Source organism: Panthera pardus, unplaced genomic scaffold (assembly GCF_024362965.1).
Source record: "Panthera pardus isolate Hobbes unplaced genomic scaffold, ASM2436296v1 HiC_scaffold_17, whole genome shotgun sequence".
NCBI lineage: Eukaryota > Metazoa > Chordata > Mammalia > Carnivora > Felidae > Panthera > Panthera pardus.
Window position 1 is genome coordinate 20821515 of NW_026526732.1, and position 144179 is coordinate 20965693.

The 144179-nt window shown below is 38.4% G+C and overlaps 1 long non-coding RNA gene across 1 annotated transcript; it reads right to left on the reverse strand.

Annotated features, from left to right (window-relative positions):
• Positions 1 to 385: 385 nt before the first annotated feature.
• On the reverse strand, positions 386 to 67644 carry LOC109252518 (uncharacterized). The gene is made up of 2 exons (XR_002074057.2): positions 67404 to 67644; positions 386 to 791 (listed from the first exon to the last, which is right to left on the reverse strand). It is a non-coding gene; the product is annotated as an uncharacterized LOC109252518 (long non-coding RNA).
• Positions 67645 to 144179: the final 76535 nt, after the last annotated feature.

Here is a 144179-nt window from a genome sequence, read left to right on the forward strand (position 1 = left end):
TAGGGCCAGAAGTCATATCATTATATGAATGTGGCTTTTGGTGGCCACCACCACATATTTGTGGGTTTTGGAGGAGAAACAAGATGTGAAAGGTACAGAGTCTTGAAGCTAGTCTGTGGAAAATCCTTCCAATGATCAGATCTGTAATACTGCAAACAGACAACCGGGTTATCATTGATGTCATACCAAAAGGAAAGCCATCCCTTGCTGGGTATAACCTGATAATGTTGCAAATATACTTATCGATGCACCAAATTAAACTAAATGAGGAAAACAGGGAAGGTGAATTCTGAGAGCTGTAGACAGCATAGGTAAAGTGATATCAAGAAGGCTTTATCACATTCTATGTTAGAGTTCAATTGGAGATATGAGTGTCACACAGAAATGGAAACAAAGGAAGTTTAATATAACGAAGTATTAACTATAACAGTATTAACTATAACCTACTAAGGAGTAAAGAAAACATAAGGAAAGGAAGAGTAATAGCAGACGTGGGGAGCAGCCCCCATCTAGGGCTGAGGTGGAGCGTCCAAGGAAGAAACACCTTTGGAAGACCCTACCCTCCTCTCCCCTGCCCATGAGATTCAGACTTCACTGGAGACTCCGCAGCCATGACCCACTGGATGGTGGAGACCTTGCAGTAGTGCTGTGAAGACTCTGTCCTCTGGTGTAGGGAAGCCATCCCTGAGAAGACGCCATGCTGAAGAATTCGTTGAGAAGCCATCTGCCGGGATATTGCCCTCTAGGGTGCCAGCATAAGCTGCCCATAGGGTGTCCTGTGCCGCATCTTGCTGTAGGAGCCAAAAGAGAAGAACGTAACCAGGTACCAGAAGAAAAGCCCTTTCTTCCTTCATTGTCCTTCCATTGTCCTTCCATTGTCTTTCATTGTCCCTCCATTGACCAAGCTTAACATCAAGCCAACTGGCAAGGGAAAACTCTTCTAGTATCACAAACAGGCGATGAGGGGTGGGTTTGGAACTGAGAAGCAATAAGCTGATGACAGAACACACCCCTAAACAACGATCATTGCCAGTAACCTACAAATCAGGTAGATACTGCAAAACCCAGGGGGGTAACTGAAAAATAAAGAAAATCGCTCCTCTTGTATGTCTCTTCTACTCTCCATACTCTACTATAAACACTGCATTGCTTCGCACACTTCTGGTCATCAAATGTATGCTTTTATCCCCCCATACCCAGCAATTCTGTGACACTTGTTAGGTGTCCTACAACTTAACTCAATTTTGACACTGTTGACTTGGAGATACCTTGAGATCCCACAAGTTAAGGGCTCAGTCCCACAAGACTGCCTCCCTCCAACTTCAAATGCCAACCCCATGTCCTGGTTGTCACCTGCGCTTCTGACCACCTGGCTATAAATTGGAAATTCCCACAACTTCTTCTTGGGTTTGATTAATTTGCTAGGACAGTTCACAGAACTCAGAGCAGCAGTTTACTTACTGGATTCCTAGTTTGTTATAAAAAGATTTAACCCAGGAACAACTAGATGGAAGAGATGCAGAGGGCAAGATATGTGGGGAAGGCACAGAACTTCTGTGTCCTCCACAGGTGTGCTCCTCCCCCAGCACCTCCACGTGTACACCAGTCTGAAAGCTCTCCAAAAGCTGTCCTTTGGGATTTAAAAACAATTTTTTTAATGTTTATTTATTTCTGAGACAGACAGAGCATGAGTGGGGGAGGGGCAGAGAGAGAGGGAGACACAGAATCCAAAGCAGGCTCCAGGCTCTGAGCTGTCGGCACAGAGCCTGATGCGGGGCTCGAACTCACAAACCATGAGATCATGACCTGAGCTGAAGTCAGTCGCTCAACCGACTGAGCCACCCAGGCGCTGTCCTTTGGGATTTTTTTGGCAGCTTCATTACATAGACATAATTGATTAAATTGTTGGCCTTTGATGACTGATTCAACCTCCAGCCCCTGTCCCCTCCCTGGAGGAGGTGGGGGTGTGGAAAGTTCCAACCGTTTAATCACAGGATTGGTCCTCTTCACAACCCAGGTCTTCGTCCTGTGGGCTTCCCAAAACTTGTTTCGTTAACATAAACTCAGCTATGCCTGAAAGGGGCTTATTATGAATAATAAAACAAATTCATTTTACCTTTATCACTCAGGAGCTATTTCAGAATTAGGGAAGAAAATTAAATACTATAACAAAAGAAGTTCCTTTGGCCCTTATATAGGTAATGGCAAGGGTTCTAGGAGTTATGAGCCAGGAACCATGAACAAAGACCTAATATCTATTTCTTACTATAAGTCACAATATAATAAGCGTATGTTGAGAGGAAAGTGCCCTAAGGGTAAGGGTGGGATTGGGAGATTGGGAAATGGAGTAGCAGGTGGCCAGTGAAGAACCCTGTTATTGTTGCATGTAAGGAACACCAGCTTTCTGTTGTGAGAAATGACAAAACTAGGCAGAGATGAGAGAAGAGTTTTACTAGAAACTTCAGTGGATTGAGATCTGGCCACACAACCTGTCTTGTTGCTATCAGTCTCTTCACTGTAGGTATCAGTACACAGAGAGCAGAGCTGTTGACCTGAAGAAGAAAACAGCCAATTATTTCACTGGCAAAATGGCTTTATTTGGGAATAGAAGAAGAATTGCAATTTGTGACAAGTAAGCTATAGCAAAAGCCGTAGGCATATCCAGAGAACAAAGGAGAGGATTGCTCTTATATAGAGGAAGGGGGGAATTGGGAAGGGGTGTTATAAACAAAAGTCCATTGGAGTAAACTGGAAGTTTGAAGTGTAGTGGCTTTTCATTGGCTGAGTTCTGACAGTCTCTCAGTGGCTTGGCTCCTTTCGAGGCAAGGAGAAAAACTGCCTTCCCCCTGCTGGGTAATCAAGTAGGCTTCTTCCTGGTGGGAATGAAGGGTATGCCTTTTTTTGTTGAGGCTGCAAAGTGCTGTGAGTGGTATCATGTAAGAGTTCCCCCTTCTGGCTTCCCAATTCCATTTTATTTTTATTTTTATTTTAAAAAAATTTTTAAATGCTTATTTATTTTTGAGAGAGAGAGAGACAGAGTGCAATCAGGGGAGGGCAGAGAGAGAGAGGGAGACCCAGAATCTGAAGCAGGCTCAGAACCTGATGTGGGGCTCGAACTCATGAGCTGTGAGATCATGACCTGAACTGAAGTCAGATGCTTAGACTGCACCACTCAGGAGCCCCTTCCCAACTCCATTTTCAATGAGGTTTCCTTTATTTAGTTTCATAGAACTGAACTGAATTCATTGATTACTATTAGGTGAACAACTCCAAGTAGAACAGAGCCTGTCTTGCTTATAGATAAGTAAGGAGAGTAAAACAACATGCATTTTATAAAGTGTTACAAAACAAGAGAAAATTATGTATAAAGGGATAAAAATCGATGTGGCCTCAAATATGTTTCATGAAACAATAAATATGAAGAGACAGTAGTGTTACAACCAATATGATAAGATAAAAATGCAAACAAGTTTAAGAATGAAAATAAGGAGATAATGTTGTTTTCTCAGATGATCTGATGGCTAAAATATAGAATAGAATATACAGAAACTTAGAACAATTAAGAGGTTAGCAAGGATGCCAATCATAAGATCAAAAGATAAAATTTGATCATATTTCTACATTTCAGAAATAGTAAATTAGAAAATGTAATTTAAAAGGAAAAAATATAACTTTTGTAACATAAAAAACCATTATTTACTTAGATTATCTACCAAAAAGGATATATATGTAATTTCTGAAGAGAATTATAATACTGTACTTTGTTGAAGAAAGTGAAAGGAAATTTGTACAAATAGAGGGATATACCATGTATACCGATGACAAAGTTTGCTGTAAATACTTGTTATTCGTTAAAAAAGAAAGCCTAGAATGGTCTAGAATGGCGTCTAGACACAAAAAAACTATGATCATACATATAAGGCAGAGTCTAATGAGACTTTTAGTGTTTCACTCTTAAATGTGTAAGAAAAGCTAAGGATTACCATGTATATAGGAAAGTTTCCAATATATAAGAAAGATATCAAAACATACAGAAACAATGGGGAGGAGTTAAAATAGCAAAGTAGTCAGTGAACCCTGGTCCCTCGAACACAGCTAGATCAACATCAAATCATTTAGAACACCTAGGAAATCAATTTGAGGATTAAGAGAACAATCTGCCTAATCAGAGGGAGAGAATGTGGCAGGTAGGAGAGGTGGAGACATGAATTGTGGGAGAGAAAAGCCATGGTGCTGTGGAGGGGAGGGAGCCCTTTTTGTGGAGAGAAGACAGACAGAGAAGGAGAGAGGGGGAGAGAGAGCAGAGTGTCAGTTTCACACAAGAAGAACACCTCCAAAACCATTGACTGGCGAATGGAGAGGAATGGATTATTGCAAGTTTTTGCACAGTGGAGCTCAAATTCTGAGGTTTTAGAAGCCCGCACCATTTGCTGACAGTGTGGTGTGGGGATCCCCTGGGTCGCACTGGGAGAGAACTTTCCTCTCTCTGGAATAAGTTTGGAAGAGGGTATATTGCCTTTTCAAGGACAAAAGACCGTTGGGAGCCACTGAGTGGCCGGCAACAGCAGGGGACAGAGGCATGCGCAGAGGGCAGATAACCTTGTGGCAGCCTTTCACTGAGCTTCACCACAAACCCTAGGCACCTGTGTGGCCCTGCAACTGCTTTTCTGGACAGAATGGCACCAGGCAAAGTGCTGTGAGTCTGTCCTCCGGAGGAGGGGAGCAGGTCGGTGCCTTGCCTGGTCCTGGAAGATCTGGAGTTTTGAATCCGCCTGGGACACAGGAGGGGAGCTTGTTTGCTTTTCTGTGAGGACTTGCTGAACAGCTACTGGTGCAAACTACCCTCCCCGGGAGTGTTGCCATCTTCCCCCATCCCTGCCCCCCCATCGCACCTACCAGCATGGTCTGACTTCACAGAGCAACACAGTTCCCCCCCCAGGGAGGCAGGAGCGCTTACCAAACCCTGCCCCCCTGCTCTGCAGGGGCACCTTTACTAGGGCAGGTCTGACTGTGAGCCAGCAGAGGAGGCCTCTCTCCCAGGGACCAGCACAGGCCCCCCAACATGCACCCAACGCTACTGATCATGCAGTGCTTCAGAGGGCTTCAGTTCCAATAGAAATGGGACCAGACTTTCTTTTTTTTTTTTTTTTTTTTTTTTTTTGCCTTTGGAATCAGGCTTACAGTTCTTTTGTTTGTTTGTTTGTTTCCTTTTCTTGGTTTTTTTGGATCAGGCTTCCTTTTCTTTCTTTCTCTCCCCCCCTCCCCACTTTCTTTTTCTTTGGAATCGGGCTTATAGTTCTTTTCTTTCTTTGTTGGTTTCCTTTTCTTGGTTTTTGGATCAGGCTTCCTTTTCTGTTTTTTTTTTTTCCCCTTTCCTTTTCTTTGGAATCAGTCTTATAGCTTTTTGTTTGTCTGTTTGTTTTCTTTGTTCCTTTTCCTTTTTCTTTTTTGGATCAGCCTCCCCCCACACTTTTTTAAAAAATCAGACTTATTTTAACAAACAAATCAAAGCATACCTAGTTAAAGGTCTAAACACTCCCTACTCCAAGTAAGGAGGAACTCTGCAGAGGACTGACCAGTAGGGAAGAGCAGCCCAAACACAACAGCCGGTGCACACAGCACATACCAGAAACACTTCCTGAAGCACCAGGTCTTGGACAGTATATGGCCCATTCTAATATAGCATTACTCTCAGGAGCAAGAAGCATAAGAAGCTTTCATAACATGCAAAAGAGAGAAACCTAGACAAAATGACAAGACAGAGGAATTCTTCCCAAAAGAAAGATCAAGAAGAAATCACAGCCAGGATTTGTTCAAAACAGATATAAGCAACATATCTGAACAATAAATTATTTTTTATTTTATTATTTTTAAGTATAACTTATTGTCCAGTTAGCTAACATAGAGTGTATACAGTATGCTCTTGTCTTTGGGAGTAAATTCCCATGATTCATTGCTTACATACAACCCCAGTGCTCATCCCAACAGGTGCCCTCCTCAATGCCCATCACCCATTCTCCCCTCTGCCTTGCCGTTCCATCAACCCTGAGTTTGTTCTCTGAATTTAAGAGTTGCTTATGGTTTCTCCCTCTCTGTTTGAAACTATTTTTTCCCCTTCCCTTCCCCCATGGTCTTCTGTTAAGTTTCTCTGACTGACTTATTTCACTGAGCATAATACCCTCCAGTTCCATCCACATTTATCTGAACAAGAATTTAGAAAACAGTCATAAGAATACTAGCTGGGCTTGAAAAAAGCATAGAAGACCCCAGAGAAACCCTTGCTGCAGAGATGAGACCTAATAAAAAATGCTATAACTGAGATGCAAAACCAATTGGTTGTAATCACAATGAAGAAGGAAGAAACAGAGAAATGAACAGGTGATATAGAAGGTGAAATTATGGAAAATAATGAAACTGAAAAGAATAGGTAAAGAAAACCATTAGATCATAAATATAGACTTAGGGAATTCAGAGATTCCATAAAGCAGAATAATATCCATATCATAGGAGTCCCAGAAGAAGAAAAACAGGGAAAAGGGGAAGAAGGTTTATTTGAACAAATTATAGCTGAGAACTTCCCTAATATGGGGAAGGAAACAGGCATTCAAGTCCAAGAGTCACAGAGAACTCTTAAAGTCAACACGCAAGTCAACACCAAGACATATCATAGTGATACTTGCAAAATACAAAGATAAAGGGAGAATTCTGAGACCACCTATGTACAAAAGGTCCTTAACCTATGAGGGTAGATGAAGAAGGTTAGTAACAGACCTATGCACAGAAATCTGGCAGGCCAGAAGGGAGTGGCATGATATATTCAACATGCTAAATGGGAAAAAAAAATGCAGCCAAGAATACTCTATCTAGTAAGGCTGTAATTCATAACAGAAGGAGAGATAAAGAGTTTCCAAGATAAGCAAAAACTAAAGGAGTTTGTGAACACTAAATCAGCTCTGCAAGAAATATTAAAGAGGATACTCTGAGCAGGAAAGAGAGACCAAAAGCAACAAAGACTGGGAAGGAACAGAGACAGCACACAGGAACAGCAATTTTACAGGTAATTCAATGACACTAAATTTATATCTATCAATAATTACTCTGAATGTAAATGGACTAAATGTTCCAATCAAAAGACATAGGGTATCAGAATGGATAAAACAAAACAAAACAAGGCCCATTTATGTACTGCTTGCAAGATACTCATTTTAGGCCCAAAGACACCTCCAAATTGGAAGTGAGTGGGTGGAGAACCATTTATCATACTAAGGGACATCAAAAGAAAATAGCCATACTTATGTCAGACAAACTGTATTTTAAACCAAAGACTGTAATAAGAGACCAAGAAGAGCACTGTATCATACTAAAGGTATCTATCCAATAAGAAAATTTAACACTTGTAAATATTTATGCCCCCAACTTGGAGAAAGCCAAATATATAAATCAATTAATAAGAAACTTAATGAAAGTCATTGATAATAATATAGGAATAGTGGGGGACTTTAACACACCACTTATAGCAACAGACAGATCATTGAAGCCGAAGATCAAAAAGGAAACAATTGCTTTGAATGACACACTGGACCAGATGAACTTAGCAGACATAATCAGAACCTTTCATCCTACAGCAGTGGAATACACATTCTTTTCAAGTGTATTGAAATATGGAACATTCACCAGAAGAGATCACAGACTGGGTCACAAATCAGGCCTCAACCAGTACAAAAAGATTGAGGTCATACTATTTTCATATATGTGTATTTTTAGACCACGACACTATGAAACTTGAAGGCACCCACAAGAAAAAAAAAACTGGAAAGACCTCAAATACATGGAGGTTAAAGAACATGGCTTAGTCAGGAAATTAAAAAAGAAATGTAAAAAAATACATGAAAACAAATGAAAATGAAAACATGGCAGTGTGAAACAATAGAATGCAGCCAAGGCGGTCCTACGAGGGAAGTATATAGTAATATAGGCCTTAATCAAGAAAGAAGAAAAGTCTCAAATACACAACCTAACCTTCTACCTAAAGGAGTTGGAAAAAGAACAGCAAATAAAGCCTAAAACCAGCAGAAGAAGGGAAGTAATAAAGAACAGAGCAGAAATAAATGGTATATAAAAAAAATCAGTAGGTCAATGAAACGAGGAGCTGGTTCTTTGAAAGAATTAACAAAATTGATAACACCCCTAGCCAGACTTATCAAAAAGAAAAGGGAAAGGACCCAAATAAATAAAATCATGAATGAAAGAGGAGAGATCACAACCAACATCATAGAAATACAGACAATTGTAAGAGAATACTATGAAAAATTATATGCTAACAAAGTAGGTTATCTGGAAGAAATGGATAAATTCCTAGAAACATATAAATTATCAAAACTGAAACAGGAAGAAATAGAAAATTCGAACAGACTCATAACCAGCAAAGAAATTGAATCAGTAATCTCCTAACAAGGAAGGGTCCAGGGCTGGATGGCTTCCCAGGGGGAATTCTACCAAACATTTAAAGAAGAATTAATAACTATTCTTTTGAAACTGTTCCAAAAAATAGAAATTGAAGGAAAACTTCCAAACTCATTCTATAAGGCCAGTATTACCTTGGTTCAAAAACCAAAGACCCCACTAAAAAAGAGAATTGTAGGCCAATATCCCTGATGAGCGTGGATGCAAAAACTGTCAACAAGATACTAGCAAATTGAATCCAAAAGTACATTAAAAGAGTTATTCACCATGATCAAATGGGATTTATTCCTGTGCTGCAGGGGTGGTTCAATATCTGCAAATCAATCAATGTGATACACCACATTAATAAAAGAAAGGATAAGAGCCATATGATCCTCTCAATAGATACAGAAAAAGCATTTGATAAAATCAGCATCCTTTCTTGATAAAAACCCTCAAGAAAGTAGGGATAGAAGGAGCATATCTCAACATCTTAAAGGCCGTATACAAAAGACTCACAGCTAATGCCATCCTCAATGGGGAAAAACTGAGAGCTTTCCCCCTAAGGTCAGGAAGAAGATAGGCATGTCCACCCTCACCACTGTTGTTCAACTATGTTGTTCAACATAGTACTGGGAGTCCTAGCTTCAGCAATCAGACAACAAAAAGAAACAAAAGGCATCCAAATCGGCAAGGAAGAAGTCAAACTTTTACTCTTCACAGATGAAATAATACTCTATGTAGAAAAGACTACAAAAGACTCCACCAAAAAATTGTTAGAACTGATACATGAATTTAGCAAAGTTGCAAAATATAAAATCGACATACAGAAATCTTTTTCAGTTCCACACACCAATAATGAAGAAACAGAAAGAGAAATCAAGGAATCAATCCTATTTGCAATTGCACCAAAAAGCATAAGATACCAAGGAATAAACCTAATTAAAGAGGTAAAATATGTACTTTGAAAACTATAGAACACTTATGAAAGAAATTGAAGAAGTCACAAAAAAATGGAAAAACATTCCATGCTTATGGATTGGGAGAACAAATATTGTTAAAATGTCAATAGTACCAAAAGCAATCGATACGTTCAATGCAATCCCTATCAAAATAACACCAGCATTTTTCGCAGAACTAGAACAATTCTAAAACTTGTATGGAACCAGAAAAGACCCTGAATAGCCAAAGTAATGTCGAAAAAGAAAACCAAAGCTGAAGGTGTCACAATTCTGGACTTTAAGCTGTATTATAAAGCTATAATCATCAAGGCAGTATGGTACTGGCACAGAAACAGACACATAGATCAGTGGAACAGAATAGAGAACCCAGATATGGACCCACAAGTATATTGTCAATTAATCTTTGACAAAGTAGGAAAGAATATCCAACGGAAAAAAGACAGTCTCTTCAATAAATGGTGTTGGGAAAATTAAACACTGACATGCAGAAGAATGAAACTGGACTACTTTGTTACACCATACATTAAAATAAATTCAAAATGGATGAAAGACCTAAATGTGAGACAGGAAGCCATCAAAATTCTAGAGGAGAACACAGTCAGGAACCTGTTTAACCTTGGTTGTAGCAACTTCTTATGAGACATGTCTCCAGAGGCAAGGAAACAAAAGCAAACATGAACTATTGGGACTTCATCAGGAAAAAAACCTTCTTCACAGTGAAGGAAATAATTAACAAAGTAAAGGCAGCCTATGGAATGGGAGAGGATATTTGCAAATGGCATACTGGATAAAGGGCATATTAGATACAATCTATAAAGAACTTACCAAATTCAACATCCCCAAAATAAATAATCCAGTTAAGAAATGGGCAGAAGACATGAACAGACATGTCTCCAAAGAAGACATACACATGGCTAACAGATACATGAAAAAATGTTCAACATCACTTATCATCAAGGAAATACAAATCAAAACTATACCTGTCAGAATGGCTAAAATTAACAACTCAGGAAACAACATATGTTGGCGAGAACGTGGAGAAAGGAGAACTCTCTGACACTGCTGGTGGGAATGCAAACTGGTGCAGCCACTCTGGAAAGCAGTATGGAGGTTCCTCAAAAAGTAAAAATAGAACTACCCTACAACTCAGCAATTGCACTTCTAAGTATTTATCCAACGGGTACAGAAATACTGATTCAAAGGGGCACGTTCACCCCAATATTTATAGCAGCGCTATCAACAATGGCCAGATTATAGAAAGAGCCCAAATGTGATTGACTGATGAATGGATAAAGAAGATGTGGTATATACATACAATGGAATATTGCTCAGCCATAAAAAAGAATGAAATCTTGCCATTGGCATCAACGTGGGTGGAAGTAGAAGGTATTATGCTAAACAAAATAAGCCAATCAGAGGAAGATAAATACCATATGATTTCACTCATACATGGGATTTAAGAAACAAAACAGATGAACATTGGGGAAGGGAAGGAAAACAAAATAAGATGAAAACAGAGAGGGAGGCAAACCAAAAGAGACTCTTAAATACAAAGAGCAAACTGAGGGTTGATGGAGTGAAAGTAGGTAGGGAGATGGGCTAAATGGATGATGGACATTAAGAAGGGCAGTTGTTATGATGAGCACTGGGTGTTGTATGTAAAGGATGAATCACTAAATTCTACTCCTGAAACCAATATTACACTATATGTTAACTAACTTGATTATAAATAAATCTTGGAAGGTAAAAATTAAAAAAATACATACAGAAACAGATACTGATAATATAGAAAACAAATGAAAATTTCAAAGAAATTACAACTTATGTTTTTAAAAGATAAGAGAAATTATGGAGCCCATGGAAAAAAGAAGAGAATGCTACAAAAAAATTAATCAGAAAAATAGTTACTGAAAAATAAAGATATGATAAATGAAATTAAGAATTCAATAATGAGTTTGAAAGTAAAAGATAAAGAAATCTTCCACTAAGTAGAAAATCATAAAAAGTGACAATAAGACAGGAAAGATAAGAAAATTAGAGAATTAACTCCAAATGTATAGCATCTAAGAGTAGAGATTTCATTGAGAGAACATAGATAACACATTGGGGAGGAAATTATCAAAGGCATAATAAAAGCAATTATCCAAAAGAGAGGGATGTAAAAAAGTTTGCTGAATATTCAGCACACATAATTAGAAATATCATATCAAGACCTTTAATCATGATATTTTAGAATACCAGAATGTCCTAAAAGCTACCGCAGTGAAGAAGAATGAAATATGACCTTTTGTAGCAACGTGGATGGAACTGGAGAATGTCATGCTAAGTGAAATAAGTCATAAAGAGAAAGAGAGATACCATATGTTTTCACTCTTATGTGGGTCCTAAGAAACTTAACAGAAGACCATGGGGGAGGGGAAGGAAAAAAAAAGTTAGGGAGGGAGCCAAACCATAAGAGACTCTTAAAAACTGAGAATAAACTGAGGGTTGATGGGGGCGGTGGGTGATGGGCATTGAGGAGGGCACCTGTTGGGATGAGCACTGGGGTTTGTATGAAAACCAATTTGACAATAAATTTCATATTAAAAAACAAGCAAACAGGTCAGGTATAAAGGATCTGAGTGACTCAAAATAAATAGTGAATTCTACACCTAGCCAAACTATCAGTCAATATAAGTGCAGAATAAGATATTATCAGACACATTAAGTCTTTAAAAATTTATCTCCCATGCAGCACTTCTTCAGAACCTAATGAAGAATGCGTTCCTATCAAAACAAATACATAAACCAAGAATGAGGAAGACCTAAGATCCAACAAACAGGATACAGCATAGAGGAAGGTAAAGAGGAATCCCAGGATGACAACTCTGTTGAAGGCTTAGAATCCAGTCCAAATGAGAGCCAGAAGGTAAGAGAGTTCCAAGGGGAATGGAGGTATTTCTAGTTCAAAAGTGGAACCAAAAACATCAGTATGGCAGTGTAGAAAATTATATTGAGCAGTGTTTTTATAAGATTGTGGAGGATGTAGAAGGCATCCATAGATTTAAAGACATGAAAGCAAATGAAATAAAAGAGAGGTATTATGTAATTCCAGGAAGAACCAGAAGAAGCACTAGAAAAGGAATTAAGCCATAATATACTCAAGAGTAAAAAACACCTACATAGTTATATTAAGAATATTATACCATAAAACTTGTAACAATACTAGGAAAATGGGAAGAGGGGAAGAGGAAACCTAAGAGATTTTCATCTAACAGAATAATTAGTAGGAAGTCTAACATAGTTGACAATATGCATTAGATGTCTATTATTTCGCGATGTGGAGAAAATCCCAAAATAAATAGCAAAAGTAATAAAAAATGATTATTTTAGGGTAGTGGGAGTGGGGACGGGGATGTGGGAGAATTTGTTGTCTATGCTGTATGCTGCACATATTGTAGTGTTTCCAAATAGGATCATTATTGGTATTTTGGGTGCTAGTGCTTTTTTTCTGTGGGGCATCCTATGCATTGTGGGACATTTGGCAAACCCAATCTTTGAGTATATAATGCCAGTAGCCCCTCCTGGTATTTGTGACAAATCTAAATACTCCTACACTCTTCCTAAAGCCCTCTGAAGGAAAATGGCACTTGGCAGCTGAGAACTATTGTATTTCTTTGATAAAGAGAAAAACTAATTGTAGAAATAAATAGAACATGTAGGATGTAGAGAAAGGTATACTCAGAAGAAAATCCATAGTGCTAAAATAATTTCATTATAAAGAAATATATAAGTGGAAACAAATTAAACATTCACTTCAAGAAGCTTGAAAAAAAAACAGAAAAAAAAACAAGAAAATTAGGAAAAATAGGTAAGATTTAAACAAATGAATGAACTAATAGAAAAAAAATAGACTTGATACATATAAGATCTGGCTCTTTGGAAAGATCAAAAGACTTAAGAAACCTCTGGCAATGTTAATCAAGAAAAAAAAAACCTCAGGAAATTACAAATATATTATATGGAAAATAAGTGGTATAACTTCAGATTAAGAGGATATTTTTAAAAAATGGGAATATAGTACCATATCATACAAACATATTTGAAAATTTTAATGAAACATGATTTTCCTAGCACAATAACATAGAAATAAGGTACTGAAAATTTACCTTCAAAAAACCAAACACACACATTTAGAAAAATAAACTCAAAGCTTATATTACATAGAAGTTCTAGAAATTCTAGGAACCTTCAAAGAATGAATATTTCTACATCACTGGAACTATTTTATAAAAAGAATTGAAAATTTCCATATAACAATAATATGAAAATGGAGGGTATGAGCATACACATGCAGATCCTGCGGGCCAATTTAATTTTATTTGCAAATACAGAGTCAAATTCTAAGTAAAATATTAGCAAATTTTATTCAACAGTATAAAAAAGCCCTAATAAATTACACATTTTATAATGACCAACCCACATAGGAATGTTTCATCAAGAAATCCAAAGGATAATAATAATTTGTTAATCCCAATAAATAGTAGTAAATACATTTTATGAATCACAATATACATTATTGATGTGTTGTTTTAGAACACTAGGAGTAGAAGGCCACTTTCTCGACTTTTCTTTTTTTAAGCAGGCTCCACGCCCAACATGGAGCCCAATGTGGGGCTTGAACTCAAGGTCCTGAGATCAAGACCTGAGCTGAGATCAAGACCTGAGCTTAACTGAGACACCCTGGCACCCCAAATGAATATTATTATTTGGAATAGTTACATTTCCGGTGTTGTTGTTTTGGGCTAACATTTTGTTATTAATGCCCAGTTTTACTGCACTGTGTTCTGAGAGGCCAGATCCCACTAAGCAGCATCATTATTCATCAGTGGGCTTTTCCATTAAAATCGAGATGCAGGTAGGGATGCAGATAATTGTTATTATTGCACACTGTTCCGGACCTGGTACTCAAGGAGCTAAAAATTTAAAAAAAGAAGAAAAGGGAGGTATAAAGGCTTTTGTAAGTAAGCATAAAAATCATTGTTATTTGCAATAACATAACTGCCTACTTAAAAAAAAAATTATCTGGAAGTGAATGAGTTGAAATGTGGTTCGTTTCAAAATCCATATGCAAAAAACAATAGCTTTGCCCTCTGCCTAGAATAATAAGTAGCTAATAAACAAAAATTTAAATATTTTTGTTACTTTAAAAAGTAACAAAAACGTGAAATAAAAACCCTATCATGCCCTTGTTACATCTCTATATATTGGAACAAATGCGACAATCTGTGGAAAGAGTGTGTACTTAAAGTTCTTGGTTCTCTCTAAATTGCAATTCAGCTTAAACCAAGTCAGTATAGGGGCACTTGGGTGGCTAAGTCGGAAGAGTGTGTGACTCTTGATCTTGGGGTTGTAAGTTCGAGCCCCACATTGGGGTAGAGATTACTAAAACAAATAAACTTGAAAAAAGAAAAAACCCCAGCATATTTCTAATGATATTTAAAAAAAGAAATCATTATGAAACTTTTTTCTGAGAACTTATTAATTTTACATTTAATCTAAAAGAATAAAATTTTAAAGTTAAAAGATAATATGCAGTTTCCATAACTAAAACCTGATGGTTCTGATATCAGAGAAGATACACATATCAAAAGAATGAAACAAAATGTAAAAAAGACCCACAGGGGCATCTGGGAGGCTCAGTCGGTTAAGTTTCCAACTCTTGATTTTGGCTCAGGTTATGATCTCATGGTTCCTGGGATCGAGCCTGTGCTGGGCTCTGGGCTGACAGTGCAAAGCCTACTTGGGATTTTCTCTCCCTCTCCCTCTGCTTCTCCGCTGATAGTGTGCACACGTGCACTCTCTCTCTCGCTCAAAATAAATAAATAGACATTAAAAAAACCCCAAGTTTATAATTGAGTAACAAATTTAAAAACTAAAGTCAGTGGGGGAAAGGGATTATTATTCCACAGCATACTGTGATTTAGATTTTTAATTACGTATGTCTTAAAAAAATAACTTCCTATGGCTAAAACACCCAAAATTGAGCTAAAAGCATGTGACAAACCAATAAAAATCAGTTACAAAACGTGAAAGATTATTACATCTTTAATATATAAATCGCTACAAAAAAGAAGCTGGGGAAAAAACAAATGGAAACAAAACAAAATCACTACAGATGATACATAAATGGCTCATATAGCTTAGATTCTTGTGGTGGAAATAAAAATTAAATTAGCTCTCTTGTAGGTAATTTTAAACTATGCATTAAAATTCTTCAGGTTGTACATACTCTCCAATCTAGCAATTCTATTTCTAGAAATTTATCCTAAGGAAATAATTAAATAAGTACGCAAAATGTATGTATGAAGATGTTGACCCAACTTGGTCCTGATAAGTCTTTTTGTATATTTTAGGATTCAGTTTGCTAATATTTTATTAAAGATTTTTCATGTATGTTCATGAGCAATGGTGGCCTGTAGTTTTCCTTTCTTGTGATATCCATCTGGTTTTGGTATTGAGGTGATACTGGCATCATAGGTTGAGTTAGTAAGTGTTTTCTCTGCTTGTATTTATTGGAAGAAATTGTGGAGAATTGGTATCCGTTCTTACCTAAATATTTGATAGAATCCACCAATGAAACTATCTGGGTATTGTGATTTCCTTTTTTGAAGGTTATTAATTATTGACTTAATTCCTTTAACAGATACATTAATAGCTACATATTAATAAATATATTCAGAATATCTATTTTTCCTTGTGTGAGTTTTGGTCATTTATACCTTTTAAGAAATTGGTCTATTTCATGTAACTTATCAAATTTGTGGGTATAGAGTTATTTTTCAGCATTTCTTTCTTATCCTTTAAAATTTTTTTTTAATGTTTATTCATTTTTTGAGAGAGACAGAGGGTGAGTGGGGGAAGGGCAGAGAGAGAGGGAGACACAGAATCTGAAGCAGGCTCCAGGCTCTGAGCTGACAGCACAGAGCCTGACACAGGGCTTGAACTCATAAACCATGAGATCATGACCTGAGCCAAAGTCAGTCGCTCAACCAATTGAGCCACCCAGGCTCCCCTTTCTTATCCTTTTAATATCCATGAGATCAGCAATAAGAATCTATCTTTCATATATTGGTAATTTATGTCCTCCTTCCCTCCTCCCCCCCCCCATTATTTTATTGATCTTTCAAAGAAACAGCTTTTGTTTTTATTGATTATCTGTATTATTTTTCTGTTTTCATTTCATTGATTTTTGCTCCAATTTTTATTATTTTCTTTTGATTCCTTTAGGCTTAAATTGTTCTTCTGTCTCTACTTTACTAAGGAAGAAATTTAGATTATTGATTTTAGATATTTTTCCTTTCTTAAATATGCATTTAATGATGCTACAAATTTCCCTCTAAGCACTGCTTGTGCTACTTCCACAAATTCTGATAAGTTTTAGATTAAAATAATTGTTTATTTGTCTTGAGACGATCACTTTTACCCATGTGTTACTTAGAGATTACTTTACCCATGTGTTACTTAGAATGTTTAGAGATTTTAAGCTTTAAGTTGTTAATTTCTAGCTTACTTCCATTGTAGTCTGAGAACATACTTTGTGTAAAGTCTTTCTTTTTCTTTCTTCCTTTCTTTCTTTCTTTCTTTCTTTCTTTCTTTCTTTCTTTCTTTCTTTCTTTCTTTCTTTCTTTCTTTCCCCTCCTTCCTTCCTTCTTTCCTTCCTTCCTTCCTTTCCTCTTTCTTTCTTTCTTTCTTTCTTTCTTTCTTTCTTTCTTTTCCTTCCTTCCTTCCTTCCTTCCTTCCTTCCTTCCTTCCTTCCTTCCTTTTTCTTTCTTTCTTTCTTTCTTTCTTTCTTTCTTTCTTTCTCCTCCTTCCTTCCTTTTTCTTTCTTTCTTTCTTTCTTTCTTTCTTTCTTTCTTTCTTTCTTTCTTTCTCTACCTTCCTCTTTCTTTCTTTCTTTCTTTCTTTCTTTCTTTCTTTCTTTCTTTCTTCTTTTTTAAAAATCTGATAATACATGCTTTATGGCCCAGACTGTGGTCTGTCTTGGTGAATGTTCCATGCACACTTGAGAAGACTGTGTACTCAAGAATGGGTACATCCAATGTTATTGGGTGGAGAATTTTGTAAATGTCAACTAGAACAAGTTGACTGGCAGTGCTTTTCAGATCAACAAAATCTTTCCTGATTTTCTGCCTGCTTGATGTATCAATTACTGAAAAAAAGTATGTTGAAGTGGGTTTATGTGTTTTCTCTTGCAGCTCCATCAGTTTTAGGCTTACCTGTGTTGATGCTCTGTTATTAGGTACATACAAATTAATGATGGCTATGCCTTCTTGAAGAATTATAGTCCTTTATTGCTATGTAATGTCCCTTTTTATTCCTGATAATTTTCTTTGTTCTGAAGTCCGCTGTGTCTTAAATTAATACAGCCACTTTAGGTTAGATTATTGTTAGCATGGCATATCTTTCTCTGTCCCTTTGCTTTAATCTGAGTTTTTGTATTTAAAATGAGTTTCTTGTAGACAACATATAGCTCATTTGTTTTCATTCACTTTGACAATTCCTTTCTTTTAATTCGTGTATTCAGACCATTCACATTTGAAGTGATTATTGATATGGCTGGATTAATATCTGCTATATTTATTACTGTTTCCTATTTGTTGTACTTTTTCTTTGTTGCTTCATTCACCATCTTTTTGTGCTTTCTCTGTTTAGATGGGACCTTTTTCATGGTCCATTTTATCTCCTTTCTTAGCATATAATTTAGACTTCTTTTTAGAAACATTTTGTGCTTGCCATAGAGCTCAAAATATGCATTTTAATCTAAGCTAAATTCTTCTGCAAATCAAACTGTACCACTTCAGGTGAAGTGCATGTACCTCGTAACAGAATATTCCCAGTTCCTCCCTCCAATCTCTTATGAAGTTCATTTTACTTGTCCATATGTCATAATCATCTGATATATTGTTACTATTCTTACTTTAAACAACAAATTATCTTTTAAATCAATTAAAAATAAAAATAAAATATTTTATTTTACCTTAATGTATTCCTAATAGATCTGAATTTCTGACCTAGCTTATTTTCCTTCTCTCTAAAGAACTTCTTTTAATATTTCTTGCAGGGCACATCTGATGAATTCTCTGTTCCTGTTTATCTGAGAAATTGTATCTCTTTCACTTTTTAGGGATAATTTTGCTGCATGCAGAATTCTAGAATGGCACATTTTTCTTTTGGCACCTTAAATGTTTCACAGCACTCTTTTTTATTTTTTTTTATTTGCATGGTTTTTTTTATTTGCATGAGAAGTCTGCTGTAATTCTTCTTCTATAAGTAAGGTGTTCCCATCCCCCAGCTTCTTTTAGTAGTTTGTCTTTGATTTTCTGCAGTTTGAAAATGAAATGCCTCTGTATTTTGACATTTATCCTGTTGGGTGTCTCTGACTTTCTTTAATTTGTGATTTGGTATCTGTCATTAATTTTGGAAAATTCTCAGACATTGCTACTTTCAATATTTATTCCAGAATATTTCCATTCTATTTTTAATTGTTATATTCCAAATGTGTGCATTTTATGCCTTTGAATTTACCATAGTTCTTGTATATCCTATTTTCTTATTAATTTTTTTCTTCTTTGCATTTCAGTTTGGAAGTTTCTATTCATACCTCTTCTGGCTCTCTGATTCTTTCCTTAGCTGTGTCCAGTCTACTAATGAGCCCATCAAAAACATTCTTTATTTCTGTTACAGTATTTTTAATTTCCTGCATTTCTTTTCAATGTTTAGAGTTTCCATCTCTGTGCTACATTGCCTATTTGTTTTGGCATGTTGTCTATTTTCTAGTAAATTCTTTAACATATTTATCATAGTTATTTTAAATATTCTGATATTCCAACACCTGTGTGATATCTGAGTCTGCTTTTGATGCTTGTTTTGAATCTTTAGACTGTTTTCTTTATTGACTTTTAGTATGCCTTGTATTATTATTATTATTATTATTATTATTATTATTTTTTCTTTAGATTGACATAATGTGTTGGATAATAAGAATTGTGGTAAATGGCCACTGGTGTGAGTTTCTCTGTTGTTATCTGTTAGGAGACCAGATGTGTTTAATGTTTGTTGTAGGTGCCAGTGGCTTAAAGTTTCTTCAGTGTCCTTCTTGTGGTCACCCCTTTGTTTTCAGGATTCTCTGAGAACTCCTTCTAAAGTAGAGTCTGTTCCTTGCAGCTCTGCTGGCTATCATCCACTGTTCTTATATTGGAGCCCTGTTTTGACATAGTGTTTTGGTGTGAGTGAGAGGAAGTGTTTTATAATCTTAAAATTAAATCTCAGTCTTTTAGTGGGCCTGTGGCCTTGGGCTGTGAATTTTACGAGCGTTCAGGGTTTTTTTTCCCTCCACCTAGATGAAACAGAAGAGCGAGAGGGGGCTGGAATAAGATAAGTGCCCTTTTCCCAAGGGAATAAGGCTCTGATAAAGTCTTTTCCCCTTGTTATGGAGAACATTGTGGGCACATTTCAATATGGACCACTCTCCCTTTCTTCCACCCTGGACACGAGGGAATCTCTCTCCGTTCTTGGTTCCAAGTGAGAAACTTGTGAGATTCCTGGCAGTAAAACCCACAGAAATCAGACTTTCCCTGAGACTGTGGCCCCCAGGAGTTTCTCATTGTCATTCTAATCCATGTGCCGACTCAAACAATTTGTCAGAATTGTCATTTTTATGTACCTATAGTGCATGGCTCCTGCTGTGTCTGCTCTGGGTAAACAGATGTTGGCTGTGGTTTTCTGTATTCTCTGGTCTTTCCAGACTCAGCATTCTGGTTTGCCCTATGACCTCAATTCTCTGATGGAGGCCATTGATCTTTAATTTGTTTAGTGTTTTTTCTTATGTTAAGAATGGCAGTGACAATTTCCAAGCTCTTTAGATGTCAGAACTGAAACTGGATATTGGGCTTATTTTTCATAAGTTTTATTTTGCTTCTGTCTCATTTCTTTCTTTTTGAAATTTGAATTGTACAGTGACCATGCATTGCATGAGTAACTGAGATCTTAGTGGTCTTCTCATCCATTCAAACTGATCCTCTTTTGGCCTGACATCAATCAGTACCTGAAACTGAGACCCTTTGCTGGTTTTCACGTGAACCCCAATTGTACTTACCATTCATCGTCATTCTTCTCTTTTTCTGAATTTTATAGTCCCTACCTGAGATTTATGGAGGCACTGGAAAGGATGACAGTCACACGCTGCACATCATACCCCAGACAAAGCCCCATTGAACACATCTCTTGCAAAGTCCCTCTGTCCTGTTGCTGCTTTAGATATTCTACTTCACTTTAGATATTCTGCTTTAGATATTCCTCTGAAACCTGCATCATCCCCAGCAATTGTACTCAGCTTCCATTTCTAAAAAAAAAGTTGGATTCATAAATAGAGTACCTATTATTTTATGGAGCTAAGCACATTGTTAATGGGAAGTGAGATAATGAAATGCTCTGTCTAGCTGCACCTTAGATTTTACTTTCCTCATCAACGGCCATTTCCAGGTAGCTCTAATTCAACTACACTCTTTTACTGTGGTAGGCTGCTTTTATAACCCCCCTCCAGACTGCCTCCAAACTCTAGAAACTTGGGTTATTTCTACAGAACAGCACAGTATCCTGTATCCTGATGAACCTGACCCATCCATTGGTCACATACATTGTTCTTGAGTCTTTATCTGTTTCCCTCTGGTACGAAGTTTAAGTTTATAGAGTACAAAACATAAGTCATAGACTATATTTTAGTCATCTTTTAATCTTTAACATCTTGCACTATGCCTGACATGTGGGAAGTGCTCAAAAATAGTTTGGTAAGTGAATGAATGATTTATTGGTGGTGATTTTTTTTTTATCAACAAAGTGGGAATCTTTGTATACATTTATGATACCGAAGGAAAAACAACTTAGAACAATGAATGCTAATTAATATGATTTTCACTAAACTTTCATACATTAAAATTTTCCTTAATACTTTGCCCAAATTTGAATCACTTTTGAATTAACTTGGGGATTACTAATGAAACTAGAATAAAGTTTCCTGAAGGGCTTTCTCAAAAATAACTCAATTATCCAAGTTAAGCATGTTCCACATGAAGAATTTTAATTCTGTTCTCTAAGGGTTTAATTCATGAATTGCATGATTTGTCCATTCTTATTACAAGAATAATCAATAGGCCTCTAATGTAAAATTAATTTATTTCCCTACAGCCCTCATAGTTTTTATTAGCTTCTTTCCAATATTAAAGAATGTTAAACTGTGAGATTATATATTTTTTCCTAGAAGATAAACATGTCAATACTATACACAATGAGGTCTACAAATCCTGTATTTAGCAATGAAGACACAGTATTAAGACATTGTAGTCATCTATGTAATTCATTATGGTTCATCAGAAAACTTATCCTGAGGTCTTTGGTGTTCATTGTCAGCAATGGATAAGCATGCTTTTCTTACATTTTGCAGCTGAGTGAATGACAGCTAAATACGTAAGTGGTTTTCCAAACAGACTACTCTCTGATTTGTGCACACATAACGTATATTTAATTCAGAGGTTTTATTTATGAGATTTCACCAATATAAAATTTTCATTTCCAAACTTTTGATAAACTGAATTGTAGAGAATAGGATGGATTTGTTTAAGAAAATGGCATACTCTTCAAAGTTCTGGATATTTTGTTATGTTTTATACCTCATTCCTTTAACCCAAATTCTTGTGTTGTTGTTGTTTTTTTTCTCCTCTTGGGGATGATATAAGACTTGGGTAAAGTGAGAATTATGCTCAGCAATGACAATTAGAATGTATGAATTAGGTACTCAATTTTTGTGACACATTACACAGCATCGCAAATCATTTTTTGTCCCTAGCTTCACCTGTTTGAAAAAAAAAATGAGTCCCTTCTTTCCCAACTTGCCATGCTGAGAGAATTCTTATCTACAGAAGTCAAGGAACAGCTGTTTACTAATGGATCACAGCAGGAGAATAAACACAGCAGTCTGGGCAGAGGATATTTTTCACTCTTGTGCAACTTGTTTCTCAATATTTTGTCCTGTGTTGTGGATTATAAAGTGTGTATGTGAGAGTAAACATCAAGCAATCACTCTTCTTCTCCCTGCATGAGGAATAACACTTTGAGGCATATTAGTAATTCATATATTCTGAGCCATGTGCAATGCAGTTCTTTATTGAATAAAATGAGTACAAAATAGAAACATGGATCGTGTGTACTTTTCTCATTAATCATAAGAACAGCATAGTAAGATGAGAATATTTCTTTCAAATGGGACATCCCTTATTTGGCTGCTTCTATATTCTGTTATATTATGCTATTATCAATTACTGCATGCTTTCCATAATTACATGGCTATCATGAGTCTAGGTGAGGCATTATGAGAGTGAAGCAGAGAAATGATTGGAATAAGAACATTCCAAGAAGATACGAATTGTCAAGGGTTTCAAATACTTGAAAGAGGTCATGTATAAAAGGAAATTAAAAAAAAAAATCCAAACCAATAACATTCATTGATTTGGCAATTAGGGGGCTCTTGGTAATGTTGCAGTCAGCTTGAGAGCCATACTACAATAGATAAAGGTTAATTGTTGACTACTCTTTCTTTCTAAATATTTTTTTTTTAATGTTTATTTTATTTTTGAGAGACAGAGAGACAGAGCATGAATGGGGGAGGGGCAGACAGAGAGGGAGACACAGAATCCGAAGCAGGTTCCAGGCTCTGAGCTGTCAGCCCAGAGCCTGACATGGGGCTCAAACTTACAAACTGCAAGATTGTGACAAGAGCTGAAGTTAGATGCTCAACCAGCTGAGCCACCCAGGTGCCCCATGATTACTCTTTTAAGAAGATTGGCATTATAGACCATCAGAGTTCATTTGGAGTTTTGTTTTAGATATAGTGGGAAGTATGCATTTCTTTGGGTTGGGGATGTATCTGGAATTATTTCTATTCTGTTAATGTCTAAAGTTTTTTTCTTTGAAAGCTGGGTTTGGTTGTGAAGGATACTTAGAAATTACCATTAAACAAACTGGAATGGGGAGCTCCTTTCTACTTGCTGGATGGGATGCTGCCCAATTCATGGATCTTTGAATAAAGCCAATTACGTCTTCAAATTTAAAATAAATAAATGAATAAGAAAGATCTTAATGGGGGGCACATGATTCTCTACCCGTTATACAAAGATCTAAATAAAGGACTGCCTCTTTGGTACATCTTGTGTATAACTTACCATACCTCTTTATTTTCAAATGCAGTGATAATCACTGTTCTCTTCATTCATATTAACGCTGCTCAAAAAACAGATGCCTGGGCCGTCAACTCAATGACACAGAGCAGTGATAATTTGAAAGCATAAACAATTCTGAAGGGATATTTTGGTATTTGAGAGCACCCCGCCATTACACCAGCGTGCTGCTTGCTTCTTCCCTGAGTGCCAAAGTTTGGCTCAGAAAAATAGTAGAAGGAATAAAATCTCTATATTAATTTTTAAAAGACTTAAAATTTTTTTTAAAAGAAAGGACTGTGAAGATGATATAACAGGAAAACAGATTTAGTATCCCACATTAAGCCAGCAAAACGCTAGACAAAATATATAAAGCAATGATTTTTAAGACACTGCATCAAGCAATAAAAGATGCTAAGTGAGGAGAGACAAGTGACTTGAGCCCAGTGACTGCCTCAGTTTACTGCCTAGCAAGAACTTCTGGGCTGTGCCCAGGAAGGGGGATCTAGCTGATCCCCTGAGCAGATTTCCTGAGTTGAGAAGGAACTGAGGGTATGGGTTGACCAGAGTAGCTAGAGTTTGCAGGACAGAGTCCTGGAGAGGTGAAAACTAGACAGAGAAAAAAGGAGAGATTTGAAAGTTTCCAGCATTCACCCAGGCCTGGGAATTGTACCTGTTCCTACCAACCAGTCTGGAAAACCTAATTAATGGAAAATTTTGTAAGTACATAGAAGGGCTTTATATCAGTAGTGAAGCACATTTAGCCTTAGATTAAAGTGTACTCTGGTCCTGCTTAAATATTTTAAATACAAGACTCAAACAAAACAAAACAAAACAAAACAAACTGTTTCCATGGAACTTAAATGTATGCCAAAACAAAAGTAAAAAATGATCATATAGGGGCACCTGGGTGGCTCAGTCAGTTAAGCATTCAACTCTTGGTTTTGGCTCAGGTCATGATCTTCCAGTTCATAGGATCAAGCCCTATGTCAGGCTCTGTGCTGACAGAGTGGAGCCTGCTTGGGGTACTCTTTCTCTCTCTCTCTCTCTCTCTCTCTCTCTCTCTTTCTCCCCTTCTCCTGCTAGCCCCCCCCTCAAAATAAATATGTAAACATTAAAAAGACTATATATATTATAGTCATATAGCAGACTTACACTATGTGAAATATTGAAGAAGTCCTTTAGACAATGATACCAAATGAAAATGTGGATCTAACTAGGAATAAAGAGAAATGAAAATGGTAACTACATGGGAAAATTCAGAAGACATTTTTCTTTTCATTCAAAATATTTTTGAAAAAAATGACTCTTTAAACAAAAATAATAACAATGTGGTCTAGAGCTTATAATCTAAATCAAAATACAAATTTCAAAGACCAGGATAAGAAAAATGGAAGTATACTATTGTTATAAGGTTATTATATGTAAAGAGGTATGATATCACTTAAATGTGGGGTGTTATAACTTAGAGATTTCTACTGTAAACCTAAAGTAACCACTAAAATATCAATACAGAGAATTACAGCTAAAAAGCCAACAAGATGAAATAAATTGAAAATAAAATTTAGTTAACCCAAAGGACTGAAGAAAAAGAGAGACAAGGGAAACAAATATGGCAAATAAAGAAAAAAATAGCGATAGTAAACTTAGCCATATCAGTAAGCACAATAAATGTAAAGGGTCTAAATATCCCTTTAAAAGGCAAACTTTGTGAGACCCAATTATAAGCAGCCTGGAATAAAAGCACTTTAAGTGGAAAGACACTATTAGGTAAAAAGTTAAATGATAAATACATACCATGCTAACTATCAAAGAAAGCTGAAAGAAAGCTGTAGTGGCTGTATTTTATTAAAATTGATACAGAGCCAGGAATATTATGAGACATAAACAAGGTCATTTTATAATTACAAAAGTATAAATTGGTCAAGAAGACATTTACAATCCTTAATGTTTATGGATCTAAAAAAAATAGAGGTTCAAAATACATTAAGAGAAAGGGGATAGGACTGCAAGAAGAAGCAGACAAATCCATAATTATACTTGGAAATTTCAGTCTCTCTCTTGATAATTCATATAAATAGTCAAAAAACCAACAAGGATGTAGAAAACATACTACCAACTTGAGCTAATTAACATTTATAGATCATTCCACCCAACAATAGAATTCACATTCTTTTCAAATGCACATAAATCATTTGCCAAGGCAGACCATGTTCTGGGCCATAAAAAGAGTCTCGATATGTTTTAAAAGATTTAGGTCATGAAAAGTATGTTTTCTGATGACAATGGAAATTAAATTAGAAATCAGTAAGTAATCTTTGAGAGATTCCCAAATTTTTATAAACTAACACTACACATCTAATAACTTGTAGGTCAAACAAGAAATCAAAAGAGAAATTTGAAAGCAAGTTAAACTCAGTGAAAATCAAATTCAGCATACCAGAATTTGCGGAATGTCTCCAAAGTCGTAGTTAATAGGAACTGAATAGCAGTAAATGCCAGTACTAGAAAAGAGGATCTCAAATCAATGATTTCAGCTTCCACTCTAAGAAACTAAAAAAATAAGAGAAAATTAAGCCTGAAGTACACAGAAGAAAGGAAATAATAGTATTATGGTGAAAATCAAGGAGATAGAAAGCAGAAATATACAGAAAAATCAGTTAAACCAAAATTGTTTCTTGAGAAGTTCAATGAAATTGATACATTCCTAGCCAGAGTGATCAGGGGAAAAAAAAGAAGGAAAAGTGAGTCAGATCGGGAATGAGGGTGGTGACATAATTATAAATTCCACTGATACCAAAAGGATAATAAGAAAGTAGTATGAACAACTTAAGTTGACCAATAAAAAGGATGGGTTTCTTAAAAGACACAGACTACCAAAGTTCATGTAGGAAATACGTAATCTGAATAGCCTATTATCCATTAACAAAATTTTGTAGTTAGAAATTTTCCCATAAGGCGATTCCAGGGCCAGATGGCTTCACAATTGTTCTCTACAAAAAAATGCTTACTATAAAGCCACAGTTATCAAGACTGTGCATCATTGGCATAGAAAAGGACATATAAATCAAGGGACCAAAATAGTAGACAAGGAAGAGACTAACATGCCTATGACCACTGATCTTCAACAATGTACACGGGTGATTCAGGAGAGAAAGTATGGTCTTTGCCACATATGGTGCTGGAACAGTTGAGTGTCCAGGGGCAAAAAAGCCCCAAAATAATAATAAAAAATCTTTGATTCATATCTCACCCCATATAAGAAATTAACCCCAAAATAAATAATATACCAAAGAAATTCTAAACAAGTAAAACTCACTAGAAGAAAATATTGGGAAACAATTATTGTGATGTTTGGCTAGACAAAGATTCCTTAGACATAACATGAAATGCACGATCCATAAATTGGACTTTATCAAGATTTAAAACTTCTGCTTTTGAAAGACACTTTTAGGAGGATGAAGACATGTCTTAGAAAGGGAGAAAATCTTTTCAAATGATACACATGATAAAGGACTTCCATCTAGGGTATTTAAAGAACTCAACATTAATAATAAGCAATTCAATAAGAAAAATGTGCAAGTCATTTCATCAAAGATCTTCCAAAGAGGAGAGCAAATCACACATGAAAAGATGCTCAACATCAGTTACCGTGAAGGAAACGCAAGTTAAGACTATGATAAAATACTGTTATACACCTATTAGAATGGCTAAAATTAAAACTATTGACCAGATCAAGTAATGGAGAGTATGTGGAAGAACTAGAACTTTCAGACAATGCTTGCTGGGAATATAAATGGTGCACACACTTAAGAAAACAATATGGCGCTGCTTTAAAATTTGAAACCTAACACCCACCATATGATCCAGTCATTCCACTCCCACATGTTTACCCAAGAGAAATGAAAGCATGTAGCCATACAAAGACTTATACATGAACATTCATAGCAGTTTACTTCGTAAAAGCTCCAAATTGGAAATAACTCAAATGTCCATCAACAGGTAAATGAAAGAATGAAATATCGACATAGGCAATGACTCAAAATAATTATCATGCTCAGCAGATGGAACCAGACAAAAAAGTACATAATATATGTTTGATTTCATTTATATAAAACTCTAGAAAATGCAAATAAAAAATAAATGAGTGATTGCCTGAGGATGGGGATCAGAGTAGGAGAGATTATGAGGGAGAATGAGGAAATTTGGGGGGATGATGTATACGTTCCCTATCTTGATTGTGGTGATATTTCATGGAATTTACATGTATCAAAACTTATCAAAGTGTACACTTTAAACATGTGCAGTTTATGGCAATTATACTGCAATAAAATTGTTTTTAAGAAAGAGTTGCTTTTAAACTGCCAAATTTGTACTTTTGGATACTACATAAATTAGGGTAAGCTGATGCTGTGTTGTCTTAATGACAATATTTCTTGCCCCTGAAATCTGACCCCTAAACTCTTTCCTACAAATCTCTCATTAATTGGACTACAAAAGGTGAAGGAAGTATAGAACAGAAGAGGGCAGCCTTCCCCAGAAATCCATAACACCAGGGACGAATTCTTTCCATTCTCCTTGTAGCATTGCTTCTGATGTCTGGAACGGTATTTTAAAAAATTAATTAGTTAATTAATTTTTATTTTTAGAGAGAGAGTGTGAGCAGGGGAGAGGGGCAGAGGTAGAGAGAGAGAGCGAGAGGGAGGGAGGGAGAGAGAGAGAGAGAGAAAGAGAGAGAGAAAGAGAACCCCCAGTAGGCATGGAGCCTGACACAGAAGTTGATGCAGGGCTTGATTCTAGGACTCTGGGATCATCACCTGGGCTGAAATCAAGAGTCACCTGCTCAACTGACTGAGCCATCCATGTGCTCCTGAAACAGTATTTTTAATCAGCCTGGAGAGACAATCTTCCAGGGAAGGAATTATGGGGTGGGAGGGAATGGAAAGCCGGAGTATATTAAAAATCTTTGGAGGATGGGATGATGTATACAGTTTAAAAACAAAGCACATCTATGTCCTATTTATGGTTTCTTTGTGTGTGTGTGTGTGCTGATTTTTAATTTACTTTCATTTTTAAATAAGTTTAAAGAAGGGCATGAATTTTTATATTCATGAAAGAGAGGAAGGTTTATAAAGACTGAGAAACACTATTTTAGGATATTCCTATTACTTTTTATTTGGTGGCCCTTAACTTTTTTGAGGAGTTTTGAGAGCTATAGGCCCTTTTTCTTTCCCTAGGAAAATGAATCCACACATATGACTTTGTAGAAGTACAAGGGGACCCACTGAAGCAGACCCCCAAATGCACATGGATTCCAGGATCAGAGCCTGTATCTTCAATCATCCTGTTTTCAGATGCCCTCAGGGATGTATCAGGAACTGTAGACACAACATGTGCTTCTGGAAGTATGTTTAAAAATGAGTCTGACGTAAACATTAAGACGATGAGTTTGTACTGGCCTCGTAGCCTTCGGAGAGGAAGCAGGAGGTAAGCCTTGACTAAGAATATTAGTTTTATTTCCTGTTAGCTGTGTGATTTCAGGCAAAGCACCTAACTTCTCTGAACCTCATATTTACTCATTTTAAAATGGGATAACAATATCTGTCCAGTCTACTTTATAAGCACTGTAGGAGTCTTCAATAAGACATGATTAAAATCTGGCTGCGTACGTGTAAAAACTATCAAATGTAAGTAATTATTACTCTGCATAAAAAATACAGGAACTACCTAAGTCAAAGGGGTTTTTTAGACAATGCATTTGAATATATGCTTTGAGTTGGGACAAATGAGACTACTTTGTCTTCTAAAATGATCAAGAAGCTCTGTGAGATTGTAAGGGTACTATACACATACCATAGATGAAAATCAATCCATTTGTTTCCCATAATGCATTTGCCATTGCCACTAAGGGTGCATGAGTTTTCATCAGGAGCTTTCCATAAACTGATGCTTGATTCTGCCACAGGGTAGTATGCGAGCAGGGCGGGGGTGGGGGAGGGTTATGAGGTCCCTTGAATGTTCTGTCACAAGTGTTCTGTCTCTTCACCTCATCATGGATTGCCCAGATAGTATAATGGAATGATTCTAGTACCACTATAGAGTAAAACATATTTGTAAAATTCACGCTGATTAACCAGTTTTTTAAATACCTGTCTAAGCTATTATTACAAAAGTGGCTGTTGACTATACCAACTTTGCAGGAGTCAGAACAGAGTCAATGCTAACGTGCCATTTTGCCTTTTCTTTTTCAAAGTGTAAAGCATTTCAAGAGGTGTAAATTTTCCTGAACAGCATTTCAGCAACTCATATATCACTTGGTTTTGAAAACTCCATGCCTATGGCTGCCTCCTCCCCCTTCAATTCCATTGTATTGGCTACGTCGATACCTCCCATGCAAACTCATTTATAGTCTGGGCACCAGCGCACTGGAGCTGCTTGAACACCCCTGGGGGAAGTAATTATTCCATCAGAGGACTCTTATTGTCCTCATCATGCCACTAATTTCTGCATGATTTAAGTGTGCGTTTGCCACTGCCTATTATTTGCCTGGTGCTGACACCACAGGTGCTGTTATCAGCCAGGGTCTGGCTGTCGATCTTCTTCCCTGCAGTGTCAGGTTGGTATTCTGACATTTGAAAAGAAAAAGAAGGCACGGAGGAGATTGGAATCTAGTTCTTGGCATGCCCTTAGCAAAGCACTTTGCACTGGATTAGAAGTCACGGATCTGGGCTCCTATTCTGGCTTTGCGTTTACAGGTCATGTAAACACAGATAAGGCACTCAGTCCCTCTGAGTCTCAGTTCCCTATTTGCGAGTAGGATACAAACAGGAGTTTTCAGCCTGTTGGAGAAGTCTTATGTCCATTTCCTGGGTGTTATCTCATCCTTCGTCCCCTGGGAAAATCTGAAATGCAGAACAGGTATATTTATTATAGAGCTATAAGAACAAGTATAATTAACATGATCTTAATGGACATAAAATGACATTAGGTATGTGGCAGCCTTCCTTCATCCTGTCAAATTTTTTACCTCTAAGTCTGGAGATACGAATACAAAATGCTTTTAGTCAATAAGGGTGAATGGCGGCACAGTTTACCACGAGGCTCTCTAACCACCCGGCCTATACTGGGGGAAAGTCACATATTCTGGGCACTGCACAGAGAAAGGGGGGCCAGATGCCAGACTTTGGAGGAGTGACCATTGGTCTCTTTCTGCATGATCATAGAAGAACCAGCTGTTCTTTGGTATGATCTAGCTTCAGGATTCTAGCTTCAGTGTGATGGATCAAATCATGGTACCTGCTTCATCTTCCAGTCAGTGTGCTTGGTTGGGGAAACAGTATGGAACACACAGCATCCGCTAAATCTCATATGCTTTCTTACATTTCTCAGGCTCCCCCGCAGCTCTGACCAATGAGGTAGGAGCAAATGTTTTGGTTCCTCTTGCAGATACAGGCAATAAGAGCCAGTCTACTTCCACCAAATTTCTTTTATCCTGCCTTGGCAACGTGTTCTAGATGGTATGGCTCCAAGATGGAGCTAGGTGGCCAATTGGGATTGGACTTTACCTGAAGAAGAAATAGACCTTCATTGTTTTAAAGTCATCCAAACTGGGGGGGGGGGGTTGTCTGTTGCAGTAGTTAGCTTTCATTTTCCCATTTAAGACAGGGTAAAGGGTTTGGGAGGGTGAGGACAAGTACATGAAAGTTATCTAGAAACAATTTCAATTCTTAAGGAAGAGTATTCTAAGAAAACTTTTCAAAAACAGATTGGTCAGGGGGTGCCTCGGTGGCTCAATCAGTCGGTGGAGCATCTGACTCTTGATTTTGGCTCAGGTCATGAACTCATGGGTTTGTGAGATGGAGCCCGTTTCAAGCACAGAGCTTGCTTAGGATTCTCTCTCTGCCTTTCTCTCTGCCCCTCCCCTGCTCTTGCTCTCTCTCTCTCTCTCTGTCTCTCAAAAATAAATAAACAACCATTAAAAGAAGATGCTGTAAAAAAATAGATGGGTCAAGAAAAAAATACTGACCTATCCAGTGGGGTAATTAGCCTTCTCTGGGTCACCACAGCGTATAAGGAGTGTTTGTGTACAAAGGATGCTGTTAAATGGCTCCCAAGACCCTCCTGCTGCATCTGTTCCCCTGACAGTCTGTAGACTCACTAAAACGGCGGCTGTGAAGGGCTTCATGAGTGTGAGACAGCGTTAGCTGACACATGATGGGCTTATGGAAAGTGTACTGAGCATGTTTTCCACTTTGCCAAAGTCAACTCACTCTTCTGTGATTTCTAAGGAAGAGTCCAGACTCTGTTTATTGGATTTTCACTGTCCTTTTATAGTAGTACTAAACCGGAATGACTTTGACATGGGCACAGGCACTTTTCTTTCCTAATTTACTGGATTTCTTCAGGCCGTAGGCTACTTTTGCCTTTAGGACTGTTGCCAGGCAACAGCTGAAAGTCACTGGTCTAAAAAACCTTACAGAAACTCTTCTTTTAAGAAACTTTAATAGTTTCTTTTGACCCCAGTGAAAAACAAAAGATTGACTAGCATTTTGAAAGGTGGCCTGGAGTACCTTCTGAATGTTCGTTGCTGGTTCAGGTGTGGGTAATGGCTTTTTACTATCTTACTCTCAGACCACAGAAAAGAAGTGCCCCTTCAATAACCTTCACTGGTTAAGGCTTGAGAAAGTAATGAACATAGTGGTCAAGGTGATCACCACTCAGCGGATAGTTAAGACTACTGTTCTCACCTTGAACAAGGTGTTAGGGGCTTTATGTAGGCAAGAGATCAGGCTTGGGGGCTGCACAGTGAGGCAGAGGAAATTCAGGATAACAAATCATGTGTGAACATATGTGAATAAGAGAGCCAGCCACAACAAACCAGGAACTGTCCAGAAAGATGGTTGGCATTTCTATTTTATGCCAAAAGAATTCTTCAGCAATATTAGTGATAAAGTAATGTTAATAATGTTAGTTGGTAATATTAGTGATAGAAGAAGCTTTGAGCTCTTCTAGACCAAATTCTCAAAATTTTAGGAGTTTGAAAACCAGCAGCAAAGATATGGTTTGCTTAGTGTACTGGGTTCATGACAGATCCAGGACTAGCATTCAAGTCTCCCAGTTTCCAATCATTCATTGCATTTTGTATTATACCACCAACATTAATATGCAGATAATTTTTGGTAAAACTCACCTACCTAAGGAAAAGTAGCCTCAGGATGTGAAGTTATTATGACATTCATTCATTCTTTCATTCATTCATTTATTGTTTCTGACCTCAAGGAGCTTCTTTTCTTACTTGAAAATAATATTCACTGACCCAGACATTGGCTTAGAGGAGAGATTTGCATATTCCTTTCCTTATTAAGCACATCAGTGTTTCATGGGGCTCACAAAACACATAAGAAAGCAAGAATCTTGCACAGTGTGCCCCATTACTGATTTCGGTGTCCCGAGGTGTAATGGTTAATGCTTCTCTTTTTGCTTCATGAATAGAGAGAATTCAGCTCACCTGTTCTCCTCTTCCAGAGCTCCTCAGGGGCAGAGAAGATGGGAAGGCCTCCCACGACCACTCAGGCAGGTTGACACCCACCCTTCTTTAGGACTGTGTATTTCAGAGGGCCACCCTCCTTCCAAGAAAAGCAGTACTTTCACCCGACGGCTTTCCTTCCCGGGGCCCTGGGCATCTGTCAGGCTCAGAGAGCAAATGCAATTTTGTGTACAATCTCTTGACCTAGATCCTGGCAGTCACCCTGCATGGGAAGGGGGTTGGAACCGTGAGGGCAGGAGAACCAATGCATGTAGTAAGATGACAGTTTTCCAGGCACCCTAATTTGGTTTTTGTTTTGTTTTGTGTTTCTTTTTAATGATTTTTTTTTTACTGTTTATTTTGAGACAGAGAGTGAGCACAAGTTGGGGGAGGGGCAGAGAGAGAGGGAGACAGAGAATCCAAAGCAGGCTTCAGGCTCTGAGCTGTCAGCACAGACAGAGTCCGACGCAGGGCTCCAACTCACAGACCGTGAGATCATGACCTGAGCTGAAGTAGGGCACTTAACTGACTGAGCCACCCTGGCGCCCCTTCCAGGCACCCCAATTTGAATCTAAAGTTGAGTTCATGTCACTTCTTTCTTACCTACGCATTTCCTCCCCACTGCTTCATAAATAACCACGTGATCTGAGCTTTCAGAGGAGGTTACAGCTGCTTAGGGGCCCCGCTGTGATCTTTTATTTGCATCTGGTGCACCAATAAAATCGTGTTGCCTTGAGCACTAGTTGTTAGTACTATGTGTTAGGAATGTGACATTTCAGGGGCAGAATCATATAGCAGGTAAGTTCGAAAAGCATGGGATCTTATATGGCCATTCCACTAGGGTGGCCAGTTTGAGGATGCCAAGATGAGAGAGAGAGGAGACAATCCAAGTCAGGGGTGCTGGAGGGCCAGCACTGGAAGGTGACACTGAGGCAGATGGGAAGCTTGAGGACAGGCAGCAAAATCAAAGTTCAGACTAGCTCGAGCATGAAGCATGGGTCTCCTGTAAGCCGCCCAGGTGTGGGGTTCCAATGCTGCCTCCATCAGGGAACCCTCTTTAAGACAGAGATGGTCACTGATGAGGTAAGGCTGAAAACTGCTGAAGCTTATATTATAGGAGTGGTGGTGATTTAAGCCCTTCCTTTGGCATGAACACAGAAATAAGCTCCAGGCAGATATAAAGGACTACAGGTTAGCTGGGCCACCTTCCATGTGAATGTGACACTGACTTTGATGTTAGTGGGTTATGTCAGGGTTCATTATAAGACTTCCCACCAACACCCCCAAACACACACACACACACACACATATGTGTGTGTATATATGTGCATATGTATATGTATATATGTGTATTATATACTTTATAGATATACTATATGAGTTTCAGATATATAAGACATTATAGTTACTTTATGTATTATATATGAGTAGCAATATATATATGTATATATATGTACATATATATACATATAACATGAATTACAACATAGTGATATACACACATACACACACACACACACACACATACACGTACATTTTGCACGACCCTGTGTCCTTTTCAGAGATTGGATGATTTTTTTCCTTCCTTGTGCTATCGCCGCCTTGCCCCCCTACCCCCTACATCACTGTTCATCTGTCACATGCTGTGCCTTGGGCAGTGCCATTGGCTCGAAACCTCAAATGCCCTCTATTTCTCAAAATTTACCTGTTCAGTGTCCCATTTGCTAAGAATCTTTTTGGTGACATTGGTTCTAATCTAATAAACTAGTTCTCTGTGGTGGTTACTAATGACTTGCTGTGTCGTACTCTTCGGATAATGTAATTGTATGTTACCTGAGTCCTTCTGAGATTTATCCCAAATGTGCTTCTCTCTGGGACTAGAAGAGGGTAAGTCAGGTGCCTAAGATGCAAAATTTAAGGAGGCGATTGCACTGCTTGAAGAGTGAGTGCCCCTTAGATTTTGTGCCTTCAGAGCTTGTGTTACCACACCCTCTTCAGGCCCTGACTGCTAGGTAAAACACTGTGGCCAGCAAGAAGAGAGATGCTTCTTGTCACCTCCCAAATCCCATTCCATATGTATCTGCTTGCTCTAAGCATTAAGCCTGGGACAACTTAGGTCTTAAGTTCAGAAGTTATTGGATAAAATGCCACATAAGACATGCCAATTTGTCAGGATGTTCCTTGATGATTGACAATTGTGAAACATAGCTAAAAAAGATTCTGGGTAATATCAACAGAGGAAGTTGAGCATAAAATGATACTAATTTGGCACTGACCTAGTTTTAATTTAGTAGAATAGAAATTCTGAAACAGTATGGTATTAAGGACGAATTTAAGAGGACGAATAAAATGAGACACAGTCAGGAAAAATGAACTTTGCAAGGTCAAAGACATAGCTTTATTTCTTAAATAGATTAATTACCTTCCAAGGCAAAATTATCAGGATTCCCAGAGGACACACATTGGCATGGGCATGCTCCATCAGAGGCTTCTTCCCATTTCCAGGTACAAATGGAAGAATGTAATGCTGATGTTCAGTGACTTCCTATCACTCTGCTTAAGTGATAAGTGCAAAGGTAATATTGTGATAATAAGGAATATGTAGTGCAATCATTTTGAAGGTTCCAGAAATCATTCTAGTCATATTTTGTTTTCCAAATGGGAAATTAAATGAACAGGAAAATACTACATTATATTCTTATTAAAGGAATAGTGGTTTTGAACAATTGCTTTTGAAAACAAATGGGCAATTATTTCAAATCTATCACCAAGAGCTAACTATATTAGCTAAAAATAAATTATACAAGTTTTGTTGTAAGCATTCCTATTGAAGCAGTGGTACATGATTTTGTCTAGCAGGTGCATGCTAATGATCTTGAGCTTCAGAAACTTCCTTTTAACTTCCAGTCATTCTTCTCCAAGGGATACTTGATAGACTGGAGCTAAGGCATGTAACCATGGAGGAGGAAAGAAACACTAATGGCACTGTACTGAAAGTTGCTGCACATGCTTTCTTTTTTTTTTTTTTTTTTAAATTTTTTTTTTTCAACGTTTTTTATTTATTTTTGGGACAGAGAGAGACAGAGCATGAACGGGGGAGGGGCAGAGAGAGCGAGGGAGACACAGAATCGGAAACAGGCTCCAGGCTCCGAGCCATCAGCCCAGAGCCCGACGCGGGGCTCGAACTCACGGACCGCGAGATCGTGACCTGGCTGAAGTCGGACGCTTAACCGACTGCGCCACCCAGGCGCCCCTGCACATGCTTTCAATAGTATTAAAGAAGGGATGGTTATGTGTTTGTTACTTCTCTATATCACCTGTTTTCTTTCTTGTTTTTACATTCACGTTTAATTATTTATTTAGCACCATGGGAAGGGGAGGGGTGGGTGGAGAGATATGTGCAGGGATTCAAAGCCTGTCCTAAACCTCAGGCTAAACCTTTTTGATTCAAGAGGGTTAGTTTTATTTGGGTACACAACATCTAAATGAAAAAAAAAAGTTAGAGGTGTTTTATTGGTTTTTCTGTTTTTCTTCTTTCTCCATATCCAGATTTCAGGTTTTATCAGGCTTTCAATAAAATTCTGACTTCACTTCACCAAGCTACCGTCTTTTAATGACTTCCCATGGCTCTTGCTATCAACCCCAGACTCACAGCCAGTAATAAGCCCTGTATGATGTGGCCTCTTTTGGCCTCTTTACCCTCACCTTCTTCTACTCATTGTGTTCCAAGCACATTGGCTTCTTTCTGTTCCTCAAACATTTACAATTTGGGGTTTTTGCATACATTCCCTCTCTCTTGGATGCTCTTCCTCCAGCTCTTCCCATGGCCCTTCCGTCTTTAGGTCCCAACCAAAATATTGCCTTGTAATAGAGTCTATCTCTTCATCTTTAATGCTTAGCCATAGACAGCTTCAAGCCCTGCTCCTCTGGAAAAGCCTATGAGAAAATCTATACTCTCACTCCCTTGGCACTGGTACATGTGGGCATTTAAACTATGTAAGCCCCAACACATTCATGGGAATCCCCACCCTGGCCCTAGCCCCTAACACGACAAAAAACCACATGCCCCTTTCTTTGTTCAAGGCATTTGAACTGGCTTCAGTATCCGTGGTGTTCTCCCTCAAAAGCCTCATTATGTGAGTAGTAAACCTTCTCACACACTCTTAGTGCCTGAGCAGCTACATCCATCTCCATCTCGAAACCAATTTTGAGCAGAGGGTTTGACTCACCCTTTATGGTGCACTCCCAAGGCACAGTTCCTCAGAGAGGCCTTCTCTAACAATTATCCCAGGATGGCTTTGCCCGTAATTCTCTATCTTATCATGTTTTCCATGTCCTAGTCCTCAAAAAAGTCTTCAATGCTTCCTGTTGTTTCCAAAACAAGTAAAGTGGCAGTAATCTGGCTTTCAATGCCTTCCACAAAGTGACCACTGCATCTCCAAACATGTCTCTCCCTGCTCTGTGAGCTCCTAACTAACTGGTCTTTGTGGTTCCTGACTAGGATATGAACATTCCCTCTCTACTTCCTTACTGCTTGCAATTCCACTTACTTGGGAAGCCCTGACTCTTCCCTACGTGTTCAAGATCAATCCATCCCTCAAGTCTCGGAATTGGGACTATTACTTCCATGAGCTCTGCTAAATAACTTCAAAGCTCTGTGATTACTCCCACTTCAAGACTCTTACAGAAATATTTGCTGTCATCGTTTCTCCCCATACTTTCCTCTTTCCCTGTTTCAAGCAGGTAGCCAGACCCTCTGAAATTTTGCCAAGGGAGGAAGTGGGAGAAGCCTGAAGTCGACAGCTTTTCCTGTGTTTTGCAAAACCTTCATCCACTGAATTGATTATATTAGTATGCTGGAGCCACAGGAGAGAGAAGGGAAGGTCTTTGAGAGGAAGCCAGAGAGCATGAAGAGTGTCCTCTGTAATGGGACATGAGAGAGAGAACTCTAAAGCTCAAAAGGGAGTGGGGACTGCATAGTAGTTCCCAGGCAGCATCCCAGGGTCAGGGGCAAACAGACGTGTAGCTGTGGGGTGTGCTAAGGAAGGCAGCACCCAAGGTGCCAGAACTCAGTCTCCCCCCAGACTGTCAAACCCTAAGTGGACCATCAAAGGGGCAGGCTCCTTGGACCTGAAGGAATCATGCAGACTGGACAATGGTGTCTCAAAGTAACTCATGTGGAGAGGTGACTGGTGACCTCCCCAGACCTGGATGTTCTATCATTTCAGGGTGATAAGCCCTTGGCATTGACTCAAGTTGAATTGCCTTTCAATCTAGGACAGAAATAGGTTGATCTAGAAAAGAAAGATATGTGCTATTTCTTGGACACCTGAATTTGTGGATTTATTATTTTATACTTACTGTATCATTACTATATCATTACTACTCTAATGATTTATTTGATTCATTAAATTAGCGTGATAGTCATCCTTCTTTTGTATTTGTATTATATCTCTTCAGCTGTATAAAAAACTCCTGGAGAACTGAGTAATTTCAGACTCTAGTAGAATGTTCTGCATATAAATAACATCAGTTTTTCGTGTACAGAAAAACTGAGGACACCGTCTGGCATAGACTCTAATTAGCCTCTTGGTAATCATTGTCCTCATAAATGGTCCAAGTGCTGGGAAGTAGTTCACATGCATTCAGTAACCCAACAGTTATTATCGAAATAAGAGAAGATATGTGAGTCAGGGAGTGAGAGAAATAACAGGTCAGTTGTTGGGGCTTGCCTGACTCAGGGCTATCATTTATAATAATAACCACCATTTGTGTGTTCTCACTAGGGCAGGACTGTGCTGCGATCCCTCCTTGCTTTGTTCCAGTGCTTATGTTCGTGAAATGAGAAATGCCATTTCAAAATCAAAACTAAAAAGGTGCTCATTAATAAAATAAGGCAGGACAAAATTGTATATAGAGTATTACGCTGATTTTGTTTACATATCTGTATGTGTATGTATTTGGAGAATACACACCTACAAACATGTTTATGGATATACATGCAAATATATCTCTCTATATTTATATCTACATCTCTAAACCCTAATCCTGCTTATCTCTAGATGAACCATGATTCTACACGTTAAATTGTTGTCATCCTATGACCCATGTTCTCCAGAATAATGTTAGTGGAACATTTTCTGAGTTGTATTACCAAAATCAGTTTTAGAAATCAATCACCTTAATGTTCAGAATCCATAGCGATTTGGTTATAACTCTGTAACTAACATATGAAGACAAGATTCAAAGTGATTATTTCAAAATGAAATCTATGATCAACTAAAAATATTTGACAAAGGTGACTGTTTATTAAAAATACGGCTTGAGAATGGAGCAAGCATTAATAGTAGAGTCCATGGTAGAGCTGCTCCATGCCTTTTGTTCCTCAATAACACTTCCATTTGTCCATGTTCTTGAGGGAAAAGCAGCTAACTTGTAGTCAACACGTCTCAAGGGCGGGCAGTAGCCTTACGTATACCTGGAGTCCATGTAAGTACCTGAGTATCTGGTGGACAGGATCCAGCAGATTATCTGATTTAATTTGCCAACTGTTTTTGGTTTTGTTTTTAACATTGTTTAAAAAGGAAATGCAACGAGGAAATTTTACATAAAAGAACTAGATTTCCACTTTCTCCTTAATTTCAAAGTTTTGGTAAAACCAAACCCACTTGCCTGCATGGCATGACATTGTCCAAATATCACAGTCCCCGCCTGCCTTGTTTCACATAATCCATTTATCTGCCCGGATCCTGCAAGCATTTAAATTTACAACCAATGAAAGCCCTCTAAACCCAAGACACCAAGGTTTCGGACTTTGCTTAAAAATAAACATCAGGCAATCTCCTAACCTGAAGTCACCTAACTAGCACACAGTTGGTTAAATGGCTGACTTGATTTTGGGTCAGGTCCTGGTCTCATGGTTCCTGGGTTCAGGCCCTGTGTTGGGCTCTGGGCTGACAGCGTGGAGCCTGCTTGGGATCCTCTCTCTGCCTCTCCCCTGCTCACCTGTATGCTCTCTCTCTCTCAAAATAAATAAATATACTTAAAAAAAATAAAAATTTTCAGCATCTGGAGATACAGCATGATTGAACTACTATATCCCTATATTTTGATACATCCTTTTATTCATACAACAAGTAGTTTTTTTTAAGTTTATTTATTTATTTTGAGAGAAACAGAGAGAGAGAGTGCAAGCAGGGGAGGGGCAGAGAGAGAGAAAGAAACAGAGGATCTGAAGCGGGTTCTGTGCTGACAGTAGAGATCAGAGACCAGCAGAGATGTGGGACTTGAACTGATGAACTGTGAGATCATGACCTGAGCCAAAGTCAGATGCTTAACTGACTGAGCCACCCAAGCAACCCCAACAAATAGTTTTTGATTATCTGCTATGAACACCCATGCTAGCCTTAGCTCTAAATTACTGAAGTTACTTGAAGCTGCTGAAAAATCACAGGGTGGTTTGATGAAGTTTCAAACCAGAATGATAAATAGGTATTTAATTTTACGGCATGATTTAGATGTTGATATGGAGTTTACAAGGGTTGGTAAACTATGGCCTGTGGCCCAAACCCTGCCCTCTCCCTGTTTTTTTTAAAAATTTTTTTTTAACGTTTATTTATTTTTGAGACAGAGAGAGACAGAGCATGAACGGGGGAGGGTCAGAGAAAGAGGGAGACACAGAATCTGAAACAGGCTCCAGGCTCTGAGCGGTCAGCACAGAGCCTAACGCGGGGCTTGAACTCACGAACCGCAAGATCATGACCTGAGCCGAACTCGGACGCTTAACTGACTGAGCCACCCAGGCGCCCCTCCCTGGTTTTGTAAGCACACAGCCAGGTCCTTTCATTTACATATTGGCCATGGCTGCTTTGGTGAGAGTTGAATCTGTATGACTCACGAAGCCTGAAATATTTGTTGTCTGCCTCTTTTTCAGAAAATGTTTGCCCACCCCAAATTAGAACATTGATTTGAATGTGCCCTGAATAACTGGAAAATTGAGATCCATGTTATTATATGATGAGTGCTCCATAACTTTTATGTTGTGAGACATCTCTGATGATTTCAATTCGTAGAAAAGTATGGATTGCATCAGGAGATTCTTAGTTGGTGGAATACATACTAAACAGAAATGATTTACTGAGAGGAGAGTCACAATTGAGGCAAATTGATCTTTCTAGATGCATTTCACTGCTGATGCCACTGCTGCCCCCCGGGCCGATTTCCAACACTAGGGTCTATCCACAGCACCTTGCAACTGTTTGTCCAAGTACTTGAAGTGGAAAAAACCTGCTGGATGGACATTGGTGTTCCAGAAGTGGCCTTCTTATTACTTGTTTAGTGTTGGGCTTGTGTTCAGGGCGGGGGCCTTTTAACATTTCAGTGAGACATTGGATCAAACTGCTTCTAGTGATTCTTTTGGCACAACTACTTGGTCTGCAGAACGAATCCTGGCTTTGTGAATTGTACATCTGAAGAGTTTGAGTTATGACCACAGGGAGTAGAGTGGATACTGTCATCTTAATGTAGGTATTGTGTCAATCAATCTCAGATTAACTATGGTGAAGAGATTTGCTTCTTATGAAGTCAAGATCAGTTAATTTACTGTATTGATTAGGTGTTTACTTGTTAAAGGCCATCTTTTTAAGGAAGAAAGTGTAGTTGGAAAAGGGGGCCATCCCCAGACAAAGTATGAAGGAGTAAATTTCTCTCTTTCCCTTCTACCGTCTGTTTTAAAATACTTCCTCTTTCCTGGAGGTGATTATTTTTTTAATTGACACTAATGGTATTAGATACCTGTAGGAACTATTATAATTTAGAGCTCCTACAAGTTAGTCTGCATCCATTACTTATTACCCACATATAAGCTTATGCTATATTTAAATGTCATAACTCTGTTACTTTGATCTTAGAAACTGAGACAAAGAAAGCAAAGGGACTTGGCCCAAATCACATAGTCAAGAAGTGGGAAATTGAGATGAACCCTTGCTTTATTTATTTTTCCAAATTCTTTGCCTCTATTGTGTATAGGCTTCCTAGGACCATCTATTCAATTCTGGTCATTTTGGACAATTCCCTAAGCTCTGGGCTTTGCCTGTTCATGTCCCCTTCTTATTTCCCGTCACAACCAGCTCCCAGGTAGGTTGTCCAAATTGCAATAAATTAATTCACACTAGGATCAATGGGGATTGATTTGTTTATACATTCTATAACAAATTGTTGAGGACCTTTTTTTTACCACATAATTTGCCTGCCTCTTGATTCAGTACAACATGCCTGCCCTCCGGGAGCTTCTGGCTCACAGACATATATATTGGGCAAATAATGACCATATATCCTCTTTCTGCCATGATATATATATATATATATATATATATATATATATATATATATCCATTTTAAGAGAGATAGTGTTGTAATGATGAAACTTTAGGCACCACCCAGTAGTTCTATAAAATTATAATAGAGGGGTAGGGGTGAGGGGTCCAGGGAGCCCTAGGACCTCTAGTCGTGGGACTTTGCTTCTGCATATGGTTGATCCTGTTAGAAAGCAATCCATTTTAGACTGTTACTATGCCTATAATATTAGCAATTGGGAACATTATCAAGCTTTATCTCTTATTTAAATCTAAATTCTAAACTATAGCCTAGTAAGTTATTTTTCTTCAGTGACATTTAGAATCACAATTTGGCAAAGTGAAAGCTAAGGTAACCCTTTAACCTTGAGATTTTATGTTTCTTGTTGTCTTCTATTTTCTGCAGCCAGTCCGGATAGTTGTGCTTGTAGTTCAGCCAGTGGCTCTGATGGGGTTCAGGATATGCTACCCCCAAAATATGACACGTTAGTATATTGAATATCTTAAGCTGATGAAGATGAAGTATGAGAAAATAATAGAAGCAGAGAGGTCACACTTGCCTGCCACCTCACCTTTCTTTCCTCAATGCAGGAGATAAATCTCCCATGTGACGGGTGCCCTCGCTGTATCAGGAGGAAGATATTCTTTTCACCGTAAACCAACCTCATTGAACTAACCCTTATCACCCTTGTTACTTCTTCACTATTTACTACCCTGAGTCCAAACCCTTTTGTCCTAATTCTTCACCAATTTATTGTCTTTCGGTCTAAAGGGTATATAAACTCCCTGCTCTGAGCCCATGGAGAGCCCGTTGCCGAAGATGTCCCTTTTAAGGTCTCATTCTCTTGTGAAGTTTCCCATGTATATGTAAAAATTCAGTACAATTTGTAAGCTTTTCTTCTGTTAACCTGTCTTTGCCAGTTTAATTTTCAGATCCAGTTAGGGACCCTAAGAGAGTCAAGGCAAACTTTTTCCTCCCCTTCAGCTCTATGAATTCCTGCCAGAAAATGGACTTAGAGATTACTCTCAAAATACAGCATTTCTCAATGTAAAGATTTAATGAAACACTGTTGTAATGATGCCATGCTTGCACATTTAGAGACATCTTTTTTGTGTGTGTGCTGTGAAGCACACACAGATAATCTGTTAAAATTGCTATACTTTTATTTTCTATTTTTATATGAATGTATCATAACACTGGAGATAGACTAGAACACAGGCATACCATGATTTGCTATGAGCTAAAGGTCTTTCTTGCTTTTTTACATGACTATGTACATGACATGACTATGACTATATCTGCATATATATACCACCTGAGTGTCTTAGATTGCTGTGAACAAATGTAACTACAAATACAAAATGTCTCAATAAAACTCATTACAAATACTTCAGATATGTTCAAAGAAAGAATGGAAACCAGAGACATAAGCAGTTATATGATATACCTGCATCTATTTCTTTTTTAATATTTATGTATATTGGGGAGAGAGAGAGAGAGAGAGAGAGAGAGAGAGAGAGACAGAGCACAAGCAGGAGGTGGGGTGCAGAGAGAGAGGAAGACACAGAATCTGAGGCAGGCTCCAGGCTCTGAGCTGTCAGCACAGAGCCTGACACAGCTCTTGAACCCACAAGGCGTGAGATCATGACCTGAACTGAAGTCAGACACTTAACTGACTGAGCCACCTAGGCGCCCCATGCCCACATCTATTTTTAAGGAGAGGAGAGTCAGCTTTCTTTAGCAAACAGGTGACAGTCACTCCAGGGAGAAACTGCACTGCTGGACAATAAGCTGAGCCCTTCAAATTGCTGTGCTTCTCAGGGTTTTCAGACGGCCTTCACAGAGCCTGATGCCAAAGGCTGCTCTCTAGAAAATGGGCTGACTCTTACTTTCTGTATTAACAATATTACCTTATAATTGTAAGTGCCTCTCCTCCTCCACTTGTTACCTCATTTTCCCAGAGCTCTAAATACTTTCTGCCTTCTAAATACTCCCTTATTAACCTTAAAGCTGTGGCGAGGCCAGCAGGGGAATTTGGAAGGACGATTCATCTTCTGAGCTCAGAAAATTCTATCACATCAGGGTCAAGTAACTTCCAGGATCTCTGCTCATCAGAAACACATTTGAACCTTCTGGGTTTGCACAAAGAAATGAGGGGGAAAAAACATACATCACTGGTAGTCACCCAGAGGAATGGAAGAGCGTGTTCACCAAGTTTTCATTTAAAGATATCTCCACAATATATTTAAAGATATATCCTAGGCGGTTCAGTCGGTTAAGCGTCTGACTTTGGCTCAGGTCATGATCTCACGGTTTGTGGGTTCGAGCCCCACATCAGGCTCTGAGCCTGCTCTGGATTCTGTGTCTCCTTCTTTCTCTGCCCCTCCCCAACTTGTGCTCTGTCTCTCTCTGTCTCTCAAAAATAAATAAATGTAAAAAATATATATTTTTTAAAGGTATCTCCACAAGTGAGCAGTCTGAGGCCTGGGCAATCTTGGCATGCTTTTATATGCTCTATGCACAATAGGCATTGTTTGTTAAAAATATAGTATTGGGAAAAAAACCTTAATATGTAAAAATCTGAGTTTTTCTTTTCATTTAATTGAGTGGCTTTAGCTGTGTAACACAGAATTCAGTATGAACACAAACTTTGTATTAAGCAGATACAAAAGTAATGGAATCTGGAAATTATGTATGCACAAAATGTTATGACTGCAAAAAAAGGTTAATGTGTAATTTAATTAATGTTCTCCGTTACAGAGTCTTGTCTTTACTAGACTGCACTTCGTTAGGAAGCACAAGCTTGAGTTGTTTACATCAGAAGGTCAGTGAACTACTTATAGGAACACAGAAGAATAAATCTAGAAGGTGAGAGGAGGAGAAAAAGGAAGATAAGATTGCTAAGCAAGGCTAGGTTAGAGGAACATTTGGGCTACTGGCCTAGAATTCCATGCAATACAGAAATACAGATACACGTATATATTCTCTTTATAGAAATACACATGTACACACAACTGTGTGTGTGTGTGTGTGTGTGTGTGTGTGTGTGTGTGTGTTTGAGAAGGAAAAGGAATTTTAGAAATTTCATTTGTGGATTAAATATTTAATGCCCTCATTTATTTTCAGTTGTTTTTAGATACTGTTCTGGGGTTTCTTTTTAAACTATACTGGTAGTGCTACAAAGCGGCTTAGTTTTAGTAAGCAGAACCTATAAAATTGCTGATTTTTGTTCATCAAGGATGGTCAAATATTGCAGATTTTTCCCAGGCCACCCTTACATTTGGAGTTAGCTAGTTCATCCACAAAGACTGGTTTAAGTGTTCCAGACAGAGGAGGTCACATGCACAAAGACGGGCAGGGGAGGAAAGGCCAGGCACCACCCAGAACTCTGCCCTGTGGTTGGGACGCCATTACCTGGAGCAGCTGATGAGCTAACACTGATACTAACCTGGTGTTCCCTAGCATGCACCTTTCCCAGACACTGTGCCAAGCACTGATAGAACAGATTCCAGTACAACTTCACAAAGATCCTACGAAGCAGGTGTGAATAATTTCTGTTCTTCTCATTATTATTTTACTAATGAAGAAATGAGCCTGAGATGCTTAATTTTATGTGTCAGCTTGACTAGGCTGTAGTGCTAAGTTGATGTGATTAGCATAGAAACTATTAGACTTTGTGTGAAGCATATTACCCTCCGTAGCTTAGGTGGTCCTCCTCCAATCATTTGAAGGCATTAAGAGAAAAGACCGAAGGCCCCTTATAAGGAGGGGATTCTGGCTCCAGATGGCCTTTGAACTTGAGACTAAAACATCAACTCCTACTAGAACTTCAGTTTAGACCTGCCAGCCCCCCACAATCATGTGAGCCAATTTCTTAGAGTCAATCTCTTTCTTCCCCTCTCCTTCTCCCTCTCTTCCTTTCCCTGCCCCCATATATATATATATATATATATATATATATATATATATATATATTCTGCCAGAAGCCAAGCTATCCAACCAGCCTGATGGCAGGGCCCGGGCGGTGGACGGATCGGGACTGCCGGGTGGTCCACCAACAGTGAAGCTTCTTGTCCTCCCGCTTTTATGTAATTTGGCCTTAATAAAAGTACCTGGGGAATTGTCTGTTGAGGAATTTCCCTCGACAGGCCCCTTGGGAAAAGAACCATTGGGAAAGAAATAAGATTCCGCAAGGAAATTGTGTGGCCCTACATTTAGCCCTTGCCACCCCCTATAAAGACTCCTCTACCTACAGGAAGGATAGCCTCATGCATTTCCCAGCCAAGAAGGGACAAATGGATTTAAAAGCCCCACTCCGGCAACAAAGGAGTGTATCTATGGGCACAAGTTACTCCAACCCCTAGGCCCACTTGGGCTCCAGGAGGCATTCCGGATGATGATTGGACCTAGTTGGTTAAAGTACAGAATGGTTCATTAGTTCCTAGGTGCATTGTCTCTCTGAGAAGGTATAAGGCGTGGGTTCCTAAGGCCCTCTTGGCCCCCTCCTGGCACCTCGGACCAAGGCGAACACTTTTGTTCCTCAAACCACAAATAGTTCGGGGAAACAACTAAGAGGTCATGTCCCTGTACGTGTTCCGCTTGAGGTGTTGAGAGATAAATGACCTTTCATGAAAACAACAAAGCAAATGCTTTATAGATTATAGATAAACATAGATACATAAGAAAATCATGTAAGAAATTAATCAATAAGCAAAGGGCAGGAGGGAACATTATGAGAAAATAACCATGTTATTCCTTAAAGGGTGATTACACATAGGAACATTTTTAGAATTGGGTAATTCCAGAAAACATAGATGACGTACGCTGCAAGGAAATTGCTAACAAACATAATGCCACGTTTGCCACAATAAAGTGGCCAGTTCAACACACTGCTGTTGTCTGTGTCCATTTTTATTTTTGTTTTATTTTTGTTTTCACTTTTTTGCTGATGCCGTTCATCCTTCGGGAACCCCTGGACCTGCTGGAGCTGGACTCTGGCAATATTCTCTCTCTCTCTCTCTGTCTACACACACACACACACACACACACACACACACACACACACACACACACACACACACAGGAATACCTTGTTTTATTGTGCTCCACTTGGTTGGGTTCTGCAGATCTTGTATTTTACAAAGTGAAAGCTTGTAGCAAGCCTACGTTGAGCAAGTCTACAGCACCATTTTCTAACAACATTTGCTCACTTTGTGTCTTTGTGTCACATCTTGGTAATTCTCTTAATATTTCAAAGTTTTTCATCATTACTTTATTTGTTATGGTTTTCAGTGATTATAACTTGCTGAAGGCTCATATGATGGGTAGCATTTTCTAGAAATAAGGTGCCTTTTTTTAAAGAGTTCAAGATCTTTTATTTTTTTTCATTTTAATTATTTTATTTTGTTTTTTTAAATTTACATCCAAGTTAGTTAGCATATAGTGCAACAGTGATTTCAGGAGTAGATTCCTTAATGCCCCTTACCCATTTAGCCCATTCCCCCTCCCACAACCCCTCCAATAACCCTCTGTTTGTTCTCCATATTTAAGAGTCTCTCATGTTTCATCCCCCTCCCTGTTTTTATATTATTTTTGCTTCCCTTCCCTTATGTTCATCTGTTATGTGTCTTAAAGTCCTCATATGAGTGAAGTCATATGATAATTGTCTTTCTCTGACTGAATAATTTTGCTTAGTGTAATACCCTCCAGTTCCATCCATGTAGTTGCAAATGGCCAGATTTCATTCTTTTTGATTGCCGAGTAATATTCATATATATATATATATATATATATATATATATATATATATATACCACATCTTCTTTATCCATTTATCCACTGATGGACATTTGGGCTGTTTCCATACTTTGGCTATTGTTGATAGTGCTGCTATAAATATTGGGGTGCATGTGCCCCTTTGAAACAGCATACCTGTTTCCCTTGGATAAATACCTAGTAGTGCAATTGCTGGGTCATAGAGTAGTTCTATTTTTATTTTTTTGAGGAACCTCCATACTGTTTTCCAGAGTGGCTGCACCAGTTTGCATTCCCACCAGCAGTGCAAAAGAGATCCTCTTTCTCCGCATCCTCGCCAACATCTGTTGTTGCCTGAGTTGTTAATGTTAGCCATTCTGACAGGTGTGAGGTGGTATTTCATTGTGGTTTTGATTTGTATTTCCCGGATGATGAGTCAGATCAATGGAGCAGAAAAGAGAACCCAGAAATGAACCCACAAACGTATGGCCAACTAATCTTTGACAAAGCAGGAAAGACTATCCAATGGAATAAAGACAGTCTCTTTAGCAAGTGGTGATGGGAAAACTGGACAGCGACATGCAGAAGAATGAACCTGGACCACTTTCTTACACCATACACAAAAGTAAACTCAAAATGGATGAGAGACCTAAATATAAGATAGGAAGCCATCAAAATCCTTGAGGAGAAGGCAGGAAAATACCTCTTTGACCTTGGCTGCCGCAACTTCTTACTCAACATGTCTCCAGAGGCAAGGGAAACAAAAGTAAAAATGAACTATTGGGACCTCATCAAAATAAAAAGCTTCTGCACAGTGAAGGAAACAATCAGCAAATCTAAAAGGCAATCAATGGAATGGGAGAAGATATTTGCAAACGACATGTCAGATAAAGGGTTAGTATCCAAAATCTATAATGAACTTATCAAACTCAACACCCATAAAACAAATAATACAGTGAAGAAATGGGCAAAATTCATGAATAGACACTTCCCCAAAGAAGACATCCAGATGGCCAACTGACACATGAAAAAATGCTCAACATCACTCATCATCTGGGAAATAAGGTATTTTTTAATCAAGGTGTGCACATTATTTTTTTTAGTCAGAATGTTATTGTATACTTAATAGACTATTGTATAATGTAAACATAACTTTTTTATATACTGGAAAACTAAAAAATAAAATCATTTGGCTTGCTTTCCTGTGACATTCACTTTATTGCGAAGGTCTGGAACTGACCCTGTAATATCCCCAATATACACCTGTATGTGTATATACTATATTTGTGTATGTGTGTAATATATATAATGTATATTATGTGTACAGTATGTTTAAAATATATAATATATAATATGTATATATTATATATTATATATTTTAGGGGCACCTGGGTGGCTCAATTGGTTAAGTGCCTGCCTTTGGCTCAGGTCATGATCTCACAGTTCATGGGTTCTAGCTCTGCATTGGGCTCTGTGCTGACAGCTCAGAGCCTGGAGCCTGCTTTGGATTCTGTGTCTCCTTCTCTCTGTGTCTTCCTCTCTCTCTGTCCCTCTCCTACTCATGCTCTATCTCTCTTTCTCTTTCTCAAAAATAAACATTAAAAAAATAAAAATATATGTGTATATTTTTATACACATATATGTATAGATGAACTTATATAAGGAAATATATATATAAGATGTACATATATATCCTATTGGTTCTGTTTTTCTAGAGAACCCTAAAATACAGAGCTTTATTCAGGGAGCTGGAAAATTATAGAGCAGGGACAGGAACTCAAGGTTTTTCTGCTCCCAAGGTTCATACTGTTTTTTAGGGTTTACTTATTTTGAGAGAGTGCTTGCACATGCACACACACACACACACACACACACACGCGCGCACGAGGTGGGAGGGGCAGAGCGAATCCTAAGCAGGCTCCGTACCCAGTACAGAGCCCCACATAGGGCTAGATCTCACAACCGTGAGATCATGACCTGAGCCAAAATCCAGAGTTGGATGCTTAACCAGTGCAGGGCTCGATTCCATGACTGTGAGATCAAGACCTGAGCTGATATCAAGAGTCAGATGCCCAACCGACTGAGCCACCCAGGTGCCCCCCAAAGTTCATACTTTTAATCACTCCACATGCTACCCTCCTTGTTTTTCATTATGAAAGTATCATCTTGTGTTCCTGTCATTTGTTTATGTGTTTGTGTCCTCTACTAAGCTCTAAACTCAAGAGGGCAAGAATTTTTATATCCCAACATCTAGCATAGTACCTGTCACATGGCATTGCTCAATACATATTTAATTTTAGAATTTGAGACAAAAGATTTATGGTAATGTGTTTTGATAGCTGTAAAGCACTATCAAAATATGAGACTTTACTGTTATGTAGCAAACACATAATTCTTGTACAATTATTTATAAGCATATATAGAATGTGTGTACCTAAAAGTCAGACTGTGTATGCCTGAGTCAGTGTGAATGTCTAAGCCAGGATTATGACTTAATATAATTTTTACCCTTTACCAGCAACCAGGGGTGAAGGAATATTTCCAGGATAGAAAATAAAATTGTATTTCTGTCCGTGACAACTAAAGAAAGAAATAGCAATCACAGACTGCTTTCCATATAGAATAAAGCCAGCAGCCCTTGAGCTGGAAAAGGCAAGTAGGTTCAATGTCAAATGCTAGCTTTGATTGATTGGAAGGGGCTGTCTGCAGCACTTGACAAGACTGTGACCACAGTCGGCCCCTCAAAAAAGAGCCATGATTAACTAACAAGTCCACCCTGGGCAGAGGATTGGGGGGTGGGCAGCACGAGTACCATTTTGTTTCCTGCCCTGAATTAAGCAATGCAATAGTCCCGTTAGTGTTTTTGTGAATTAGATAGGCTTACTTTTGGGAAGGGGGACAGGAATAAAGGTTCGATTTAAAAGGGAGTTGGAATGAATTTCTTGAATCGGGTAAAGCATTCTGAGTTTCTAGGTGAAGATTAATCTCCTTGGTGCTGTCTTTCACATAGAGCATATTCTACTCACTTTTTTCCTGTAATCACCCAAATCAGATAAAATCAAATTAACCAATATTTTGGGGGACATGTTTGCTGGAATAGAAGGATTAGTTGCCAGGGCCCTGCCCAAAGGGTAGGACAGCAGAGTAGAAATATATACGCTATTGTTAGGGGGTATTTTAGTTTTCACCTACATTTCACCATAAACTAGCCATTAATTTCATAGTTTTATACAGTTACTGGTTGGTCACTTTCACTAACATATTAATCAGTGTCTTTGCACTCTATTCTTTTTGCATGTCAAATCTTCCACCTGGAATCACTTTATTTCTGTTTGAAATTTATGCATTGTTTAGAATCCATGGTAATAGGGATCTTTTGGTGGTAAACTCACTTAACTTTTTCTTTTGTCTAAAAATGTCTTTATTTCCTCTTTGTTCTTTAAAAAAATGTTTTTAAATGTTTTTATTTATTTCTGAGACAGAGAGAGACAGAGCATGAGTGGGGGAGGGGCAGAGAAAGAGGGAGACACAGAATCGGAAGCAGGCCCCAGGCTCTGAGCTGTCAGCACAGAGCCCAACGCGGGGCTCGAACTCACACACTGTGAGATCATGACCTGAGCTGAAGTCAGTTGTTCAACCGACTGAGCCACCCAGGCACCCCACTTTGTTCTTGAAAGACACTTTTGTTTGGTATGGAAATTTAGGTTGGCAGTGATTTTCCGTCAGTCTATTTTTCTGCATTCTTTTGGTTTCCATTCTTTGATGTGTAGTCAACAATCACTCCAGTTATCTTCCTTTTGCTTTTATGCCTTAAAATATTTTAAATATATTTTACTTTTGTCACTTTGCAGTGTCCCCATTATGTGTCTAAAATTCAACTGGTTTTTATTTAGCCTATTTGAGATGTACTGGGGTCCTGGATCTGAAGATCTTTCAATACTTCTGAAAAGTTCTAAGCCTTTTTGAGGTTCCTGGGTGGCTCAGTTGGTTGAGCATCAGACTCTTGATTTTGGCTCAGATCATTATACCAGGGTTGTGGGATCGAGCCCTGTATGGGTGTCTGTGCTAAGCATGGAGCCTGCTTGAAATTCTGTCTGTCTCTCTCTCTCTGTCTCTTTCTCCCTCTGCTCCTCCCCCAATTGTGTGCATGCTCTCTCTCTAAAATAAAAAATGTATATATTAAAAAAAGTCTCAGCCTTTTTATCTTCAAATATTATCTATTCCCAATTCCTTATCTTTTCTGAATTTCCAATCAGGCATTATTATAGCCCTTGTCACTCTGTTCTCCATATCTTTCGATCTGTCTTTCATATTTTGCATCTAATTTCTTCATAGCTGTGTTTCAGTTCTCTGATTTTCAGTGAACGTGCATCTCGTCTGCTGTTTAATCTCTCTTAAATTTCAAATTTAATTATTACATTTTTATTTTTTTTTATATAATTATAATTTGGGGGTTTATTTTAGATATATTATCTAAATATAGTTTTATTTGGTTCTTCATCACATCTGGTCATTCTGTATCATGTCTTGTTCTTTGCTTGCACTTTCAAGTTTAGTTATCTTTTAAAAATTATTTAAACATATTAAACACAGGGATTTTGCATTCTTTGATAATTCTAATGTCTGCCATTATTTTTAGTCTGTTCTATGGTTGGTCCCCTATGGTTGTTCTTGTGAATCTTTGGTTTTTGTGCTGTGAACTATTTATTGTCTTGGCCTATATCTGTGTCACATCTTTGGTCAGAGTTGAATTGATATCATAAAAGATGACTTACTTGTATTTATGACATTCTCTTTTGTGTGACACATCCAACTCAAAACTCACTTTTAATTTAATTAACCTAAGAGTTTTGGCCTACAAAGCACTTTGGGCCAAAACCCATTTGAAGGCCAGGTTGAGCTCTCAAGTTCTCAGGGTAGGTTTTTTCCTCTTCATCCAGCGTCATAATCAAGACAGACAAGTATTCTTACCTTCTCCTTTAGAGTAATTAGGGTCCCCTGCTTTATATATAATGGGTTATGTATAACCTATGGGTCTCCTAATGGGTTCCACATATTCAGTGGGCACTAGACTTTTACTACTGTCCTTCATGTACCAAGAAGCTAACAAATCAGAAGCTTAGCTTTCCATCGTTTAGCAGAAATTCTTGGGGCAAAGCCAGTCTTGGTATTTACTTATCTCCCACAGTCACTATTATACCTAATTTTTAGGATCTTTGGATTCCTTATTTTGTGTGTGTGCTAGTTCAGCAGTGCATTTAAAATGATTCCTAACAAAATAGTTTATCTGTCTTATTCAGAAAAATCATTTGAGTTGTAGAACCTATTATATGGCTGAAAAAGTCAAGACCAAATTTTTCTCAGATTTCTGCTAGGGACATTTGACTTGAAGACATGAAATCTCTTCATTCCTACAGAATCACAAAGGAGAACTGATTGAGGGTATTGAGGGAGTTCTCAGATTTGGGGGTTGAAATCTATAATTGCATATACCAATGTATGTACTTTTTGTTGTACTGGACTCTGCAATGGTATGAATAAAGGGGAATTCACATTAACTCTGGTTGGAAGGCTTTTGGAGTCATTTCAACTCCCATCAGCTTTCACCTAGATATTATTGATCATGTCAGGGCAGATGAGTACTGAAGTATGTGGTATGTGAGGTAGCCGCAGAGAAACAGGGCCGTATGGCTTTGCAAACTTCCCTAACGCTACGATACCACACATACTCTCACCCTGGGATGGAGGGCTTGTGACCATAAGTTTGTGCTAGGAAGGGCAGGCTGCTTCAAATAAGGCACCATCTGGGACAGCTTATCCAGATGCAATTTCCCTTAGCAATTTTCCTATGCTCAGCTCCATTACCATAATGGATAGATTTCTATCATCTGTTCCTTGGGAATATTTTGTGATATCAGTGTTTACAGTGTTAGGATTTTTTTTTTTTGGCAGCGAACTAAGGAGTGTGACAATTTATTGTCAGTGAATTTGAAGAGTAAAATATTCCCTTGCTCTGAGCTCTTTGCTCAGTTTTGCCTCATGAATACCTTGTTCCAATTACTTGAGTCTGACACCAACTGTATAGAAGTAAAATTTGACATGGAATTACATCACTGCAGATAAAATACCTTGTTTAAATCATAAAAACAATTTTAGGATTCTGATTCTTCAAAACAGTGTCATAGTGCTTTATGCTGTTTTGCAATGACAAGCGGGCTTGTAAATTTTAAGCCAAAAATAAACATGGCATTTGAAATAAAATTGCCTTTTGTCTTCTTTAAATGTAACGGATAATAACATCTAAAGAACTGAGAAGGGTGGGGAAGAATCTTAGTGTCTATGACTCATAATGCCAGTGTGTTTTCATCATTTGTTAGGGCCATGACCTCTTGCTGTATAATTTTGCCCACATATTTGATATTTTTCAAGAGAGAACTAAGAGTGGGGCGCCTGGGTGGCGCAGTCGGTTAAGCGTCCGACTTCAGCCAGGTCACGATCTCGCGGTCTGTGAGTTCGAGCCCCGCGTCAGGCTCTGGGCTGATGGCTCGGAGCCTGGAGCCTGTTTCCGATTCTGTGTCTCCCTCTCTCTCTGCCCCTCCCCCGTTCATGCTCTGTCTCTCTCTGTCCCAAAAATAAATAAAAAACATTGAAAAAAAAAATTTAAAAAAAAAAAAAAAGAGAGAACTAAGAGTAATATTTTGGGAGTTGCCTGTCAAGTAGGGTTTCTCTAGTCCTCAGTGTAGTTTACACAGTAAAAACTCATAATATAAGTTTGCAGGGTGTATTATTCAACCCATTACATAGTGGTTTGGATATAAGAAAGTCTACACATTTAGTTGCATTAGAGGACGTTTCTGAAGGACATAGCATTTAAACTGATCTTCCAAGGGTGCATACTAGTGTGGAGAAGCCATATTTTCTTAGCAGTAGAATTTTCCTCTAGGAAGAACCTTGTTGTATTTGATGAATATTCTGACAATTCTATTTTGGGTGGGGTTTTGAGGCCACTCAAGTGCCAGCTATGCACCAGACTTTTTGGTTTACTGAGTAGAGCAAGCAAAGTAAGTGTGAGCTTGATTTAACTCTTAGAAGAATAAAGAGGATTTTGAAGGCAGCAGAATTCAATAGATGGACAACAAACGAGGTGTCTTTAGGGAAGAGGTTTTCAGTGGAAGAAGAAGAGACATCAATGGGAACTCACATTGGGTTTTAGGTAGGTATTGCTACCATGTGAATCTTCTTTCCCATATTGCTGTGACATATTTTGTAAAATATCCACTTTTAATGTATTGTGGAATTAGACCTACCAATTTCCTGCTTCAAGGCTATTACCAGAGACCTAGTCACACCCTGATTCCTAACGGGTGGGATCATGATGGCAGTGAATGTTAATTTTTTTCTGATCTGGGTTCTTAATGAAAGTTACAGAGCAGATACTTGAGGCTATATTTTCTCGCAAGTGTTGAAGTCCAAATAAACTTATTCTTGCTTGGGAGCTTATTAAAATATTATAGAAGGCATGAGACAGGTGAATTTGGCATGTCTTTGTTAAAATTGAGGGCTCTTGCCAAAGAGGCATAGGGATGGGTGACCATTTCAACTCCACATGGAAAAGGAAATGAAGAGTATTATTTAATTACAATATGGGTGAGTATGAAGGAAAGTGGTAGGAGACAAGGCTAGAAAAATAATCTAGAGCCAAAGTATGAAGGACCTTGAATGCCAAGATTAAGTATTTGGTTCTTATTTATTAGAAAAAAGAAAAGAAAGTCATAGAAGAGTTGTTGTGGGTGGTTATTTGGATTTACACAATATTTTTTATTACTTCTAAAAATAATGCATTCTTATCATATAAAACCAAGTAATATAGAAAAAACATAAAAAAAAAGAGATATCCTGGTAACCTTACCACCTATGTTTTGTTATATTCTGTCTAGAATTTGTTGACACAGACTTTAAAAAGTAAAAATGTCATTGTGATGCTTTGACATGTCATGCTGCTTTGTCAGCTGCTGCACTTTATTTATTGAAGACTTGTGATCCAAGACCTACTGTAAGTGAATGACTGTGGTTCCTGTGAGGTTGTGGATCGTAGTGACCAGAGCCCAGGAGAGGTGTCAGGAGGGGAAGAGTCAGGGTCAGTAAGGAGAAGCTGGGAAAGGCCAAGGAGAGCTGGTGGGCTGCCTTTTGGGGGAGATAAGAGGCACAGAAGGGCTTAGGGGGCAATGAGTTCCAGATTTTGAACCTGAAATTGTTGAAAAGTTAAGCAAAACAGGGAGTCAGGATGGAACAGTTTGTCAGTTTCGATAGGAAGTTGCTAGGTTTGGCTTGAGAGGTATGTGTAGCTGTTAGCAAATCTGGGTAGAAACGTCTGGTGTGCATTGGAATATTCAGGCATGGCAACTAGGCTAGAGGACAGGAAGAGAGAAAGGAATAGTGGTTGAGTGTTTGCTCATTCACATCTCATTTAAATCCCTCATGCTTGCAACGTAGGAATTATCATCTCCATTTTATAGATGAGAAAATGCTCCACAAGATTAAATCATTAACCCACACAGCTACTAAATGGCTGAGCAGAGATTTCAACACATGGCTCCCAATGCTAAGCTCTTCCGGTTTGCTACACAAACAAGTGTTGAAGGGGTAGAACTGAGTGGGGGAGATCACTAAAGAAAAAAGTGTAGAGCTTTTCATATGGAAATATATATATATATATATATATATATATATATATATATATCTGTGTGTGTGTATGTGTGTGTGTGCGTATGTGTGTCTGTGTGTTTTGAGTGTTCATTACGATAGACCCCTGAAACTAAGAAAATAACAACCCCCCCACACACACTAAAAAATATTTGTACAGTCATGGAGCTTACATTTTAGCAAGGGAGACAATCATTAGATTACAAAATATCCATTAATTTCAATTGGGATAAGTGTGGTTAAAGAGAGTTAGAAGGATTAGTGTTTAATAAGGGGACCTGACCCAGTCTTGCTGGTCAGGGAAAATTTCTCAGAAGAAGTGACATCCTTCAGATATAAATTTCAATGGAGGGAAAGGGCAGAAAGTTATTCCAGGCAGGCAGAGGGAATATCTTGAGAAAATTCTGAGGTGGGAGAGAGGCCTGCAGGGCAGAGGTTCAGAATGGCTAGAGCACAGGAGGAGGAAAATGGCAAGAGATTAGGTGGGAGCAGCAAGCAGGGTGCTTTCCTGCAGGGTCTTGAAGGACACTGTTTTGCAATGGTAATTCAGCCAATTAAAGAGTATGGGAAGGGAAGTGACATGTTTATTTAAATTTGTTTACTTAAAAGGCCTCTCAGGCTTGATGTGGAGAATAGATTAATAGGTAGTAAGGTATACCACATTATCTTTTCTAATTCTGCATTCCCTCCACAGTTGGAAGATCAGATCTTTGCTTTTTACCTTGTGACTTTGTACCCCTTCCCACTAGACTGGGGAGTAATTGTACACACCTGCTAGAGTTTATTTAGTCTTGGCAATGTGACGCGCATTGGTCAGAGGAATATTAGTGGATGTGATGTGACCCGAGGCGCTCAGTGTCCATGGTTTGTCTTGGCCTCTTGCCTCTGTATCAGTCATGAGACAGCACGCCCATGCACCACTGATCCCAGGATGAGACACAGGCAGACCTAAGCTAAGACAGCCTCCCAGTCTCAAGTGAGAAATACAAATGACTTGGTCTATAAGCCACTGAGATTTCATGGCAGGTTTTGCAAACACATACAGGACGGTATCAGAATGAAAGCAAGGGGACGAATTAAGGGCGTAGGTAAGAGTTAATGGTAGATCAGACTAGGACAATGGCTGTGCAGAGATGATGGAAAGTACTGAATAGATTCCAGAGGTATTTAGGCTTTCAAGTTAGTAAAAGGGATGACCAACTGGATGCAGAGGTAATGGGAAAGAAAATGTAAAAGATGATATTTCAACCAAAGATGCTTGCCGTATTGTCTAACCTTATGATCCTAAAGATAATTGAATATGCCCCGAGCTTTCAAATGCTTTATGTTGGTTTACTTGTGACTATGAAGATCATTATTTTGGTGAAAATTTTCAATCGTCGACTCTTCCTCCTAGGAGCCCATGGGGAAGGCTGCAGGTCGCTGGGCATTTACTATTCCTCTCAAGGAGGTAATCCCAGCACAGGTTTTGGAGGACCTGTGGCCAGGGGCTAGTCAGAGCACAAACCCTGACTTTTGTCATGATTGATCACCTAATGTCCTGTTAAGGCTTTGGGGTTGTCATGGGCATGCCAACTTTTACTCTTAAGAAGCCCTAAACCTATCACTTTTACAAGGCAGCACCCCCCTCCCTCCAATTTATTGTATTTTACTGCAAGATGCTTTTCAGGCTTTCTGCCTGAGGCACACTTTATGTCTGAACTTGGATCCGCAGCTTTATAGCCTGCCCTTTCCCCACACAATTTCCCGATTAGTTCTGGGTAATTCTAATGGCTAGTTATTTTGTGTTGTGTTGTTTTTTCCAGAGAAGCAATAAAATATTTTCTGTCTGTTAGTGAGCAGGAAGCAGCATGGATTTCATTAACATAGTGAGAAAATAAAGGTTGGCAGTTCAGTTGTTGGGAAAATGAGGTTGCAAACCCCACAAAGTGAAGAATCCAGGCAGAGTGTGACTCATTCTGTCTCTGAGTAGGCGGGGCTTGCCGTCTTCAAGGGTCTGCCAGCAGCAAGCTTGCTGCGGAGGTTAGGGAATCAGAACCATTTGTGAGTCATTCATCAGGCAATTTAGCCTGTTCGATCTGATTTTCTTGGTTGTGCTTGCTGCATTTGTCTCTGTTAGATTGAACTTCAGCTTAGTTTGTCTGTCTTCTCCTTAACATGGGGCACAGCCATGATGAAAATTACTAAAAAAATAATGTAATATCATACTAAAAAATAATGCAATATCAAATAATGAAATATCATCTTTTACATTTTGTTGCCAGAATTAGGAAGATTAATTACAGTTAATTCTTAAATAAATGTTTTAATAAGTGAGTAAAGTTGAGATATATAATATCCCATTTTCCCTCTGTACATTCAACATTCCTTTGAGATTTTCAACGGAGCAGCTAATAAGGACTAACATATATCAATGTGTATTTCTATCCTTTTCATTTCATAGTTCTGGAAGTCTAGGGGAAATATGGCCCAATAAAGGGGAAGAACATGACAAAGATCATTGTTGGAAGTGGTCTAAAAATTCTACCAGCCATATCCAGAAAAAAGCTCCTTCTTTTAGGTAAAACCAAATACAAAAAAAAATACTTTTCCCCCCCTCTTTCAATTATCAAAGATACAGGAGGTTTGGAACCAGCCAACTTTGTTTTTTTCTAGTTCTGCCTCTGCCAATATTTATTATATGGCCTTGGGCTAGTCATGTAATACTTCTGAGCTGCAGAATTCTCTTGTGGAAACTGAGAATATTTTCTTGGTTGACCTCCATGAAGACCTTGTTAGACAAAAGTTTATGTTCTCCATTCTATGGGTTGGGAGTTGACACTAGTCTGGATCTGTTATTTTACAATGATATTTTTGTTGGTGTAGACACCTTTCAGAATTCACTCATCATTCTTTGACCTGATAATGATTTACTTTGACTGTATTGATTACCCTAGGTGCCATTCATTTTTCATGAGGAAGAAAAAAGAGCATCCTTTGTCTCCAATCTATTTAATATTTTTTCAAGGTATTTCTTATTTTTTTAATGTCACAAATCTAAATCTAGCAAAGGCAAGTGTTAAGTACAAACACAAGAAATAAAATGAAATGCAAAGACAAAATCAAGCACACAAACCAACGAAAAGTGAAGCAAAATATTAGAGGCCAAAAAACTCCAAGGCAAGATTTAAACTATCCAGAGGGATCTAGCAAGGAACTCTGGCTTAAATTACCTACAAAATGACATCAGGTGAATATGATCTAACTGCCTTTGTAAAAAGCATTTAATTTTCTGGTTATTTTGGCATTTGCAGTAAGATTTCTTTGCTTTAGCAGTTGACTTTCATTACTTGAGCATCTCCTCCACAGGCTGCTTCCACTTGATTCGTTTCTGAAGATGCCCTGCCTGTAATGGGCGCCTCAAAGGACATTTCAGACAGAACTGAAGATGACTTTTGAGCAACCCCCACCCGGAATGTGTTACTATTCACCCATTCCTGGGAAGGGGTCCAGAATATACCATCCCCAATTATGCCACTTTGGCAGATTTGATGATCTTGAGCTAAAGGCAACTGTGAAATAGCAAACACAGAAAGAGCTTTCTGCCCTCTCCCATCTGTCTTAAAGGACAGCATAAATCTCCACCCGCCCCCCCCCCCCCCACGAGGATGATGGGAGAGGAGCCTATCACTGGAGATGAAGAGCTGGCACTGAGACTGGTCTGTGTGATGAACCTTTTGGGATTAGGCCTCCTATGTATTTTTTGGTCACTTCCCACAGCTTATCAGCCCTGGCAGCCCCAACCTCTTTCTTTTCTAGTCGTGTCTCCAGTCTTCATTGCCCTTTGTTAAAATGGTATATAAGCCCATGAGTCTAACAGCTCCTTTGGGTTTTCACTTCTTTTCTGTGATGTCTCCATGCCCACAAAATTTTAAATATTGATAAAACTTGTATGCCTTTTCTGTTAGACCATCAGACTGTTTCTGTCAGACTGTTAGTCTGTCTTTTGTTAATTTAACTCACAGGCCCCAGCCACTGAACTTGAGGGAAGAAGAGGTTCTTTTTCCCCCCTATACACCTGAAACCCACTTATCTTCCAGGAGAAGGCCAGGAGATACTGTGCCAGCAAATCCTCACTGAAAAAGGAAGAAGAGTGAACCCTCACAGTTGTAATGGCAAAGGAGGTCAGGAAGGTGGGGTACCCTTATCTCAGATGGGATTTGGCTGGCAGAGAATCATTAATAGTTCTTCATGGTTGCAAAGTATCAGAACCTTTGGAACTTCATTCTTGTTAAGATATAAACTTGACTTTCTGACTCTTTCCTTCCAGTGAGGTGTTTCGTATTTGTAGCCTGAGAATGTTTTCTGTGAATTGTCCTAGATCCCTTTGAAATAACTCTCTGTTTTACCTATGAAGGCTTAGCCTTATTTACTGCCAGCCTTTCAAATATAAAGCTAAGTTTTTAAAGAAAAATAAATGTGTTTAAAGGCAGGAAGTCTACAACATGATGCATGTTACTTGGAAATGTTCAATACTTTTGCCACATAATGTTTTATGACTTTCAAGGGACAGAAACCAGAATTCTATGTGGCTTGGGTGGATTTTTGTGCACAGTAATCTCTAATGTATCAAACTTAGAGAAATTGATGTTAATTTATCTAGCGCATACTTCCGGAGGATCGTCAGCATTTAATGGCCATCATTACAGTTGTATTCTTAATTCTGCTTCCTTTACTTATTTTTCTATTTTTTTTTAAATTTTTTTATTTGAGTGAGAGAGAGAGAGCATGAGTGAGGGAGAGGGGCATAGAGATGGAAGGAAAGAGAGAGAGAGAGAGAGAGAGAGAATGAATGAGAGAATCCCAAGCAGACTCCATGCTCAGCATGGAGCCTGGCGCAGGGCTCTATCCCATGACCCTTGCTTGGATCATCAGCCAAGCCAAAATCAAGAGTTGGATGCTCAACTGACTGAGCCACCCAGACACCCCCATTCATTTAGTAAAAAACCCTACTTAACCTACAAGATGACAGACACTGTGCCAGTTCTGAGGACACAAAGAGGAACATACTAGAGTGCTCGGCTCATTTGGACTACTTCAGTTGGCATATATGGAGGCTTTTGTTGAAAATTAGGTCAAGTACTTATGAAATCTTAATTTTTACTACTTAAATTACATAAATGGTTTGCACGCAAAATGGCCCCAGAAAATTTTGGCTTACTGAGTAGAAATAATCCAAACTATTTTTATTTACTAGAATGGCTTACCATTAAAGACTATCCAAATAAAGAACAACAACAAATATATATATTTTCCTAAATACAGTTAATAATTATTTTTAGTTCTTCACATACATATGCTTAATTTCTTGGTCATAAGGAATCTGCTCACATCTTTGAAATAAAAAAAAATAGACTGTGTGCATGTGTTGAGTGTGGCATCCTCATGTACAGTCCAAAGTGGCTGCCGGTTCTGTCTTCTAGAGGCCAAAATTTATATCTGACTTCGAATTGCTTATTCTTATTTTGTACTGGAATAGAAATAAGAACAGATTCTGCATAATTATAATTTTCCCACAATTTAATACATTATTTTAAATAGAAATTAAAAATAATTTCTGGGGCACCTGAGTGACTCAGTTGGTTAAGCACCTGACTCTTGATATTGGCTGCAGTCATGATCTCACAGCCTTTGGGATCAAGTCCTGCATCGGGCTCCACACTGAGCATAGAGCCTACTTGGGAGTTCTCTCTCTCTCTCTCTCTCTCTCTCTCTCTCTCTCTCGCTCTGCCAACCCCCCAAGCCTCTCTCTCTCAAAATAAGTGAATAGACATTTTTTTAAATTAAAAATAATTTATATCATATACATCTGTCTCCTAAGTTATCCATATTTCTAGGTGACTTTAGGGGTCTGGATTGACCATATACATAATATTAAATCTTAGTGTTTACATCTTTTTAAAGCTTTAGGATATGCTTAAAGGGAATTTCTAACAACCTAAACATTGAGGTTAGCTACATATCCAAAGGTCATCTGAAAGGATGAATTTTTTCACACAGGTTTTTCATGTTTCTTCCCTTCCTCTCATGTATGTTTGTTCTGTCAAGTGTGTCCTCATTACTTGAAAGAGAAATTTCCCTAAAAAGAAAAATGTTTTATTCTTTACTTACTACTCAGTTCACACCAAACTTGACCAGGGACATAGGTTTGGGAGATTCTTGCTTTCATTCAGAGCTAAAAATAGGTACTTTTCAGATTTTTCCCTACTATGTGATTCTCACACATCTATGAGAATCCCTGGTGTCATGAGAGAAAACAGTTAAGGGTTGATTTATTGAATTGCTAATTCATACCAGGTAGAAGGAGGAGGGAGGTGGGTGATGCTGAGGGTAAAGCAAAGTCATATCCTTCTGAAGCAGGAGGGAGGCCTTCCTGCCCCTCAGAGACTAAAGTAATTTTGGCTTAGCCCCAGCTCAGTGTCTGAAAATTCAGAGCAATTATCACCATGTCAGTAACTTCTGACATATTTCTTCCTTGTGGTTTCCTCTGGACTTTTTCCACTAGTGTTATAAGACATAGTACATTAATGGAAAAGTTGGGGTAGAATAAGGTCAACAGATCAGAAGGTGATTGCCATTGAAAAAGTAGTTACAGTTTCCAAGAGGAGGAGTCATGCCAAGCTTTGGGGGGCCACACTGGGAAGCATGAGGGTCAGCATGAGACAGAGGTGGCAGAGGGAATGTGAGCAAGAGCCTTCACTGTGACTTCTGTGAGAAGGACCAGGCAAGGCAGGGTAAGCAGGCTTGGAACTGGCAAGATGAACAATTTCATCAGGCTCTGGGGCATAGGAGCGGTCTCTCATTGTCTGGGGTGGTTGAAGCAGGTGGATAGTGGCCCAGAGTGTGAGGCCAATGAAGGAGGGGGTTGGAGGTGTGGGCTTTGCATTGCTTGGTTTGCATTTGAAGAGCTTGCTCCTAAGTGAGTGGCTTACTATCCCTAGGACTTGGCCAACTCTGGGAGGGTCAGCAAAACCCCAGATGTTAAAGCATCAGAATACATGGTTAAAAAGACATATGGTAATACAACTCACTCTAACTTTCTATCTTGGTTCTTCCTCTTATAGACCTAGACTGAAAGTACAGGCTCTTCATCAGGGTCCACAAAAGTTCTAATCACAATAAGAATTTTATTAGCTTAGTCTTGGAATGTTATAGGAAAGTTATAAGAAATTATGAACAACTGTGGGCTTTATCGCTTTTTCTGCCTTTGTCTAGCTTCTTATTCCCTGTCTGATGCAATTTCCCCTCCTTGCCTCTGGCAGGAAAATTCTTACATTTAGTGTCTCCAAGGTCTTAGCTTCTACTCAACCAGGAGTTTCAAATGATTTTCTGAGCATTGGCGGATCTCTTCTTCTTATGATAAGGCCTTCTGTCAACTGCTACGAAAATGAAAATTCCCTATCTCATACTGATACCATCATAAACATATATAACCATCAAACTGATAAGCTGGCTAGAGAGAACTGAAAATAACCAAAGCAAAAAGTGATTTTAAATTAACCATAAAGTTGAAGCGAACGTGGAGAATGTGGCACTGTTGAATCCTAAGTGACAGTTTTGGCAGAAGCATTGATAAACATACCAAGACTTTGCTCCCTGGGGCAGGATGTGATCTGCAAGCTTGTGTAGAAGGAATTTACTATATATGCTTATATTATTACAATGCACTTTGTGTTATCACTTTGGGGGAACAAGGATGGTTTGCTACAAAGCATAAGAAAGGGCTCCTGGCTATACAAAGCATTGGCCTCTGAGGGATGAAGCTGTCTTTATGACTCTATAGCACACATGTCCTTGGTTCTTCCGTGAAAATGACCTAGGAGCATCTTTAAATATCTCCTCTCACAGGACATGCGTGATGGTTAATTTTATGTGTTAACCAGGTTGGACTGTGGGATATCCAGGTATCTGGTAAAACATTATTCGTGGGGATGTCTGTGAGGGTGTTTCTAGAAGAGATAGCATTTGACTTAATGAACTGGATAGAGATCACTTTCACCTTGTGAGTAGGCATTGATGCACTCCACTGAGGGCCTGAAGGAAACAAAAAGGAAGAGGAAGGGCAGATGTGTTCTTTGTTTGAGGTGGGACATTCATCCTCTCCTGCCTCGGACATTGGTGCTCCTGGTTCTTGGCCCTTTGGACTTCTACTGAATTACACCCCCAGCTTTCCTGGTTCCTTATTGGTTGTTTCTCTGGAAAACTAATGCAACAAGAGTAACTGGGACCAAGGATTCCTGGTACATGAAATAAAAACTGTGTAATTTGTTTGCTGTGTTCCCTTGGATCTTTCTGGGGCATACAATCTTCTCATCTACAAAATGAGAATAATGTCTGTATCATATTATTGTGCAAATTAATCCAAAGGATGTATTTGAACATTTATCCTTGAGTTTAGTACTGCTGGTGGTTACCATTCTCTGGTTAAATTGATCTCAAGTACAATTGAAATCTAAATCTCAGCATAATAAGCACTTTTATTTGCCTGAAACTAATTGGCATGATATTTGTTACAATATTCAGATGTTCTAAAAAAAGAAATTGGACGGAAATTTACTTTTTAAATATGTATTCACCCATGTTCTTATCAGCTACAAACCTCTTGAGCTGAACTGGAGGGGTAATCAAGTCATATGGTGTGAGATACTCCCCTTGTATGGGGCCTGGGCTGCCAACTGTGGCTTTAGCTTTGTCATCAGCAGGTAAATGGTGCTTCCAGAAGCCAGAGAGAGAGAATTCAGAATGGGAGCATGAAGAGCTCTCGATGAAGAGCTGCCAGAATTCTTGCTGATTTGCATCCAGAGAAATCAGGAATTCACTGCTCAGGTACCTTGATTTTTCCATAGCTACTTCCTCCTTATTTCCAAGCTATTATTAAACAGGTCTTTAGCTCCCCCTATGCATGGTTCAAACCAAGTAAAGAAAGGCCTGTCATAGGACAGCTTCTGCTTTTCAACCTTTTCCTATCTTTTAAACCAAAGTTTAGGATTACTCAAAAATATGATATCATAATAAAAGGAGTAGCTAATAGTATCCTTCTGTACTTCTCCCTGGGTGTTCTGCATTATAAATGTAAGTTATATTTAATGGGTGAAATTATCAGTGTATTTGTGGCTAATTACTGAAGTCAGGGTGTGGGACAGACTGGAAAGCAGAGGATTAAACAGCCCCCATAACCCATATTCTGTTAGTTCTGAGAGACTGAATATCTAAAGGGACAATGTCCAGACCATATATAAATATAGAACTTTGCCCAACAACCAGCAACAACCTGCTCAGGAAACCAACCCCTCATCTACAATAAACAAGCCAGGAAGACAGCCAGCTATAACTCAGACTTGAAGGAAGCCAGATTTCTATCTCTCGTGACAATTCAAGAAGGTAAATTATGAGCTCTGTAGCAATTGGCCCCAAATAGCCAGAACTTGATTAATAACTGACACCTTCCCTGTTTTTCCCCATGTCCAGTTTATGACCAACAAGAGAAAGCCAAATGTGTATTCCTAACCAATCACAGAGCACTTCTAGTTAGACCACCTGCAGCTTCCTTGTGCCAACAGCTTCCAATCAGGGTACACTTGAAGCCCTCCTTTTTTTTTCACCTGGAAATTTCCAACTCCTCTGCCTGCCTTTGAGTCTATACCCAAACACAAGTAATAATGGTGACTCCCTTGCTACAGCAAGTTCAGAATAAATAGTCTTTGATTTCCTTATTTGGTTAGTGCTCGTTTATTTCCACAGTACTGAGAAGGATGAGAGGGCTGAGTGCAGATGGCTCCATACAAACCCTTCCCCGTGGGAAAACTTGGTGTTGGTGGCTGCCAAGACTGGGCAATGGCGTCTGTCTTCTAGGTGGACAGCCCTGTGGGTTTGTGTGTGAGTAGGTGAACGTAAAGACACGAGTGTATGTAAGCAATCAGACTTCACCTCTTCGCAATGAACCTGAGAGAATGGGTATAGAAGTGGCAAAAACAGAACAGTGCAGCTCCCCCAAAGGGGTCTGAGAGGACTAGGTGGATAGCCAATAGCAAAGAACCATAAAATATAGACCGAGCAGTACTTTCAGCTGTCCAATGTGCTGCAGTGAAATTTCAAAAAATTATTGACTTTGGCAATTTTATAACAATATTTTTCTAACTTTTAAACTGCTTTTGACATAGCCTTGAAATTCATTTAAAAGGATTTTTTCCCCTACCTTAAACACATCAAAGTAGGGCTTTAGGCAAAGAACTAACTCGGAGTTTTACTCCTATGAAAGTCAATTTGGAAAAGGTAAACTCACAAAGTCAAAGTGAAGTTACCAGAAGCATCATCAGAAGACACAAAGCCCAGTTAAAGCTACTAACAACATAGCATTTTTACTGCTTCACTTACCAAAAATAACTGTAGACATGACACAGTCGTGATTAAGACCTTCCAACTGTAGAATGGATCCTCCTCACCTCACTGGTTTTCAGTGCTAATGGCGCTTCATTTACTTTATCGTTCTTTATTTGTGTACTCTTGGTTACAGAGGTCATCACTGCAATGCTGAGAGTTCCTCCCTGGGTTTTTAAGAATCTGGCGGCTTCTATTTACCCACTTAGGGTGGTAGTTCTTAACTGTGGTAGCTCATTAGAACCATCCTACCTCAGGCCAATTAGATCATAACCTCTCAGTGTGTTTTTAAAAATAGCTCTCCAGGTGATTCCAATAAGCACAGAGTATTGACAAACCACTCTCCTAGAAAGGGCAAGATTTCCTTGACAGTAAATGTCACCTTGAATTGTATTCACTTTGCCTGAGGGTTGTCAGAATTTAATAAAGCGACATTTACCTTGTCCATTTTATTCTATTTTTTTATTAAAAAAATTTTTTTTAATGCTTATTTATTTTTGAGACAGAGAGAGACAGAACATGAACAGGGGAGGGGCAGAGAGAGAGGGAGACACAGAATCTGAAACAGGCTCCAGGCTCCGAGCTGTCAGCACAGAGCCCGACGCGGGGCTCGAACTCACGGACCGCAAGATCATGACCTGAGCTGAAGTCGGACGCTTAACCGACCGAGCCACCCAGGCGCCCCTACCTTGTCCATTTTAAAGAGATGGTAACACAGATGTTACAAACTGACTCCCTGGAGCCTTGCCTGGCGTGTCCAGTGCTGCTGTCCCAGGATCTAAGGGCAGTGGTGGTCGGTGGTGGTAACCAGACTTGGAGTAACGGGACAACAGAAGGCACGTTTATCTATTCCTTCTCTGTTGCTTCAGTTTTTCAGCATGGAAATGATTAGCTAGCTGGCATAGGAGGCAAAGTGATGAGGAGTGATCACATGTCAGCTTGGTTGTGTGAACAGTCAGTCATGACACAGTGTGACATGCTGGCTCTGTTAGGTAGTACAGTGTCTTGTCACCAGTGCCAGTGACCGCCCAGGGGACATGGGACCTACAGGTATGGAGGCACCTTTGCACTGATGAATGGAGAAAGCCTTGAGAAACTTACTTGGAGGCATGGAATCTGTGCCCCCCAGTCACAGATTTTAATGCAGAATTAACACCAGGCCACTCTGTATGAGGGATTTTGGTTTTTAGAATTCACGAGATCACAAACGAAGTACGATCTCTTTCAGGACAGAGCAAATCAGAACTGTGTGATCAAACCGTTAAAACGCTCCATACCTGGGCAATTAGAGGAGGATGGCAGGAGGGCTGGCCCTGTTGCCGGTCTGCTCCTGCGGCAGCGGAGGTCTGACCTCCCAGCTTCTGTTGACTGGATCTTTCCTCCAACAGATATGTCTGGGGACAACATTTGATGCCTCCTGACAGGTGCATAACTTAGAAAGGGCTCTGCATTCATGATTTACTTTGAACATGTTTTTGTAGAAATGACTGCTGTAGATTGTTTCTTCATTTCTCCTACCCTTTCAACTGTCAGAGCCATGTCCCCTGTTAATGGGTGTGGTTTTCTTTAGAATTTGGAGAGAGAGAAATATCCTCATTGTTTCTGAGCTTCTTGTTGATCTAGAATAAAAGAGGACAGAATAATATGCACCCCCACTCAGGTGAAATAAGTGCGCCAAAGGTACCACTTTGGGCACAGTCCCTTTCAGAGCTGGGCGAGGTGCGCTGGCGGGCTGGGTTGTGTCATTATTGCTTCCCTTAACTGATGACTACTCTTTCAAGAGCACAAAGTTCATCTGTGAGTAAAATCACTCCAACATTACCATTGCTTCTACCATTCAGTAGATTCTCGATGACATTTGCAAGTAGAATCAGAAGCCGTAAAGAATATTATAGTTAAAAATTTTTAATTAAAAAATTTTTAATAGACATTTTTAGAGCAGTTTTAGGTTCACAACAAGACTGAATGAAAGTACAAAGATTTCCCATATGCCTGTTGTCCCCCACACGCATAACTTCCCCATGATCAGTGTCCCCTACTAGACTAGTACATTTGTTGCAATTAATAAACATACATTAACACAGTATTATCACCCCAAGTCCAAAGTTTATATTGGGGTTTACTCTTGGTGTTGTACATTTTATGGGTTTGTAGAAATTTATAACGACACATATCCACTGTTAGAGTGTCATACAGAGTAGTTTCACTGCACTAAAAGTCCTCTGTGCTCTGCCTTCCCCTCCCTTTTCTCCTTCCCCTCCCCTTAAAATTTAAATTTAATTAATATATTACTAAATAGTTCCAGAACTATGTTTATTTATTCAACACCTATTGTGTGAATGCTTATCAAGTGATACACACTGATCTAGGCACTGGAGATACAGCAATAAACAAGCAGCTCAAGACCCGTTGTCTCCCGAGTCTTATATTTTAGAGGGAGAGAAATAAATAACAAACAAGCACAAATTCAGAAAAGAATTAATGCTGTGGAGAAGACAGATGGGTGACATAATAGAGAGTGATTGGTGTGGGAAGAGTCAGGGATCCTCCATGATGGGTGGTTGGGGAATCGCCTCTCTGAGATGGGAGCACTGAGCTGACATCTGAAATATGGGGAAGACTGGGCCATGCAGAGATTGGGGAAAGTGTTGCATAGAGCAAAGAACAAATTTAGGTTTTCCCCCAGATAGGAATAAGTTGGTAAATTTGAGAAATGGAAAGAAGGCCTTTGTGCCTGAGGCATAGTGAGTGAACTGGAGAGGAGCAGAAGCGGGGAGGCCCGGGGGGTGGGGGCAGAGAGGTAGGTGGGGCTGGACAGCACAAGGCTTCCTGGGTCATGGTAAGGCACTGATTTTTTTTTCCCTAAGTGAATGGGGAGGCAATGTAGGGTTTTAAAAAGGGGTATGAAAATTTTATGAAAATCACTGCAACTACTTTGTGCAAACTATGGAACATTGTGAACAGAGCAGTGAACCCACATTGAAAGCTGTAAGTGGGTTAGGAGTCTACGGAGGATCTAGGGGAGGGGCAGGAGGTGACTTGTGTGATGATGGATGCAGTAGAGATGGAGGGAAAGGAAGAAGAAGGTAGAATCCAGGGGCTTGATGGGTCAGAAATGGGGTAAAGGAACAAGGACAATCAAAGGTCAAAGGTGACTGTGGTAGCGACATTTACAAGACAGAGAAGAATAAATAAGGAGCAAATATTTTTGTTTAGTTTTGTTGGGGGGGGGTGCTTGGGGAAATCAGTAGTTGTGTGAGACCCTTTAAGTTTGGGAAGGCTACTAATGTGCTCATGTAGAATCGGCAGTTGAATGTTCAAATTTGGTGCTTAAGAGGGAGGATGGGCTGAAGATGTAAATTTGGGAGTCATCAGGGAATAAACTGTATTTAATGTCAAGGGACTAGATGAGATAATCTAAGAGAAATGAGCAATAAACTGGCGGGGGCATTTTGAGGTCAAGAGAAGACTGATTTATTTACATTTACAGTAGTGCTACCAGAACATGTTCATTAAATGATGGTTACAGAGGTGAATTGGTCAATGTTAGTGTCAAACGGCAAAATCTGGAAGCCTGGTTGTAAAGTCTTCCCTACCACCTCATCCAGCAGAATTAATTATTCCCTTGTCTCTACTCTCATAGGGTTTGCTCAATAATATTTAAAATATTTTATTATGGTAGGTTATGTAAATATCTGTCTCCCAGGTGGATAGTAAACTCTTGGGAGAACAGGTGTCAACTCTGTCAAGCCTTTTTTAGGCCCAAGATGTGTATGATCTCAGTTACACTTCACAATAGCCCTTTATGGAAGACATAATCTTCTCTAGTCTACAGATGAAAACTTCAGGCTCAAAGAGGCTGAACAGAGTAACTGACATAATCTGGGTTGGAAGCAGAGTTGACATTCAAGTATAGACCTGCCTGCCTCTCAACCACACGCTTTTCCTTGCTGCACTTCTTTTTCAATGTGTTCTGCCATGTATCCTGGTGCCTGCTTAGCCCAGCTACCCATCAGGCACACACTAACCTGAAATTCAACAATGGTGAGCACTGAAAACAAAGCTACAGTAAGAAACCTTAAAACCCGCAATTCAATTGCTGTCTCATTCTCTTGTGTTTTTTTTTTTTTAATTTTTTTAATGTTTATTTTTGACACAGAGAGAGACAGAGCATGAGAGGGGGAGGGGCAGAGAGAGAGAGGGAGACACAGCATCTGAAGCAACCTCCAGGCTCTGAGCTGTCAGCACAGAGCCCGACGCAGGGCTTGAACTCACAGACTGTGAGATCATGACCCGAGCCGAAGTCGGACGCTCAACCGACTGAGCCACCCAGGCGCCCCTCGTTCTCTTGTTTTTAATAATATAGTCCATTTGTTGAGTTAGGGGGAATATTCCAGATTGTTCAAACCCACACAAGTCCTTCTATTGGAGTCCCGCTGCATGTCTTAATCAGGAGAAAGACAAAAAGATGGGAGCTGGTGCTGGGGATCAGTTGAGTTGTTGGCAGCCGCTGAAGCTCCACTTGGGAACCGGCTGGGGAGAAGGAGCAGTGGAAGGAGGAGAATGTTTGGCTAAGTAAGTGAACATGGTTTGCTGCAATTAGGCAACTACACAGAGTCAGAGGATGTAGTTCTTTTTTTTTAAATATCAAAATGAATATTTCCTTTTGTTCGGGAGCTTTCCTTCTCAGCAGTCTATTGTCAAATTTGTCACATTATGATGATAACCTCAAGCAATTTGTTTGCAAAAAAGTTGCAAGATTTCTTTTGGGGATCTTTGGTATTTATCACAGTCTTCAAGTAGACTTGTTTGTTAGTTTCACCTAAATTTGAGGTAGCAAAACAGTTTTGACCAGTTGCCAGAATGGTAGCTGCTGGCACTAGAGTCAAATATTTACTCTAACTGAATGAAACCAACGTACTACGCCTGATCTGTGCTATGTTAGCCCACTGCACTCACTTGTGTTCTGTTCTAATATGCCTGAAGTCAGCTGGCCTGAGCGGGGATCTTGCAGGTCCTGACCCTGTCACACTACCATGGGATTCACACAGTTCAGTGTTTGCCAGGTGCCTGCTCTGTGTTGCTGACATTTTTCTACATACTTTGGGAGCTACAAAAGAATTACTGTCCTTAGGAATTTTCATGTAATTGGGATCTCAGGATTTGAACAGGTGTTTAAACCACCACAGTGGTGGGATTCAGTGAAGAGCCCCGATCATTTATTCAAAAAGCCCATATTGTTTACCTGTTATGTACCCAGACATTGAGTTAAGAACTTCAGAAAGTTTAACTAAGAAAACAGTGTTCTGCCCTCAACGAGCTCAGATGTAAAAGAAAAGCGGACAAATTAAAAATGACTAATTTAGAGGCGCCTGGGTGGCTCAGTTGGTTAAGCATCTGACTTTAGCCTAGGTCATGATCTCACTGGTCCCATGTTTGAGCCCTGTGTTGGGCTCTGTGCTGACAGCTCAGAGCCTGGAGCCTGCTTCAGATTCTGTGTTTCCTTCTCTCTCTGCTCCTCCCCCGCTCACTCTTTGTCTCACTCTGTTTCTCAAAAATAAATAAATGTAAAAAAAAACATAAAAATAAAGATGAATAATTTACAGTATGGAAAATAACTTGATGTAGATAGGAACAGGATGCTTTGGGGACACATAGGTGGAAATCCTAAGCCCACTAAGGACCCCTGAGAAGGCTTTTTGGAAGAAGGCAAGATTGAGTTAACTGTAAAGAATGAGCAATAATTAGCCAGTTGAAGAAGGTGAGGAAATGGGGATGAGCATTCCTGGAAACAGAAGAGGATTTGCAATGGTAAAGAGTCGAGGAGTTGGTTGTAATTCCGTGTGGCTGGAGCACTAGGTGAACGTGGTGTGCTGGGCAGCAGTGAAATGTGAGTTGGAGGCAGGCAGGCACAAGATAAGCAGCTGCCTAGTTTTGCAAAGGAGTATGGATTTCACCCTGAAGGCAATATAAAGCCTCCACCGAGAGACTTTAAGCAGGTTTGCATTTAGGAAATAATACTCCAGAAGGAGTATAGATAATGGCTTTGAAAATAGACACAACCATAGCGAAGAGGCTGGGAAATTGCTGCGATAATCCAGTTTTGAAATTTTCAGGGTATAAATTCCAGCTTGTGGGAGTTGGACTGGAGAAAGAAGACAGTTTAAAATGTAGATGTAGGAGATGAAATCAGAGATTGTTAATTATTTTAATGTTGCCGGTTAGGGAAGGAGTCTAATTAAGTCGTGATTTCTGCCTTAGCTGGAATGGATGAAAGACATGGTCGTCTGGGTCTGCTGGTGGAGGAGGCAGGGGAAGGGGAAAATAATGAGTGAACCTTAGAGCATGTTATCTTTCCGGTACTTGTTCTGCATCCAACTGGAGATAGCCAATAGGTAGAGAGTGGAATGTACAGACAGGAAATCATCTCAAAATATGCAATATTTAGAGCCAGGGCAGTTAACGCAGAAAAGAAAAATTAATGCAGGTATTTCTTTGACAACCTGATTACACTCATGGTCATACTCTAGACATTGTCATTTTAATACGTCTAACCCCTCCAAAACCTTAATTTCATCCATCCCACTCTCTGACCACTACTTCCCAAATTTATAACTCACTCCCTCTAGTGTGCTAACTCCAATGATGTACCTACACCCACTGGGACCAACAATCCCCTGCTTACATCTTTTTCATCAAATAGTATTTCACCAATTTTTCACTATCCCCTACCCCTTCAATGCTCATGATCACTGCTTATGCACGTTAAATTTGTGGTCAATCATTTTAATCACTTTCTTTCTTCTTGCTTCATTGTACTTACTTTACAAACAATAACCCTGATTAAGTCCAAACCTTTGCCTACTTTTAGTGCCTGTGACTGCAACTGATTGTGATTGGGAAAAAACACACAATCACACTGACTGGTCTCCTTTTTACATCCTTGACCTTGGATTTCATGTGGGTCCTTCAAGTGCTACCTGACAATCAGATGATATATCCTTATCTCTTATTGTATAAAATGGCTATTTTATATCTTCTGTCATCTCTTCAAATCCTTGCCCCCTTCCCCAAACAATTCCTAATCCCTTCTTCACTCCCAGGAGATGAATTTACCTTCTATTTCACTGAAAAAATTAGATAATTGGATAATTTACATGAAAACATCTATAGAATCCCTCCATCACCTCTCTCTCCCCATCAGAATCTAGCACACATATTCTGCTTTCTTGTCCATTGCCATAAATAATGTCTGCACATTCATATTGGAAACCAGACGTTCCAAATATGTATGTACTAGATCCCATGTCCTCTCGCCTACTCGGGGACATCACTGTGGCAATCCTTCTCTATCTCATCGATTTTTCACTCTCTGCTCAACCATTCTCATTAACACACAAACTGAAATGTTCTCCATTGGAAAATAACCTTCTCTCTCACCATCATTTTTGCTCGTCTTAGCTGCCAAATTCCAACTCCCCTTCTTGTGTTCATTCTTACTCATCCTCCAATCAGGGCTTCATCTCCACCAAAACTGCTCTTGTCAAAGTGACCAGGGGCCTCCGTGGAACCCACTTCAGCTCTCATTATCCCCTTCTGTAGCACTTGACATAGCCGATGACTCCCTGCTCTTTGTTATTTCCTTTGGATTTCAGCATCCCAGCCTTCTTTGCTTTTCTCCTCCATTGCTGGTTACTCCTTCTAAATTGTCTTTACTGATCTCTTCCTTCTTAATATTTGACTGCCTTAGGTCTCAGTTTTTGGTCCTTTTTAATTCCCATCGTAACTCATTTTCTTAGTCATATCATCCTGTTACATAACTTTAAATACTGGGTATGTATGCTAATGACTCCTAAATTTAGAACTTCTGTCTAGACTGTTCTCCTGAATTCCCCCCTGCTTGCTTAATATTTCCACTTAGTTGTGTAGTAGACATGTCAAGCTTTCCAGGTCCCAAAGTGACCTTCCAACCGTCTCTGCCACCTTGACATTGTCTACCCACAGTTTTCCTCATCTCAGGTGATGGCAACTCCATTCTTCCAGATGTTCGGGCCAACAATCTTGAGTTGTCCTTAACTCTTTTTTTGTCTCTCCTATCCTATATCCAGTCCACTAGGAAATACTGTTGGACATAACTTTCAGACATAAATAGGAACTGACCACTTTTCACATATCACCATTTGCATCCTGTGTAGACCACCGCCATCTCTTGTGTGGATAACTGCAATAGCCTCCTGATAGGTCTTCTGCTTCTACTCCTGCCTCTTTACATCTATGCTGAAAATACCATCCAGGTGATCGTTTTAAAATGTAAGCCAGATAGCATACCTTCTAGGCTCAAAACCCTACAATGGCTGCTTATCTCACTCAAAGTAAAAGTACTTACAATAATCTAAAAATCCCTGCAGGACTTGTTCCCTTTTGTTCCTTGAACATTTCAAACATGCTCATGCCTCAAGACCTTTGCACTTGCCTTCCTTCTGCTTTACTTGTTATATACATGGCCAACTCCTCATGTCTGTCAAGTCTTTGATTAACCGTTACCTTCTCAATGAAATCTACCCTAACTACCATAGTTAGGCTTACCAGCTGCCTTCCCACCCCCTTGGCCCTTGTGATCCCCTTTACCTTGTTCTATTTTTATGTCACCCTTTTAATTTTTAATATGTTATATAATTTACTTATTTATTATGTTCATAGCTTGTTGCCTAATGTAAATTCACAGAGATTTTTGTGTTATTTTATTTTTCTAAGTTTTTTTAAAGTATTTTTTTAGAGTTTATTTTGAGAGAGAGAGTGAGAGAGAGAGAGAGAGAGAGAGAGAGCATGCACATGCATGCAAGTTGGGGAGGGGCAGAAAGAGGGAGAGAGAGAATCCCAGGCAGGCCCCACACTATAAGCGCAGAACCCAGTGCAGGTCTGGGACTCAGGAATCATGAGATTATGACCTGAACCTAAGGTGCACGCTTAACCGACTGAGCCACCCGGATGCCCCTCTTTTTCCAAGTTTTTACTTAAATTCCAATTCATTACACTATAATATTAGTTTCATGTGTAGAATTTAGTGATTCATCACTTACATACAATACCCAGTGTTCATCAAGCAAGTACCCTCCTTAATACCCATCACCCATTTAGCCCATCTCCCTGCCCACCTCTCCTCCAGCAACCCTCAGTTTGTTCTCCATAGTTAAGAATCTATTTTATGGTTTGCCTCTCTCTCCCTCTTTATTTTTCCTATCCCCTATGTTCATCTGTTTTGTTTCTTAAATTCCACCCATGAGTGAAATCATATGGTATTTGTCTTTCTCTGACTGACTTATTTCACCTGGCATAATACTTTCTAGCTCCATCCACATCTTTGCAAATGTGTGTGTGTGTGCATACCACATCTTTATTCATTCATCTGTTGATGATCATTTTGGGCTCTTTCCAAAATTTGCTATTGTTGATAATGCTGCTATAAACATCGGAGTGCATGTATCCCTTTGAAATCAGTATTTTTGTATTCTTTGGGTAAATACCTAGTAGTGCAATTCCTGGATCATAGGATAATTCTATTTTTAATTTTTTGAGGAACCTCCACACTGTTTTCCAGGGTGGCTGCACCAGTTTGCACTCCCACCAACAGTGTAAAAGGGTTCCCCTTTCTCCACATCTTCTCCAAAGCCTGTTGTTTCCTGTGTTGTGAATTTTAGCCATTTTTACTCATGTGAGGCGATATCTCATTGTAGTTTCAATTTGTATTCCCCTCATGATAAGTGATGTTGAGCATCGTTTCATGTGTCTTAGCCATCTGTATGTCTTCTTTGGAAAAATGACTATTCATGTCTTCTGCCCATTTTTAACTGGATTATTTATTTTTTGGGTGTTGAGTTTTATAAGTTCTTCATAGATTTTGTATACTAATCCTTTATGTCATTTACAAATATCTTTTTCCATTCCATAGGCTGACTTTTAGTTTTATTGATTGTTTCCTTCACTGTGCAGAAGCTTTTTATATTGATTAAGTACCAATAGTTTATTTTGCTTTTGTTTCCTTGACCTCAGGAGATGTATCTAGTAAGAAGTTGCAATAGCTGATGTCAAAGAGGTTACTGCCTGTGTTCTCTAGAGTTTTTATGGTTTGCTATCTCACATTTAGGTCTTTCATCCATTTTGAATTCATTTTTGTGTATGGTATCAGAAAGTATACCAGTTTTATTCTTTTGAATGTTGTTGTTCAGTTTTCCCAGTACAATTTGTTGAAAAGACTGTCTTTTTCTGTTCGTTGGATATTCTTTCCTGCTTTGTAGAAGATTAGTTGACCATATAGTTTGATAGATTGCATTAAATATGTGGATTGCTTTGGATAGGATAGATATTTTAAGAGTATTTGTTCTTCCAATCCATGAGCATGGAATATTTTTCAGTTTCTTTCTGTCATGTTTAATTTCTTTCATCAGTGTTTTATATTTTTCAGAGTACAGACTACCTCTTTGGTCACATTTATTCCTAGGTTATCTTAGGGGTTTTGGTGCAATTGTAAATGGGATTCCTTGATTTTTCTTTCCGATGCTTTATTATTGGTGTGTAGAAATGCAACAGATTTGGTACATTGATTTTGTATCCTGTGACTTCACTGAATTCGTGTATCGATTCTAGCAATTTTTTCATGGAATCTTTGGGTTTTCAATATAGAGTATCATGTCATTTACAAATAGTGAAAGTTTGACTTCTTCCTCACCAATTTGGATGACTTTTTATTTCTTTTTGATCACTGAGGCTAGGACTTCCTATACTATATTAAGTAACAGAGGTGAGAGTTGACATCCCTGTCTTTTTCCTGACCATAAAGGAAAAGCTCTCAGTTTTTCCCTATTGAAGATAATATTAGCTGTGGGTTTTTCATATATGTCCATTATTATTAAGCTGAGGTATGTTTCCTCTAAACCTACTTTGTTGAGGGTTGTTATCATGAGTGGATGTTGTACATTTCAAATGCTTTTTCTGCATCTATTGAGAGGATCATATGGCTCTTATCCTTTCTTTCATTAATGTGGTGGATCACATTGATTGATTTGTGAATATTGAACCACACTTGCAGCCCAGGAATAAATCCTATTCCATCAGGGTGAATGATTCTTTTAATGTAATGTTAGATTCAATTTGCTATTATTTTGTTGAGGATTTTTGCATCCATGTTCATCAGGGATTTTGGCCTGTAGTTCTCTTTTTTTTAGTGGAGTCTTTGTCTGGTTTTGGAATCAGGGTAATGCTGACCTCATGGAATGAGTTTGGAAGTTTTCCTTCCATTTATATTTTTTTGGAATAGTTTGAGAAGAATAGGTATTAACTTGTCTTTAAATGTTTAGTAGAATTGTCCTGTGAAGCCATCTGGCCCTGGACTTACGTTTCTTGGGAGATTTTTGACTACTGATTCAATTCGTTTGATGGTTATCAGTCTGTTCAAGTTTCCTATTTCTTTATGTATTAGTTTTGATAGTTTATATATTTCAAGGAATTTATCTATTTCTTCCAGGTTGTCCAATTTGTTGACATATAATTTTTCATAATATTCTCTTATAATTGTTTGTATTTCTTTGGTGTTGGTTGTCATTTCTCTTCTCTCATTTGTGATTTTGCTTATTTGGGTCCTTTTCTTTTTTCTTTTCCATGAGTCTTGCTAGGGGTTTATCAATTTTATTAATTTTTTTCAAAGAACTAACTCCTGGTTTCATAGATTTGTTCTACTAGTTTGTTGTTGTTTGTTTGTTTAGTTTCTATATCATTTATTTCCACTCTAATCTTTATTATTTCCCTTCTTCTGCTGGCCCTAGGTTTCATATGTTGTTGTTGTTGTTGTTGCTGTTTTTTTCTAGCTCTTTTAGGTATAAGGTTAGGTTGTTTGAGATTTTTCTTGCTTGTTGATATAGACCTGTATGGCTATACATTTCACTCTTATGAATTTCACTCTTTTGCTGCATCCCAAAGTTTGTACTGCTGTGTTTTCATTTTCATTTGTTTCCATGTATTTTTTAATTTCTTCTTTAATTTCCTGGTTGACTCACTCATTCTTTATTAGCATGTTCTTTAACCTCCATGTATTTGTGGTCTTTCCAAATTTTTTCTTGTGGTTGACTTCAAGCTTCATGGCACTGTGGTCAGAAAAGATGCATGGTAATGATCTCAATCTTTTTGTATTTGTTGAGGTCTGATTTGTGACCTAATATGTGATCTATTCTGGAGAATGTTCCATGTGCACTTGAAAAGAATGTGTATTCTGCTGCTTTAGGATGAAAAGTTCTGAATATATCTGGTAAGTCTATCTGGTCCAGTGTATCATTCAAAGCCATTGTTTCCTTGTTGATTTTCTGTTTAGATGATCTGTCCATTGCTCTGAGTGGGGTGTTAAAGTCCCCTACTATTATTGTATTATCATCAATGAGTTCCTTTGTGGTTCTTATTAATTGATTTATATATTTGGGTGCTCTCAAGTTGAGAGCATAAATATTTATAATTGTTAGATTTTCTTGTTGGATAGTCCCCTTTATGATGATATAGTGTCTTTCTTCATGTCTTGTTACAGTCTTTGGTTTGTAATCTAGTTTGTCTGATGTAAGTATTGCTACTCTGGCTTTCTTTTGATGTCTATTTGTCTGATAAATGCTTCTCCATCTCCTCACTTTCAATCTGCAGGGGTCTTTAGGTCTAAAAGGAGTCTCCTGTAAACAGCATATTGAGGGGTATTTTATTTTATTTTATTTTATTTTATTTTATTTTATTTTTTAACATTTATTTACTTTTAAGAGATAGAGCATGAATGGGGGAGGAACATAGAGAGAGTGAGACACAGAATCTGAAGCAGGCTCTAGACTCTGAACTGTCTCACAGAGCTGGATGTAAGGCTCAAACCTACGAACCATGAGATCATGACCTGAGCTGAAGTCAGCCACTTAACTAAGCCACCGGTGCCCCAATGGGTCTTGTTTTTTTGTCCATTTTGACAACCTGTGTCTTTTGATTGGAGCATGTAGTCCATTTGCATTCTGAGTAATTATTGATAGATATGTATTTAGTGCCATTTTATTATTTGTTTTGTTGTTTCTGGACATTTTCTCTGTTCCTTTCTAATCTTTGTCACTTTTGGTCTTTCCTCCTGTGGGGTTTTTTTTTAATTGCCTTATTTCAAGAACTTAGAAGAGTGCCTAACACAATGCAGGCTTTCCTAAGTATTTGTGGAAATAAACAATATTGAATGAGAAAGCCCTTTGCCTAGAAAAAAAAGTACATATACAAAATAATTTATATTAATTTCAGGAGACTCCCTCACTACCATATGAGGCCTGTCTACGGACCCTGGGATAAGTGCCCAGGTAGAATTTAAGAATAGTGAAAAACAATGGGCACATAAGTATTTTAAGAATGGCTGAAAAAAAGGAATATAGGGAGGAGACAGATGGAGGGTTAGAGATGCAAGTACGAGACCAATTCTAAGATGCCACAGAGGGGGAAGTGGGGCTTTGTGAACAGTGTCAGCTGCAACAGAGGAAACAAATGAGGAGAATGCTGATGGTGACTGTTGAGTGTTGGGATTAAGAGGCAATCACCTAGGAAGGTAGAGAATAATAGGCAGAAAAGTGAATAGAAAAGAGAGAGCAGAAAGTGCAAGGAGTATCTCAAGACAGCTGATTAGGAGAAAGAGGAATTAGGAAAACATAGCTGAAAAAGCTGCCTTGTTGTAAGGATGGGCAAGATGTTTATATGCTGAAGGGAAAGAACTTTAAACAGTCAATGGGGGATGTGGAATTCAGAGTGGGAGAGATCCGTGTAGTTTGGGGAAGGAAAGTAATCTTAAGGAATGGGTAGGATTTGGCTGTGTGAGGATTCAGTCTCAAAATATGAGGCAAAAAGTTTGTATTATACTGGATGACATTATGCCCACAGTAGTTAGAGTTAGTACTGTAATCCGCTCTGCAATTTACTAGATATGTGATATTGGGGATGATTCTGGGTCTGAATTTCCTCACCTGTAGAATGTAATTGCAAAAGATTCTTCCTTATACAGATATTATGAGGTTTGAACGAGGTGGTTTCATTACCTGGATGTCAACCCGAAACCTACCTGCCCCTCAAGATCTAGGGCAAATTGGTTTAAATCTTTGCTGGTTTTACAAACTCATAGGTCTGAAGCCTTTCTCCAAATCTCTTTGACCCCCTCAGATCTTACATTATGGGGTCACTTGGTTCCCCTCTTCTGTGTGCTCCTTAGCAGCTTCTACTGATGCTGTACTTGTTCTAATAAGGACCTTTCTTCTTTCTGTGGCATCCTTAAAAAAAAAAAAACACCTTAAAAAGTTGTAAAATACAATTTAAAAGCCACCATCAAAAAATCATTGAATGATTCTTATGGAAAATTGGTAGGGAGAAGAGTGAAATAGAGGGGAGATCATATCAGCAATATCAACAACCCTGGAAGGAACATTCAGCGGCACCCTTCCTGTACCGTTTCTCTGTCGTATTTCACATTCTCCAAGTCCTGAGTTTCTTTTCATGCTGCTGCTGCTCCCTCTTGTCTCTTCTCTCTCCTGTTCACTTTCAGAAGTCAAATCTCCATGGTTGATTATACAGGGGAGTTTTCTCTCTTCTGAAGTCTGGGAAACACTAAAAAATAGAGCCCTAGTAGGGGCTTTCCCCCCTAATCCCTTATTAAGATCCCTCCAGAGGAAAGCAATTATTTTCAGAGGAATTTAGGAGCCAACTATTTAAATAATAAAATTTTCTTCATGCTGCAACATTTGTAATGTACTTGGGTGAGCAAATCTAGCTATTATTGTTATAAGGAAAGTGAGCATTTAATCCTCATCCAAGGCTGGGCTCTGGCAGAAGAGTATGGAAGATTTGGAGCACTTCTTGATTCCATTTTTTCTGTGTTTGGACACTCCATCCTTAATGTTCTCCGAGCCTTTCCAGCTGCCAACTCAGTCACTACTTCTGAATATCTGTTTGGCATCTCACAGTTTACCATTTATGTTTCAACAGAGTGGGCCATTCTCTATGTTTTTTGGGTCTGAGTTCTGACTGTTACTCTGAGGTCCTAGCACAGGCTAACATGGTGGTTGACGGCAGGGGGCAAAATGAGAAGAGGAATGATTAATTTCTCCCACCTCGGGATAAACATGTGCTATTCATAATTTCTTCTAGTCAAAGATGACTGTAGTCAATTCTAGTCACAGAAAGTGATTAGTAGACTTACTATGTCATAACCTTTATTTCTGTGAGTTTCACACAATCTGGAGCTGATCCCTGGGTAAATGCCATTCTGATTCCATTAAGGTTAAATTTCAAGCAGACAGTAAAGGGCAAAGCAAGAACTGAAAGTAATTACAGAGAAGACTGCACATCTGCTCTACCAGAGTGTCCATCTTTCTGCTGATGCTGAAATGGATTAGTCTTTTCTCAGAATTGGCTGGGCAGCTTGAATGGTAGGATGTTATTAAATGACAAGATGAGTCCATTTTGGAATGAAGTCTAAAAATCAAGGTGCCCAAAATAAATCAGACCAATAACAAAGTACATTTCTCCACTCCTCTGGAATCAGCTAAAGTTCTCTTGCTGAGAACACAAAACAATGACCTTTATCCTAACCAAAAACTTCTAAGGTAAGTAACTGGGATATTGGAAAAATGATATATGATTCATTATACGTAGAACAGTAACTGCATTCACCTTCATATTAGGTCATTCTCTAGTAGTAAAGTTGTGATTTTAATACAATGTACAAAGTCTGTCAAGCCTTCAAAGAAGCATTGGGTTAGTGTTATGGTTTATGGGCTTTGTATGTACATGATGATAATAGTAGGCGAATCTTTTAAGTGGCTCCATCCCTACTCCTCCTTAATTTTATCACTAGGCATTGACTGGGCTCTTAGCTTCTCCTAGCTTGTAGGTCCTCAGAAAGGCAGGGACAGTTTCTAGTTGGGTCTCTGAAATATTCTACTTGGTTACAGGTTTGGTTCCTCTCCTGGAAATTCTTTCACCTTCCCCAGGACTCTGCCTAGAGAATAGTAGCTACACTTACAGTCATCACCTGATTGGGTTTATGATACTTCACCATCAATATCAAAAAGCCATTCATATGTTCAGTTTGGAATCACCACCCCTGCACCTTGTGAGACATTGATGGTGGCAATAATCACTGCAGTTGTCCCAGGAATATGGTAACATTTGATTGGCTATCCCATTAGGCAAAGACAGTTATAACTGGGCTCTGTAAATCTCTGCTCTGACTAGCTCCGAATAGCATTGGATCTTTAGGTGTTTGAGTGTCAGCTCAAGGCCAATGCCCAATAATCTTCAAAAAATATTGGTATATCCCCTCCCCATTATACATAGTCACTGCAGTAAATGAATGCAGGTTCCTTTGGGAAAGCTAGGAGGAGGAGCTATGTACTGTATAAACATGTGGCAGTGTCTTTGGTTCCTTCCTCAAGGGAACCTGGCTCTAGTGTGAGAATTCAGTGAAAGGCTAGAAATTGTGGGGCCTCAATCTCATGTCTGTTTATGGTACCTCAAGTATTTGGTGTATACAGACTGAGTACTATTTTGGTAGGCTGCTCATCCGTTTCAGTCCCAGACACCATGATCAGTTATAATCAATTACCAGCTATGGCTGTGGATCCCTCATTACTGCCTCAGTCCTGCTGCCCCTTCAGTACCCATGTCCTCTTTGTCTCTGGATATAAGTGGCATCTGCACTATAAGATCGTATCATCCACACTGATATTGGGGATCTCCTCTCAGAGGCAACCTGTTCCTCTGTCATCTCCGGTTGTCAGAAGAGAGCCAGTGCAGAGCTTTACAAATACATAGTGCTCCCAGCAATGTATTCCTTAATGCCTTGGAGAAGGCAGTGACCTTTGGGCCATCCTAAGTGACATGGTTAGAAATACATAAGTGTTCCCCATTATAAATTTACTCTAACCTGTTCATCACCTAAGCTTCCAAATTACTCTATAATCAGAATTTCTCAACCTGGGCATGACTGATATGTTAGATCAAATAATTCTTTATTGTGAGGGGCTTCCATATGCATTGTAAGATATTTAACGACATCCCTGGCCTCTACCCAATAGAGGTCAGTAGCTCCTCCCTTCTATTTATGACAAAAATGTCTCTAGACGTTGACAAATGTCCCATGAGGAGGATCTAGGGGAGCAAAATTTTCCCTGGTTGAGAAATACTGCTCCATATTATTGAAGAAAATTATGGTTGAGTCCAGGGTTCAGACAAAGAGAACCATTACAGCAAATTGTTAAAAATATCTGGCTGTTAAAGTTAACACACCGAATCCACATTTTTTAGTAAATGTATGTATATCAATAAATGTGACATGGTACAATATTATGTTTGTTCTTGCCTAGCCTACTACCCTTAGAGTTAATTCCTATCATATTCCCCATATTTTTCCTGATATAGGTAGATAGAATCTTTCAATTATTTTTGCTTATAACCTGTTTCTCCTTAGTTGAGACTTATGATTAAGGCCTTGGGATTTTCTGATGTCTGACTCTAGTTATGGAATCCAGAGGAAATCTGGAGGGCTATGGGTAGGTTCTGAGAAACACCATAATCCTCTTGTAAGGAAACTGCCTCTGGTGATGTGGAAGAGATACTGTCTTCTCACCAAATAGCCCCCCACGCTCCACCACATTTTATAGTTTCCTTGCAATGATGGGTTCTTAGTTCTGGTAAATGTGCTACGAACAAAAGTTTTATAGGAAGTCATTGAGAAGACATGACCTCTGGTTGGCCCATGAACTGGACCTGGGCAATCATATGCTCCTCATCTCCTCCCCTGTCGTTGGGGTGTACCCTCTGCCTACTGTTCCACAGTGGGAGCTGCCCAAGGACACAGCCTTAAGATAGTAAGGTATTGTTGGGACCATCTGGACAGCATATATAACCAAACCCAGTTAAGGCCTCTATATAAACTTTTGAGATTCTCGTGGGTGGGTGTGGAGATCTACTCATCTTGTGGCCACCCAAGACAAGCCTCATATATAAGTTCCTTTGCTTATTAAACCTGCCACCTACCAATATGAAGTGGTCTGACTCTTCCTTTGGCCTTTCCTTGCCTTCCTTGTAAGGAGCTGGTTTTAGATTTCCCACGGTTGTCAACTAACAAGGAGTAATATGTGATGCTTTTAGGTTGACGGTCTTTGAGAGCTTGTTAGGGACTCTCCCTTTGTCTCTTCTCCACCAATAGCTACCATGTCCTCTGCCAGACTAGCTGCAAGTTGATTGAACTTCAACCAGTCTGGGTCCATGAGCATCTATGTGGAACAAAGTCCCTACCTATCTGCACTGGACATATAATATGAGAGAGAAATGCACTCTTGTTATGTTAAGGCAGTGAGGTCTTATGGTTGTTATTACTACATCATAGCCTATCCTATTCTTATTAATCAAGTGAAGTCATTAGAGAGTTTTTAATTATGGGAATGGCAGCCTCATCAGATAGGGGAGAGGGCCAACTTCTGCTGACAAAGGAGGTTTAGTAGGTATTTTCTTCCTGGAAACCATGGTTGATAATTCAACTAAGTACTTTGCCACTTGCATGCCATGAACAATCAATATTCATATTTCTGCTGGCAATAAAGTCCTTACTGCCTTCAAATCTAACTAAGTTAGATAGAAAATCGTAGGTACCTAAACTTGATGGTCTGCTTCCTGGAATCCCTACTAATACCAAATACTTTTGGCCAGGAAAAGCAACCTTCATATGAGGAATCTTGTGGGCAAGGAATTCTGGGGAAAATAAATGGTTTCCAGACTTCCGAAATTTTCTAGATCATAGATGATATTGACTTGCCAAAAGAAATCCAGCCTTTCCCAAGTATTTCTCTGTAAATTCTGTGCTAAGCTTCTTGTGACTACCTGTTGTTTACTTTTCTGCATCTATTAATGTGGGAATCATCGTTAAAATCTTATTGGCTATGAAAAAGTTTAGATATTAAATGCTTAAACGCTTGCTGTACGTGATAAAAATGATTGATATAGAGTATGTCTTATAATGAAGATTGTAGCCATCTTGTGTTAGTTCTCCTCAAGGATAACAGACTTGCCTTGTTGGACTCCAAGTTTAGAGTGTAGTGAAGATTGCCTGGAATATAATATGTTCACTAAAACTTATTGAATGACTGACTAAAAAAAATGTGCATTTCAGCATCTTAAAAAACATGTACTGAGAGGCTACTATAAGCCAACTCTGGGCTACAATTTAGGAAATAAAGAAGACCCTAAGGAATTACAGAAAGATAGTAGAGGGGAAAGTTACAAATACAAATTTTGAATGCATTGTATACAAGGAGCTATCAGACCACAGAAGAAGCCCAACATATCTGATCAGAGTCTTGAAATACTGGCAGGAATATTTTGGGTCAAGTGGGGTGGGAAAGGAGAATATTGCTCTAGGAAGAGGAGATTGCCTGATGCCCTAGAGAAACGATATGCAGCTCAGAGTTCTTGGAGAACAATGTTGGAAGGTGAAAATGGCAAGGACCCAGGCTGAAGATGCAGGTAGAGGCTGTTCTCACATATTGTAGCTCAGTGCCCTGGTCCACGCTTCCCAACTATATTTCACTGTATAACCCTCTTCCTCAGCCCCATAATAAAATCTAACCTAGAACTCTAATTAAATAAACCAAATAAAAGTAAAATGTTACAGTATATTTTAAATGTTGGACATTTATATAATACAAAGGACTGTGAGAATGTATTTTTATGAAATAGAAACTATGATATGAGTAATTGTGTATAAGATATTTGCTTGTGCATGTTTATTACAGTTTAAAATATTTTAAATTTATGTATGTATGCATGTGTGTATTCAGATCAAGGAAAATTTACTACTACCAAATAATAGGGGTTTCAAAAATGCTACTCTTGGTGGTACACAACTATTAAAAACATTTCTTTCTAATCAAGAAAAGACCTAACTAGTCAGCTTGCATTTTAGAGAGAAGTCTATCAGCAGCGTGGAAGGGCGATTTAAGACAGAAAACAGAGGAGACTGTGGCCAAGGCATCTGACGCTTGCTAGATGCCCATGAGTGCCCCTCGCTTCTTGGCCTCCCCTTTATTTAGGTTAGGACCATGTGACCATGACCAGTTTGGGTCAACTTTGTCACTTCCAGGCTGAATCAGAGAAAAATGAGTGTGGTTTCTCTATCCTGCCCCTTCCTTTTCTACAAGGCAGTAGTGGATAGCACTCTTGGGACGATGTTCTAACAGGTTGGAAGCAGCCTGAACTGTTGTCATGACACAATGGACAGCTACAATAGAAAACCAGCTTTCTCCCACTGGCCCTTGTGCGAGAGAGAAATAAACCTTTAATCTGTTATGCCACTAAGATTTCAGACTTCGTTTCTTACCCAGTATAGCCTAGAACCAACTGACTCATAAGATAATGAGGGATGCAAAGCAGTGATGAAAAACTGGAAAAAAAAATTATTATAGGATTGGCAGCAATTTGTAATTGACTTAATTGAGGGATTAGGGAAAAGGAGGCATGTAAATGGCTGTCAACGTTAGGCTTGAGCAACTATGCATGAGCATATAATAAAAATACAGAAATATAATATGGTGTTAATTGAGATTATATTTGTATTTCATTTGTGAAAGTACTTTTCTCAGTTCCAGCTGCGTAGTAACTCAATAGATAAGCTTTTTCTTCTATTCTTATAATTTGCAGCATCATTTTATGTGCCCTATAAGATATTTAGCAAAGGTCTTATTTTCTTAAATCTTTTATAAATTATTATTATAAAGCTAATAATTGTTCTGTGTTGAAAACCGAAACATAATGAACACAGAGAAAAAGTCATTTGCAGTACCAATCCCACCTATCAAGTTTCTGTATCCACAAACTCAACAATTTCACCCACCTGGTATTTCTTGACTGCTTAAGGATATGATAGCTCACAGACTTCCCAGTGCTTGTGGCAAGCAATCTGAACCCTACTTGCTTATTTCTGATTTGCTTCCTCTCATCCTGTTTCACAAAACCAGGAACTGGAGAGTGGGTCAGTTTGAAATGAGAACAGAAATAGGCTGGTTAGTGAGGTCCCCGGATCTAATCCCCACACATTGCCAGTAGAGGGTTTGTACAACCCAGTTACCACCCCTGTTGACCTATTTCCAACCATGCCTTTTTTGTTTTTCATATCCTTGAGATCATATTATATATTCAATTTGGAAACGAATTTTTACGAAATTTCTCAGCCTACATACTTTCCATTGCTATTGCATTTTTAGTTAATACACTTTATTGATGGCTGTATCCCATTTGATCTTGTGAACATATAATAATTCGCCTTGCCTTTCCTGTACTTTTAAACTTCTAAGGTTGCTTCCCCTTTGCTGTTTTTGTTTTATTTATTTATTTATTTATTTATTTATTTAATTTTTACTACTGTTAGTCATGATGTAGTGAACACCTTTGTGTCTAATGCTTTGTTGTATACCTAAGACTATTTTGGGTGAAGAAATGCCAGGAGTGGAATTCCTGGATCAAAGGATAAGGTTGCTGGGTAAATACTGCAAATTCTTTCTGAAAGTTATCTGATAATATATATATGCCAGAATCAGTGACTAGAGTCCCCTTTTCATACCACAAAGATTTCATGAAAAAGCAAAAATAAACATTACATATCATGCTCTGCTAAAGCACAAATCAGGTCATGTTGCTGGTGTTAAAAGGCATTTCACTATCCTACTGTGAAGTCCTCTGCCATTGGGGCTGGCTCACTTTCCATCAGTCTTCATGACAGAAGTTTGCACATTGTAAGTAATAACACCACCGGTAGGAAGCTCATTTCGTGGCAGGGGTCAAAGCCCACCTACTCCTCCTTCAGTGCCCTTTCCAGGGGGCGTCTGTGTATGCAATTCTTTCTCACTTATCTTCAGCCCACTAGGGATTTATACTAGATTTTTGAAAGTAACTCTGTCTTTGGAAGCATATGATAATTTTAAATGTTTAAAAATAAAGTAGAATCATCAAATTGTAATCACTTTGTCATTCATTCATTTGTTTCAACCATACATATCAATGGAGGAAGGGACTCAATCATAATAATTTTTGTGATTTTTATTAAGGAGATGATCACATTGCTTAATGTTTCAATCACAGATATGGTCCTACAATAATAAATGTTGAATCCCATTCTTTTAATTCATACATTAGTTTCAGACAGAGATATAATATACAACTGAGATTTTTTTTTAATGAAGGAAAGGATTAATTTTTTCCGCTTTACACATAGTCATGGGGACAACTGGTAAAATATAAATAAAGTCTGAAGATTTGATAATAGCAATTGACTAATATTCTGTTAATATCCCAATTTTGGTAATTATAATGGTTACATAAAGGGTAAAGAGGCATCATGGTTGCAACTTAGTCTTACATGGCTTAGCAAAACAATAATTTGTACATATATCCATATTTGTATGTGTATGTATATATGTACATGTATACGGGGACAGGTGAAGCACATATACTAAAATGTGAACAGTTAGGGAAACTGGGTGCAGGATATACAGGAGTTTTTGTACTATTCTTGCAAATTTTTTATAAATCTAAAATTATTTCAAAATAAAAATTAGAAAAAAAATCAGTAGATCAGGAAAAAAAACTTTTCCCACACTAAATTTTTCCTCTACCTGTCCTTTGTACAATTTTAATACTAGCATTTATTTAATTTTATTTAATTTTATTTAATAATTTTAATAATTTTAATTTTATATCATAATGATATATGATAGTCTGCAGTAAGGGTTTTTATGTATAAATTATGTGGTATCATGATTATGGGCGCATCACTAAAAACATTCAGATGGGATATGACAAGGCTAAAGCTACAATTAATTGTCCTTTCATTTACAATCAGTGCTCTGCAAAATATTTGTGCATTCAAAGCCATTTTATTGCATATTTCTAATGAATATTACCACAAATCTGCATTAAAATGATTGTTCAATTCAATGTAATGCTTATTCAGTGAAAACCTGAAGATCCTCAAGATGTTCATTTTCTTATTGATTTGCACATTCAGTGTGTGTCAGACATATATATTAATAGTCAGAGTTTATGTTGGGTTCATTGACTTTTATTAAGCACTTCCAATTTGCTAAGTGCTACATACATGATAGGAGACAGTCACTGTTTATTTTCAAGGTGCTTTCCTAAGACTGAATAATAAAGACAGCTTGAGCAAGGCAGGCACTGTGCCAGGCTTTAATAAGGCTTCCACCCCTCTCCTCCTTCTTCCAGATGGGGAGGTGGGGGCCGATGACGCGTGCTGCTTGGGGATGTAGGAAGAGAGAGCAGGTGAGCGCGTGTGCACCTCCTCCCCGTAAGCAGCTTCTTCAGCTGTCATCTCTTCTTTAGGAAAGTCATTTATTTAGGGCTGTGCAGTCCTTTAGAGGACACTTCTCTGCAGCTCACCTCGGGATGACTTTGCAAAAGCAAGGAACTCTGGAAATGTTGCCGGCTGAGCATGGCCTCTGCCAGAGCCGTGTGGCAGATGGCATCTATGAGAGGCAAGAGGTTTGGCTGTGCTCAGTCTGGCTGGCAACGCTGGATGGCAAGGAGATGCTCAGACATCAGAGAAATTCCCATTTCCCTCTCCTGGCCATCTTAATCTAGCCTGGCACTTACCTACTCCAAATAGTTTCCCCTGAATAATCTCAATACACAGCTGCTTTTCCTTTTACTCACCCTCAAAGGTTCAGCTGTGGGCTTTATCCCACTTTTAAAGTATTACCTTTACCTGCATCAGGCCTTTGTTGCCTTGCTCAATAGGGTGTCTCTGTCCCTGCTCAATCAGGTCATAAAATCTCCTTCTTTTTTCAGAGTCCAGGGACAAGAGTTCAGTGGTTCAGGGTTCAATTCCAGACTCTTTCTTCTCTATTCCAGCTCTAAGACTTTGGACAAGTATTTAAGCTCTTCTAGCCTCAGCCTCCACATCTGTAACATAAAAATAATAAGTTGTTGTTACAATTGCTACTTCTACCTCTGCCCGTCCTCTTTAGGACCTTGTGCTTGGGATTCTGGATTTGACAGGAGTAAACTAAATAGACTAACTCAACAGTTGGGAGATTTCACCAACCTTATTATATGTCTCAGAAGGTAGGTGATAGGTAGTGACACGTATAGGCTCACACAGAGAATAAAATGTTCATAAGCATTGCGTAGAATGTGTTCCTACCTAATAGAACAAATCCTTTTAATATGCCTTTCTCCTCCACTCTTTTCCACTATTTAATGAGAGGCATCCTGTAAATAATTGTAGCCAAATGGGAAATTACTCCTCCAGAGTTTCTGGAGTAAAGTTCAACTTTGTGCTTTAGGACAGATGGGTCTACAGTTACCTCAATTTTATGTATCAGTACGACTGGAGGCAATGGTGATGAGTTCCACCAGATGGCCACAATATACTACAGACAGGAAAGATTCTGGAAATAAAATAATTAGGACAACAAAAAGGACAAGAGTAATGAAAATTTGTAGCTGTTCACACATTCAAGGCTGTTCAACCTTCAAGGCCAAGGCCACACAGGTTGTGTGTTATACAACCTTCTTTGGTTCCCCAGGGAATATTGCCAGATCTATAATTTGTACACAAAGGAAAGTTTCAGAGGTTTTTTTTTTTCTGTTAATCAGGCTTGTTCCAAATTCACTTGGATATTAAGAATTTTGTAATTCTTGTTATGACTCAGTAATAACAGGAGTATGAATCTTCATATCATTAAACTCTTCAACATCTGCTTATAAAAGTTAAATGACAAACACTGTAGAGCCTGTGTTCAGAAGATGTTAGCTGTTATTATTATTACAAATGCCAAATGCATCAATGAATCCTGCTACACGTGAAATATGGCTCCTCCGAGTGCTTGATGAACCTAGTCAAATTACTGTAGCATTTTTACTTCCACAGTGACTGATAAATTGATTCTAACCTAAATAACATTTCCCACAAACCAAACTTGTACCAGCCCCACTCATCAAGGGCTAACATACCAACCTTGGGCTACATAGAATCTGATAGAACCATGTGATGATTCTATTTAGTGAGTGCTTTAATTAAAGCCAGCGCACTCTGATTTCTTCTATTTCCCTTCTGTTGATGTTTACAAAGAAGTGGGGCAGTGGATATGGGCACTTTCTCAGTTTCCCAGCCTGATTAGAGTTGAGGACATTGCTAGAAGGGAGAAGGCAAGTCAAGACAAACTGTGTGAGTGAGTACCTTTTGAGTACAGATTTCCACATCTACTACCCTTGACTCCATTGTAGTTTTAAGTCATTTTCTCTCATGCCAGATTGAGATTTATAAACTGTTTATCCTTGGAAGGTAAGAATCTGAGCCTGTAGGACCCAGGGGAGGGCTTCAGAAATATCTATCATATAAGGTGGGGATCTGAGGAGCCAGGTGTCTACATGAGTGAATTTGAAGCAGCATCCACGGGAACTACCAACAAAACCCCTTACTCTTTTCACTGCCCTCTTGTCTACTGACTAGCCTGGTAAATACTACTGCACCATCCAGGGATTGGCCAAGGACAGGGGTTGGTCAGTAGCCCTCCTCCAGTAGCCCGCCCTTGCTGGCGGGTGACTCTGTTCCATAGGTCTGACTACAGTTACCTGATGTTCAGAGAGATCATTAGCCAACCTCACTGCCTAGATTGTGTAGCTAGAGGCATAACTTCGAAGCAGTTTCCTCTCTGCAGTTTTCTCAACCTTACTTGGGCTTTAACATCAAAATGCAAGCCATATAAAATCAAACAGAGTGGGATTTACATGTTCTGGAACAAGACTGTTGCTCCTGTTTTATTTTCTTCACTCAAAGGGCTTTGATGAGGGATGTTTTGATGACTGTTTCTCTGAACAGTTGGAACATTCATATAAATGATTGTTCTCCAGCTTTAAAGGAAATTCTGTCATACCAGCTCACAAGTTCTTTTTACCCAGCTCTAATTACATAAATTGTTATATAAACAGATGTCTGTTACACTAAAGTCTACTTCACTTGGGAACTCAAATTTTTCTGAGTTCATATGCCAGTGGGCTAAAAGAAGCATCTTTTGATGTTACCAAGGAACATTTTATGCCGTTAGGATGTGAGCAGAAAAGCAGTCATCAATCAGGCTCCTTTGCCTTCATGCTCCAAGTAACAGAGAGAAAAGACCCAGAAGAGAGAGCACTCTACAACTCTTGGCTTGATCCCTAACGGAACTCTTTATCTTGGTTAAATTAATTCCATTTCCCAAAGTACACACTTTTGTCAGTGTATCCTGTATAACCATGATAAAGACAACAATATATAAAAGACTTCCCTCTGCAGAGTTTTATTGATCTTCGCAAGAAAGTCATGAAATAGATAAAGGTGAAACTATGGTCTTCCATTAGGCAAAGACTCAAATCTCAAAGCCATGGTGCTAACATCAATTCATTCATTCATTCATTCGTGAAACAAAGATTTCTGATCGTCTACTATGCACCAGGCATTGTTTGTGCTTCTCCAGAATAAGGACCACAAAGAGACACGAGCCTTGCCCTCAAAGATCTTGTATCTAGTTGAAGAGACAGACATTAATCAGTTTAAAACAAAAAGTTGATAATTATAAGCCATGATAAGCTTATGAGTTGAGAATATAGGAATTATAAGAGTATGTAGGAAAAGTACTGAGAAGGATCCCTTTAAGAAATGAATTTTGGGGCACCTAGGTGACTCAGTCGGCTGAGCGTCTGAGTTCGGCTTAGGTCATGATCTCGCGGTTTGTGAGTTCGAGCCCTGCGTCGGGCTCTGTGCTGACAGCTCAGAGCCTGGAGCCTGCTTCGGATTCTGTGTCTCGCTCCCTCTCTGTCCCTCCCCTGCTCATGCTCTGTCTCTCTCTGTCTCAAAAATGAATAAAAGATTAAAAAAAATTTAAAAAAAGAAATGAATTTTGAGTCAAGTGTGAATAATGTATAAGGTTTGCCTAGGGCAAAGCAGGTCAAGGGAACACATGAGCTAGGGAAAAACAGGTTATGCTTTGTGATCCTCAAAAAGACCAACTTGGCAGAACTTTGCCAGAGAGGAGTCAGGAGGTGAGCTAGGAAAGGAGTCAGAGGAAAGGTGTCAGATTGAGAAAAGCCTTGCATGACATGTTCAGGCTTTTTCCTCATTCTAAAAGCAATGTGATAACAGAATCTATATCTATATCTATATCTATATCTATATCTATATCTATATCTATATCTTTTTCAAAAAGACATATAATCAGGCTTTTATTTTTAAAGTAAGTCGGGGTATAGTGATCTATAGTCTGATCAGCAGGAGGGATCAAAAATGGATGAGAGCGATCAGCAAGCAGGCGTTCTGTAGTCAGTTGCCTGTGGAAGGGAAGTCTAGAGTTTCAACTAGATCTGGGTTATGGAAATAGAGAGAAGTTTACAGATTTTTATGGATATTTAGAAGATAATGTTTAGAGGCGAATATCCTTAGCATCTCCCACCTCGAGAACCTGGGTAGAGTCCTCTTTGGGGATGCTCCCCACCCCTAATCTGCTCAAGCTGGTGGTCTTTATCATTATCTCTGGGGCCACCCATCAGTAACGCTCTATTTGGAGCCCCAAGCACTGGTTGCAGCTGCTGCCTGGGTCCACACACTAGTAGACGCATAAAAACTCAGAGCCGAGACTCACAACGTGACATTTCTTGGCTTCTTATCCCCAAACCTGTCAACTTTTCTGCACCTTGTCCCACCCTTTCCTGTAATCTCAGGGGCAGAAACATCCTTTTCTTTGCTGAAGGTTGACCTGGGCTTCTGTGCTCTGGGTCTGTTCCCTCGTCCTCTGCTCCTGGACCAGCATGTCACCCCTTGCCTTAGACCAACTTCTGTGTGCATTTTTGTCTCTGCCCACCACCTTCTCAGAGGTCAGGAATTCACTCACTTCTCTTCCTGAAGTGTCCCCTGGATGCTGCCCTGTGCCGATGCTCCAGCCAGTGAAGGCCAAGAGACCATCCTTTCTGTCTCCACTCTCTCGTCTCACGACTCATTCCCACTCAGTTTTCTGCCACCTCATAATGGTCTCATGGATCCCCAATCTGCTTTGTAAATCATCAGAACATGCCTTTGAATAATTCCTCAGCATTTAATGTTATTAACTATGTCCCCCTTTTAAAACTCCTTTTAGGGTGTCCACGACACTATTCTCTGCTGGTTGCCTGTTTTCTTTCTGATCATTCCTTCCTAGGCGTCTCCAGTTTTCCTACTGTGACTTCATTACTGGCCCCAGGTTATATCCCAGGGAACCTCCCTTTCCCATGCTGTAACATGTGCTGCTTCATTGGTTTTAAGTATCACACACATGTGAATACTCGCAAAAGGAAATTTCTGGCCTATACCTCAGTCCTCAATGCTAGTATTTTCTTTTAATGTGAAGCACACACCTATACTTGAACACCAAAAACCCGAAGCCAAACAAACCCCTCAAATTCTTATGCCATATATTTAAGCTGTTAATTATAAGAAGTGAACTGTCTCACTCCACTGGACATATTCAAGCTGAGTATAGACAACCATGGCTTGGGGATATTGTTAGAGAAAGGCCAAAAGGGGGAGGCCCAAAAGGGGGAGGGGGTTGAATGAAACCTTCTTTAAGGACTCAAGCAACCTGGGATATAATGATTCAAATAACATTTACATGGACATGGCAAATGCAATACATTTGGCATTCACATATTTAATTTTATTAATCCTCTGACATTTCTGTTATTTCAGTATTATGTCTGTATTTTTTTATGTGAACAAAAAGAAGACAATTTGTGTATAATCACATAGCAGAATATAGATGGCAGAGCTGAGGTTTGGAGATTTTATTTATCTCCTGACTCCAAACCGCATACCTTTCGCATGATACAGATGGTTATTTGATATGTGTAAGTGTTACTTCTTCAACAGGTGGCATTATTTTAATCCCTTAGAATAACTCATCACTGTCATAGGTTCAGGGATAGATTTAGATTTCATGAGGATTGAAGCTTGTAAAAAGTTTGGGGTGTGCTTTTAGAAAAATGTACAAAATTATGAAGATACTTTCTGTGACTTTGGCAGGGGCCCATACACTTTCAGAGGCCCTGAAACTTAAACCTCATTAGTCCAATTACATGAATTGCAGAACTTAACACTTGTTACCTGAACACAATGATCTGTATTCTAAATCATTACAGAAAGCAACAGACAAGCCCATTTACTCTTCACAATTACTCTAACCATTTTTAGGTATTTCTGGTCAGCGATGTGATGCTTTGGATGGTTTCCAAAGGAATCAGCCTATTTGTCTAAAAGCTGAAGCCTGTCAGGAGTATGTGAAACTGACATTCAGCACAGGAGATTTATTTGTTAATATTTGCATGCTTTCATAAGGGGTATTCTTCTCAGTAGAAAAATGTGTTTGTTAGTGTAACTTCTTAATGCTTCTTATCCATCTCAGACAGGCCTAGAAACCCACACAGAACTGTTGTCACTCTTAAGATAATTTCTATGAGACAAGACTCCAATGAGCAGAGGTCGTCACTAGATGTGAGAGATACTTTGAAAACAAATGAAGGGCTCCTGGGTGGCTCAGTCAGTTAAGCGTCTGACTTCGGCTCAGGTCATGATCTTGGGGTTCGTGAGTTCGAGCCCCATGTGGGGCTCTGTGCTGACGGCTCAAAGCCTGGAGCCTGCTTCAGATCTATGTCTCCCTCTATCTCTGCCCCTCCCGTGCTTGTGCTCTGTCTCTTTCTCTCTCTCAAAAATAAATAAAACATTAAAAAAATTTAAAAAGAAAACAAACGAAAGGTTGAGAGTTTTGATCATGGTAATGGCTTGGAAGCATGAAAGATCAATCAGGTAAAAAGCAAGGAAGTTATTAAGAAGCTAGTGGTTTCAAGACTATTGAAATTTGTGCTCAGGCATCCTTATTTACCATTAAAACTTGTTCTTGACTAATATAGAGCTGCTCACTTTTCTCTGGAGTTCTGATCCAAAGTCACCCTGAAACATAGCAACAGATTTTATGCCTGGATGATTTACTTCCGTAACAGTGTGAGGCCTTTTTAGTCATTACTTTTAGGTAAGAGGATGAATGAAATAATATCACCTGTTATATTTCAATCTGCAGGGAAATAGTGGATTGGTCATTCTCTTGCTCCTTAAATTCCTACTTCAAATATAGGAGCCTGATGGGAGGCCTGGGGGACTCCGTCATTTAAGCATACAGTCTTGGCTTGCATCATGATCCCACAGATATGAGATCAAGCCCCATTCCGGCCATGCTTTGGGCTCTGCACTGACACTGCTGAGCCTGCTTAGGATTCTTTTTTCCTCTCTCTCTGCCCCTCCCCTGCTTGAGCACACACACGTCTCTCTCTCTCTCTCTCTGTCTCTCTCAAAATAAATTTAAAAAACCGAAAAGGCTGAAAAAACCCTTACTTAAGCTTCTGTCCTTACTTTAAGAAGAAAGAAAACAAGTTAGCTATCTTTGCTCAAGAATGGTATAGAAACGTTCTTTCAGTGGTAGCCAGATGAAGATTGAGTGAGTGTTTGTTGTGAGTGGACTGCACTGAGGAGTTTGAACTTGAACTAACTAGACACTTAGTTTATGCGCTACAGAAAGGGTTCAAACACTAGTGTGCATTAGTGATTTTGGGGTAAGCATAGCTGCCTTCCAAACCCCAGAGAGTAGGTTTAACTGGATTATCTTCAAAGCAACTTTCAACTCTAGGAGATAGGTTTAAATACTGACTATTCCATGTTAAGAGACACAGCTGTGATTTTAAAAAGAAGAGAAGAGGGGCTCCTGGGTGGCTCAGTCGGTTGAGCGTCCGACTTCGGCTCAGGTCATGATCTCGCGGTCCATGAGTTCGAGCCCCGCGTCGGGCTCTGTGCTGACCGCTCAGAGCCTGGATCCTGTTTCGGATTCTGTGTCTCCCTCTCTCTCTGACCCTCCCCCGTTCATGCTCTGTCTCTCTCTGTCTCAAAAATAAATAAACGTTAAAAAAAAAAAAAGAAGAGAAGAAAGAAGCTTTGATGAGCTTTTGTTTTTCCATTTGCTCTTCTAATTGACATTTACCATTGGGCCAGTACTACACCCACACATAGCAGGTAAACTGATGAGGATTATGTTAGCTTAGAAGACAATAGTCTTAAGACAGGTGCCAAGATGACACACAGTTTTATTTTGAATAGAGCTGTTCATACATTGCCAAGTAACATATTCAGACATTGATTTTTACACTTGCCCTTGGAGCAGTTCTTTAAGCCACAGAAAAAGAAGAAAGAATAGCTATAATTTAGGACATAAATAATCAACGCAATGAGACAAAGAGTATGGATAGTGACAAATGAAGACAAGAAAGCTGACTATAGATATTAATGCTTATCTAAACAAAAAGATTCCTAAAACAAAATGGGCGCTTCTTGTATTTTCTGTCATCAGGCTTCAGTAAATTTCTGGAATGTCACTGCTTTTCTGCACAAAGCCTTTTCTCCAAGTGCATGTGAGGTTTTCACGCACTGTGCTTACTAATGGACCACAGTTCTTTATTTTGTCCAAGTAAAGATTATATAGAGTACTTTTTCCATTTCACACTAGCAACAATTACTTTGTTTAAGCAAATAGGAAAAAAAATAAATAGAGGCTATCTTCTTTGATAGTGTGGACCAGGATCAAACATATTGCCTGATAATAGCCTTTATTGTTATCTCATGCTGTAATGAAAAGTAGATCAAACAAATAAAGTGAGTTCCATTTCAAAAATTATTATGTATTCCTCACATTAACAACATTCATTATATTCAACTTGAATAAGACATTTTAATCCCATTGCAAATGATTATATTTTTCCAACATGATTTCTTTTAAGCCTAAAAATTAAAGCTGGGAAAATTGCTGAATGATATAGTATTAACTAATGATATTATTTATTACAATTACCTAGCTAATAGTGCTACTTAAAATCACAGTATATCTGAAGTTATCGTTTGCAAATCCCATAGTGCTCTGTTATCTGAGAAAAAATGTAAATGTGCACACAAAAGATGCAGGAACTCTTGTCAGTGGGATTTTCATGTTTCCCCAAAGAGAATGAGAAACATGTTTATCACTTCTTATAGTGCCTTTCCTCACAGGGAGTATACATTTTTCTCTTGAGTTGGGCATGAGATTTGCTATTTGGCATTTGTTTGATGGCCTTGGTGAATGCTTATGGTTGGGTCTGTATTTATTTATTCATCCAAATATGTTGCTTATGGTCTGATTACATTACCCATGAAGAAACTAAAGCATCAGAGTGATTTCTATTTAGAGACTATATACATACATTTTCTGTTAGTCAAAATCATAAATCTTAATGTTTAACAATGACATTGTGTATATTATCATGACTGTGTCATAAATGATCCCCAAACTTAGCAATTTAGGGTTACCACAAGCAATTATCTCATAGCTTCTGGGTGTCATGAATTCAGGAGTGGCATGGTTGGGCAGTTCTGGCTCAGGGTCTCTCAGGAGCTGTCATCAGATCTGGCTTGGGCAGCAATCATCTGAAGGTTTGACTGGGGCAGGAGGATTTGTTATTAAGGTGCTCCATTACAGTGAACTGTAACAATTAAGGTTACTGAATGAATGTCCCTGATGGGTAGGACCCAGCATTTGATAAGCCCAAGGGCGACTATGTGGTATGCTTTTTCTGAAACAACACCCTGTTTTATCTTTGAATTAATGTGATATTTAGAAATCAATAATTTTAGACATACTCTGAAGAGTCTCCAACTTAAAAAACAAATAAATGAAAAAATAGCTGCTGTCTGGATAAAACAGGCCTTTTAATTCATTTCTGGTCTCAAAGTAAGAAGTAAAGGAAACCTTTTAGGGCATTCTTCACCACTACCCAAGGACATGAAGGATCACTGAACAAGAAGCAATCACAGATAGCAAGGTTGCTCTGAGGGCAAATGATTATGCTAACTCTATCATCTATTGGGTGACTAAATCTCTGACAGTTATAAGACAGAAAAGCTGACAGTGGGAATTCTTCATTAGTCTGTACAACTTTAAGGGGCTACGTTGGTCCCTGAACACAAATTCTTTTAACTTCTAGTAGAGGCAAAAGTAAATTTTCTCTGGCCCATGCTCGGTATTAGGGACAACAAAGAAATGTAATTACAAATATAGACATTTAAAACACAGTAAGTGATTATTATGAGTGACTTAAGGCTGATAATTTTGAAAATTTATGAAATGGATAAATTTCATAAATATTAGAATCTTTCCGGAACTTACTCAAGAAGGATGTCTAAATTGTCTTATCACCATTAAGTGAATTGAGTTAGTAGATTAAAACATTTCCAACAAAGAAAATACTAGGACTCAATAGTTTTGCAGGTGAGTATTACCTTAAATCTTAACATTATGGTTGGTCTATAAGGTCAGTATAACTTTGATATCAGACTTGGCTCTTATGCTTCTGTTATTGCCGCAAAAGAATCTTTACCAGTTAGCCAGCTAGTTTAGGGAGGATGAGACACGTATGGGACAGACCAGACTCCATCCCTAGCTTGGAGTCAAGTAGACTTTGACCTTGCCGAGGTCATTTTGACTATAGCCTACCCACAGATACATGAACGAATATAAGTAATTATTGCTTTAAGCCACAGAGTTTTGGGGTGGTTTGTTATGCAGCATTATTTTTCAGTAGCTACCTTATTCACTGTAGAAAAAACATTAAATAAAATTTGACAACTATTTATGTAAGACTATTAATAAACTAGGAATCAAAGAGAATTTCCCTCTCTGTATAAACTTTATCACCAATAAAACTGTAGTAAATATTATGAAAATTTAGAGATTCATAATCCCCATGCACTACAAATTTTATTTCTAAGAAATACTCTAGAGAAACTCTTAAACATATGCACCAAGAGGAATATGCAGTTCTACTTGTAGTATTATTATTAATATTGCACAAAACCAGAAACAACCCAAAATGTCCACAAAATGAAAATAAATTACTACATATTAGTACAATAGAATATTAAACAGCAGTACACATGAATATGTTATAATAATATGCAACAACACAAATAAGTCTTACCCACATAATACTGAGAATAGCAAAATGTTCAGGACTGCATACATCATGAATTAATTTGTATAAATCTCAAAAAATAGAAGCTCTTAAGTTGAGTATGACTTCATAGTAGTTATTTTGCTATTATGATTATAATTAGTATCTGTTGCATATATGTATTTGTATCTGTCAATATGATATAAACTATGATAATATGAAAAAATGTAACAGAGGCCTATGTCAGAATGACATTATTATAATAACTTCAGTTGGTCAATCAAAATTTATCAGAGACACCATGTTTTAGCCTTGGTGGCTTTTATGAGGAGCTGACAATGTGCAAAGATGGGAGTGATTTGAAGTATTGCTGATTATGCGCAGTATTATATTTTGTGGTTATTTTTGCAGCTATAGAAATGCAAATGTCCCCTGAATAAAACAGGTGACAGGAAATTTGAAGCTTTGGAATATTATGTCTTATTTATTTGTGAATGGCCATTATGCGGTCAGGATGAATATGATAGTATCTATTCTCAACACTACTATTCAACATTTTAGAAAGACTGAATATAAACAGGACACACATGCTCATATGTATGCATTAGTTAGGGAAGGATAAAACTGTCATTTGTACACAATGTAATCATCTACCTAGAAAATCCAAGAGAATCAATTGAAAAAAACTATTAAAATTAAGAAGGTACTTGTATGCAAAATTTGGTACATAATAACTTTTCTATATAGGCCAATAACCAATTAGAACATATCATGGGAAAACATCCCAAATCACAATAGCAACAGAAACCAAAACAACAACAACAACAACAGCAAAAAAGACAAAACAAAAAGCAAAAAACAAAAAACAAAAAACAACAGCCCTTAAAGAAGATTATAAAAAACAATGTAACACTTTCTGAAAGATACATAAGCCAACCTAAATAAATGCAGGGACATAACATATTCCTGGAAGAGAATGTATAACACTTAAAAGATATTAGTTCTTCCCAAATTAATCTGTAAATTTAAATCTGCAATCCCATATAAAATCCTAAAAGAACTATTTGTGGAGCTTGACAGGTTTAGTTTCAAGTACAATTGAAGATGAAAATATAATGGCCAAAAATATTTTGAAAAAGACCAAGAGATGGTATTTGCTCATCCATATTAAAAATACCTATGTAAGACTCTAGCAGCTAAACCCATGTAATTGTTCAGGAATAGACAGCTTGATTGCATAGAAAAAGGTAGTGTGAGGTAAGATCCAGTTGCCTAGGGAAATTTCATCTGTGACAAAGGCAATGTCATATGTTACCTTGTGGGAAATTGGTAGGGTAGGAATAGGTTATTTAATAAAAAGTCATGGGACAATTAGACGAAAAAACAACAACAACCAAAAAAAAAACAAACAATTAAATTGTCCCTTATCTCACACCCTCGCAAAATTGTTTGGAAATGTATCAGGTCATTATACATAAATAACCAACACAAAATTATGTTGAGAAAACAAAGAGAATATTCATTTGTAATTTAGGGTCTGAAAGGGTTTCCTGAGAAAGGCTCTAAATTTGGAAATCAGAAAGAAGAAAGTTGTCATATTTGCCTACATAAACATTATAAAAGTTAAAATGACAGAAGTCACAATAATTACAAGACAAGTAACAAATATCTTTTCTAGAGAAATAACTCCCATTTGCCCAGAAATGGGAATATAAGGATTTGACAACAAAGAAAGACTGGAATCAACCTATACATCCGTCAGTACTAGAGTAGTTGACCTCTGGGATCTCTGCATTGTGGCATAATCACATAGTTCTATGTGCAGCAACCTGGAAGAATCTCCAGTACATTTTAGGAAACAGGAAAAGTAAATTGCTGATATTAAGCATAAAATTATGTCATTTAGGCAGATTATTTAAAGATGAAGTTACGTGTAGATATATATGTATATAAAAATTCATACATGCATAGGTATACCTTACATATTGCAGAAAGTCATCTGAGAGAACTGACAACCTACAGTTAACTTTGGTGACCCACGGAGAGGGGAGTGAGATCCAAGTGTGTGGCCAGGAAGTGACACTGGATTATCTATTCTTCCAGTGAAATACTTCTGTGCTGGAACTGTTCTTTTTTTTTCTTCAAAATATGTTTTCTTATATAATCAAAAATAAACCAAAAAAAGATATATAAAAAAAAAAGAGAGAACTGAAAATAAAAGTAAAAGAATATGATATGTTAATATCTGGAGAGAAAATTTGGTATTGAATCAACCACAGCTCAAGTAATCGTACTACTTACATTTGCCTGCTTGCTGTGTATTTGAAGCAAAAGCAAGAATCTTTTTTACTGAGATTTAAACACAAGTGCTCAACGTCATTGATGGTGGTAAGTTGATGGGCCTTGCAATTTCTTGTGCTGGATTTCAGGGAGATGGGTTAACATTATGTACATGCTTGTGGGGGAGTGAGTGAGGAATAGCCTTTTGACACACAAACTTACTGAGTTCTGGCTGTATTGATGTCATTCCACTGCAATAAAAATTCCGAAAGACATCTGTGGGGTTATAGCCGAGTTGAATACCAAGCTATATTTTAACTTATGAGTAACATTCATTGCTTTGAATCGGTTACTAAAGGTAGGTGTGTAATAAAATATTCTATATAGAATGTTTATGGGTGAGTAGGCTAGTAACACCTCATCTTTGAGAGTTGATGAAAGTTAGAATCTTCTCCTTGGAAAAAAATGCTCAAATGTAAACTTTCTTCCACAATGTCTCTTCAGCAAATTTCTCACTTGACCTCATACAAAGAGGGAATGACATATTTGCTGCACAGGGTTTAATGCCCCACTTCCCCAGACCCCAACACTTGCAATCCTATAAAATATCCTTGGGTAAGTTCAAGTACAATACACAGCATGGCATATTCTCCTTTCTCTTGAATGTTCCTGGAACTATTCAAAATGCAAGACAAGAACTCTTGAAGCATATCTATATTTTATTAAATGGAATTAAATACAAATGAAATAATAAAACAATGTAAGTTTATTTGTTGGTATTTTAATAACACATACTAGGTACATACTAATGCCAAGCACTCTTCTAAAAGAAAATGAGAAGTTAAGGGACTTGCCCATGGTCTCACAGCTGGTGGCAGTGCTGGGATTTGAACCAAGGCAGTCTGGCTCCCAAGCTTATGCTTTTGAGAACTAAGATATATGGACCGTCAAGTCCCATCTTCTTTATACACCCATGTTCTGGCTTTAATGTGATGGGAGGTCTTCCAATGTAGGTTTGCTATGGCTGAGTTTCCAGTTGTCCCTGAAGACTCGCCTTCTTCAAGGGTCCCTCTGAAATGCCTGCCCCAACTCCTTAAGGACCTGATGTGCTTACTCATAGCCAGAACTCACTGTCACCCAAACTCAAATAGTTTGCTGGGAATAAGAGAAACCAATTTATTTTTGTTTGCCCTGTGTTCTCTGTTTCAGAGATCTTACTTATCTCTCCTTTTCTCTCCTCCAGAAAGTTACTTCTAGTCTCCTCAGGAGACCTTTTCTCTTCAGACTATTAACAGACTCTTTTTCCTGTGACACCTCACACAACATATGGCATTGGGTTTTCTGTTTATTGCTCAATCATTACTGTAAATGTACATATGAATGGAGCCTAATCCGGTGCAGAAGGAGAACAGGTTATCTTCTTTAATCTGGTCATCTTTATTTCATTCACTGCTTTTCTCCTAGGCTGCTGGCACTTTCTTATACACAACTGTGGCATCGCCTTTTACAATTGCTCCCTGAATGTGAAAACCTCCCAGCTGCCTCCTATTCATATGCATTCTCCAATCCTGACTGTATTGACTGCAGTGCATTCAACGCAAAGTAAAGCCCATCATCCCCTTCAATTAAACCCAGATGACTAAACTTTCTACACAAAAGTGGAGTCATTGCTTATAATTTTTGCTCAACTTCTCAAATTAGTCAGGAGTATTTCTTTGGGATAGAAATATTTTCCAGTCTTCTAAGTAGACTTAGATCCCACTTTAAAAGAAAGAGCTTGTAGCTGATAAGGGTTGGGAATAGAAATCCAAGTGGACTTAGATCCCACTTTAAAAGAAAGAGCTTATAGCTGATAAGGGTTGGGAACAGAAATGGGATTTAAATACACACTCAAGGCTGGTGGATGAAGGCATTGGTGAGAAAGGGGGGCATTTGGCAAAGTGTTTGATCCTTTAGAAAAAAGGTCACTGAACGAAGAATAAAAACTGCTAATTACCAGTTTTACATTAATATTTCATGTTGATATGAAATATTAAATGTTGGACATTTGCTATGCCAAATCTACACAAAGTTAGAGGTATTCTTGAGAGAATGTGTCTGGATTTGACTCTTAAAAGCTAAAGCTATAACTGATTCCATTGGTGACTTGCTAAAAAGATAGTTGCTTCTGTTACATGGATAAACATTTTTAAAAACACATTTTGTGCAGTCTTCCCTTAGGACACAAGTGTCATATGCTAAAACCCCAATCAGGTAAGGAGTGGGTAATCAATTGCAGGCTGCTCTCAAATGCTCACCTACCCATCCAGTCTCCCCATCACCCCCAAGTCCTTATCTTCTAGCTGATACCTGAAGGAAGGAAGGACAAAAGAAGGAGTAAGGAAGGAAGGGAGAAGTGGGTTAACTTTATTTTGAGGATTTTCTGTGCACCAGCCCAATGTGAGCTGGTTTCTCTATATATGCTAATTTATCCACCCCACCCAGTTTAATATGCTGTAAAACCAGCATTTCCAATGTAAGGGACCTAGGTCCTGATCTCTTTCATCTAATTTTATAGATGAGGAGACTATGGGGATGTAAAGTATCCAAAATCTATAAAAGACTTCTCAAACTCAACACTGAAAAAACAAATAACGCAGTGAAGAAATGGGCAAAAGACATGCATAGACACTTTTCCAAAGATATCCAAATGGCTAACAGACACATGAAAAGATGCTCAATATTACTCATCATTAGGAAAATATAAATCAACACCACAATGAGATACCACCTCACACCTGTCAGGATGGCTAAAATTAACAACTCAGGAAACAACAGATGTTGGCAAGGATGTGGAGAAAGGGGAACACTTTTGCACTGCTGGTGGGAATGCAAACTGGTATAGTCACTCTGGAAAACAGTATGGAGGGTCCTCAAAAAATTAGAAGTAGAGCTACCCTATGACTCAGCAATTGCACTAGTAGGTATTTATCCAAAAGATACAAAAATGCTGATTCGAAGGGAGCACATGCACCCCAATGTTTATAGCAACACTATCAACAATTGGCAAATTGTGATTAAGAGGCCAAATGTCCATTGGCTGAGGAATTGATAAAGAAAGAAGATGCGGGGTGTGTGTGTGTGTGTGTGTGTGTGTGTGTGTGTGTATGCATATATAAAATGGAATTTACTCAACAGTCAAAAAGAATGAAATCTTGCCATTTGCAGCAATGTGGATGGAACTAGAGTGTATTATGCTAAGTGAAATAACTCAGTGAGATAAATATTATATGATTTCACTCATATGTGGAATTTAAGAAACAAAACAGATGGACATAGGGAAAAGGATGGAAAAATAAGATAAAAAAACAGAGATGGAGGCAAACCATAAGAAAATCTTAAATACAGAGAAAAAATTGAGGGTTGCTGGAGGAGTGTTGGGTCAGGGGATGGGCTAGATGGGTGATGGGCATTAAGGATGGCACTTGTTGGGACAAACACGGGGTGTTATATGTAAGTGATGAATCACTAAATTCTACTCCTGAAACCATTATTACACTATATGTTAACTAACTTGGATTTAAATAAAATTTAAAAAAAAACCCTAATAATACAGTTAAAAAAAAAAAACTGCCCAAAACTATACAGTCGGTTTGTGACAATATCAGGAAAAGCTACAAATCTCTCAACTACCGGTTTAAGGTTTTCCTACCATTCCTAGTAATCTTTGAATAGGACTCATAAACTTAATATATTCAGTCAAAATTTAAGACCCTGTAAGATTCCAAAAATGCTTCAATCCAGCCAATATCATATCAACTCTTTCTTAGCTAAAGACAATGGTGATCAGTCCCTACCTATCTCTTCTGAGAGGAGCAGGAGGAACTGGTATTTTCTGTATAGTTGATCTGGACTTTAAAAATTTATAATTATGACTATTTGTAATAACAAGGAAGGATGTTAAAGATGGTACACTTAAGATATGAAAACATATGTTTATTTTTAGCTCACTATTGGCTACCTAAGTTTAATTAAATCACTAATCTGTACCTTGGTTTCCTGATTTGTTAAATGAGGGGGTTGGAAGAGACAACTGTTAAAGACTTTTCTACCTGCAGCAGGACTTGTGAGTTAGGGAAACCATTTCCAACCCATGTACATTACAATGGATGAGATAGATTTTCTTCCCCAGGTCCTTTTTCTAAATGAATGACCTGTGATACATTGGTAATGTTGCAAGAGCAGATAGGAAGGCGGAGGTATAGTAGAAGAAGAGACAAAGTGGGAAGGTGACCATTATTTATAAAATAATAGTTAAGGGCATGGCTAATTGGGGGAGGACCCAGAGATATTACTCTCAATTTATTTAACTACTGTGATCTGCACACTTCTCAATTTCAGTATCTTTTATGAGTTTTTGAAAAAATCACATTAACACCTTTTGAAATGGAGCTGATTAGAAAGTTACTACTTGAGCAAAGTTAGATGAATAAATATTGAAGTACATTAAACAAACCATCTCTCTCTACATATCAGAGATTTTATTTTATTTATTTATTTTTATTATTTTTTTTAAATTTTTTTTTAATGTTTATTTATTTTTGAGACAGAGAGAGACACAGCATGAGCAGGGAAGGGGCAGAGAGAGAGAGGGAGACACAGAATGTTAAGCAGGCTCCAGGCTGTCAGCACAGAGCCCGACACGGGGCTCAAACTCACGAACTGTGAGATCCTGAGCTGAAGTCGGACGCCCCACCGACTGAGCCACCCAGGCGCCCCTACATATCAGAGATTTTAAAGCATGGTTCTCAAAGCCTGAGTGTAACTGGCTAGTCAGATCCATTCTGGGCATTGTCCTCAGCTATTGATAAGACTCCTTCCTTGACCAAACTTTAGTCAGACTCCTCTGAGCCATCTTCTCAACTGTGTTTCAACCTTGCCTTGCTTCTAGCAAGAATCCTATTAGGCCACTTTAGCAAGACTCCCTCACCGTGTCTCTTCTCAGTGATTTTCCATCCATCAACCCCCCTCACTCTGTCCCTTGGTTGTAAATCCCCACTCATCCTTATTGTATTCAGAGTTGAATTCACCCTTTCTTGTTGCAATGGTGTTGACCCCTATTACAGTAGTATTGGATGAAGATTTCTGTACCATTTTAACAGGTAATGAATAATTTTCTATGACATGATTCTATGTGGAAGAACTCTGGAAACAATGTCCCCTTCCTGGCCCAAGGACCTGCCTGCATGGTGGAACACGTATAGGAGCAATTACCTATAAGACACATAGGAGATCTCCTCAAAGATTATGAAAAATATTTGTTTGGGGACCCTGAACTTTGGTGCTGTGTGCTTGAAAATTTAGTAGCCCCTTGATTTCTTTCAAAAAAAAAAATCTTTGGCACATTAGTTTAGCTAATGTAATTAAAGCAGGGGAATATATGCCACTGTGTAATGAACTGTCAATGAAGGAATTGGCTGCTACAAGGTTATTGGGAGAGGATGCCTATGGAACTTTCACCCATGCATGTATATGGGTGTTCCAACTAGGCAGGACTGGCTGATAAATTTGTCCTGTGAAATTGGATGGATCTTGTTTCCTGTCTTCCCCAATCTTACCCCCACTTTTCAACAGTGTGCCTTTCCTGCACTGATAAACTAGGTGTTCAGCTATAGGGAAATGTTTCAAACTGCCATTGTGATTGGTATGAGGCAAGACAATCTAAGAAGGAATGTTCTCATGCCTAGAAAGAAAAATTCATCCCCAGAGAAGAAGCAGTCTTGCTTGGTAAATCCAGCATAGGGACAAACCAATATATTCCTTCTGGGCCTGTGAGCACCTGGAGAGAAGAATGGCTATGGATGAAAATAGATTCAGCTTTTTTTAAAGTTTGGCATTACTGAGGAGCAAAATAACTTTGGCCTTCCTGTAACTGATCTCAACACAGAGAGAAAGGTCATTTTCCCCTTCAACTCCTCTAGAGCATTTTTTATTTCATAAGGAGAATTGGCATGGACTGGCTTTGGGCAATGGTGGCTGATTATCAGTAACAAGTGACTGATGATAGACCAAGCAGGAGAACAATGGAAATTCCCAGAGATACTTTAAGAACAGGAACTCCAAAAAAGTCTGGACTTCACACATGGGTTAGTGAGCACTAGAACTCTCTGGGCTTTAGTATGAATATTAATGAAATTGTAATTGCATTCATAGGCTTGGAATATTATAGTAAAGGCATCACTGATTCAAGTTATACAGATTTTATGAATATTGTATAACAAGTTTCTTATGTTATTTATTCTACTCAGTATTGCGTTTATGTTGAATAGACTTTAATAATTCTTTACATTCAGGCAATCTGTCTTGTCACATATCACAAATAAGCAAGTCCGATTGTGTGAATCACACATTTCTGGCTGCTCAGAAGAAAAATGACCTCACATTTAAGAGTCAGCAAAGGGGAGTTCCATGCCCTGCCATCTGACTGTATCTCCATAAATCACCTCATTACTCTGGCCCCAGCTTCTGATTGGCCTCTTAGGATGTTCATCACTGTTCTATGTTTACAATAAAAAATTAAGCGCATGGTTTAGGTGATATAAATGGAGAAGGGAGGTACTAGTGGCCAGTTTTTTTTTTAGCACATGTAGTAGAGACAGAATTTCCTCATTTGAATCCTAATTTTGCTGCTTATGGTAGTAAAATGGGTCAAATTATTTAATTTTTTGCTTCTGTCATCTGTAAAACAGGAATAAACATTACATTTAACTCATCTTGTGGTGAGCATTAAATGAGCTAATGAATACTAAGCTCTGATAAACCTCAATGCATAATAAACAAATGTGTTTGAGCTTTGAAACTTTTCTCATAGAGTCAATTTGAATGTTTCCATCTTATAAGGTTGTCTTAAAATCTTTTGATACCATTTAGAAAGTGATTCAAAATAAAGATGCCTAAAATATATACATTGAAAATTTCAAGATGATCTATATTTGGAGAGATATGTGAATAAACATAATTTAGAATGCTACTTCACAGAGGAGTATAACTTAATAGGAACTTAGGCATCTATCTACTTGTTCTTATTTCCTTTTCTTTGGTTCATAGACTTGTGTACCGTATTTTTATAAATAAAATGTAGTTCCCTTCCATTCTCATCCCCATTTTCTCTGTCTCCATTGTTATCTCCTCCTGTTGACACATAGTAAGCCCCCAGTTAGTTAAGAGAAGAAAACTTATAATTGAAATGATCAACTAAAAGAATAGAGGCTTTGGGTTGGGAAGAGTGCACTATGGGTTTTTCATCAAATGGAAAATCCACTTCATTTGGAAAGGTGTTGTTTTCTTTCTTTCGTTCTCTCCACCCTCCTCCTTTATTCCTTCCCCTTCTTCCCCTTCTTCCTCCCTTCTTCCCCTTCCCCATTGCAAATGGTCCAACTATAGGTTAGTTTGTTTGCAGGCACTCACACAATTGCTTATTCATCCAAAAGATTTACTTAGCACCCACTACAAGTTGAGCACTGAGAATAATATTTTCGGGTTAGGGTAACCACCATGAGCTGGCAACTGTTCCTTCCCACCTCCCTTCCCTGAACTCCCAAGGATTGATTTTATGTAATATATTTTTTTTTCCCTAAATTATCTGAGACAAAGTTACTCCAGAGAAGTAACATTATGCTCTTCTGGGTCATTAATTGTATTGATGTTGGGATAAATTTCAGGGAGAGAGCCTGTTGGGACAAGAAAATGGCATGGATAGTTTTAGAGACAACACTTCAAAAGTAAGGGACTTTGGAGAACTAAAGAATAAATATAAGATTATGGTCTTTTGGCTACTTGTTACAATATACAAAATGCTTGGGAGTCCTGAGTACCTACTCCCTGAAGCCAAAGTTCAATAAAAGCTCTGTATCATTGCAACTGAATAGGCAAAGGGGAGGAGTTTCACATACACATATAGACAGGTGTTTGTCTTGAACAGCACCAGGAAATCTCCCATATCCCCAAATGGTTTCCTGTTCCCGGCATGTACACACTCAGTCCTATTGGAAAGTATACTTTACTATTAAATATTAAAGATCCACTAAAGATGTGCAATGCTTCTGTGGAAATACTTTTAATTTTTTTTAATGTTTATTTATTTTTGAGACAGAGAGAGAGAGAGTACAAGCAGGGGAAGGGCAGAGAAAGAGGGAGACACAGAATCTGAAGCAGGCTCCAACCTCTGAGCTGTCAGCACAGAGGCTGATGTGGGGCTTGAACTCATAAACTGTGAGATCGTGACCTGAGCCAAAGTCGGACGCTTAACAGACTGAGCCACCCAGGCACCCCTGTAGACGTACTTTTAAGCCCAAACCCTCCTTGGAAGCATGCAATTATTTTTATAAATACAAATTTGGAGGTCATCTCTCGGGAACTAGGAAAGAGCATCTGAAATTCAGAAAGAGGCAGGCAGTTTTACAGCAGACAGTAAGAAAAAAAGCCGAAAGTCCCCTGGAGATGCCCTGGTTAACAGGTCACAAGTAAAGAGAAGGAGCACAGTGCTATAGAGTCCAAAGTGTGCCTGTTAGGGGCCAATGAGCAGAGATCAGATAGGCCCACGGTTGCACAAAGTAGTTCTCTAGCCAGTAGCTGATGCCTGGATTTGAAGAGTGGGACCCTCAATCCTGAGGGTCATCAGGGCAGGACTGTGAACACAGCTCGGGTGTTAATGAAAGGAGCAGACTGGAGAAGAACCAAGGGCAGGCCTGACACAGAAAGCTGATTAAGAAGAAAGTTTCAAATGAGAAAGCAGTAAGGAGAGTTGTAAAGAAGTCTTCTGGCCTGTGATTTTCTATACCAACTTTTGGTCTCAGAAATCCTTTACATGCCTAAAAAATTACTGGCAATCTCAAAAGCAGTATATTGTCTGTAGCAGCATATTTTCAATTGAGAATATAAAGAAAATCTGGTCACACAGAGGTCTGTATTTGTAAGTGAAGGGAGTATTATAAAAACTTTTTCAATACACTACCAGAACTCAAGAAGTGGTAATTCCTTACAACTCAGTTGTGGTGCAGATTCTGAAACCATATCCATGATGTTACCTTAAAATCCATTGGTCTATCTTGTACCTAAAATAGATGTTATACTCATGCATGATTTTGTGATATGCATTGGTCATTTAAAAATTGTTAGTGCCGCAAGTAATGTAGCCTTTTCTGTATTGACGGTTCTTATTACACAGTGTTAAAACATGTGTTAAGATTGCCATTGATTTCATTAGAGATGTTTCTGCATTTCAGATGCTAACAAGCTGATGGTGGCAGATACACGTTTTCTAAAATTCTAAATTTTGTTTGAAAGCTTGAATTTTATCATTGATCACAAACGCTATCAGTTGTTTTGTGTGAAGTGACAGGTTTGCTTGGTCGATTGCCGAGAAAATAGCTGCCAAACGCCCAATTCTGAAGAAGCATCGACTATTCCTCTGTAATTCTTTCTGGTCAAAATGGTATTCCTCAGGATGTTAGCTCCTGGAGGAGATGGTGTCGCAGGAACGGGATTTTCCTAACTGCCTGATTTTTTTCAAAAATGGGCCAAGTATAGAAACGGCAGTCTCGAAGACATTGGGAAATGATCTCTGAGAAAGAGATGGAAAACACATGATGTGTCTCTGTAATTGCTCCAGTTTACAACCTTGGAAAGTTTCCAGGTCATGGTGTGTGTGTGTGTGGGGGGGGAGCCAGATTGCCCAAGTGGAGGAGGTGGAGCTGAGAGGTGGGGCAGAACAGGGCAGCTAGCGTTAATGGGATAAGGTACAGGAAAGGAGAAAACTGGCAGAGAAACCTGGAGGTGTGCAGAGAGCTCTCAACTGTTTAGTAATCAGCATATGCTTGTAGCAAAGCATGTCCAAGGTCAGAAAGAATCACCCACAGGATTAGAGGTTGACAGTGCTATGGTCCTCCTTGTGTGTGTCTTTTGGTGAGTATACATGTACATTTCTGCTGGGCAAATGCCTAGGAGTGAAACTAGATTGATGGGGTATGTGTTTATTCACCACTAGGAGATGTATCAACTTAGATTCCCACAGTGGTGCCAGTTTTCCTACATCCTAATGCTTCTGTTGTCTATTGTTTTTATTTTGGTCATTCTCGTGGGTGTAAAATATCATCTCATTCAATTTTAATTTGCATTTCCCCGATTACAATGGAATCAAGTTCCTTTTTATATGTTCATTGGCTTTGTTCATATAGCCACTATGGTATAACTAATCATTAAAATAACTTCGTAATAAAAATCCATTTCTTGTTTTATTGAGTTAACAGAGCTTTGTTTTTTCCCCTTCTCTAGAAATAATGTACTCAGATATCAAAGCCTAGAGGAAATTCTTTGTCAGAGTTGTTTGACCACCTCGGGAACAGTCCACTGAAAATCTGAAATTTAGGAAAAATGCTATTTAGTAAGTAGCTTTGGAAAAGCTTCATTGATTGCACTGGCCGGAAATATTTTACCAAATTGAATAAGTCTGCTCAAGTTTTAATTAGCAGGTGGGTGATAAGATCTCGAAATGAACTGAATAGCAAAGCCTTCCCCCTCATGGCCTTGTGGGGAAAGCTTGCTATTTTCAACCTTGATGTTAGACCAACTCACCTCACAGAGTAAGAAGCTTGGGGATGTGGGGCAGAGGGTGTTGTCATGTGATCCTGGTAAATTTTTTCTCCACAAAATTAGAACAAATTGACAGATCTCTGTCAACTTTAGAAATAACTTGGCTATGTAAATAAAAATAAGACTACATTGAAGGGGGCATCTGGTGGTATAAAAATAGATTGCACATGGCCCAGTGAAAATTAGCTATCATGAAAGGGTTTGCTAATTATTTTTTCTTTGGTGCTGTCATTCCTGAAATACCTCTACCACCTGAGGCCGTATGCTTAGCTTTTCTCAAATCACTTGACTTAAATGTTTAAAAAAATTGTAGTGGGTTTCTAAATACGCCGGAAGCATAATCCCGATTAACATAAAGAATCTATAAGTCACAGTAGCCCTGAACAAGGAACTAATGGGCATCATTAGACTTTCTACAGTGCCCCTTAGGTGAGAGCAAAGCCTGTGAAGCCTCCCACGTAAAACAAAGTATCACAACATAAAGACATGAACTAGCTCCCTGACCCAGTGCTTCTGCCTGGGACATTTTGTACGATTCATTTTGATGAGACCCACAGTTTTTCATTATACTGCTAATGCCACTCACAATAATTCATGATTGGAACAACTAAGGGAATGTTTTGGAAAAAAAAAATGGAAGAGACTCTTTGTCTTAATTATGTCTCCTCAGTGAAAATACAATGGGGCGAATCATCTGTTAAGTTTTGCATTTTTAGCTGTTTAAGTAAATAAAATAAGCAGTGATTCAAAGAGCAGGTATCTTAAATACTGTTGGTGATAAGGAATTTGGCTTCTAGTCTAGCTATAGATTTTGGTTACTTGTGCACCATTGTAGTTTTAGGGAAACAAAACCAACAATATTTAGAAGACGTTACTAAACCTGAAGATTGGGCATCATGCTAATAGGTCCGTTTGCATTGATACTTCCTTCTTCCCACTGATTGCACAAGTTAAATATATTATTTCTATTCTGCAGATAAGGAAACTGGGGCTTAAAACATTTGCATCCCTTTTCTTTTTCCTTTTTAATACTCTGGCTCCTTAGAAGTTCCTTTGCTAGTCTCTTTTTTCTCCCCTGCCCTTCAGGGCAGTGTCTCAACTCCTGTTGTCTTTTCTCCCCCACAGTCTCCAGGAAAATTTGACTTACATTATGGTTTCCTATAGGTTTGTGTAATGATATAGAAACTGTTAAATACACCACTAATCCAGTGTGGAAGCCAATGAGAGACAAAGGATCTTAAGCATTTTGCGTATTTCAAATAACTTTTTAAGTTAAAAATGAAATGGAAAACAGTGACCACACAGTGTTTACTTCAGTTAATGAATTATGTGGAATCACTACTCTCTGTGCCCCTTGAGAGAAAAAAAATCCTATATCTTATACCTACTTATGTTATGAGGAATTAGACAACCATTGACATAGAGCAGGCACTTGGTAAGTATTCAAGAAGTAAAATAATACTAATATGATTTTATTTTATTTTTTTATTTATTTAAAAAATTTTTTTAATGGTTATTTATTTTTGAGAGAGCATGTGAAGGGGAGGGGCAGAGAGAGAGAGGTAGACATAGAATCCGAAGCAGGCTCCAGGCTCTGAGCTGTCAGCACAGAGCCAGATGTGGGCTCCAACTCATGAGCTGTGAGATCATGAAGTCGGACGCTTAACCAACTGAGCCACCTAGGTGCCCCACTAATATGATTTTAATTCCAATATTCCATCAAGTATGAGAAGTCCTGTCAGTTTAATGCAAGTCTTTTCAGAATTATTAAAAAGTAGGTGTGAGTACAACTTCTTGCCAACCAACAATAGCACACATTTATATGGACTGTTTACATAGCACTTTCTTCTTTAGTCTAATCCTTAATATATTCGGGATAATCACTCCCCTGAGTCATTTTGGGCATCAAGAGTTATGCCTAAAATCATGGTGATACGATTATGATCTTGGACTTTCAGACACTTTAGTATGAATATTCTGAGGATTTCAAGATTTATTAAAAAGTTATTTGGGGCGCCTGGGTGGCTCGGTCAGTTAAGCATCCGACTTCAGCTCAGGTCATGATCTCACGGTCTGTGAGTTCGAGCCCCGCGTCGGGCTCTGTGCTGACGGCTCAGAGCCCGGAGCCTGTTTCAGATTCTGTGTCTCCCTCTCTCTGTGCCCCTCCCCTGTTCACACTCTGTCCCTCTCTGTCTCAAAAATAAATAAACGTTAAAAAAGAAATTTAAAAAAAATAAAAATAAAAAGTTATTTGTTATTGCAAGACATTTTGAAGTTCCCTGTATTTTATGAGAATAAAAGTTCAGTATTTATCCTTGTAGACAGCGTTGAGCCATTGATATTCTTAAACATTTTTAAAACCCTGAAATACGATAAGATTTGTGTTTGAGAAAAATACTGAAAACATATGTAAGGGAAACATATATAATGAAGGGAAGGAAAACTAGAGGTAGGGCATTAATTTACAGACTTACATAGTAACCAGGTAAGAGATAATGACACCCCCAAACTGAGAGAGCAAGAATGAAGAGGGAAGGGCATATCGGAAAGACATTAAAAATATGGAATTAACAAAATTGGTAGCTAATGGGATGTGCAGAGCTGGGGAGCAGAAGTTTAAAATATATTGATCAAAGGGGATAAACAGAAGCCCTGCAACTAAGTTTCCCAGGTGTGTCTGGGTGAAAGAATCATTAGGAGAGCAACAAGCTTGTTGATCTCTTTCCTTCCTTCAAATATACCTCCTGAGTGCCTTTTTTACGCCAGCCATTTTTCTAGGCTTTGGGACTTCACAGTGAATAAAACTCAGCTCCTCTCTCAAGGCACTACATTAAGGAGATATAGAATGAATAAACAAGTAAATGCAGCATACATAACATATTCTGGAGAAAAAAAATAAAAGCAGGATAAACTTTTACTTTGAATTGTGATGGAATAACGGGTATCAAACCGATATTCCCAAGAACACCTGTAAAAGCTAGAATAAAAAATAAATAAAGGAAAAAGACAGCAATTTGAAGACATCAGAGAATATCCAAGGTAACCAGGACTTCTGGAAAAAGATTCCAGAGGAAAAGGATGACACACAGATGTGAACCTGATATACTATGCACAATTTTTCCCTTGAGGAACACTTTTGAGGCATTTGCTGACTTCAAAGTTATGCATGTGTAGAACAGCTAAGAAACGAAGCTGAAGTAGTGACAAGAGGCTAAAAAAGCTAAAAGGAGTTTTTTGCAGTATCAGGAAAAAAAGTGAACCTGCAAGTAAGGAAGTGAGACTCTGGTCAACAACCTGGGACTAGGCCATAAAAATAAGATTCAGCAAGGAATAAGGTACCATCAGCTGGATCTAGGAGGTCAACCGATATGTTATAGGGCTGCCAAAATAGCATTAAATACTCTTTGGAAGAAGATCATGTTACCCAGTGGCTCTACAGCTTTTCATATATGATATCTGCCTTTTTCTTAGCCTTAAAAAATTTAATTCCAATAGTTAACATACAGTGTTAGATTAGTTTCAGGTGTATGATATAGTAGTTCAATTCCATACATCACTCTGTGCTCTTTACAACGTAGTTCACTTCTTAACCCCCATCACCTGTTTTACCAATCCCACCCACCCACCTCCCCTCTGGTAACCATCGGTTTGTTCTCAATAGTTAAGGGTCTGTTTCTTGGTTTCTTTCTCTCTCTTTTCCCTTTAATCATTTGTTTTGTTTCTTAAATTCCACATATAAGTGAAATCATATGGTATATGTATTTCCCTGACCAATTTCACTTAGCATTATACTCTCTAGCCCTACCCATGTTGCTGCAAACTGGCAAGATTTCATTCTTTCTTATGGCTGAATATTACTCCATTGTATATATGTACCACCTGTTCTTTATCTATTCATCTATTGATGAATACTTGGGCTGCTTCTGTAATTTGGCTGTTATAAATAATGCTGCTATAAACATAGGGATGCATATTTCCCCTTGATCTAATGTTTTTGTATTCTTTGGGTAAATGCCCAGTGTGGTGATTAGTGGATCTTAGGGTAGTTCTATTTTTAACTTTTTGAGGAACCTCCATACTGTTTTCCACAGTGGCTGCACCAATTTGCATTCCCACCAGCAGTGCATGAGGGTTCCTTTTACTCCTCATCCTCACCAACACTTGTTGTTTCTTGTGTTGTTGATTTTAGACACTCTAACAGGGGTGAGGTAATATCTCATTGTGGTTTTGATTTGCATTTCCCTTATGATTAGTGATGTTGAACATCTTTTCATGTGTCTGTTGGCCATCTGGATGTCTTCCTTGGAAATATGTCTGTTCATGTCTTCTGCCCATTTTTTAATTGGATTATTTGTTTTTGGGTATTGTATTGTATCAGTTCTGTATATATTTTGGATACTTACCCTTTATTGGATATGTCATTTGCAAATATCTTCTCCCATTCAGTAGGTTACCTGTTAGTTTTTTTCACTTTTTCCTTCACTGTGCAGAAGCTTTTTATCTTGATGAGGTACCAATGGCTTATTTTTGCTTTTATTTCCTTGACTCAGGAGACATGTCTAGAAAAATGTTGTTATGGCCAATGTCAGAGACATTACTGCTTGTGGTGTCTCCTAGGATTTTGGTGGTTTCCTTGTCTCACATTTAGGTCTTTCATCCATTTTGAATTTATTTTTGTATATGGTGTAAGAAAGTGGTCCATTTTCATTCTTTTGTATGTAGCTGACCAATTTTCCCAACACCATTTGTTGAAGAGACTATCTTTTCTCCATTGGATATTCTTTCCTGATTAATTGACCATATAATTTTGGGTTTATTTCTGGGTTTTCTATTTTGTCCCATTGATCTATGTGTCTATTTTTGTGCCAGTGCCATACTGTTTGATTATTACAGCTTTGTAATATAACTTTAAGTCTGAAATTGTGATGCCTCCAGCTTTGCTTTTCTTTTTCAAAATTGCTTGGCAATTTCGGATTTTTTGTGGTTTCTTATACATTTTAGCATTTTTTGCTTTAGTTCATGAAAAATGCTTTTGGTATTTTGATAGGAATTACATTAAATCTGTAGATCACTGGATAGTATGGATATTTTAAAAATACTTGTCTTCTAATCCATGAGCATGGAGTGTCTTTCCATTTCTTTTTTTTTAAATGTTTTTAAATGTTTTTATTTATTTTTGAAGGAGAGAGAGACAGAGCATGAGAAGAGGAGGAAAGAGAGAGAGGGAGACACAGAATCCGAAGCAGGCTCCAGGCTCTAAGCTGTCAGCACAGAGCCCAATGCAGGGCTCGAACCCACAAACTGTGAGATCTGACCTGAGCCAAAGCCGGATGCTCAAATGAATGAGCCACCCAGGTGCCCCTTTTCCTTTAAAAATTTTTTTAATGTTTTTATTTATGTCTTTCCATTTGTTTGTATCGACTTCAATTCCTTTAATGAGTGTTTTATAGTTTTCAGATTATAGATCTTTCACCTCTTTGGTTAGGTTTATTCCTAGGTATTTTATTATTTTTGGTGCAATTTTAAATGGGATTTTTTTCTTAATTTTGCTTTCTGCTACTTCACTATTAGTGTATAGAAATGTAAGAGAGATCTGCACATTGCTTTTTTATCCTGTGACTTTACTGAATTAATTTATCAGTTCTAGTAGTTTTTTGGTGAAGTTTTTATGGTTTTCTATATAGAGTATCATGTCATCTGCAAATAGTGAAAGTTTTACTTATTCCTTACCAATTTGGATCCTTTTTATTTCTTTTTGTTGTCTAATTGCTGTGGCTAGGACTTCCAATACCATGTTGAGTCAAAGTGGTGAGAGTGGACATCTTGGTCTTGTCCCTGACCTTAGGGGGGAAGTTCTCTTTTTTTTCCCATTAAGTATGATGTTTGCTGTGGGTTTTTCATATATAGCCTTTATTATGTTGAAGTATATTCCCTCTAAATGTACTTCATTGAGGGCTAATAGATTAGACAGAATAGAAAAGATTAGCAAAGTGTAAAATAAATAGATTGGTAGGAAACATTCAGATTCAAGAGCAGAAGGAAAAAATAGAAAATACAGAAAAGGGGCCAGTGGAAAATGGCAGAAGGATCTAACCTGCATATATTTTGTATCCTAGAAAAAGAGGAGAGTGAATAGAACAGAAAAAAAAAATTTAAGGAGACATTGGTAGAAAATTTTCCAAAAATGACAAAAGATATCAGGCCACATATTTAATTTAATTTAATATTTTCCAAGAAGAAATGCAATAAAAGAAATACCAAAATGTGTTCTTCAAGTAGAATGGATATGATTCCAGTTGGAACCACACACAGAGAAAGAATGAAAAACATGAGAAACAGTATATATGTGGTTAAATGTGCAGGAACATTCACTGTTTAAAACAACAAAGACAATTATTATGGGGTTTAAAATACATGAATGATTAGATATATGTAAAAATATCTAGGCCCTAGGATAATCATTTTAAAAACAATTTAAATATACATAACCAACAAGCTAATAAGAAGATGGGGGGTGGGGGAAAGTGGAATGATTAAAAAATGGATTAATTCAAAAGAAGACAAGAAAGGATAAAACAGGAAAAAAAAACAAAGTATAAGTTAGGAAAAGAAAATATGGGACAAATAAAAAATTATCATAAGTTTACCCCCAAATATCATAATTACATTATATAAAAATAAACTATTATAAATAAGTGAAAAATCTGTCAGACTAGGTTTAAAAAGACCAACTATATTCCTCTTATAAAGAACACCCTTTAAAAACCAAGAAAGATTGAAAGTAAAAACACAGAAATATATATTTCATGAACACAATGAACAAAAAAAGTTGATACATCAAAACAAAGTTCATCTCTTTGAATATAGCATAAAATTAGACTTTTTGTGTGAGCCAATCTAAAAATATTTCTCTTTAATGAATGGATTAAAGGCCATTTGCATTTAAATTAGGGACTCATCAAATGTGTTTTGTTTCAGCTAAGCCAAATAGCTTAAATTATATTTTCTGCATGCATTGCTGTAATTACTATATGTCTTACGTCATGTGCTCTGTTAATGCTTCTGTTTTTATATTTCTTTTGCTATTTAGAAAGACTAATATTCATGTCCTAATGGTTTTCTCTATATTAATACCTGTATATAATGACTTTAGTTTTTTTTCATGGTTGTTATTATTTGATTTATCAGCTTTATGTAATATCCTTGGACTTTAAAAAAAATGTTTATTTATTTCGAGAGAGAGAATTAAAGTGCAGGTGTGCCAGCTGGGTAGGGGCAGAGAGAGAGAGGGAGGAGGAGAGAAAGGGGGAATCCCAAGCAGGCTCTGCAATGTCAGCTCAGAGCTCAGTGCGGGGCTTGATCCCATGAAGTGTGAGATCATGACTTGAGCCAAATCAGGAGTAGGTCGCTTGACTGAATGAGCCCCCCAAGGAGCCTTATTTAGTACCTCTGAGGCAATGAAATAATTCATAGTTCTTTCTACTTTTTCTTTCTCTTCTTCCTTTTTTTTTTTTGTTCCATCATTTCTGTTATCTGAGCATATAGCATTATTCCTCCAGCTTTAGCTAGATCTTACTTTAATATTACATTTACAATTAGGTATAATCAATACTTAACACAATTCTCTAGTCGAAATCTCCCAAGTTTTTTCATTAGATAAACTCATCCTTTAGTAGGTTTATCATACGGACCCATGAGCAAAATATCCTCTTATATCTTTACATGCTTAAAACTATTTTTTTATGTGCTTGACATTAAAGGAAAATTTGGCTGGATATAAAAGCCTTAGCTCATACTTTTTAAAATGAATTCTTGAAAATGTTGTTCCATTTTTATTTTATTCACTGTCTAAATTCTAAATCCTCCTGATTGCTTTCCTTGTAAGTAATTTGTTATTTTGCCTGGAGACCATGAGATTTACTTTTTTCTTTACAGTTTAATCATTTTACTGGGCTATACCTTGGAGTTGACCATTATGTATCACGTTTGCCAGATACACAGTGGGTTTTTTCAATATGGAGTTCTTTAATTTTATAAAAAGCTATATGCATGCATAATTTATATTAGTAGTATTAGTAGTAGTATCATTATTATTTCTGCCCTATTCTTTTGTTTTTCTTTTCCTAAGATCTGTAATCATGTGTCTGTTGGATCTTTATTGTCTAAATTCCAAAACTAACAATTTCACTAGAATCCATTTTTTTTCTTGTTTTTCTAATTATTTCAATTTTCTTTAAAATATCTTATGTTCCTTACTGTGTTCTCAGTCAGCATGTAACTCAATCTTAATTTCAAGATCAATTTGTCTTCTTTTTCCCCCAATTGTGTTAGCCCCTGTTTGACATTGTCCTATTAATTGTATATATCTACCCTCAGTTTTGGAGTTTAAGTTCATGATATTTTTTCATATATGCAACTCTTTAGTAATATCATTTATTTGAATTAGTAAATTGTATGTGATAGTGTTGCATTACAGTTTATTCTTTTTCATCCCCACTAATTTTGGTGTTTTTTTACACTCAAAGCTTTTCATTCTCATTTTCTGTTTTATTTTTAGTTATTTTGTATAGATGTTGAGAATTTTGTTTATTTGGTCATTATTAGCTGCACTGGGTTTTCCTGGACAAGAAATAAAAGGTCATTCTACACACTGAGAAAGCTGGGTTTGGACTGAAGCTTAATTGGTTCCTTAATTCAAGAGCATTATTGTCTATGAAGCAAAAATTCTTTAATAAAGGGTGCTTTAGGTAGAGTCTTTCTTCCTCTGAATCTTTGATAATATTTTGTTTCTCTAAAGCCCTTATTGTCAGATGCTTCCTTCTTTCTTGTCACCACCAAGCCTCTGGGAAGCATTTTCATGACAAAGCTGTCAATCTCTCCCCAGAAACCGCCTTCCTAAGGGTGCTTCTGCTGGTCCAATGCACTAAGATGCTTTCTTTTTACTCCCTATTGTCAGTGCTCTGATCCATTGGGTTCTAGATCTTTTCTTGGTATTCTCAAGACACAACCCTCCCCTTCTGGGGGTAAACCTTCATCACTATTATCGGTATTCTACCACAGCTAGTATCCTGGTGTATTCTGTTCTGTTCTGTTCTGCACTATCCTTGTCTGACCCTCTAACCTGGTCTGTAATGCAGATAATACTTACTTACACGTAAATTAAAAATTTCCATATCCTCTGCTTGTCTGACCCTCTAACCTGGTTTGTAATCCAGATAATGCTTACTTACATGTAAATCAAAAATTTCCATATCCTCTGCTTCCTTGCTGCTGTCATAGAGTATAGGCAGTGCCATTTTGTTGTTGTTGTTGTTGATGATATAAATGCTTTTGGGGGAGTCTATGTGGCAGTATTTGAAGTTAGGTAGCCACAATGTGCCTATGGGAAATCAGAAGCTCTATTTTTCTTAAATTCTGATGTTTCAAATGAAGAAGACTGGTAACATACCTGGAAAAGCCTCAGGTTGTATAAATCATTATTTCAGCGTTCATGTTTTATATGATAATTTTATATTTTGCTAAAAAAATTCTGTCCGAGTTTGAAACTGAATATTTTTTTAGCAATCCTTTGCGCCTAGATTTAGTTTCTTAGCGCCAGTTAATTTGGCAGTAATTTTGGTAGTTCATTTTTCATATTCATCTTTGATTGAAGACAAGCAAATTCACTGCTTTTAAAATATCTAATCTAAGATATCAGACAGATGGAGATGGGGAAAGAAGAAATTTCATTCCACTTATCTTCTGTTGTATATTATTACTAAGTTTTGACTTGTATGCTATCTATGATTTTTTTTTTAATTTCTAGTTTCCCCATTGAAAGATGTTGATGCAGTTGTCTTTTATGACCTTTGGGGATTATTTGTTTCTTTTGTTTTCCCTGAAATATCTTTTCAAATGATTTTTTAAATAAGCTCCATGCCCAATGTGGGGCTTGAACCCACGACCCTGAGATTTAAAGTTACGTACTCTACTGACTGAGGCAGCCAGGCATACTCCATCAAATATTTTTTAACCTGTGTAGAAGAATTCTACTAGTCACATGGAGAAGTTGTTAGGGGTATTTGACTTTCAATCAAATCAAAATATCACAATCACATATGCTTTTTACTTAAAAAACAAATCTCTTGATCAGCTCTCTTATAACAAAGGGTTACAAATACTTTCCTGTTTTACAAAAAACTCATCAGTAATATTTATAAGAGACAATTCATTTTTTCTGCAATTATGTGCACATATCACTCCTTATAGTATATTAAAATCTTATATTTTCTTTTTTTTTTTTACCATCTTAAAGATAGTTAAGGGGAATGAACAATTCTAAGTTCTGTGAATGTTTAAAAAATCTAGGCTATTTGACCTAATAATTTTATTTTTCTTGGTGTGTAACAATAAAATTAAAGTTTGAAATTCAGACTATTGTAATATTCTCTATATTTTGAGCAATTTACACTAAGCATCTAGTATATATGCCAAGACTTGTTCTAGTTGCATGGAGTATGGAAGCAAATAATATAAAGAAGGCCTTTGCTTTCAATAGGAAAAGAGATGAGACCAGCAAAGAAATGGATTGAGGGGCAAATCAAGATATATCAGACTATTGGGATGTCTAGGTGGCTCAGTCGGTTTAACGTCTGACTCTCGGTTTCAGCCCAGGTCGTGATCTCACGGTTTCATGAGTTTGAGCCTGCTGTCCGGCTCCATGGTGACAGTGCAGAGGCTGCTTGGGATTCTCTGTTTCCTTCTCTCTCTGCTCCTCCCTCACTTGTGCTGTCTCTGTCTCTCTCAAAATAAATAAATAAACTTAAAAAAGTATCTTTAAAAAAAAGATATATCAGACTATGGTAAATGTTTTACTTAACAACCTAAAATAAGGTGTAGTGTGATAACTCATGGCTGACGTGGGGGAACAAGGCGGAAAGAAATGGAGATAAAATTAAATTTCCTTATAACCTGTGGCCCATTGACAAATACTTTGACAAAAATACTTCTTGTATAGGAAAGTTTCTTTGTCTTTACCTCCCCGAGTTCCAAAGTATATAGTCAAGTGCTCCTCACAATCCCAAGTACAACTCTTTCTGCCCAGGGGTCCTGTCCCTGTGCTATAATAAAAATACCTTTTTGCATGGAAAACATCTCAAAAATTCTTTTTTGACTGCTGGCTCTGAACCCCAACACTTCAAACCATATCAATGGCTAGTTTATATTGGATGAAGAACGTTTTAGGAAATAAAAACAGTTTAATGAAAGCAAAAAGATGGGACGCCTGGGTGGCCTAGTCAATTAAGCATCCAACTCTTGATTTCAGCTCAGGTCATCATCTCATGGGTCATGAAATTGAGCCCCACATCAGGCTCCGTGCTGATGGTTCAGGGCCTGCTTGGCATTCTCACTCTCCCTCTCTCTCTGCCACCCCACTCCACACATTCTCTCTCTCAAAATAAATTAATTAACTAAACCAAACCAAACAAAACGGAACGATGACCAGTATTGACAGAAAAAGTCTGGGGATGAAGAGAGGTTTCTTTTGCTTTATCAAATTTTGGCTTTTTATTGAAACTATCAAATTACTGTGAGTTAGTATTTGCATAGATAATATTTGAGAATAATTTGAGAATCTAGTGATCTAAGATCGTTCATGGAATGAGACCATTTCTCAATGGAAAGCCTAATGGAAAAACTCTGTTTTGATTATGAGTTCTGTGCCAAATAGAAACTGGAAATGTGATTTTAAGGATACTCTGCTCCCTTTGAAAGCAGCACTTCCCTAAGGATAACTTTTCAGCACTAACAGCTGGGTAACTCTCTAGTTTAATGAAAGGAAGTGCTGAAGCAAAGAAAATATGGTGTTTGCCTCTGCAGTCTTCCAAATCGTTCTTGAGGCTCTTAATGTGCAATGAGGATGAGGTATCAGTGTTGCGTGCGAATGTTAAGGTCTTCTGAAGTACCTTGTGTTCCTCACAGTGTTTACAAAACAACACGTAAAACCATCTGCCACAGCAAGAGAAGAAAACCCGTTTTCCTCAAATAAAGCCCAGATATGCATAATAAAATATGTCTGTGAGAGTGTGCCTACCTTATAAATTACAATCAAGAAGAATTGTATAAGCCTGTGTGATGTGGATAATCGTACTCTTTTTTAAAAATAAGGATGATTCTCCTACCATGAAGAACAGCCAATGTATAATGAAAGCGAGAGAGAGACCCATCTGGATATTCAGCGTTATTCAAAGTAATAGATTAACAGCTCAATGGGAAGGAAGGGCTCCGTTGTGCAAACAAGTGTGGGTAAAGAGTGTTCAGGGTGAGGAAGACAGATGAAGGGCAAGTACTTGAGCATAAGACAGAGGGGTGTGGTGACTCAAAATCAGAGAAATAAATTGAAAACTGAGGAAGGATGAGAGAAGATGAAAGGATAAAGGAAATAATCATTAATATAATATTTTTTAGATATTGAAGAAAATGCAGATTTAAGTATGTGTATTATAATTTTGAAGGCTGCGGGATAGAACAATGGGATTCAGATTCATACCATTTGGCTCTCCAAAGGATGTGAGATGAAGCGGCAAAAAGCAAACAAACCTATCAATGCAAAAAGCCAGAGAGAAAGAAGACAACAAAAGTAACAATAAGAAAACTCGATACACAGAAAGTACAAGATAAAATGGTAAAAAAAAATATTTAAATATCCACATTTAAATAAATAATAAAATGTTATTTGGTTATTAAAATAAAATAAAATAATATATCCTCTTAGATTGGGTACACTGAAGATTGATCCCTTTCCTGAATTAAGAAAACACACTCTGTCACAGAAAGGACAGAGCTGGAGCCACACTTTTTGCCTCTTTGGTTCACTCCATTCTTTCCATTAGAATCATGGCAGTCTTCACCCTCTTCCCTTTGCATGGAATAGTCCATACTATCAATCAGGCCTTGAATTTATTTATTCCTGTGGGTTTATATATAGCTTTCTCCTTGGGCAGTACAATCTCATTAAAACACACTTAAAGTGAAATATCATTTAAAGTTGAGAATACAGCATTGGAAAAAGAAATTTCCAGCAAACACTTAGAACAAGAAAGTAGATGTGGACATTTAATAAAATCAGGTAAATGAAAAATTCATAGCAAAGGCCTGGAAGAGGACAAAGAGGCATGTTTTGTAATTGAAAAAAATACAATCTGCTGAAAAGATTGTTTTGCCTATATTACTTCAGTAGTGTCCTAATTGGCCTTCATTCCTTCACCCTTACCTCTGTATACCCTATCTTTAATAGAAAAGTCAGATTTGAAAACATCATTCCTCTATTCACCCCTTCACTGGCTCTCAAATTCACTGAGACCAGAAGCCAGTTCTTTACTAGAGCCTTAAACCTCCAACTCCTTCACCCCCATTACCTCCTGACAGTATTATCTCCTACACTCCCCTGTGACTTCACTCCAGCAGAGTGACCTTGCTGCTCTTCAGACGTGTCCCCAGCACCCTTCTGCCTATGGTCTTCCTACTAGCTGTTCCCTCTGCCTGTTAAGCTCTGTCCCTGGAAAAGTCCACCACTAAATCCTCCTTTACTTTCCTCAGAATTTGCCACCCTATTTAACATTGCTATCTTCCCTCCCTTTCAAGCGCCACATGCCTATTCCCTTTACCTTATCTCACAAGTCACTCGTCTTTTAAAAACAATATTGTATTAGTTCTGGGAAAGCAAGCAAGGGTGTGGACATAATGCTAGCTCTGTAAGGTTGCCAGAGGCAGCAAGATGAAATTCATTTCAACAATGCTATGTCAGGAATACTGTGCTCTGTGGAAGAAAATTTCTTTGAACTCCAGTGAATGATTATACAAAGCAAAAATTGCCACCAAGTGTAAAGGAAAAAGTTGCTTCTCTTTTCAAAGTTTGATATTATTCAGAATGAAATACGTGTCTAAACACTTAAATTGAAGAAGAGAATCTTTTTGATAAGTAAGGTCATCTTTGAGTGTATTTTGAGAATGGTCCAGGAATTTCTGGAAGAAGTAAACAGGTATTAAATAAGATACAGTCCCTTTGAAGTCAATTAAGAAAATGGATGAAAGCAAGGGAATACAAATGGCATTAAAAATTGAAATGTCACATGTAAAATATTTAAAAGACTTTTTTTTTAATCAAATTTCATTTTCATTTTTGGCCTCTCCGAGCCTTTCAGTTTAATGCTTAAGAAACTCCAGAGTAAAAATTGATGTTCAGAGTTTTACATTGGGTCCTTGCAAAAGAGAACAATCTGTGTACACATGTATGTATGTTTTCCTTCTTAGGCGATATCAAAAATGCATGGTTGTATTTTTTTTTGCATTGTTTTTCCTTTCTATATTTAACACTTTGCTCTACTGTCTCATCTCTGCCAATTATATTAATCCATTCAAATATTTTAGAATAATGTGTTCTATTATGCTCATGGTAGAAATTAAGACATTTTAAATGTGAATCTGGTTTTGAGAGATTGTACTGCCCAAAGAGAAAGCTATATATAAACCCACAGGAATAAATAAGTTCAAGGCCTGATTGATAGTATGGGCTATTCCATGCAAAGGGAAGAGGGTGAAGACTGCCATGATTCTAATGGAAAGAACAGAGTGAAACAGAGGAAAAAAGAATGGCTCCAGCTCTGTCCCTTCTGTGAACTTCAGCCAATAGTGAATTGATTATTTCCTGAAAGAGTGAGGCTTACTGCTTGATGCCTAGAATATCAACCATAGAAGAATTCAGTGGAATCTTCTGGAGGTAGCCTGTGGTAAATATTTCTACATTCTTTACAAAGCTCATTCACAATTATTTTTCATTTTATTATTATTATATTTTTATTAAAATTTTTTTTTTAATATTTATTTCTTCTTAAGACAGAGACAGAGCGTGAACAGGGGAGGGGCAGGGAGAGACGGAGACACAGAATCTGAAACAGGCTCCAGGCTCTGAGCTGTCAGCACAGAGCCCGATGCGGGGCTCGAACCTGCGAACGTGAGTTCATGACCTGGGCAGAAGTCAGACGCCCAACCGACTGAGCCACCAGGTGCCCCTTATTATTATTTTTCTAAAATTTTGAATTCCTACATGGTTTTTTATACACAACAGTTAAATTATCTAAGTTAATGGATTTTGGTTGAATAGAAAGCATTCATCTTTAGAAGCCTCATGTAATTGATAGCATTTGAAACTTAGTGGGAAGAGTGCTTAATAATGATACCTATATTAATTACAGTTTATTTAAGTGGAAAGGCATATCTTTGAGTTTGGCAGACCAAAGATAGCATGAAGGAAACGCACAGTACTGCCTTCCAGCTAGTGTCTGTGTATCTTCAGCAGAGAGGAAATACCCTTAGACGAAGCAAACAATCCCTGGAAATCTGGCCTTCCTAACAGTAAAGCATAAATGATGACAAGTGGCATTCTTGATTGGTATGGTTTCTTATTCTTTTCTATATCATTCCCAAATATCTGGCTGTTTTACAGGAATGGGTTGGTTTAGGTAAACAAAATATAGTTAATGTGGCAAACTCTCTCATAAATCTTTAAAATGCTCATCCCCACTGTGATTTTACTTCCATAAAATATTACAAAATTCAGACAGTGACTTACAGAGAAAGTTTTTAATTGAAGTTTTACATATGCGAAAACAGACAGGCTTGTCTACATACTATACTGTACTATATGTAGCTATATAACTCTCTATAGATTAGGTCGATAAATAGATAAAGTATAGAGATACATATATATCTATCATAGTATGTAACAATAATATCTACAATAATAGTAGACCTATATGGATCTATAAGTAGAGGGACTACACATAATTATTATACTTCTAAGAACACAGGTGCATATTGTGAATTATATATTCACACTGTGAGGGAGACTGTGTAATGATTTATATTCCTTCACTTCTGTGTGCTTTACTTATTTCTCTATAACTAACCTAATCTTTCTGAATAGACCATACCCTGCTAAGGCATTAGAGTATAAATAAATCTAAATTTTTCCAATTACTGCTATTTCTTTCTCTCCCAGTTTAAGTCATTTCTTTTAGTTTAAAACAAGCTGTCTTAGACACATATGTAGTCAATTCAAAGCTACACTCACCATCAGGCTGTATCTCTATTCTACTTCTTCATGACTAGTATGATATTTGGAATTAAGATTAAGGGAAAATTTATTGTCCTGAAGGATTGGGACAGGGTGCAGACTTTTTTCTGGTTTTAGTTGCATGGTAGCTGGTGGTTGGCTGGTATTCACCAAAGTGTTGTAGGGCTGATCCTGTTATGGGTTTCTTACTAGAAGCTGCCCCTGTAGACCATGCCTGGTGTAATTTTTGTTGTGTTCACTCAGGCGGTGCTCTAGGGAGTGTAGCCATTTCACCTTGCCATTGACCCCATTGGTTCCCACTCATATCACGAACATCTGGTTTCTATCAGAGAATCCTGTTTACTCTCCAGATCAATAATGTATTCTATAGTACTTAGATATGGAATGATTTCTCCCATGTGATAGCAACCCCTAAATCTTTCTGGAAATGTCCCCAGCCATTTATTCCCCTCTAAATCCCCACTTGGGAGTCTGGAACAACATATAAGAACCATTGAGCTCTTCCTTGCCAAACGGTGAGTAGGTGTTTGGTGATTGCTTCAGACTCAATAATCTGAAATCCTTCCCGTGCTACTACTATATTACCTGGTGCCATACTGGCAATATACTGGCCAGTTATACTGGCGAGCTCGTCATGACTGGTCATCTCCACACAAAGTTCTAAGCAGGAAGTGGTCACTTCCTTCCTGCTTACTGTTCTCTCTTTGGAATTTTTGTGCATATGGGAAGGTCAGGACCCAAATGTCGAATATTTGGGTCTTCTGACCCTACTTCTGACTCTTTTTCTACTGGGTCCAGAAAACATAGGCTTCCCCCTTCCCTATGACAGGACACATCCCCATTAATATCTTGTAATTTCTTCACCCCTGATTGAGGTAAACTTAATGGTCAAGACTACCAAACCTGGGTAGAAAAGCCCTTTCTATTTTGTCAAAACCTTCGTGTTACAACTATTGTCATGATAGGGAGAGAGAAACCCAAAGAAACAAAACATAAAATTTGATATCGAGAGCTGAGAAATTATTTTTTCTTCTAGTTGGAATGTATTCTCTCTCAGAGCAATGGAAACAGTACAATTTGGGGGGAAAAATCAAGTGGTTAAGAAATGATTGTCTGGGGAAGACCATTATGGGATATGGAGAAAAGGGAGAAGTAATTTTAAAAAGAGATAGAAGAAAGGATAAAAATAAAAGATGGGAAAATCTGGAAGCATAAGTTATGGAAAAAGACCATACATATATTTATTATACATTTTTCTTTTCTGAATTTTCCTTTAAGCTTATTAGAAAAATGGGCCGTAACCAATAGTGGCTAATATGTAAGTAGAATTTATTACATGTGAAAATATGTGACAAATATGCCTTCTTATAAAATATAACCAGGGCCAGTCATTTTGTAGGGCAAATGTGAGTTAGTCATTGTGTTGAATGCTTAATTGTTAAACTCCGATTAATTGTTAAAGATAACAGCACTCTTTTTGGTATTTCCTTGTTGATCACTCATGGTGCCATAATTTTAGTTTAGGAAAGAAATTGGAGAAACAACTTAGTTGTAAAGCATATGATAAAGTAAGATAAGAATAACAACATTGTGTCATCATTGAACTGCATCTAAAACTGAGAAAGTCAATAGCGCATATCAAAGAATGGTGGTAAAAGAGCTGGCAATTTTGACGAAAGACATTTCTACCCCTGCCTAGATGGTCTCACTTTCCTCGTGGCCAGTAGCTTCCTGAGGAAGGTAAATTGGCCCAAGTTTAAGTGACATGGAGTAGTTTGAATAATGTTTTTGCACCAAAAAATGACAGAAATATATGACATATCTATAAGGAGAAATTCTTTGACTTATGAAGAAAATTGGAAAATAGAGGAAAAAAAGTATTCTAACTATGAAAGGTATTACAACTGGTACTTTCAGGTATTTTAAAGTAATCTCTAATTATATATATGTGGTAGATTAAATAGAATATATATATCTACAAAAGTATAGACTTAATTCATCTGTTAAAAATTGTAGATTAAATAGAATATCTATATATCTCTCTCTATATACATATATATGTTATTAAATCTATACTTTTGTAGATTTTTAAAATCTTTGTAATTCTATCAGTTTTCACTTTATATAGTTTGGAGATATCGTGGAATGGCTTTTTATTTTTTTTTATTTTTTATTTTTTTTTTTATTTTTTAATATATGAAATTTACTATCAAATTGGTTTCCATACAACACCCAGTGCTCATCCCAAAAGGTGCCCTCCTCAATACCCATCACCCACCCTGCCCTCCCTCTCACCCCCCATCAACCCTCAGTTTGTTCTCAGTTTTTAACAGTCTCTTATGCTTTGGCTCTCTCCCACTCTAACCTCTTTTTTTTTTTTTTTTCCTTCCCCTCCCCCATGGGTTTCTGTTACGTTTCTCAGGATCCACATAAGAGTGAAACCATATGGTATCTGTCTTTCTCTGTATGGCTTATTTCACTTAGCATCACACTCTCCAGTTCCATCCATGTTGCTACAAAAGGCATTTCATTTTTTCTCATTGCCACGTAGTATTCCATTGTGTATATAAACCACATCTTCTTTATCCATTCATCAGGTGATGGACATTTAGGCTCTTTCCATAATTTGGCTATTGTTGAGAGTGCTGCTATAAACATTGGGGTACAAGTGCCCCTATGCATCAGTACTCCTGTATCCCTTGGATAAATTCCTAGCAGTGCTATTGCTGGGTCATAGGGTAGGTCTATTTTTAATTTTCTGAGGAACCTCCACACTGCTTTCCAGAGCGGCTGCACCAATTTGCATGGAATGGCTTTTTAAAAAATCATAGTATAAGAGTGCCTGGCTGGCTCAGACTGAAAAGCATGTGACTTTTGATCTTGGGGCCATGAGTTTGAGCCCCACGTTGGTGATAGAATTTACCTTAAAAAAAAAAAAGAAAAAAAAATCATAGGGTACCATCCCCTATTGTTTCTTTCAGTAGTAATCTTATTTTGTTTAGTATTTGTCAGCTGTATCTTTTTCAGTTATCTTGCTTTAAACCTGTCTTTTTTGCTTTAGATATATTTTTCATAGATAGCACATATCTCTATTTTTAATCCAGAGCTGATATTATCTGCATTTAAAGCCTAATCCATCTATATTTGCTGTTATCACTAGCATGTTAGAACTTTATGCCATCTTATTTCAGTTTTCTGTTTACCCTTTGCTTTATTTCTGCTTTTTTTCCCCCCTTACCTCCCAGTGAAATGTGAAAGCTTTTTACAAATTCTCTTTAATGGTTATCTTTGAATTTTTTAAAATAAACATTTCTCTAATTTTCCCCAAAATTGCCCCGCAATGCTCTTTTCCCTTGGAGTCCTTAAGAAATTATACAAATGCATAAGCACAAAAGTAGAAAACTCCTCCATCACTTCCCCAAACTTGTACAACAGCAAAGAAAAATCCTTGTTATTCAATGCTGAGCAAAAAGCAAGACCTAAAATTTGAGTGCATCATGGGTGAAACTATGTAATATAATGTTCTCATGAAAAGCATCACACGTCTCATTTGGTCCTTCATTGTCCATTTACAGCATGTTATATATATTATATAATATATATATATATATATATATATATATATATATATATATATATAGTGTCTTTTAAAAAAAATCAGAGTGAAAGTGTGCCTGGCTGGCTCAGTCTGAAGAGCATGTGACTCTTGATCTTGGGGTCATGAGTTTGAGCCCCATGGTGGGGGTAGAGTTACCTTAAAAAAAAAGAAAAAAAAATATATTCTGTATTTTATCCCCCATTGATGAATAGTGAATGAAACTTGCAAAACAGACTGTTATAACCCTGAAGTAAGCCAGAGTGTTACCAAGCATCATGTCTCACAAAGATTTGCTTAGGTAAGATACAGTTAAATGGTATAATTATTATCATAAATTACATACTCCATTGTCCTCCTGCCAATGTAATTATTGTTGAAATAATTAGAAGTTTCCTAAGTGGATGTTCACTGCCAAGGTAAGGAACTAGTTAGATTCATGATTAGCTCTTAAATTTTAATTACCTCATTTCTTTGAACGAATGTTTCTTACCTGTTATATAAAAAGAACTTATAAAAGGTATACAAAAAGCAATGAAGAGGATGAAGTTATAATTATATGCATGCGTGCACCAGCCTCTGAAATTATCGATGCAGCAAGGATAAAACATAATTTTAAACGTTCCAGTAGGAACATATGGTGAACAGTTTGCAGAAATTGCAGAACATCATAAGCATATGGGTCTATTCCATATGATCTTAAGCAATTTTAGGGGCAGAGAATATCATATCAAAGAGTATGCTCTTTTAAGTGTCAAAATAGAGCAATATTAAACACTGTTGGCCTGAATACTATGGGGGTGGTGTATATGTGTGTGAATGTGTAGAAGAGAAAGAGAATACAAAAATGACTGATGACTTAATTAAAATAAAGTATACTCATTATAAATATTTAATTGGACTCTTAGGAATTGATTGTGTCAAAACTGACTAGCAGCGACTATGGTTTTGATTTCAGTGTTCTTAACATTTCTCCATTGAAGGAAGCCAACAATGCAGAACGGACATGATAACTCTTATTAAAATATATTTACAATTTTTATTTACGTATTTCTTCAACATCTTAACTATTCACTATTTAATTCATGTTTCATTTCAGCTCATTAGTGTGTGTCTGATTTATTTGAACTATTTTTTTCTTTTTGTATCATTCACATTTGTTACACATTTCATTAACGAATAGCATATTATTCAGAAAGTTTTGTTACCATGTTCTTTTATATTAGTAGCATTCAGTTAAGCTTCTCAAAAATGTTTTCTTTTTGACACTGAATGTTAGTTATTGTATGAGCACATTGATGGTCTTAGTATTTAATGCAGTGGAAATTTTCTAAACACAGAGTGTGTTAAAGAAACACCAAACGGGGTGCCTGGATGGCTGGGTTGGTTGAGTGTCTGACTTTTGATTTCAGCTCAAGTCATGATCTTAGGGTTGTAGGCTCAAGCCCCGTGTTGGGCTCCTTGCTGAATGTGGAGCCTGCTTACGATTCTCTCTCTTCCTCCGCCCTTCCCCTGCTCGTGCATGTGCATGTGCACTCTCTCTCTCTCTTTCTAAGAAAAAGAAAGAAATCTCAAGGAATTTTTTCAAGATAAGCAGTTTTTTCAAAAAATTGAAGCCCTCTGTGTCGGGGAAATAAAACATGAGGCGTCTCATTGAGTCTTAACAAATATATTTGCTACAAGTTTTATCATTGTACTTCAAGCCACTCACATCAAAATCTTTCACAACTATTCCTCCAATTTTTGAGGTTTGATTCCTGTTTCTATTCCTAGGCCTCCATCTGTTTTGGCTTTAAATTTTCTTTCATAACCTGTCTACACAGTTATATTTTTGGAAAAGTATTTCATCAATTCAAAGGGTATTAGACCTAGAAGGCCCGTTGGAAATATCCTAGTCCAGTGGAGTATTTCCCACCCAGCACATCTGAAGGACAGAACACACTTCTGTTAGTAATGGAGGCTCATTGGACTGGAATTGCCAGTGGTAAGGCAATGCAAGCGAGCCGTGAGGCAAAGGAAGAGACTTTTGACAGAATTTGCACAGGCAATGAGTGTGTCTGGTTTTTAAAAACCCACCCAAGAGATCTGGATATGCCCTCTCAGGTGAGAATCTCATTCTGAGCATTAAGCAAGTTGGGAACAAACAAACTGCAGCTGTCTATAGCAGAACTAGAATTAGAGCCAAAGTCTTCTGTCTCTTAATCCAATGCCTTTTCTTCAATACCATCTTACCCTCATTCACTCAAGTGCCATGAAATTGAGATTGCTTTGCAAGAAATATAAACTGATTTGGTATAATTTATTTAATTCAGAAAGAAATGTTTTGAAGTACATAGGATAGCTCAATGGAATTGAAAGGAAAATGGAACAAGAAGAATTCAGGGAAGGTCTGGGCATTTACCTCCAGAATGGTCATTATTTTACTGCCAGCATGAATTGAGTCAACAGTTCATGTGTCATCCTACTAATGAATCAGAGTCAGCCAACCTGGGGTCATTTGCCCATTCTTTGGCAGGAGTGGAGTGGTGTATCTTGATCAGGAGTCCTGCCAAATCTTTAGATGGGTTGATTTCCTACAGAAAAAATGAGGGTGTGATTACCCAAGGAAGGAAGAACTGGTAGTGGGCAGTAAGAATAACAGCTGTCCACTCCAGCTCCTTGGAGAGGTCTTATTCCAGCCGAGCCTTTAAACCCTGTGTATGTGACAGTCCCACACACCTGGATGCCTGTGCAGTGGTCACAGGCAGAGATTCTCTTCCTGAGCTTGTACCCTTCTCCCATTTGAATCTTCCTTCCCTTGAGCCTCCACTCAACAGATGGGACAAAGCACTCAAGTGGAGGAGGCATTCCTGGAAAGCTTTATGGAGAGGAATAAAATAAAAGTGAAACAAAGCTGAACAAGAAACATTCAGCATTGGAGGGAAAGAATTTGTGGGAATCCATGCCAGCTCCTTTCTGTTTTCTCACGTGGGGCATTTACTGAGGAGAAAGGAGGGTTGGAGCCAGTGTGCAGCAGATTAGAGGTGATTTCAAGGCTGCTGAATAGCCTGTAACACTCAGAGGGAAGTTGGAAATGTGCAAGGGCCAGGCCAGGTGACCAACAATTGTCTCCCAGTGCTGCTCTTTTTCCCATGAGGCTAAGTGCACAGAACAGAAAACGGGGCCGTGCGGCAGGGCACCAAGTGGGAATAGTGAACTATCAAGGGTTGTGGTGTGAGTGCAGTTCACATTTTGATTGTGGGGTCCCAGGGGAAGGCAGCGCCTGAAGTCGCTGAAGGGGACTGGAACATGGAACAGCTCAGTGGCTGGAAGCTGTCATGTCGAAGGGCCACCGTCATGGTGTGTGGGATGTAGGGTTGTAACCACAGGGAGGACTTTTAATGTGCAAGATTCAAGTGTGGAGTCTGGGTGCAGCTGATTCATGAGCGTGGCTGAGGTGAAATGGGTGCAAAGTGATAGGACAGGGGCAACGTCTCAACTCAGAAAAAAGTCACCCTCTTGGGTTTAAGAAATATCAGAGAAACATGAACATAAAACTGAGGGATGAGAATTGATAAGTGATTGCCTTGAGTTGCCCTTAGAGTCACTTGATCTTAGCCAAAAGGCCGAGAAGCGATTGCCCTTAGAGTCAAATTATATCAGAGCCTTAGCTAGAAAATCCATCTTCTAGTTCTCCTCTGGGAGGGCTATTCTATCACCTGCATATATGAATGCACTATGCTGTGAAAAACCCACCTACCGAACAGAATGTAGCCCCCGAGCCTGACTGAGTACCTCATTTTTTAAAAATTGAAGAAAAGTGACAGACCAAAGGCTTGGAATGCTGAAGGGTCAAGGCATTCGTGAGACTGACGATTTTTAGAGTCATGTTCCATGGCATGAGATGCAAAAGTGTGTTTTTCTATGTGAAGCACAGCAATAGTTTTATAGACCACTCGAGGGTTTCATACTATTGAAAACCAAGATAGTAACACAAGCTTGAAACGCTAAGTAGGAGCCAGCTAAGGAGAAAGCCAAATTGAAATAAGTGAAGAGCAACTAAAACCTCTGGGAAATCTTATCTAAACTCCAGGCTGCGCACCCCCTCAGACAAGCTTCCTAAGCTTCGTTGGAAATGCCAACCCAGTGTTAACGTTGCCTCAGCCAACATGCAGGCTGCTTAGCCAGGAGAGCGATTTCAGCCTTTAGGGAAAGAGGCTCAATTCCTCAACAGAGGGAATTTTTCTGTCCTCTAAACATCCTATAGGAACTCTTCTAATATATCTTTATGTTATTGTTTCACCTTTCTTTTAAAAAATGCACTTAACTCTGGTGTTGGTTCACAGCGTGGGGAATTTCTTGGATGAAATCCAAAACTGGATCCAATACAAAGAGAGCAGTGGACTGCTCCAGATCTGTCGGGGGCAGGTTTTATTAAACCTTAAGCAAGGGAACTTACACACAAGGCTTGTTCGGGTGGCAACAAAATGAGTAGATCTCCTCGCTTTTTCACCAGAAACTTAAAATTTGTGTAGTGCCTTATATATAGTTGGTCTCAGCAACATTTTTTCTTGCAAGGCTGTGCCCTTGCGGGCAGCTCTCACTGTGAGAGTGATAGGCAGAGGGTACATTCCAAGGACAGTGGCAGAAGTGAGGAGCCTCTGCCTGATTCTGGTTCTCAGGTCAACTTGCAAACAGGTCCTCTTAATGACAAGCTCTTACAATAACCGGCCCCTCTCTTTTGTAATGGGACCTGAGCTGTCAGCAAGGGGTTTATTAACATGGAGGTGGCTTCTTTGCTGGCGACCTGGCTACATTGGAGGCAGAAACCATAGCAACAATATAGGCACATGTAAGAGAAGCAGATTAAAGTGATTCCCAAAATAACAATTTTTTCCACCAAGAGTCATTGATTTACTGAGTCCCCTAGGCTGGGGACTAAGGATCCTGAGTTGGATCACTCAGGGCATTTTTGTGATTTAATAAATATGTTTTTATGTGATTTAATAAATATGATATATTAGCAGACTTATGAACATATAATTTTGAGGGGGTAATGGCACAGATGCTTCCTTGCAAAACAATAATAGTATCTGAGGCCATCCTATTTTAAAGGATAGCAATTTTCATTAGAGATATTTCAATGTTCAATAAGAAGAGGCTTTGCCAGTTATCACTTAAGGTTGTTGGCTGGATTTAGTAAGGACTTCTATATATATTATAATGTTTCCAGGGCCAATGGATGAGATAAACATGGCAGCTGAATAATTGTACCAGTGGACAACAGAACATGTCCACCTGGCCTTGTGGAAAGGGCGCTTGGAAGCTTTAGGAACTTGACTTAGTTCTGTATACCATGCATGTTGACCAGAGGAAGGAGCACTGTCAGGCATGAAGAGATGGACCAGGGTGGAACATGCCAGACCAGGACCCCAACCCTTTCCTCTCTTTCCATGGTGCATGTTGTATTCAGCTATAATACATTTCAACAGGTTCAGCATGCAACAAGACAACAGAATCCTAGTGGGGACCGAGTAGTTCCCCATCCCCCAGGGGAACGAAGTAACTCACCCATCCCAGTGGGACATCTTGTAAATTCCAGGAGACAGTGCCTTTCCCAGGCATGATGGGGTTTGGTGCTCTCAACAACATAGCACGTTGATCCATTGTGAGAGTTGGGACAATGGATATTTCCCACGACTTCCATGCCTTCCCAGCACTGTCTTGGCAGGGGTCTCCAATTTGGCATATGGGGCCATAGGCCCTACTAGGTGATCATGTAAATGTATTAAAGCCTAGGACTTTGGTCCATCTGCCAAGGCGGTTTTACCTGTTAGTAATTTAATATATTGCTTTATTTATTTATTTGTTTGTTTGTTTATTTATTTTAAGTTTACTTATTTATTTTGATAGACAGAATGAGTGGGGGAGGGACAGAGAAAGGGAGAGAGAGAGAGAAAGAGTGTCCCAAGCAGGCTCTGTGCTGTCAGCTCAGAGCCCAACACAGGGCTTGAACCTGAGAACTGTAAGATCAGGACCTGAACTGAAATCGAGTTGTCTGCTTAACTGAGCTACCCAGGTGCCCCAAGATGCTGCAAATTTTTTTAAGATGCTGCAGATTTTTAAACCCTCAGAAGCACATTTGCCACTGTGTTATGCTGAGGTTTTATTTATTATTATTGTGTATTAATTTTTACTTTCAATTTTGGTTGTTACCATGAAATGTGCTGCCAGCGGAGAGCCTGATGTGGGACTCAAACTTATGAAACTGTGAGATTGTGACCTGAGCCCAAACCAAGAGTTGGACACTTAACGGACTGAGCCGCCCAGGCACCCCTATATTGCTTTATTTTAAAAAATATGTTGCTTTAATATTCTTTCTTATTTTCCATTAACCTGCTGCTTGCAGGTTATAGAGGAGATGGAACCTCCATTCAATGTCATGTTCTTTTGTTCAGTCTTGCGCATCCTGACCTTTGAAATGTTACCCCGTCACTGTTTATTCTGTGAAGGTATCCATGGATGGTGCTCAGATTCTTTAATGTCCTAATAGTGGCAGCCTGACTTGCACAGCAACAGGGGAAAGCTTGAGTTAGGCCAGATGCAGACTCCACACAAGTAAAGGCATATTTAGAAACCTTTTGCAGAGAGGGGGCCAATATAGTTACCGGTTGGTAACTCTGGTTGGCAACTCCACTGGATGGCTCCAGACTCCTTCAGCAGTTGCCTTGGGCATGGTATGGAACACAGAGGGCATGCTATTACTGCCTTAACCAAGTCACTATATTTTGAGGGCAATCAGGCACCTTTAACAATATTCCGTCTTATCCAGAAAGAGTGGTGGCCACCAATCTGCTATATCTGATGAAGGGTCAGTTGCTAGGGCTTATACCCCAGTTAGGGCATCAGATTTCTGATTTCCAGGGAGTGGTGGTGCCTTATGAGCTGGGACATGGAAAACAATGAGGCTGCCTCAGGCTCCTGTACATGAACCCAAATGCCTTTTTATATCTTTTGAGCTGACAAGGGCTTATATGTGACCATCCATCTTTTGGCTTCCCGTTGTCTGAGCTATAGGGCTAATGCCTTTAGCACAACTCAACTGTCAGTGCAAAGGGTTAATGGCCAGGGCTCACGAATGTCACCAACCTAACTGCTCTGAGTTCAGCCCACTGGCTGCTTTGAGTTTTTTCCTGTTTCCATCCAGATGGTGGTGAATAACAACTGTAGTTCATGTGGAGAGATCGCCTCAAATAGACTAATCTGTAGACCAGGCATCAGTGGGAATTTCCTGTGTTCCCTCTTTATAGGCCACAGGGGCCACCACAGGAATAGGAGCATTTAGAAGATCTGCGTACTCTATAGGGCTTAGCTGTACTCACAATTTTAGAGACAGTGGGGTGGTGGACAGGGTGCTCCTCTGCTGCAAATAGCATTCCACTTAGTTAGAGTGGGGGTTTGAGCCATGGCAGAGGTTGATCTGTGGAATGTAGTTTTTGTTGTTGTTGTTGTTGTTTTTAATTTTTAAAAAATGTTTACTTACTTTTTGGGAAAGAAAGAGAGATAGAGCACGAGCAGGGGACAGGCAGAGAGAGAGGGAGACACAGAATCTGAAGCTGGCTCCAGACTCTGAGCTGTCAGCACAAAACCTGATGTGGGGCTTGAACCCGTGAACACTGAGATGATGACCTGAGCCAAAGTCTGATGCTTAACCAACTGAGCCACTCAGGCACCCTGCAGAACATAGTTTCAACCCACCCTTTGGTAGAAAGGGAAGTTCTTACCATGATATGCTGTTCCTTTGTAAGAGGTTATACATGGAAAAGCACTGTGTACATTGTTAGAAGCTGTTGCTCTATGGGGGTATGTTGAGTTTCTGTTTCCTTCTAGAACTGAGACCAAAATTCTCGGGGTATTCTCTCCTTCTGTTGTCTCTGTCATAGTCCCCAACCTATACCTTTCAGAGTCACAGATGCATCTAACTCCCGCGGCAGCCCTGCTTGGGACATGCCCAAAGTTTTAGTCTGTTTCACTAGTATTTTTGCCTTTGCAGAGGTGGCTTGCTGGTGTGATATCCAGTCCCACACATGCCCTTTCTTTACCAGACAGTATAAGATATGGAGGCACTGTGCCAGGTAGGGAATAAAAGCCTTCCAAACGCTCAAATCCATATAAAGGCTTGCACCTCTTTCATGTTTTTAGGGGTCAGGTAGGCTTACACCTTATCAATTACAGCTTCTGGGACAGTGCACATCTTGCCTGACCAAACAACTTCTCAAAACTCCCAAGGCCTGGCCCTTGAATGTTGTGTGGGTTCACTGTCCAGTCTCATTCTCTCACAGATGTTCCAGCAAAGTCTGCAGTGTCTTAGAGCAGAGGTAAGTGTTAATATTTTTAAAATTAATGTAATGGGCCCATTTTACTGACATGGGGGATACAGGACAGGTCTCCGGCTGCTATCTTGTGACATATGGTGGGGCTGTGTCGGTAACCTTGGGGACCTGTTGAAAGGTCCATTGTTGCCTCTCCCACATGAAGGCAGACTGATCTTATGCCTTAGTGGCCAGAAGTATATTGAAAAAGGAATTTGCTAAGTACAGCACAGCATGGTGCACTCTTAGGACCATAGCCAAGGTATCTAAGGTGGTGGCAGTGTTGGGCACAGCCCTATGGATAGTGCATTACCTTGTTTAATTCTTGGTAGTTCACTTCATCTTCCATCTGGCTTTTTACTGACCATAATGGCTTATTGAAGACACTATGGGCAAAGCATATAATATCCACTGGATGTAGTTCTTGGTTAGTTTCTCCTACCCCCTTTAAACACCCTCAGATAATTTTTATTGTTTGACAGTTCTTTGCAGGGGTGGTATGCTTATTGGTTCCCAGCTGGCATTTCCCCTCAGCACAAGTTTGATTTTTCTAATCTGGAGATGGAATTCACCAACAGAGGTCTGCAGAGTTTGAACTTGTTGGCTATCAATGCCCAATATGTTCTCTGGTATTGGAGAGATAAAATCCTCATGTTATTGTGAGTGGTGGGAAAAACACCCAATTTACAGTGTCAAAAGGACCCTCTGGGACTATAACTGTTTTTCCTACATAACCATTGATGGTGCTGAGGACGCCAAGAAACTTTTGAGGGTTGCCATGTATTAGAGTACATTTGGCTTGAGCATCTACCAGAGCAGTCACGTTTTCTTCATCTGGAGGGCCAGTGAATAGTGAGATCAACATGAGACCTCTGATTGTTTCCAGGTGAAGGACAATGGACAAGGGTATGGGAAGCATCCACTCTTAATAGTACTGTGTCACTGAAGTTTCTGCTGGAGCAAGCAGGGCATCAGGGATGGTAGGAGCAGATGGGCAGGTCTGAGCTGTTGTTCAGATTTTTAAGGCTTTCCATGGACCAACCAACACAGTGTTGGGTTGTTGATCTGTCTGTTCAAGTGGGGTCCTCACAGCAATAAGGTCAAACCACATTTGTTTCCAGGTTATCTTTATTGGCTTACTTTACAGCCTTGGGATAGTAATTTTGGCTTTTTAAGTTCTCTCTTTGTTTTGGGTCTTTCCCATTGCCCATACCTGTTTTTGGGATTTATCAGTTTCCTCCAGATCAGCAATGATTGCCCAACATCATAAATAGCTTGTCCCAGGGGAACCTGGATGGCTCAGTCAGTTAAGCATCTGACACTTGATTTCAGCTCAGATCATGATCTCAAGGTTCTGAGATCAAGCCCTGCATCATGCTCTGTGCTGGGTGTAGAGCCTGCTTAATATTCTCTTTATCTCTTCTTCTGCCCCTCCCCTGCTTGTACGTTCTCTCTCTCTCTCTCTCTCTCTCTCTCTCTCTCTCTCTCTCTCTCTTTCTCTGTCTCAAAAATAAGAATAAAAAATAAATACCCTGCCCCATGGCTGGGCTCAGCATGGATATCAGCATCTCATATCAGGTGCTGGCTGGGGTGGAATGAAGAAACTTGGCTTTCATTCCTGCAGTAAATGTGGTCAGATCAGGGCCTTCAAAGTCAAGGGTGTAGATTGC